The sequence below is a fragment of the Salmo salar genome, chromosome ssa01 (assembly GCF_905237065.1).
Source record: "Salmo salar chromosome ssa01, Ssal_v3.1, whole genome shotgun sequence".
Lineage (NCBI taxonomy): Eukaryota > Metazoa > Chordata > Actinopteri > Salmoniformes > Salmonidae > Salmo > Salmo salar.
Window position 1 is genome coordinate 125,502,722 of NC_059442.1, and position 144,179 is coordinate 125,646,900.

At 44.1% G+C, this 144,179-nt stretch overlaps 2 protein-coding genes across 4 annotated transcripts; both read right to left on the bottom strand.

The window, feature by feature from the left end:
* Positions 1-13,010: 13,010 nt before the first annotated feature.
* urm1 (ubiquitin related modifier 1) lies at positions 13,011-27,739 on the bottom strand. 2 transcript variants are annotated; one of them, XM_014125701.2, is made up of 5 exons: positions 27,594-27,739; positions 22,556-22,626; positions 15,289-15,370; positions 14,223-14,271; positions 13,011-13,770 (listed from the first exon to the last, which is right to left on the bottom strand). In XM_014125701.2, exons 1-5 carry the CDS (start codon positions 27,626-27,628, stop codon positions 13,702-13,704), a joined length of 306 nt encoding a protein of 101 aa, XP_013981176.1. In that variant the 5' UTR covers positions 27,629-27,739; the 3' UTR covers positions 13,011-13,701. The 2 variants fall into 2 exon arrangements, with proteins under 2 accessions (XP_013981176.1, XP_013981186.1); XM_014125711.2 differs by lacking the exon at positions 27,594-27,739 and adding an exon at positions 25,674-26,057.
* Positions 27,740-30,321: 2,582 nt separating this feature from the next.
* Positions 30,322-112,570, bottom strand: sh2d3ca (SH2 domain containing 3Ca). Of its 2 annotated transcripts, XM_014125731.2 has the most exons (16): positions 112,351-112,570; positions 103,520-104,239; positions 95,199-95,418; positions 77,036-77,075; positions 75,407-75,499; positions 50,002-50,130; positions 46,651-46,803; positions 42,828-43,105; positions 42,486-42,605; positions 41,778-41,905; positions 40,998-41,539; positions 40,441-40,556; positions 38,877-39,048; positions 38,633-38,744; positions 38,174-38,392; positions 30,322-33,492 (listed from the first exon to the last, which is right to left on the bottom strand). In XM_014125731.2, exons 1-16 carry the CDS (start codon positions 112,370-112,372, stop codon positions 33,317-33,319), a joined length of 3,240 nt encoding a protein of 1,079 aa, XP_013981206.1. In that variant the 5' UTR covers positions 112,373-112,570; the 3' UTR covers positions 30,322-33,316. The 2 variants fall into 2 exon arrangements, with proteins under 2 accessions (XP_013981206.1, XP_013981213.1); XM_014125738.2 differs by lacking the exon at positions 42,486-42,605.
* Between the last annotated feature and the right edge of the window lie 31,609 nt (positions 112,571-144,179).

Below are 144,179 nucleotides of genomic sequence, written 5' to 3' on the forward strand. Positions count from 1 at the left end.
TCATCTACTGACGGGATGAGGTCAATGTCATTCCAGGATACCCCAGCCAGGTCAATTAGAAAGGCCTGCTCGCAGAAATGTTTTAGGGAGCGTTTGACAGTGATGAGGGGTGGTCGTTTGGTCGCAGACCCATTACGGATGCAGGCAATGAGGCAGTGATCGCTGAGATCTTGATTGAAAACAGCAGAGGTGTATTTGGAGGGCGAGTTAGTTAGGATGACATCTATGAGGGTGCCCATGTTTACGGATTTGGAGTTGTACCTGGTAGGTTCATTGATAATTTGTGTGAGATTGAGGGCATCTAGCTTAGATTGTAGGATGGCTGGGGTGTTAAGCATGTCCCAGTTTAGGTCACCTAGTAGCACGAGCTCAGAAGATAGATGGGGGGCAATCAATTCACATATGGTATCGAGGGCACAGCTGGGGGCAGAGGGAGGTCTATAGCAAGCGGCAACAGTGAGATACTTGTTTCTGGAAAGGTTAATTTTTAGAAGTAGAAGCTTGAATTGTTTGGGTACAGACTTGGATAGTAATACAAAACTCTGCAGGCTATCTTTGCAGTAGATTGCAACACCGCCCCCTTTGGCAGTTCTATCTTAGCGGAAAATGATATAGTTAGCGATGGAGATTTCTGGGTTTTTGGTGGTTTTCCTAAGCCAGGATTCAGACATGGCTAAGACATCCGGGTTGGCAGAGTGTGCTAAAGCAGTGAGTAAAACAAACGTAGGGAGGCTGGTCAGGAAGGAGTACCACCACCAGCAAGTCCTATATACAAAACAAAGCAGTCTTTAGGTTCGGCTCAATACATTTTGTTAACACTGTGTTAAGTGCTTTGGATCGATGAGCAGAGATAAATTGAGTGATATGAGAAATAAGCATTTGCATCATTTAGAATGTTTTCATAAAACTAAAACAGATTTACTGTTGACACGAAGACTTCACAATTGGTAGTTAAACATACCGGCACAGATAATCTGGAAATGTTGGAAATACGTTTTACAAATATTACACAATGCATTTACATACAAAGAGAGAGAGCACAGCATGCCATTATTGTGATCCATGTATGTATGGGTGCACACAAGGGGAGCTAGCCCAGCAGCATGGTGGCCTTGGAGCAGGTGAGGAGGAAAAGGATGAACACCAGGAACAGGAAACCAAACATGTAGTACGTCTGGTGAGATAAAATGTTTAGAAAATACTCAACAATCAATCAGATTACGTCTCCTTGCTTAGAGGCTGAGTTGACCTTGGTTCAAAGAAATGATTACTTATTCGTTATAAATGTTAATTACACATGAATAATCAATGAATTACTTGTGTGTTTCTTTATGAGTCATTATACAAGCACCACTAGGCTAATTCAGGGTCATGGTTGAGTGGCAGACTTGACCCTCGATCTTACCATATGCCGTTGAAGAGCTGGATGAAGATGCAGCCAAAGGGCAGGATGCACCTCATGACCGTTCCAGGCACGGGCTTGGTGAAGAAGAAAGGACAGTGAATATCTCACAGGAAAAATGGGCAACATGTTTAAATATTTTTTTTGCAGTCAAGCATGGTGCCATGACGTGTAGAAGCTGTTATATGACAAAAGGGAATATGAATCATTAAATACATAGAAAATGTGGTGTTCCATGTACAATAGATTGTGGAGTGTTCATTAGAAAAGTAGGTGCGGATTGGACTCACCGAAGATTTACCAGTCGCAAGTTTAGCAAATGATTTGCGTTCATTCTCAAATTGTGTTGCATGCTTGCAAATCTTATTGAATGTATTCCCATATCAACTTATATGTTTGCAAGTGTTGTTGTACTTATTCACACATCACGCTATGTGCTGTCAAGTGTTGATGCATTTATTCTCCAAAGAAGTTACATGTTTGCAAATATCCTTTGCAACTACATAACTCATATTTGACATGTGCAAATCATACTTTACATGCTTGGAAGCTTTTAAATGACATGAATACATGATAAATGAATATACAAGTAAAGATCTACATGAATAAAGAATCAAACAAATAAAATAACAATACATAGCATTAATAGACAGGTACAGAATTACATACATTTTAAATAAGAATGCACACTTTCATATTTTTATACCTTTACAATTTAGGCTACAACACACAATGTATGAATATTAAGTATTTAACAGCTGAATAGTCGGCATAATCTAACAGCACACACTCCTTATTGTCTATGTGGGAGAAATTATATTTACAAATTTAGAACAATATTTGTTTCTATAAATTTCAACCTATTGCCTGTAGAGGGAAGCATTGAGTTAACATTCCAATATCAGTTAACCAATGAACAGTTAGTTATTCAAGGACAGAAAGAGAGACCAAGCAACACTGTGAAAGAAGGTATAATCAGGAAAGAAAACAGAGCCAGAGAGTGGAAGACAGACAGAAAGAAAGAGAGAACGGCATGGCACAGATCAGAGGAGAAGAAGAAAGGAAGGATGACAGCGATCTAAAATGAATTTAGGAAGCTTTGGGAGGGCCTCAATCAATGAGCCAGCCACAGCACTCAGGTTGTTGGAGGGACAATCGAGTGTTACCCTGCTCTCTGGACAGGGGACCAAGAAGGTCAAAGGGACCTCTATTCATGACACCCTGTCACACCCCCTGATCCCCCATGACCCGGTGGCCACTTTCCCAGCACCCTCTGCAGTAGCAGGTCTGGAAGAGTTCAGTAACTTTTCACTGCTGGGTTAGAGGTCAGGGTTAAGGGTCAGTGGTGTGGTGGGGTGGCAGGGTGTGGAGAGAGGTCCAAGGGGTCCCGGGCCAATAGGTTCACAGCTGAGCTAGATGGAGAGAGACTAAATATTTATTCAGTGAATGGAAGGGGGTGGAGGGGAAAGGGGAGAACTCGGTTGAGGGGCCCTTGTCCCTCACTCACAGACAAATGTGATCACACACACGCACCCAGCACACAACACACACACACACATGTGACACGTAGTGGGGGGTCTGCCAGCCAGGGCCCCTACTGATACATACTGGCCCCCCACCCCCTCATCACTGTCTACCAACACCAATCTCCTTCTCTCTCTTTTCAACCCCAAGTAGCAATCCCTCCAGGGGGCCCCAGTCGTGATGCTCTGAAAACCCTCTGGAATCTTTATTGCCGTGGCGACAATCAATAACAGCGTTCTCACACCGACGTCTCAGGGCTCGTTGGGTCAATAACTGTCATTCACACTCCCACGGCTGGCAACTACATTCTGACTCAGCAGCGACGTCAACGTATTCCAAGAAACATTTAGGCAGTGGCATGGTTGGGGGGGGGGGGGATTGGGAGTACAGGAGTGCAGGAGACCAAAAGGACTGAAGACAAGGTCCCCAAAACATTCTATGAAGTCACAACTTTGGGAACAGGAAGTGAGTCTTTTAGAGTCTTGAGTCCAGAGTGCAAAACGAAAAATACAATCCTGCAACCAAACACCTGCTATGTAAAGACACTGACACGTATGTATATCACATACTGTACTGTATGTACAGTGGCTTGCGAAAGTATTCACTCCCTTTTGCACCCCCTTCCTAGCAGCACATGTAACTAGCGGCACATTTTCCTAGCGGCACATTTCACTAGCGGCACATAGCCCTAGCGGCACATAGCACTAGCGGCACATAGCACTAGCGGCACATAGCACTAGCGGCTCATAGCACTAGCGGCACATAGAACTAGCAGCACATAGAACTAGCGGCACATTTTCCTAGCAGCACATAGCACTAGCGGCACATAGAACTAGCGACACATTTACCTAGCAGCACATAGCACTAGCGGCACATAGACCTAGCGGCTCATAGAACTAGTGACTCATAGAACTAGCGGCACATAGCACTAGCGACACATAGAACTAGCGACACATTTTCCTAGCAGCACATAGCACTAGCGGCACATAGACCTAGCGGCTCATAGCACTAGCGACTCATAGAACTAGCGGCACATAGCACTAGTGGCACATAGCACTAGCGGCACATAGAACTAGCGACACATTTTCCTAGCAGCACATAGCACTAGCAGCACAAAGACCTAGTGGCACATAGCACTAGCGGCACATAGAACTAGCGACACATTTTCCTAGCAGCACATAGCACTAGCGGCACATAGACCTAGCAGCTCATAGAACTAGCGACTCATAGAACTAGCGGCACATAGAACTAGCGGCACATAGAACTAGCGACACATTTTCCTAGCAGCACATTGCACTAGCAGCACATAGACCTAGAGGCTCATAGCACTAGCAGCACATAGCACTAGCGGCACATAGACCTAGCGGCACATTTGCCTAGCAGCACATAGCACTAGCAGCACATAGCACTAGCGGCACATAGCTCTAACAGCACATTTTCCTAGGGGCACATTTACTAGCAGTACATTGCACTGGCGACACATTTTGCTAGCTCTAGAACCCTCACACTCAACTAGTGGACAGCAGTGCTGTTCTGAACCCAGAACAGGGTTAATACTTTTTGTTTGGGGGGGGACTCGGTCGGGCTTCGACTCCTGGTATCATATAAACACAAATAAGACATAGAAGACTGTAGGATTGTAGTAGATTAGCTGTAAAACAGCAAAACAATGAGCTGCCCCTTGCAAAATGTGTAGAAATATAGGAAATTAGCAACATTTTCTCTCCGCCAACTCGAAGGGTATGAACAGTTTGGTGTTGCATGGGTTGTGAGATGGGGGTTTGTTAATACATCGATAAACGACAATATCCATCCGGACCTTTGTCACCTAGGAAATGTGTGACTGGACCTTCTCAAATAGTACTTGAGTACCCCTGCTCTAGCAGAGCAATACTCTAACAGCACATTTCCCTAGCGGCACATTGCACTAGCAGTACATTGCACTAGCAGCAGGGCTGAGAACGATCACACTACTTGACTACTAGTAACTACCAGGTCAGCAAAGGAGCAGAGACGTTTCAAACTGCAGTCTACCCCATGCACATTTCACTACCAGCACATTGTTCTAGCAGCACATAGCACTAGCATCACATTGCGTTAGCAGCAGGGTAGAGATGCCTTCATCTGAGGAGGATTATTGTTTTTATTATTATTATTATTATTATACCTTCTGAAGCTAAGCAGGGTTGGTCCTGGTCAGTCCCTGGATGGGAGACCAGATGCTGCTGGAAGTGGTATTGGAGTGCTAGTAAGAGGCACTCTTTCCTCAGGTCTAAAAAAATATCCCAATGCCCCAGGGCAGTGATTGGGGACATTGCCCTGTGTAGGGTGATGTCTTTTGGATGGGACATTAAATGGGTCTCTGAGGTCATTAAAGATCCCATGGCACTTATTGTAAGAGTAGGGGTGTTAACCCTGGTGTCCTGGCTAAATTCCCAAGCTGTCCATCATACCATCATGGTCACCTAATCATCCCCAGCTTACAATTGGCTCATTCATCCCCTTCCTCTCCCCTGTAACTATTCCCCAGGTTGTTGCTGTAAATGAGAATGTGTTCTCAGTAAGATCATTTATTAGAGGATTCCTCTGATTCTGCTCCTCCACTGTTACCTTCCTCCTCTCCATCTCTCCCAGGGATGAGTTCATTGGCCACCCTGTTGCTTCAGCACCCCCCCCCCCACACTGCTCCTTTCAGCCAGTGAGCTGAACATTCATTTGTGAATGGACAGGAGCCCAGTTGCACTGAGGAAGGGATGTCCCCCCACTGTTTCTGTGTACAACCACCAAGTAACATAAAAGCAAACTGCTTCTGCTGTCTTGTCCTGGCTGGCTTCAACAACTCACATACTTGACCTGGCTCTAGTGCCTTTTTAGGCAGGTTTCCCCAGACACAGTCCATGTTCATTGAAGATTCTCCACCTAAAGTGCTTTTTAGTCAAACACTAGGCTTAACCTGCGTCCCTTTAGGTATTTTTTGGTATTAATAAAAGGAAATTAACCACCATATAAGGGATTGTCTGTGGTCTAAGTTTTAGGCTACTTCTGAAGGGTAACAATGAGAGGGCTAAATTAATCCTCAAAACTCTGATGTTTAAGACAGAATAATCTGGAGCAGTTCATATTCTTTATTAAAACCCTCCTCATATCAGACAGAAACTGTCCTACCACATCTAGGCCTACTCTATTTCTCCTTTCTGGAATAAAAGTTGACCTGTACAGCCACCCAATCATCCTTTCAGTAGAAAAGAGAATTGAGGAAAATGTCAACATTTATTTACAGACTAGTCTCTGAAAGAGGATAGATGGTTGTGATAAACAAGACCTGAGGTAGCCTGGTCCCAGATCTGTGTGATGTCTTGCCAACTGCAGACAGCACAAACAGATCTGGGACCAGGCGTGAGGAGGCTCCACTGTTAGCCTACTTCCTCTCAGGATTCCTTCTCTCTAGTCAGAACGTGAAAAGGGGAGGGGGGGCATGAAGCAGCTGTTTGTGTGGATCAGAGGGAACATGCTGTAGGAATGGCCCAAGGTCTTTGTCCAGGGAGATACTGTGTGTGTGTGTGTGTGTGTGTGTGTGTGTGTGTGTGTGTGTGTGTGTGTGTGTGTGTGTGTGTGTGTGTGTGTGTGTGTGTGTGTGTGTGTGTGTGTGTGTGTGTGTGTGTGTGTGTGTGTGTGTGTGTGAGGAGAGCCCACCAAGCCGATCAGGAGAGGTTAACTCTCCTCCTTGAGACGAATGAAAAGGAAAAGGGTTTTACTTTAAGGAGGAGGACCCCCATGCCTGAGGGCCGGCTCTGCCCAGTGATTTATCTGCTTGAGGAGAGTGGCTATGCGCTGGCTGGGGTTCCTTCTCTAGCATGTTACTGAGCATATATGCTGCACACACACACACACACAACAGGGCCACATTCAGTTGACAAACGTTGTTGAGCGTTGCAGATAGAAATGCCATGAATAGAGACGACATTATTCCTTGTTCTACATGTAGGAGAGGCGTGTTTGTTCTACATAACTCATTTCTTTCTGAACATTCCGTAACGTTGCGTTCTCCTGAACGCGCCCCTGACTAATGTGATGTTTAGAACATGTGGACAGAATAGTTGTCAAGGGTGAAGGGAGTGCAGGTGGAAGGCCTACCTATAAGGGTTAACTGTGTGTTGCTTGCTATTATTATGTGAAAGCGTTTCAGTTGAATCAATATGAAATTACCATTTAAGACGGCTCTTATGCAAAATGCCATAAAGGTTTAAGTTTACGTAATAGTACTATCTAAATTTGACATTATTACTACAGTAACTGTATTGCGACCCATGTAAAACCTATATCCTTTGTCAAAAGTATAAGAGTACTTTACATGTTTTCAGATTCTATAATACAATGTTATTCATTGATTCACCTACCCCTGTCAGTCTATAGGCTTAGAGGTACACCACAGACCTAGTTGAATAACTAGATTTTATTCCAAATAACCTTTGAAATAGCATCAACTCACAATATAAGATTTAAACTAAATATAAAGGCGTAACCCATTCACAATGCAATCAGAATGTGATTATGGGTGATCTATAATATATGTATTTAACTAGTTTAATTTGTTTGTAAATGTTGTGATATTTAAAAGCCAATGATTGTACTAATTCACATCCTTTCATACATTTGCATGCCATTCTTCATATTGGCCTTCTACACTTTACAAAACGCTACAAAATGCTTTCAAGGGACTGCTTTATGTCCAAGTGCCTGGATACTGCATTGCACTTGTGTTCTTACAACGAAAAAACAGAGAGCACAGAGCAAACAAGCGTCGTGCAGAGTTGTCAGAGTGGTTTGGCGCTGAATAAACAGTGTACGAATTGTAATCCCTTTTGGCTAGAAAATAGGGCTGTTGTGTCTTTAAGAGCTTGCTGGTCCCCTCGCTCGCAGCTGCTGGCTTGTGTGTGTGTGCCCATAGAAGACGGTTGAGATTCATTACTTCTACAGCACAATGGACATTTATCGTCCACCCTGTGGTGTTATTCAAATTCAGTACCAAGCGAAGAGCATCCCCACTCTCTCTCGCCGTCCGTATTGTTACGCCAGTCTAAGAAAAGAGCCAGGAGAGGAGCGACGGTCCCAGAAAGTCAATTGCTGCGGAGGTACTGCAAGCCGAGACGCGAGCTTAATGCAACCAGCAACCCGCTCCGAGCATCATTCTTCCTCTGCACGCGTTCCCATCTTGCCTAGAGCATTAGGAACGATGATCCAGGCTGGGCTTGCGCACGTCGTGGGAATAGAGAAGAGAACGCACGCAGGACTGAGTGGTTTTACTCGATTTCATCACCTCTTCTCACAATCGCCAGAGGACAGAAACACTACTACTCCAAATCCTAATATTGTTCATTATTTTTTAAAGAAAACGTTTTTTTTGGGGGGGGGATGGTTTGTTTGCAGCAGATTTGTTTTTTAAGATGACCATCAAGATTGTAACTCTTTCCTGACGCGGTGTGGAAACTACGTGGATGTGCGCCCTTAACAGGTGCAGCAGAGATGGCGAAAACGTTTTTGTTGTATCAACACAGCCTGGACATTGAAGAAGGGTGTCTTGGTTCATTTAAAACTATTTTACATGACTCATTATGTAATTAATTGAGAATAGGCGATATTTCGTAAATGCTGTTTCTATCAGTTTAGGGCCACATAAAGATATTAGTGAAAGGCAAACGTGCGTTTACATTGCCTCTCACTAACGCACTTTTCAGTTCGTTTACTTTGCCTCGCACTAATCTCCTTTTGCGAGGAAAGGAAAATCAACCTGCAAGTATTTGAGGGTTTGAACTGTGGTAGACTGGTACATATGAGTAGTGACAGTTTTAGGCCTAGGCCACCACATAACATTGAATTGTGAAGCCTACTTTTCCAACCGATGGGAATGAATGAATGAATGAATGAAACAGCAAGTGCGTTCAACTTTAGATGCCATAATGTGTATTTCTTTCTATATACATTTTCCATCGAAACGAGACACTTGCTCAGCTAGAAGGCTTTTAGTTGGCTACAGGCTACTGTGTTTGTTATTGAATGTTTGGAAATACACATTTATAACTTGAATTCAGGCTCATCTATGGCTCCGATGGTTGAACATGGAAGGACCATGGAAGCATGTGACCATATACAACGCAGCAAAAGGAATGGAAAAAATATATATGCAGAAGTGCAAGTTTTCTTTTTTCCTCTCTCCCTCTACCTCGTTGTCTTTAGAAAATGATGGGTTGTTTTCCAACATTGAATGTATATATTTAGCTAATCATTTTGAAATGGAAGTATGTGCATTGTAATACTAGTAGGCCTAATACTAATCTATGCATTTGTGTTGAATCGAATGAATGGCTGGACGTGTTTTTTCGAGAAGGCCATTTTTAGAGTGTTAGCGACTGATTGTCCAAACGCAATTCTTGAGCAAAATCAAACGAAACCCCAAGAATTGTGCATGGACATCTGTTGCTGAAAACTCAAATTCATCCTGGCTTTATCCAAACGAAAAATCCAGAACATTCAAGAAACAAAATATGATAACAATTTTATAAAAATGTGTCAGGTAAGAATAATCCACAATTTTTCAGCAGATTAAAATGGGTTTGATTCGATATAAACATATATGAGATTATGTTGGGCCAATAAAGGGAAGAAAACCAATATGACTGCCTAATGTACTGTATGTTTCCTGGTGTATGTTTTGTGTAGGCCTGATGGATCCACCAATTGGTGTTACACTTAGTCGAAAATCTAATTAAATCGGTTTGTTTTAAATGGCAACTATCGATTGGAGTCATGGATATATCGAGTGCTTTGGCCATTTGTACAATGCAGTTACTTGACTAGCCACAACAGGACTTCAGAGAGATTCGTGTCATCTGTAAAATTAGCCTAGTCAAAGGACAACAGTTATCAAAATGAACGGTGACTTTAGGGCTCTACATCATTAAATGGCTAAAATGATCAAGCCATCCTAAGGTCTTGCATCTAAAATGTTTGGATATTAGTTATTTCTTCACTATGCCATTGGGCAGCCTGACCTCACGACGGTTTCGGGTTGATGTAAATCAAGAAAACATAGGCCTGTTTTATTTTATAGGTGTTTTTAATTATATTGGTTTAACCGTTATTTTTCAGATAATAATCCTCATAATAGGTCTAGTAAAATGTTGTCTTTGATCATAGCAATATCAAACACGATTTAGTATCAAAGTATCAGTCTTGTTTATGTAGCTATTTGCATAATTTACAGAACTGTCGAACTAATATGTAAACATAAACGATCTCATTTTAAAAAGAGGGATGATCGTGTTTTTAATGGTACCGCTAATTACAAAATCAATTCCGATATTTTAGGGCAGGCCTAGGATTTATAGGTATATAGCCTATTTTAATTATAGTAGAACAGCTTGTTTTCATTTGGTTTGAAATATAACCATAGGCCTAAAACCTAACAAATCTGACCTGTAATCTTTACATAATAGTTGATTGCACAACTGTAAACCCATGGATTTGCAGTACACTAGGTGTCAAGAGAGTTTGGCTGGATAGAGAGCAGTAGAATGCCAGTATTAGGGACCGTTTGACGACGTTAGGGGCCAGAACACTTGGCCTGAATATAGTTGCATGACACTTGAATCACGTAAAACAGTCCTTGGCCTAATTTGGAGGTCAGTTGTAGTTTCTAAATTAAACGTTTGGTTAAAAATATATATTTAAAAAGATGTTAAAGATCCGTTGAAATAAATTATTATTATTATCAACATCCTGAGAAGTGCTGAATGTGTATGAGAAAACTGGTAAATAAGAATGCCTTCATAAAGTACACAATGCCTGTTCGATTATATATGATGATCAACATTTTTGAAGTCTCTCTGTCACACAGGCACGCACACAAGATTAAACAATGTTTTTGTACAACGATGTATAGCTTATCTGACAGACAACAGGCCCATTTCTGAATTGTGGTTATATTTCTCCAGCCCCATCACTCACCTTTGCCTGCAGTTTGGCTGAAATACAAATTTAATGGTTGTGAATTTAAGAACAATTGAATATTTTTCTGAGATATTTGTTTTTTATTATGTAACATTTAGCAGACTTGAGAAATACGTTTTGTGTTTTACACATTGGTAAAAAAAAAAAAAAAAAAAAAAACGAACCACACCATAGCATTATTAATAAAAATCATGCAAATATAATAGGAATTTCATACAATACATAGCCTAATAGTTATAGTTGTAACGTTCAAATAGTGTTAGTAATACGCTTATATTTACAATAGACAATATTATATCATCTTAGCCAAAGACTTGAGTAATGTGGTGGAATTGGGCTCATCTTCAAACTATATGACACAGGAGAGGCCTACAACCTTGATTCTTTACTTTGCTGGTCAAACGTAACCCCCCCCATTTATAAACGCAGGGTGCAGGGCATCATCTCACATCCCCCCCCATCCCCTGTATCCTCAGACCGAAGGTGCATTGTTGTAAATTAAGGCCCCACCATTAACCTGATATTATGGTTGGTTAGGGAGTGTTATTTTGGCTGTCAACTAAAAACGATGCAAGGAGGTAACTGAAAAAAATAAATGCTTATATATATATATAGCCAATAAAACGCCGGGACCAGATTTGTTCTTTTTTGGGGGGTCATCATGAAAACGTATAGGTCTAAATGCTAAAACAAAAAAAGCGTGCATAAGGTCCTATTAATAGTTATGAAGACTACAATAAAATTGATTTATATTTCTAAACATAACCCTATTCAACTTCCATAAATGCAGCGTTTTCCAAACTCGGTCCTCGGGACCCCAAGCAGTGCACGTTTTGGTTTTCACCCTAACACTACACACAGCTGAATCAAATGATCAAAGCTTGATGATTATTTGAATCAGCTGCGTCGTGCTGGGAAAAAAAATAACTTTCACGCCGAGTTTGGGAAACGGTGCATAAATGGAAAGGTGTGAAAAGCTCGTTTATGGAGATAAAGTCATTTAAATATAAAAATCAGCTCACATATAGACCAGGCTTATGCAAGGAATCCAAAAAGACCCTTTTCGTCTTACATTTAGAAGAATCCATCTATAAAGGTTAACACAATCAACTGATAAAAAAAATTGGTAATATTAATAATTACAACAACCAATGCAATCGTCAAATGTATTTGGTTATTTTATTTAGGGCCCTAGTCTATTTCTCACAATCGTTTATGATTCAATAAGATTTAAAAAAAAAAGTGTGGGATTAAAACTCAATTAAAATGCGCTGCTATTCTACAAATCACTTGGATAAATACACGCAGTAAAACGTCGTGCTAAAACAAGCAGTTTCTTTAGCTGGCTTTGAGTCTTTGATAATTATCCAGTGTTTTGTGGAGCCCAAACCGACTCATGGCCTCTCGACAGGTCACGCCGCGGGGGTACACCGTGTGTTCTTTTCTCAGTCCTTTCTCCCCCTCAAAAAAAAAAGGCTTCCACTCGCGCCACACACACGCACACTCAAATTTGCAGCTCAACCTTCAAGCACTGACTGACGCACCACATTTCTCCCTCTCGCAAAGCTAATTTGCATTGGCATTATAGCTACTATTATCAGATGGTTTCCCGTTGCAAATCCGAGTCCACAACCGCCGTGGTCTTTCTTTCAGGTTGATCTTATGAATATTCTACGTCAAGGCTCTGAGGAGAAATAGTCCTTAAATCCCCGCTGTAATCAGCCTATAACTTCAATCCGATACCCCATTTACATCGATCAGTTTTAAATCACGATATAATACTTTTAAATGCTTATTATTGGCCTATATGTACCGTTATAATAAAACATATGCCATACCATAATAATAACATTGTCAAGCAAATTATTCAAATGCGTGTAGCTATAGGGGAATGGGTAAGGATAGACAACATAAACAACGATGTAAACAGGTTGTGTATGCTTCGACATGTAGAGTGAGGCATAGTAAATTGTGACCTATCATTCAACTAGACTTTTATTCTGCACTGCAGCAAAAAGAAAGATGTTGTTGAAAGGGAAAGTTAGACAATTTGATAGGTAATAAATGAGTTAAAGTATGCAATCCTTTTCTTTTATTAATCTGATCTAGTAAGTCAATTAAATACATGTGTTTATGGTTACATCATTGCAGCAAGCTAAATGCATCTTTCTTGGTCTCAATACATACATTCAAGGATTGAAGCAGCAATTTGTCGGTGAATTAAAAAAAAGTTAAAAAGATGGTAAATTATGATTCTTGACCAATCACATGCAGAGTTCAAGGCAAAAAAAGTATCAACTCAAGTCCTACTGTCTCTTCTGAACCTATTTGAATGGAGACAGAACTGTAGCAGAATATTCATTAGACTGTGGCCCTGAAAAGACTCACGCCATCACCATAGAGTCCCTCTCTGTAGATGAAATCTTCTCTTCACTCCACAAATAAATAAAAATCATTCTGGAGGACCAGCACCCATATTAAAAAAAAAAACAGGTCGGAGTGCTGATCTAGGATCAGGCCCACCCCGTCTTTATAATTGTAATAATTATGATCTAGATCAGGTATTGAATACAGGCTGAGGTCTTGGAGAACATAAATCATAGCATCCCAGGGTTCTTTCAGTGGTTGGTTGGTTGGTTGGTTGGTTGGTTGGAGCGGAGAGGTGTAAGAGTCCAGCGAGTTTTGTTTTGTGGTGGAACAATAGGAGTAGGAGGAAGTGAGGGCAATTGTGTGTGGAGCTGCCTGTGGACATCTACACCCAGTGTATTCTAACCTCCATGGAGAGTAGAGATGAATACTACGTTGTCCTTGTCCTGTAGCTCGTACTCCAACTCACCCTTCAGAGAGAGAGATTGAATTCATTGAAATTATATAAAAGGTGTGTGTGTGTGTTTGTGTGTGACACACATGCATGCTAGGGATATTTAAAATATACAAATACATATGTTTAAATAAGGAAAGAGAGAGACACATACAAACAGTCAGACATACACACGTATGCTATAACATGTAAATAGAAAAGACATGGAGGAGATAGACAAAAGGGAGCGTGGATTTGCTTCTGTAAAAATGTTTTTACAAAATAAATAAAAAAACAGAAATGGTATCAAAAAGGGTGCTCATAAATATATATTTTTAAATGCATTTAGTTTCAAAAGACAGGTATAGTTTTTAGATGTACGCTGTAGCAGAATCAGATACAGAATCCGTATACCGTGCAAATGAACAACGTGCGTGAGCTTTTTGTGTTTAGTCTTTTACACCCAATACACACTGATAGAACACCCACCATCAATTCCCAGTCGGCATCATTGATAAGTACCAAGATCCCAGGCCTCCTATTAAAATCAAGGAAAAAGACAGAGCATTGAACACCTCAGACACACAAGTAAGGCAATCTAGTCTGAAGATAATTCTACACAACGAAGGAAAAAAATCTAATAAAAAAATCGCATGCGTGTGTTTTACACATCACAGGAGGACGCAGATCGGGTGTGTGTGATCATGTGTTGTAGATGGGGTGTTGGGGACTGCGGTAGCCCGGTTAAATCTGACTATGGTAGCGAAGACATAGCGTTTCTCTTGCTGTATGAAGTTGCCTCCATCCCCACCGCAGTCGGTGAGCTCGACGTCACAGAGTCAGAGGGCTACACGCGATGCTCTGATAGGCTGCTTTAGCTTCAAAAATCCCCTTTCCATACTGCATAAAATACATAACCTCCCCCTGACATAGCCAGTACACCTCAAAACATAGTCCCGTGTGACTCAGTTGGTAAGGTTGTGGGTTTGATTCCCACGGGGGACCAGTATGAAAATGTATGCACTCACTACTGGAAGTCGCTCTGGATAAGAGCATCTGCTAAATTACTAAAATGTTAAAAAAATTAAAATCAAGCATCAAAAACAGCCTCCACTAATGTGGTGCAGCTGTTAAAAAAATGTCTGTTTTCAGGTTAAAAGCAAAGAATCCCAGTTTGGAATACAATGTGTGAACTACAATGATTAAGAGTAGACAGATCTATAGAGTCTATAGGAAATAGCACAGATTTCCTCCCTCTCTCACATGTCCTGCCTTCATTAGCTAGTTACCCCTATAAATAGACCCTATAAAAAAGGAACAATAAAATTCTATAATGGGTGAGGAGGACAGAGCATCCACAAACCACAACTCCTGTCTGTCCGGTAGTATCTATCTCCTTTAATGATGGCTGTGCCTTTCGCATTTTTGGCAAATATAAACATTTGTCTGCATCGCTCCATTTGTAACTGTTTCACCCCAAAAAGAATAAACAGTCGATCAGTAAAAAAATGTTTTGCGGTGTGTGTGTGTGTGTGTGTGTGTGTATAATACTCACACAGTATCTCCCTGGACAAAGAGCTCTGGCCGTTCCTTCAGCATGTTCCCTCTGATCCATACCAGCAGCTGCTTCATGTCCCCTACACACACACACACACACACACACACACACACACACACACACACACACACACACACACACACACACGTGCACACAGGTACACAGACAGAAGCAGAGACAGGGGTCAGAGTTCAAGGTGCATGGTCCAGCCCCCCGTCCCAGCCGGTCGATGTGACGCGACAGAGGGACCAGGGATCACCAGAGATCACGGTGTGTGTGTGTGTGTGAGATGCTGAGGGGGATGGAGAGACAGACGTCTCGAAGCCGGCCATCGCCCTCATTCACCTCTGGGACATTAGGTTTTATATTAGGGTCTCTTGGTAAACAAAGAGGTTCAAATATAAAAGGAGCTTTTAAATGGATAACATCCTGACATATATAATCCTCCACTTCCTAAGTGGAGGTGTGCATGGTATGCATGGTATGCATGCAGTGCTGTCCTCGTAAACCCGAAAGGTCCGGTTTCCCAGATTCAGATAAAGCCTATTCCTGGATTAATAACGAAATAAATATTTTTCTGTTGATTGAAATTTTCTGCCTTTTGAAAGAGAGAAATAATAGCGTCATCTCTGTCCAGGAAACCGCTCCTAAAACGGAGATTAGGAATTGATTGACAGAAAATGCAAAGCCCAAAACAAGGAATTCACATTATTGTGTGTCTATATGCATTTGAAAATGAAACACATTCGTGTCTTTTTTAAGAACTTGAACGTCAGTGATATTTAAAGTGAGTCTGACCTCTGGAACAATCGGCTGTTTGGAAAAATGACCTTGCGTTAACAATGGCTTGAGCTACTTGAACCGTCAGGCTACAGAGAACAACATATAGCGAACCGTCGGGTTACGAGAGCAACACACACACACACACTACAGGCAATTATAATATCTTCTCTCCGCCATTCGATACGATTCCATATACTGTAACCTAAGCATTCATTACTGTCCGTCAACGTGCGTGGGAATGCAGTGTGTGGTTCTTATAAAACAAACGATGTGTTCTTATAAGATCATGGCCGTCTGCAGATGTACAGGAGGACAAGGCCTCGCGATGGCATACGAGAGCAGGACTGAGACTGCAGTTTCCCATATCACAGAAACACACACACACACACACACCAGCCTCCCCATCTCTAACACAGCATCATCAGCCTCTCTCACCGGATCCAACCAGTTCGCTCAGTGCTGATGTGAGATGGAGGGAGGGAAAGAGAGAAGGGGAGAAAGAAGTGAAAGGACATAGAAAATAGCAAAGTCTACGTTGCGGCGGAAGTGATATCTGGCGGTAGGGCGTTTGAGAAAATGTGACGAGGCTGTGCTCAATGCTCACTAAAGCGTAGAATCATTTCATTATTGCCATCGGCACTGATGTGCTATTCAGGTCCATAACCTCTGAACAGGGCATGTCACAGAAAGCATATGTAAAAGAAGCATAGGGGCCAGTCTACAGACAGACAGCCCATCAGACAGAGACAGAGAGAAAGCTCTTCACAGAGCTAACACCAGTCTTACTCTACACCAGTGGTTCTGTGGACATTGATGAAGCGGAAACCGCTTGTATGGGAGTTGTGGAATCCAGCCCTTCTAAAACATCTAGGCTCTCTGCTCGTTACAAAACAATCCTATTACCTGGGGGTACTGTAGGGTTTTGTAGAAGTGTTTGGTGGGGCTTTATAGTGCACCTCTGAGGCGTGGTTGGGGGGGGGCAGTATCAGGTTAATTGGACTCTTCACGAGTGTAATGATCGGCCTACCTTCCTTCCTCCCCCCCTCCCTGCCTAGAACCCCTTCTCTCTCCTTTTCCCCCGCTCCCTCTCCTCTTCCTCCGCTCTCTCTTCCCTCTCGCCAGCACCTATAAAGAAGAGTGATGCAGAGCAAAGGCAATGAATATTGACTTGCACCTCAGCACAGTTCTAAAAAAAGAAGCCAATCACTCCACTCTCATAATTTCGCCTTTGTGGGAGCAAGATACTCTCTACTCTCTCGCAAAAAACGACTGAAGTCTATCGCAACCCCCCTCCCGCCCTGACTGTCGATTTTCCTTCAGAGAGACAGAGGTCAGGGTGGCCGAGGGGGCAGAGATGAAGGTTCTCCTGGACTCTGGTCTGCTTTCATTGTCCTGGGTCGTACTCATTAGGATATGCAACAGAAAACAAGAGTTTCTTATTGGACAAGTTCAGGTAGTCCCTCCCCGATTCAGACAGTTTTCTGTCGTTTGGTGCCTAGTGAATACGACCCCGTTTGTGTTTCAGCCCATCCATAGGCTGTAGGAAGAGTGCAGGTGGGGCGGGCCAAGGATGATGGAGGACAACAATGGAGAGGAGGAGGAATATGAGGAATGTGCGTCACAGGCTCCATGCAGGTGCATTATGGGATAGCGCAGTTTGGGTCGGAGGGGAGAGGGCGTCTGAACGGCGGGCTCAAAGCATTCCCTCTTTTTCTTTCCTCTTAATTCCCCTCGTTCTCTCCGTGCTATTATTGTGGTTATCTGTGGGTGGGAGGAAATAAAGTCATCCATCTTGCTGGAGATGTGTGATGGGACATTTTCTGTGACGTGGGGGGGGGGTTGGGATCTTAGGCGGGGGGGATTCAGAGCCAGGGTCATCAATCACTCACAGGGGTTAAAGAGAAATATTGAGGATTCAGAAAGGGATTCTCTCACACACACACACACACACACACACACACACACACACACACACACACACACACACACACACACACACAGAGAGAGAGGTCCAGCGGACAGCAGATCAACAAGGTCATCCTAGGCTCGCATTCTCTGCTCTGGTCAACTTTTGTGTTAAGGTTGTCCTGGAAACTACACTGCCACGGAGACCAAATCTTTGTTTGTAGAGGTCAGAACAACCCAAACGACTCCTATCAATCCCTCACAGTTCCCTCAACTATGGGGTCTAGCAGGGGAGTGGACATTCACACACTTCAACACGGTCACTCACACAGTCATTAACAGACACACATATTGACAAACAAACGAAAAACACACACCACACACCTACACTACCGCTCAAAAGTTTGGGGTCACTTAGAAATGTCCTTGTTTTCCATGAAAACATACATGAAATGAGGTACAAAATGAATAGGAAATATAGTCAAGACGTTGACAAGGTTATAAATAATGATTTTTAATTGAAATAATAATTGTGTCCTTCAAACTTTGCTTTCGTCAAAGAATCCTCCATTTGCAGCAATTACAGCCTTGCAGACCTTTGGCATTTTAGTTGTCAATTTGTTGAGGTAATCTCAAGAGATTTCACCCCATGCTTCCTGAAGCACCTCCCACAAGTTGGATTGGCTTGATGGGCACTTCTTACGTACCATACGGTCAAGCTGCTCCCACAACAGCTCAATAGGGTTGAGATATGGTGACTGTGCTGGCCACTCCATTATAGACAGAATACCAGCTGACTGCTTCTTTCCTAAATAGTTCTTGCATAGTTTGGAGCTGTGCTTTGGGTCATTGTCCTGTTGTAGGAGGAAATTGGCTCCAATTAAGCCCCGTCCACAGGGTATGGCATGGCGTTGCAAAATGGAGTGATAGCCTTCCTTCTTCAAGATCCCTTTTACCATGTACAAATCTCCCACTTTACCACCACCAAAGCACCCCAGACATCACATTGCCTCCACCATGATTGACAGATGGCGTCAAGCACTCCTCCAGCATCTTTTCATTTTTTCTGCGTATCTCAAAAATCAAATGTCTTGTAACATGCGCCGAATACAACAGGTGTAGACTTCACCGTGAAATGCTTATTTACGAGTCCTTTCCCAACAATGCAGAGTTAAAAAGAACGAAAATTAGCAAAGAAAAATATTAACACAATAGAAAAATACATGGCTCTGGATAAGAGCATCTGCTAAATCAAGGTTTCCCAAACACGGTATGCAATGACTGACAAGAGGAACTGATGATGCACCACCCCATTTTAGAAATGTCACCTTGTGCATTCTACTATTACCACTTTCAAGAGTACGTTCAAAGCCGAACACCTCAAACTTAGATTCGTCTGTTCATAACACTTTTTTCCAATCTTCCTCTGTCCAGTGTCTGTGTTATTTTGCCCATCTTAATCTTTTCTTTTTATTGGCCAGTCTGAGATATAGCTTTTTCTTTGCAAATCTGCCTGGAAGGCCAGCATCCCAGAGTCGCCTCTTCACTGTTGAAGTTGAGACTTGTGTTTTGCGGGTACTATTTAATGAAGCTGCCAGTTGAGGACTTGTGAGGCGTCTGTTTCTCAAACTAGACATGTACCTGTCCTCTTGCTCAGTTGTGCACCGGGGCCTCCCACTCCTCTTTCCTTTCTATTCTGGTTAGAGCCTGTTTGCGCTGTTCTGTGAAGGGAGTAGTACACAGCATTGTACAAGATTGTCAGTTTCTTGGCAATTTCTCACATGGAATAGCCTTCATTTCTCAGAACAAGAATAGACTGACAAGTTTCAGAAGAAAGTTCGCTGTTTCTGGCCATTTTGAGCCTGTAATCGAACAAACAAATGCTGATGCTCCAGATACTCAACTAGTCTAAAGAAGGCCAGTTCTATTGCTTCTTTAATCAGCACAACAGTTTTTAGCTGTGCTAACATAATTGCAAAAGGGTTTTCTAATGATCAATTATCCTTTTAAAATGATAAACTTGGATTTGCTAACACAACGTGCCATTGGAACACAGGAGTGATGGTTGTTGATAATGGGCCTCTATATGCCTATGTAGATATTCCATAAAAGAAATCTGCTGTTTCCAGCTACAATAGTCATTTACAACATTAACAATGTCTACACTGTATTTCTGATCAATTTCATGTTATTTTAAATGACAAAACATTTGCTTTTCTTTCAAAAACAAGGACATTTCTAAGTGACCCCAAACTTTTGAACGGTAGTGTACTAAAAAGGATGTGACAAAATAGGATACAAAAAGAATGTGCCTTTGGCCTCCACTAAAAAACATTTACCACCGTAGCAAAACGTTTTGCAACGAAAACGTAGGTCCCTCCTACTTTGGTTCCGTTTACGAATAGAATGATTTCAATGTCACTGATTTAACTAGATCTATACCCGAGATGGCTCTGAGGTGCTGTACTATGAATGAAAGGAGTAAATCACAGGAGATGACTGAGGTGCTGTACTATGAATGAAAGAAGTAAATCACAAGAGATGGCTCTGAGGTGCTGTACTATGAATGAAAGGAGTAAATCATAGGAGATGACTGAGGTGCTGTACTATGAATGAAAGGAGTAAATCATAGGAGATGACTGAGGTGCTGTACTATGAATGAAAGGAGTAAATCACAGGAGATGGCTCTGAGGTGCTGTACTATGAATGAAAGGAGTAAACCACAAGAAATGGCTCTGAGGTGCTGTACTATGAATGAAAGGAGTAAATCACAGGAGATGGCTCTGAGGTGCTGTACTATGAATGAAAGGAGTAAATCACAGGAGATGGCTCTGAGGTGCTGTACTATGAATGAAAGGAGTAAACCACAAGAAATGGCTCTGAGGTGCTGTACTATGAATGAAAGGATTAAATCACAGGAGATGGCTCTGAGGTGCTGTACTATGAATGAAAGGAGTAAATCACAAGAAATGGCTCTGAGGTGCTGTACTATGAATGAAAGGAGTAAATCACAGGAGATGGCTCTGAGGTGCTGTATTATGAATGAAAGGAGTAAATCACAAGAAATGGCTCTGAGGTGCTGTACTATGAATGAAAGGAGTAAATCACAAGAAATGGCTCTGAGGTGCTGTACTATGAATGAAAGGAGTAAATCACAAGAAATGGCTCTGAGGTGCTGTACTATGAATGAAAGGAGTAAATCACAAGAAATGGCTCTGAGGTGCTGTACTATGAATGAAAGGAGTAAATCACAAGAAATGGCTCTGAGGTGCTGTACTATAAATGAAAGGAGTAAAACCAGTTGAGTGTGATGAGCTGCAGTTCCACTGCAGTAGGCCTCCTCCTCTGGGGATGAGCTAGGCAGTTTTAGGAGACCTTTTCCTCCATTCTACCTACTTTCACTTCCCTATTTCCACCAGGAGAGCCCAGGAATAGATGGATAGAGAGAGGAAACAGGGCCACTCGTCCATCCCGCCAACCCCCCAAAATGATTTTACACAAAAAGAACTTGGAGGCTTTGTCACAATTGTCCCCAATACTCAAACACCCCTTCCCGGGCCCCCTTCCTTCTTCTTCTCCTCCACAGCCACCCCTACCTCTCCTTTCCTCCCTGACTTTGCGTTGTGGATGGAAGACCCAACAACAGTATCACTGGCTGCATTTACAAGTGAATGAGGCCTAATAATGGAGCAGTTAGGAGAAGAATGGGTCAAGGCCCGGGGTGGCTCACAGATGTTGGTGGTGCTGGAGAGGGAAGGAAGGAGGGGGCTCCAACACCATGGTTACTGAGGAAAGACTGGAATGAGAGAGGGGAGATGAGGGGGTGAGTGGACTGTTTTATACACAATTTTCAATGGAGAAGGAGGGGAGGTGGGGGGGGTTGGCCGAACTGAGGGGCCAAGGCAACCAGACAGGCAGGCAGGCCACTGGCTAGCATGGCCAGCTCAACAGCTGTCCAGGCACCATGTGAACAAGGGCTGAGAGAGGTCAGAGAGAGAGTGATGGAGGGAGGGGGAGAGAAGGGAGAGGGCAGACACAAGGACAACAGTGGTGGGAGAGAGAGATGGATGCCGGAGAAAGAGAGAGAGCAGAAAGTTAGAGCTGCATGATTTAGTATGATTTGTACTGGGGTTTTGTCTCTGCATATTAGCTCCCGCTGAGTAGGGGCCATAAGAGCGGCTAACGCACAACCCCCTCCTCCCTTTTAGCCGGCGTTAGAGGAGAAAGGGAGGAGATATATTGAACTAATGAAGTCATCTATGCACGTGACAGTTGAGTTTTGTTTAGTCACATGGAAGAGAAAGGCTATTTTCTTAGGATCAATTAAGAGGGGGAGGGGAGGCAATCAGAGGAGGCAGAAATACCACACCTCCATCATCCTTCAGTCACTGAATTTAAACTGAATTCAGTTAGTGGTCTGTTTTAAAACAGAACTGTGCATAATCAGTCTGTACTGCATAATCAGGGCCTATCCTTGGCTTCAAGTAATGTCTCTTAAAAAAAATATATACTAAATGAGAGTAAATATTCATTGACAATTGATCAACAATAATGTTGATAAACAAGTTGTACTCACAGGGTTCTGATTGGTTGGGCAGGGTCACATGATGCTCCTTCACGCTGCCAAACAGTAGCTCCGCCCCTCCCCTAGGAAGTAAAGGGCATTTCATTACATATCTGTTCCATAGTTATCACTAGGTTGGTAGAGTAACTTTTCAGTGTCATATTGAATTGGTAAATAAAAAGTGCAGCCAGGGTGGTATTAGATTAACATAATCTGGAATTAGAGGGCATGGTGGTGAGTTAATCCCCGAGGAAAGGAGAACGGGCTGTGGAGACTAGAGACACTGAAGAATACGAGAAGATATGGTAAAGAAAAAGGGAAGAATAGAGATGGGGAGAGGTGAGGCACTGAAGAATAGGGAGATGGGGCTCCCCTGCAGTGAACTAGTGTGTGGCATCGGACGCCAGCAGAGATAATTCAATAAAGCATATCATATCACAGCGGTGAGCCTCCCCTTCAGACCATTACAACAGGTCCCACTGGCCTCCCTCAACAAGGACAGAGACAGACATCCGAGAGGCAACTGAAAGCCACCACCCAAGAATAGGGACTATAAGGGGACCATCTATTTGCGAGGGACTAGGCTATAAACAGTGCATTCGGAAAGTATTCAGATCTCTTGACTTTTCCCAGATTTTGTTAAGTTACAGCCTTATTTAAAAAAAAATCCTCATCAATCTACACACAATATCCCATAATGACAAAGCAAAAACAGTTGTAACATTTTTTGCTAATAAAACATAAACAAATAAAAATGAAATATCACATTTACTTAAGTATTCAGACCCTTTACTCAGTACTTTGTTGAAGCACCTTTGGCAGTGATTACAGCCTACAGTCCTTTGGGTATGTCGCTATAAGCTTGGCACACCAGTATTTGGGGAGTTTGGATGGTTGGCTGGAGAGTATCGCTGTACAGCTATTTTCAGGTCTCTCCAGAGATGTTTGATCGGGTTCAAGTCTGGGCTCTGGCTGGGCCACTCAAGGACATTCAGAGACTTGTCCCGAAGCCACTCCTGTGTTGTCTTGGTTGTGTGCTTAGGGTCCATGTCCTGTTGGAAGGTGAACCTTCACCCCTGTCTGAGGTCCTGAGCGCTCTGGAGCAGGTTTTCACAAGGATTTCCTGACTAGTCTCCCAGTCCTTACCGCTGAAAAACATCCCCACAGCATGATGCTGCGACCATGCTTCACCGTAAGGATGGTGCCAGGTTTCCTCCAGACGTGATGTTTGGCATTCAGGCCAAATAATTCAATCTTGGTTTCATCAGACCAGAGAATCTTGTTTCTCATGGTCTCATCAGTCTTCTAGGTGCCTTTCGGCAAACTCCAAGCGGGCTGTCATGTGCTTTTTATTGAGGAGTGGCTTCCGTCTGGCCACTCCACCAGGCCTGTTTGGTGAAGTGCTGCAGAGATGGTTATCCTTCTGGAAGGTTCTCCCATCTCCACAGAGGAACTCTGAAGCTCTGTCAGAGTGACCATCGGGTTCTTGGCAACCTCCCCTCATATCTCGATTTTTTCAAACTTATTCACAATATACACTACATGACCAAAAGTATGTGGACAACTGCTCGTCGAACATCTCATTCCAAAATCATGGGCATTAATGTATAGTTGGTCCCCCCTTTGATGCTATAACAGCCTCCACTCTTCTGGGAAGGCTTTCCACTAGATGTTGGAACATTTATGCGGGGACTTGCTTCCATTCAGCCACAAGAGCATTAGGGAGGTCAGGCACCGATGTTGGGCGATTAGGCCTGGCTCGAGGTCTGCATTCTAATTGATCCGAAAGGTGTTAGATGGGGTTGAGGTCAGGGCTCTGTGCAGGCCAGTCAAGTTATTCCACAGCGATCTCGACAAACCATTTCTGAACGGACCTTGCTTTGTGCACGGGAGCATTGTCATGCTGAAACAGGAAAGTGCCTTCATCAAACTGTTGCCACAAAGTTGGCAGCACAGAACCGTCTAGAATGTCATTGTATGCTGTAGCGTTAAGATTTCCCTTCACTGGAACTAAAGGGCCTGAACCATGAAAAACAGCCCCAGACCATTATTCCTCCGCCACCAAATTCTACAGTTGGTACTACGCATTCGAGCAGGTAGCGTGAGATGGTGAAGCATGATTCATCACTCCAAAGAACGAGTTTCTACTGTTCCAGAGTCCAATGGCGGTGAGCTTGACACCACTCCAGCCGACCCTTGGCATTGCGCATGGTGATCTTAGGCTTGTGTGCGGCTGCTTGGCCTTGGAAACCCATTTCATGAAGCTCCCGGCGAACAGTTATTGTGCTGACGTTGATTCCAGAGGGAGTTTGGAACTTGGTAGTGAGTGTTGCAACCGAGGACAGAAGATGTTTACACACTACGTGCTTCAGCACTCGGTGGTCCCATTCTGTGAGCTTGTGTGGCCTACCACGTCGCAGCTGAGCAGGTGTTGCTCCTAGACGTTTCCACTTCACAATAACAGCACTTACAGTTGACCGTAGCAGCTCTAGCAGGACAGAAATTTGATGATCTGAATTGTTGGAAAGGTGGCATCCTATGACGGCGCCACGTTGAAAGTCACCGAGCCATTCAGTACGGGCCATTTTAAATGTCAGCAACGGGTGTGGCTGAAATAGCCAAATTCACTCATTTGAAAGGGTGTCCACACACACATATATATATACATACATACACACACACACATGTACATACATACATACATACATATAAGCTTAGTTGCTCAATTAAAGCTCATACACTGCATTTAAACAGTCAGCAATAATCTAATGAATTCAAAACTTGGAAAATTATACCTAAGCTAAATAAAAGCATTCCACAACCACTAATTATTTAAACAAAATAGTTTAACCTGCTTTTGTTTTTGCAATAATGACTGATATGGCTTTCAAGTCTGTCCATGAAAATGCTTTTTGTTCCAAATGTAACCAGGACCGTGCAGATCGCCACCAACAATGACCTTACTTGTTTTAGCGGGCATTATAGAAAATGAACACAGGTCTCATAAACAATATCTCAAGGACAAGCCCACCTGCTAGTGCAGCTAATATTTATATTCCAATTTTAGCCAACTTTGATCTATTTTACAGCTAACAAAGTAGAACAGTTGATCTGTTATGAACACACCCACCTGTCCGTCTCCAACTGTTCGAACAGCATGCCTGCCTGTCCACTTTGTTTAGACGTTGAAATCAAGTGCGAACGAGTTTTTCATTCCTTATGTGCATGCGTGTTTCTATGCTCATTGCACATTGATAAAAACACAGACTAGATAGCTAACACCTAACAGTCTGTGGCTAAAATGCTGACGACGGTACATGGTGCCGCATTGCCGTGCGACAGAAACAACGTTTATTTGATATATCGCCCAGCTCTACCGTCAACCCACATAGTAAGCAGATAGTGGACACATCCTAGTAAACGGACCCGCAGTGACTAGACTGCCAGCACGAGACAAACATTAGTCGCCTCTCTCCCTGCATGGAAGAGAGAGGAGAGTTAATAACATTTCAAACGTCTTTCTCTTTCGAAACGTCTGTGTGCGTTTAATGCTAACTGTTAATATGCAACATGCCAGAGCGAGTGAAATAAACAATGTAAACATATGAGCGCGCAAGAGATGGAAAGAGAGTGAGTCAAGTGCAAAGATATAGGGGTGAGCACAAGAGATAGGAAAGGGGACAGATCAGAGAGAGATAGAAGCAAAGATAGACTGTGCGTGTGTGTGTTCGGCTGCTGCAGGTGCAGGCCGGGTCACTATAAAGAGAGCTCACATCGCCTGGAGAATGCAGAGTTGTCATTCACTCGCGCTGGTGCCGAGCTGGCCTAGAGCCCAGTATATCTATGCAAAGAGAGATCGAGCGAGAGAAGCACGCCTAGTAATGAATCACTCACTCTCTGGGGTCAACGAGGTTTAAGCAAACACTGTGTTCGCTCATCAACTACAACATTTTTAACGCATTCATCCCTATCCTATATAGTCTATGACAGAGAACTGCATTTATCCTATACGATTGAGCAAATTTCCTGTATGCCTACTGGAACACTCGCTCACTCACTGGGGTCAACCAGTTCTCTCAGTCTCAAACACTACTTCTCTCATCTCCTACAACATCTTAAAGCGTTCGTCCCTCTCCCTATATGACAGACAAATGCTGTCATCACATGGCAGCCCAGTCAGGACAGAATAAATGCTTTTAGGCTACAATCACAGACGTCCTGTATGCCTTTTCTTAGTGCAGTGTTTCACACACTGTGAAGCAGTATTCTTTTACAGAATGCAACACTGTAATTAGATTTGACAATTACTGCATAACAGAGTCAGAGAAGTGGATGCCCTCAGTTGAGACGTGCACTAGCTTGTGACAGCAACCTTGAGGTACCTGTCCACAAATGCTTCTTTCTTTTCCTTCGTATTACGGCACAGTTGCTAGAGTGTTAGATAACTTGTCTGTCTGTTCAGGGGGTAATTTCTCAAAAAATACGAAATGATCGACTTTTGAGACCTTTGTTACGGACAGACTAGCTCTGGTCCACGCGCTTGCGGCAGTATGTGAGTACCAGAGCTAATCTGTTGGCATACACCCTACACTCTTTAAAAAAAACACGTTTACACCCTGCACTCTAGCAACATCATTACTTGGTGATTTGCTAAAGTATATTAATTGTAAAAATAAAATAAAAAATATATATAATAAATAAAACTGAGCAGAGGCAACTATTTATTGTCGTCGCGCGATGAACCAGAACAAAGCTAGTAATTCATGATAATCTATTCCTAAACGCAGCAACCTAGCTAGCTAGATACCTAACATTAGTTTGTTAAACTATAGTCATGCATTGGTTTAGCGTTAACGTTAGTTTGCGACTGCACGAGTCATTATCTCATGCACTGTAGCACTAGCGCCATATTTGCGATAGTTAAAACCAACAATGTATTTTCTGCCTTTTGAAAGTAAGACGACGACTGAGAACAGACGACGTCTTGTTAAATGTGTTTGAAAATGTACAAAGGATGTGTCAAACTAACAAAAACGTATTTTATACCAACCCAAACTCCAGGTGTATCGCTATGGGCGCCGCCATATTGTTGTCGTCGGAAGCAGGAAGTTTACACACCAGCGCTGTAAGTGACGCTATCCAATGATCTTCTCCTCTTTGAAAAAATCTTTCAATGCCAAATACTACACTCCTAGTGTTACATTTATTGTTGCCTATCCCAGCATTTTCTGTTGAAAATGAAGATGTATGTCTGAAATAAGCTTTTTTTCTTTGCCTTTTTGTTTAGGGGTATTTCTAATAGTCTACTAGTTGAATGAAGGTATCTGACTAACAATATCTGACTAACTGTCTCATATAACAACACCATATGCAACAAAATAAGAAAACTGGTTGAAGTAGTAGTAGGTGTGTGTATGTGTGTGTGTGTGTGTGTGTGTGTGTGTGTGTGTGTGTGTGTGCGCGCGCCATGTCAAAGGCGCAACCCCCCTCCCCCTGTCCTCTCTGTCATTGGTGACAGCCCTGTCCCGATATGGGTGGGGGAGATTGAATTGCAAATCTCCTGCCTTCTGTTAGCGTCCAAGGCTGCGGTGGCCCTTTCCAGGCGCCATTCATGTGGTAATGAGAAAGTCCAGGAGGAGAGGCTGGGTGAGGATGCTGGGGTGTGGGGGGGTTGGTTCAGAAAGCGAGGGAAACGTAGACTGCAGACTGACTGATGTCCAGAGAAAAGGAGATCACAGACTGACTGATGTCCAGGGGAGTGAACAAGACATCCTCTAGGGCTAAACAAGCACAATCCTTTTAGGGACCTATAATTATATACAGGCAAGATTTAAATTGGGTTTTTGTAGCCGGTGGAACTGTCCCGGCTCTCCTCACAACTCAATGCTTCCAATCCTAAAATTGTGAACACCTCATGTAACACTTGGTTTACAGGGCCAGACCAAACTAATTACATATTTGCAGACTAGTTTTAACAATATTATAGAGTGACACAGTCATTTTCTACTGGAGAGCAATGGTTCAGACCATGTGTGTCGCATGTGGCGTGCCTGTGACAGGAGGGGCGGCTACAAGGAGTCCCCATAGATTTAGATAGCTAAGTATTACCATATTAGTATTAACCCATCAGCGTGATGTCACTTCACATTTGCTAGGCTTGCTTGAGTTCTTCCTCAGCTGTTACCACCATCCCGTCATAACACACTGGCATTGATCCCAGACCAGTACATAACCTAGGCCCGTATTCATAAAGCTAATCTAGGATCAGTTTTGCCTTTTAGATTACAATGAATAAGATTACATGGACATTGTAACCTGATCCAAGATCAGCACTCCTCCTCTGATACGCTTTATGAATATGGTTCCTGGTTTACCATAACATTGCAAACACACACCCACGTATCTCAAGCCAACTTCACATATCTCATCAACACATTTGATCAGATGCGTTTGATGGTGGTGCATTGAACCCACATAGACACAACACAATTGATGCTGCTATGTGATAAATCAAATGTGATACATTCTGTGATATACTCCCATGGACGTGCAGCTATGTCACACATGGATAGCTGACAATGGAGAACACAATGGATTTGCAGTGAAAAGAGGCAGAGAGGATTAGATTAGTAGTGAATTGGTGAGGTTTGGATGGGTTTGGGGCAAAAAGGAGCCATGGTCTGTTTGTGATCACATAAAGAAATAGAAGAATTAACATGTTACATGGATCATGGATCTTGGAGGCAGGGGATAGCAGAGAGAATGCACTCTGTGTGGCCCATTGTCATTTACACCCCCCATAGTTACTGCTGCGTAGGTTATATAACTAACATGAAAATATATAAACTCCTTTCCTCACTTCCTCAGAAGTAAAACACTTGCTATCTGGCATTTCCTCGTGGCCTGTTTTAATAGTTTCACCAGAATAAAACTTATGTTTGAGATTGTTTCTCTGCCTCCCAAGCCTGTGACTCGCACGGGCTCACACTGATGTATGAGAGACAGCCTGGCCGCATTGTCTTCTTGGCGTGGGGGAGGGGGGAGAGACAGAGAGGGCTGCATGGGGGACATCGGTGGCAGTGCCCCTGTCTCCCGTCTCATCCTAACCAGGGCGGAGGGAATGGCTGCGTCATTGTGCCAGACAGTGCAGCTCAGCGCGCCCCTTCTCTGACTGGCACTGGCCCACAGCTGCGTGGTCTGAGTCTGACTCTGAACATCTGTGTGCTACACTTTCCTTCCCCCCCATCTCTACCACCACCTCACTCTAATGCACGCACACACACACACTGCTCTGCCTGTTCTGTTCATCCCCATCTCCACCATCTTATCCCCGCCCGCCCTGACCATAGTCACGTGACCCTGACGCACCCCTGTTATCTAATACTCATGCCCTGCCCTCAGCTGCAGTGCACATGCTCCGTAGCTGAAATACAGGCGAGCACGCACACACACACACACACACACACACACACACACACACACACACACACACGGATAACAGCATAGCCAGACATTTTAAAATAGAAACTCATCACATCCTCTTTGATGTCAATTAGTTCGAAGTATCGCACTAGTATGCAACACCTTAACTGCACTGATGTCTGTACCCATGAAGCTAGCTGAAACACTGTGTACACAAGTAACAAGACAAGGATCAATTCATGGACGATGTCTTGACTTTCACTCTGCATCAGCGTTAGTAAGGCAGTGCTGCCATCTAGCGGTTAGTACCACGAACACATGGAATGAGTAAATAGAATCAAGTCATACAAGAGTCGTTGACTCGAGCTTTATTTTATTTGAAAAACAAAGTGAACCGTTATGCACAGTACATAAAAAAAACATGGGGTCACAAACATGGGAGTTTTTTGTCCTTTTTCTTTATAGGTTCATCATTTCAGAATGACTATTTACAACAGGAAAAAAGCACACATGTAATCTGTACAACATAAGGTGAGACAAACATAATTACATACAGAACATCATCAAATCGTTCCTAAACCAGTAGGCTTTATTAATAAATCGCAAAAACACTAAAAAAAAGATTCAAATCAAGATGCCTTTTTTATTTTTATTTTGTTTGCTGACTGAACTATAGTGTCCTCTACTGGACAAGAGAGGCAATTGGACTTTGTGGCTCTCCCCTTTATTCTCACTGGCTGATTGGGGTCGTGTTCACTAGGGCACACTGTAGCAAAACGTTTTGCAACAGAAAAAAAAATTGATAATCCATCCCCGTGCCTTATGAATACGACCTGGGATGCACTTTCTGGCTGGCTGGCACTTATGCTGCATTCATAACCAAGTAGGAAGGTGGTTATTACCAGTTGTGAAGTCATAAATACCAGTTGGATGCATTCACGTGCTTTGAACTCATTGAGAAATGCTGATTGGCTCAACCATAAACTAAAAGTACAGCTATCATGCTTGTAAACCCATTATAGTGTTCAAAACCCATATTAATTGATTGCTTTTTATAAATTGTTTTGTTGTCGCATTGAACTGTCAAATGCTGTTATCAAGGTCATTTTCTTAGGTGACGTCAGAGGTCAGCATGTGGGAGAAGTTGTAGCTCAGGGATGATAGACGAGTTTCCCAGTAGTACACCAGTTAGAGGGGTGTTCAAGTGGATTGTTCCCAGTAGTACACAACTCACATCCTCGGGGGCAGCAGTGTCTACTCTGCTTGTTTTCTATGGGACTCTTAATTGATTTAAAGTGATTGCATAGTTCTGAGAGTCAGCTCTCTATCTCAGGCCTAAATACATCATGGATTGGAAATCAATCAGCAGACACTGACACTTCAACAAACAGATCTAAAATAAATCATCCTTATCTTCATTCATAGTGCTTTTGTGTTTCAACACAACACTGCTTAGGAGTCGGCAGAGGAAAGGCTGCCAGGTATTATTTGATCAAAAGGTCAAAGGTCACACTGTATTTAGTTCCAAGGAAGTTGACAGATTCCTTTAAGCCCTCATGTTGATGTTGCATTTTAGCAACAATACAATTTAAAGAGACCATTTCATGAATTTGAGTGAGTGAAAAAAATCACACGATCTTAACAGTGAATGTGAAATCAAAAACGCTTTTGATGGTTTTAAAATCTAATGTCCTTTTCAACACTCCGTCCATATCATATCAAACACATGTTATCATACATACAAAGCAAAAACACATCATACAGTCACTGAGGGGGTCTGAGGTAGCCTGATCCCAAATCTATTTATGTTGTTTTGCAATCTCGTATTGTTTCTTTGGCTGACAATGACCAGAGAAGTTGGCAAGAAGACAGCACAAACAGGTCTGGGACCAGGCTAGGTCTGAGGGGGCCTCCATTCTGCCCTGAGAACATTCTGATCACTTTCAGACTAAAGCGCATTCATTCACACCGGTTAAAACCTGAATCCTATACGGCAACAGCAGAGGCTCAAACATGTTATGTTACCATGTCAACAAAGTCTTCAAACATGTCACCATGTCAACAAAAGCTGCCGGTCAGCAATATAATCACACAGAAAAATGTAATCTAAATAAAGTTGAAGAAAATAGTAGTCAGTGTTTTTACATGGAAAAACAAATGTGCCTGAAGCACATTAATTCACACAAACAGGTCAGAGTGCTTTAAGAATATTTCTAATGGTGTGTTTTGTGACAAGTGAGGACAAGCAAACATGCTCATATGATGTAAATGGGACAGGAGACATTATGCATTAATGGCATGCCAGAAATAAGGAGAGGAGAGGGAGAGGAATGCTTCCCAAAATAGCCCCTATTCAAATAAAGGCTACCAAACAGTACTCAAACAAAATCAGAGTCATATGAAAAATTAATGACATGCCAGAAATGAGGAGAGGGGTGCTTCTCAGAAGAGCCTCAATAAGAGAACTGCTTCTGAACAGCACACAAACAAAACCCACAGAGAGAATTGCTTAGTATGCCTCAAACAGCTGATATGATTTGGCAACATATGTTATTGTGTGTTGTGGGGCAGATAAGTGTCTGTCTGTATGAGCACACTGCGTGTGTCATCAACAGGGGACCTGATGGACTATGTGATGAATGAATGGCAGCCACATAGAGAGTCTATACAAGAAGAACAGATTCTAGAACACACAACCTCTCAGTCTAAAGCTGAGGTCCGATGAGACAGGTCAGAGGTCATGAGATAGATGCCGACGTATCTCTGTGGTACTGGTGTCCTGAAGTACACACGCGTTGTGTTAAATAGGACTGTCTCTTCAAGTCAGACAGAACACACACACACAGTGTTTACTATTACTCTGACAGAACAGTGTGCGACAATGAGCCAGTCAGTACAGATGTAATAGTACAGGTAATAATGAAGGTGTTGAAGACAGATCAGAGCTTCATGTGATCTACCAGAGAACAGCTACATCCAACCTCTCATGCACTGTTTGACCCTCAGCGCACACCATACCTGTAGTTCTTTGTAGCTTGCTGATGGGTAGAAGAATACCCAATTTCCCACTCCTCCTCGACCCACTCTGTCTTTCAGCATTTAGGGAGGGAAATATTACAGCCCATTGAAGAACTCTGAAAAAGCCCTTTGTGCCTTTTTTTGGGATATACAGTGAGATGCTCCTTCTCGCCTCCTGTCTTCTCTAAGTACACTCTTTTGTCTCTGTTTAGTCGGCCTCCTCCCCTCTTATTCACTTTGGACATCCACATCAAGGTGCCTTGCAGTATGGGGAGGCAGGTCGTACCAATGTGAGCGGGGTGCTTTGTATAGGGGTGTTCAGTGAGATGGGTGCTATAGTTCGCTGTGGCGTACAGGAGGCTCCAGCTTGTGAGACAGAGCGGTCAGGACTTTGTTGAACTTCTCATAGCGTTCCGATTGGCTGCCCTCCGAACCCCTGCTTCCCCATAGCAACCTCATCTGGAACTCTGTCCGGAAGATCTCCAGAACTTCCTGACTCTCCTGGAAGCCTGGTGGAGGAGGAGTAGAGATAGAGAGAGAGATGGATAGAGAGAAGAGGACAGAACAGAACATAAAAGAGAAGAAATCAATATTAAAGACTTTGTGGAAAATAGGTTAGTTAAGGTAGTTATTGACATCCTGCTCAAAACACCAGTCATCACCAGGGACTGGAATCAATAAGAACACATGACCAATGTAAACATACCGTAACCATCACACTACCACAGATGTACACAACGCAACACCTCAATCATTATTTCAGATCAATGACAATGAAGCATAACGTATATCATATCAAACACACCCACACCGCCAGATATTACGATGCCTCAGCATCAGGGAGCAACATAACAATTTAACATGTAACGCAACACTACAGTTATTACTCAGTCAAGTAAATCAATGCACACCAGACACTACTCAGACAAGGCCTTAGTGGTTAGTCCATAACAATGTCAATAAAGCTGACACATAAAGCACACTACTCTATAATACTATTATATACTCTATGGACGGATTCCTGGACCTGGATTAAGCCTAATCCTATCAATAGACTAAAAAGCACTTCCGACGGAGATTGAGTCTGTGATTCTCGAATGACGAATGAGCAGTGGTGATTTTAGCATGTAAATCTTGGTTGGGCAAACTCAACAAAAATTGGATGCATGCCAGCAAAGCCACTACACAACATGACACTAAACAATACATTAATTGCACGATAATGGTGACAAACGGCGCCCACTGTTAGGGCCAGGGCCTACATAAAGCTGTCCCAACAGCAGAGCTTTCTTATCAGCACCATGGAGTGAATCCTTATCCCCGCCACACCTGGCTATTGTCTGACAGCGAAACCGTTCATTCAGACTCATTTACTGCCTTTTTAAAAACATAGCTGATATGGCTGCCTTGCTTAAACAAATGTGGTTTCTACTGACAATTCAGATGTACAAACTATGGCATAAGGGGACGATGAGCGAATAAGAGGCAGTCCGTAATTTCGATTAAGACATTAATGAGCGAGCTAAGATGGACGTAGTCAATATAACTATTTGTTCAGCACTTTTGAAATGTACAGCGACAGGATTCAGAACATGGGCCATTCTTACAGTATTCTCCCTGTACACCAAGTCAGAACTGTGGGATAAATAAAGGGGGCATATAAGCAGACAATGAAAGCTCTTACATTATTCAATGATTACATTTCTCTAAAACATGCTATAGGCTACATGTGCACCCCAAGTCAGAACAGTAGGCTAAGTTATGAGGGGGAAAGGGACCAAATTATTAAGGTGAGGCACATGGGCTACTAACAACTTACTACAAACATACTTAGTATTATTTTCTTAGCTACAGTATACATACTGTATCTCCCTGGCATATTACATTATTTATGCAGCAGCATAAAATACATTATTGGACTCACAGTTGTGCTGTGCTCACTTGAACAGGAAAGTGGCGCGGCGGTCCTTCTTGTGGGGAAATTTGGTCATGAAACTTTGTCATCAAAGTCTGGCATTCTCTGGATTTATGGTGCTTTCAACACAACTGGGAACTAGGAAAAACATGGTTGAATCATGACTTCAGTGATCTTCAGGTCGGACCTCTAGAAAGAGGCCAGAGTACCCGACTTGGAATTCCGAGGTGGATGACCCTTGAAAACGTATTTTCCCAGTCGGAGCAAATTTTTTTCCCTGTTTTCCCAGTTGTCTTGAACTCACTGAAGTCTGAGATTTCCCAGTTCCGAGTTTCCAGTTGTTTTAAATGCAGCAGAAGTCATACTGGATTGACAGCATGGACAATGTATTCAACCTTTTCTGGTCCATGGCGTTGCGTGTGAATGTTTATCCTTCTAAGCTTGGACAAGAGACCCTTAAACCCAGACTTGGACCGCAAACTCTCTCCACCGAATAGCAGGCAGGGGAAGCAAAATAGGGATTGCTTTGCAACGCTTACAGTTAGCACCTGATTCCTTCCAAACCACTCATTGTTGAATTAGTGATTTCCAACTTGTTGTGTAATGTTAATGTCCAATGGCCGATGAGCACCGATACGTTTTATCTATAATTTCTCCTCATATGACAAGGATTGAAAAGGATTTTCCAGTAGATTGTAATCGATTCATAACGTTGACTGCTAGCTTGCCAGCTAAGATTTTTAAAGTATGATGTTGACATGATCAGTCCAATCAAAGCTATGGTAGATAAACTCAGCAAAAAAAGATATGTCCTCGCACTGTCAACTGCGTTTATTTTCAGCAAACTTTTGTATGAACATAACAAGATTCAACAACAGACATAAACTGAACAAGTTCCACAGACATGTGACTTACAGAAATGGAATAATGTGTCCCTGAACAAAGGGGGGGGGGGTCCAAATCAAAAGTAACAGTCATTATCTGGCCACCAGCTGCATTAAGTACTGCAGTGCATCTCCTCCTCATGGACAGCACCAGATTTACCAGTTCTTGCTGTGAGATGTTACCCCACTCTTCCACCAAGGCACCTGCAAGTTCCCGGACATTTCTGGGGGGATTTGCCCCAGCCCTCACCCTCCGAGCCAACAGGTCCCAGACGTGCTCAATGGGATTGAGATCCGGGCTCTTCGCTGGCCATGGCAGAACACTGACATTCCTGTCTTGCAGGAAATCACACACAGAACGAGCAGTATGGCTGGTGGCATTGTCATGCTGGAGGGTCATGTCAGGATGAGCCTGCAGGAAGGGTCCCACATGAGGGAGGAGGATGTCTTCCCTGTAATGCACAGCGTTGAGAATAACTGCAATGACAACAAGCTCAGTCCGATGATGCTGTGACACACCGCCCCAGACCATGACGGACCCTCCACCTACAAATCGATCCCGCTCCAGAGTACAGGCCTTGATATAACGCTCATTCCTTCGATGATAAACGCAAATCCGACCATCACCCCTGGTGAGACAAAACCGCGACTCATCAGTGAAGAGCAATTTTAGCCAGTCCTGTCTGGTCCAGCGACGGTGGGTTTGTGCCCATAGGCGACGTTGTTGACGGTGATGCCTGGTGAGGACCTGCCTTACAACAGGCCTACAAGCCCTCAGTCCAGCCTCTCTCAGCCTATTGCGGACAGTCTGAGCACTGATGGAGGGATTGTGCTTTCCTGGTGTAACTCGGGCAGTTGTTGCCATCCTGTACCTGTCCCGCAGGTGTGATGTTCGAATGTACCGATCCTGTGCAGGTGTTGTTATACGTGGTCTGCCACTGCGAGGACGATCAGCTGTCCATCCTGTCTCCCTGTAGCACTGTCTTAGGCGTCTCACAGTATGGACATTGCAATTTTTTGCCCTGGCCACATCTGCAGTCCTCATGCCTCCTTGCAGCATGCCTAAGGCACGTTCACACAGATGAGCAGGGACCCATCTTTCTTTTGGTGTTTTTCAGAGTCCGTAGAAAGGCCTCTTTAGTGTCCTAAGTTTTCATAACTGTGACCGTAATTGCCTACTGTCTGTAAGCTGTTAGTGTCTTAACGACTGTTCCACAGGTGCATGTCCATGAACTGTTTATGGTTCATTGAACAAGCATGGGAAACAGTGTTTAAACCCTTTACAATTAAGATTTGTGAAGTTATTTGGATTTTTACGAATTATCTTTGAAAGACAGGGTCCTGAAAAAGGGCCGTTTATTTTTTGTTGCTGAGTTTATAACGTGATTTGACGTCATTTTATCTGTGGCCAATGACGTTGAGCTTTCTTGGATGGGCACATCTAATGTAAATCAATGGCAGCACCCAAAGGGGCTTGAACTTTCAAGCTGTCAGATTTTGCAGTGACGTAGTGTCCCCATGAGTGACAGAACACTGAGCCAATCACGGCACAACTAGAGAACAATATCAACCCCTACGCTCTGTATTTTCCGCTGGCTGCCCCTCCACCACAGAAAGCACTTGGGGCGGCAGGTAGCCTAGTGGTTAGAGCGTTGGGCCAGTAACAGAAAGGTTGCTAGATTGAATCCCCGAGCTGACAAGGTAAAAATCTGTCGTTCTGCCTCTGAACAAGGCAGTTAACCCACTGTTCCTAGGCCGTCATTGTAAATAAGAGTTTGTTCTTAACTGACATGCCTAGTTAAATAAAAACAAATTTTAAAAGCTGAGCTAGGCTGAAACATCTGCCTTTTGGAGCAGTTTTTATTAGCTAAAACATTTTTATTTTTACATTGTTTGCAAACTGGTATGTGACACGTATTAATGCCAAAATAACATGCAAAACAGGCTCCCGAGTGGTGGTCTATGGCACTGCATCTCACTGCTAGAGGTGTCACTACAGACTCTGGTTCAATCCCGGGCTGTATCACAACTGGCCATGATCGGGAGTCCCATAGGGCAGTGCACAATTCTCCCAGCGTCATCCGGGTTAGAGGAGGGTTTGGCCGGGGTAGGCCGTCATTGTAAAATAAGAATTTGATCTTAACTGACTTAGCTTAGTTAAATAAATAAAAAAGACATAAAAAAAAAAAATATCAGGCAACAACAGGTGGGACTCAAGAGCTTCTCTTAGTTTCTGACAGTGATCTGGGTCCGGGAAACTGGCCTCATGTGTGCAAGTCAAACACACACACACCAGTGACACACACACACATACACACCAGTGACACACACACACACACCACCAGTGACACACACACACACACCAGTGACACACACACACAGAACCCTTACCTTGTAGTTTGGTCTCAGCGTTGGTGCGGTACAGCACCCCGTGGTGAGCGATGGTCCGGGCCGCCTCCAGGTGTGACATCACAACATCAACGCCCGCCTCCACGTTCTCCCAGGATTCTATCCCCGCCCCTGGCCCCTCCCCCAAGGCCACACCCTTCTCCAACAGAGACAGCAGAGGAACCACGTGAGGGAAGGACGTGTTGGACAGCACACTGCTCTCTTAAATACACACCGAGGAGACACAGATACAGAGAGTTAGAAACACTGGTCACTGAAATACTATATAACATATAGTAGACAGGTAGAGAGACACTCAGACTCATCTATCTTGAGACTTTTCAATAATGATTCATCTTTTCATTCCTTCGCCATGAGATATACATCATGCTTTGTGCGCTGTGCTCTCCTGTGACAGAGTGCCTTAGAAAAAAAGTGCTATCTGAGCCACCAGCTCCATACCTTTGCCATCGTTCATGTTCTTCATGAAGGGCTTGAGCTTCTTCTCATAGAGTATGGCTCCCTCTGTGTGTCTCTGACGCAACGTCATCCACGTCTGCTCCAAGCGAGAAATCTGACAGAGAGGTAGAACAGCATGAGTAATGCCAATTCAAATATAATTATGATGTGTGTGTGTGTGTGTGTGTGTGTGTGTGTGTGTGTGTGTGTGTGTGTGTGTGTGTGTATAAACTGTATGTCCATATACCTGTGGCAGCTCCAGTGCTCTCATCACAGCAGCAAAGCCGAACATGTTCCCCAGGTTGCTCTTGAGTTCAGCAGCCAGCTGGATGGTCTTATGGAGCAGAGCAGCCCTCTCCTCTGTACTGCCTGTACACCCCAGCAGGTCCACAGCCATCATTATAGACATGGTGTAGAACCTGGGAAGGGCAGGATGGGAGATGAAGGAAGTGAGAGATGAGTAGATAGAGTAGATGAGGATACAGTCATGGTTGAGGAGCACAACTGACTTATGACGAGAGTTCACTCGTCCCAAGGCTAATTGCGACAAAGAAAGAGTCTTCTGGGGGACGAGAATATGACGGGAGGGACATTTCAATTTCCCAGCATATACTCTCTGGCTGTTTTATGTCCAGCATTGAGCTGAACCCTAACCTCTCCATCAGGTCCAGTCTCAGCTAACCCTAACGCTAGCTTCATGTCCACATCCCAGTTCAACCCTAGCCTCAAGCATAACCCTAACGCTAGCTTCATGTCCACATCCCAGTTCAACCCTAGCCTCAAGCATAACCCTAACCCTAGCTTCATGTCCACATCCAAGTTCAGCCCTAGCCTCAACCACAACCTAGCTTCATGTCCACATCCAAGTTCCAATCTAGCCTCAACCACATCCCTAACCCTAACTTCCTGTCCACATCCAAGTTCAACCCGAGCCTCAACCACAACCCGAACCCTAGCTTCATGTATACATTCCAGTTCAACCCTAGCCTCAACCACAACCCTAACCCTAACCACAACCCTATATTCATGCCAACATCCCAGTTCAACCCTAGCCTAAACCACAACCCTAACTTCATGTCCACATTCCAGTTCAACCCTAAACCACAACCCTAACTTCATGTCCACATTCAAGTTCAACCCTAGCCTAAACCACAACCCTAACTTCATGTCCACATCCCAGTTCAACCCTAGCCTAAACCACAACCCTAACTTCATGTCCACATCCCAGTTCAACCCTAGCCTCAACCACGACCCTAACTTCATGTCTACATCCCAGTTCAACCCTAGCCTAAACCACAACCCTAACTTCATGTCCACATTCCAGTTCAACCCTAGCCTAAACCACAACCCTAACTTCATGTCCACATCCCAGTTCAACCCTAGCCTCAACCACAACCCTAACTTCATGTCTACATCCCAGTTCAACCCTAGCCTCAACCACAACCCTAACTTCATGTCCACATCCCAGTTCAACCCTAGCCTCAACCACAACCCTAACTTCATGTCTACATCCCAGTTCAACCCTAGCCTCAACCACAACCCTAACTTCATGTCCACATCCCAGTTCAACCCTAGCCTCAACCACAACCCTAACTTCATGTCTACATCCCAGTTCAACCCTAGCCTCAACCACAACCCTAACTTCATGTCTACATCCCAGTTCAACCCTAGCCTCAACCACAATCCTAACCCTAGCTTCATGTCTACATCCCAGTTCAACCCTAGTCTGAACCATAACCCTAAACCTAGCTTCATGTCTACATCCTAGCCTCAAGCACAACCCTACATATTTTATTACTATTAACCCTTACCTCTCCAGTAGGTCCAGTCTCAGCTGATGTCCGTGAGGTAGAGTCAAAAGCTCCAGTCCTGAACCTACTCCCATCATCCTCTGCATCTCCTTGGTAACGCCCAGTATCCTAGCAACCTGCAGACAGACAGAAGGAAGAAGCACAACATAGAGGGAAGGAGTGAGTGAAGGAAGCAGAGAGGGCGGGAAGGAGAGGAGAGGGAGAGAGAGAGAGGAGATAGAAATGACAATAAACCCTTCCTATCTTAATGTATTCATGGTCACTGCAACGTATGGTTAATTGGCTCTTAATTCAAATGTTATCAAATAATGAGTTAAGTAAATAGTGCTGAGAATAGCATAGTCATCCCTGTATTAACCTCATGTTGCTCTCTGCTGCTCTACTTAACAGGAGTTAATTGAGCAACACTTTGTGACGGAGTAGTGTGGCTGACCGTAGGGGATTAGTGACATCACTGAGTTACGTTCAGGGGTCCAAGGTACACAGTGCCAGAATACTGCTCTTATAACCCTATTCAAAGTCCTATGGGTCCATACTGTATGCACGTGTCCCCATACCTTGCAGTCAGCCATTGTGATGTGTTTAGCAGCCGTCCTAGCGTCCACCTCAGCCAACAACTCCTTGACTCTCTTCAGTACGCTCATCTCTAAGGGCTTGTTCTCCTGGGGGATCAGGGGTGACAGGTACTTCCCTGGTCTGAAGGAGGAGGCAGTCTCCACCAGGGGGGCGCTGAACGCCTCTCCCCCAGCCCCTGCTCCGTTCTCCCTCCCCGGGGCAGGCCCTCGGCCCTCCTCCACACGCAGCCGCTCCACATAGCTCTTAGCTGGAGGTGTGGGGGGCATGCCAGCGGCACATGGAGCCCCGGGACATGGGGCCGGGGAGGGCCTGAGGTCGCAGTAGCTTCCCTCTGTTTCAGAGCCCCCTGCTGGGGCTGGGCAGGAGCAGTGGGCCGGGGTGGAGTGGGAGCTGGCAGCTAGCATGTCGGGTAGGTTGTTGTTGGAGCCAGGGCTGAGCTGGGGCTCGCTGGAGCGTCTCAGGACTGGTGAGGGGGGCACCACTGCCAGAACTCTACCCCCTGACTGGGTTCTGTGTCTGTGGACTGGGGGGGATAATCAGGGGGTTACACACATGTATTGTATATTCAATACGAGGGTTCAATTCGTCATGTTTTTTGTTTAGCTGTGCTTGATTGAGCTTGCCTGGGGCAATGGAACTAATGGAATTGTCTCAAAAGTGCAAACCCTACCCATCTTACACTGTAGACAGGCATGCTCAATCAAATGCACCACACCACCACGTTATAAAATAATCTCCATCTCCATGACAAAAACACTCACTGTGGCTGTATGCTGGGGAGAGAGGTGTTTCTCCTACCGGAGACAGGGGACAGCGATACTCCTGGATCTGATCCATACTCATGGCACAGTTCCTCATCGCATCCTTGTGGTTGTGAATAGTAGAAGGGCTGCAAACACAAACCAACACAGTCATTTCCAATAGTTTTTTAATATGGCCGGGTTCCCATGAACCGTGTGAGAGTTGTCATAGGATTATTTTTGATTTGATTAATGCCCCAATAGTCTATATTTTAACTTAAGTGCCAGATATACATTTTTCCTTATTGGTCTACTAAGAAGAGGTGAAACACAGGTCAACCTTATCCTTGTCCCAGATCTGTTTACGCTGCATGGCCAATTCACATGGTCAATGCCATGTCATGTTTGGCATGACAATGACCATACGAGTTGACAAGACAGCACAAACAGATCTATGACCAGGCTAAGCTTGACCTCTCAGCTTGACCTCGGGTTGCTGTGCCGAGGAGGAGGAAACAGACAGTCATGCATTGTAAGGATGTGCAGACAGTTCAGTGTCAGAGTGACTGGTGTGGCAACTAGTTTAACATTGAGCCGTTTTGTACAGAGTCTAAAGCATGGCTCTGATCTAGCATGCTCTCAGTGAATCAGAGGCAGGGGGTGAGAGTGAGAAGGGGTCAGTACTCTATCATAACACCGGTGTTCTGACCCAAATGGGCTTACACACACCACCTGCACCCCACGACAGCAGCTTTCACTTCTGGCTTTGGTACCACTGGTACGGGTGTAGCTACTGGGACTGGTACTGGGAGAACTGGTGGTTCCACTGGACTGATGGACTCCACATCACTGACCGCACAATGGGAATGAATGGGCAATGAAACATCTGCTTTACAACACTGACACACACACACACACACACACACACACACACACACACACACACACACACACACACACACACACACACACACACACACACACACACACACACACACACGACAGAGAACAAGAATGTCGTAGAAGAAGAAGAGAATATAATAAATTATACTATGTCAGTCCGTCTCTCACCTGTGAGGTATCAGCTTCTCTGTGGTCAATCCGTCGTTCATGGTTACGCTCCGCCTCTTGATGTACGCTCCTCTCTGACTGGACGGTGAGTGGGCCAGGCTGTGCCTGCTATTGGCTAAGGCAAATGTGGCCTCCAGGTAGCGCAGGGGTAGGGTGCGTATGATTGGACAGTAGATCTGGGCTCCACTGGGCTGGGAGACAGGCCGCCGCCCGGCCACGTAGAACCTCACCAGTTCAGGTATGGAGTCGAAGCTGTCCGTCTCTAACAGGTACTGGACCTTAAGATAAAATAAGAAACATTTAGTTGTCAAATCATTGCAACACAGTCACAAAGACAAAAAGACAACGATCAACAATATAAGTAGTCAAATCAGATGGCAGCATAAAACGGCAACAGTCAACAGTTCATATACAATAATCAATAGATCATAAAAATATATAAATAGTTTATCCGTAGTCACCTTACTCACTAGACTTGTCATTAAATCTTTAAGGTCCAGTGCAGTCAAAAACTGGATTTTCCTGTGTTTTATACACTACCGGTCAAAAGTTTTAGAATCAAATCAAATGTATTTATATAGCCCTTCTTACATCAGCTGATATATCAAAGTGCTGTACAGAAACCCAGCCTAAAACCCCAAACAGCAAGCAATGCAGGTGTAGAAGCACGGTGGCTAGGAAAAACTCCCTAGAAAGGCCAAAACCTGGGAAGAAACCTAGAGAGTAACCAGGCTATGAGGGGTGGCCAGTCCTCTTCTGGCTGTGCCGGGTGGAGATTATAACAGAACATGGCCAAGATGTTCAAATGTTCATAAATGACCAGCATGGTCAAATAATAATAATCACAGTAGTTGTCGAGGGTGCAACAAGTCAGCACCTACTCATTCAAGGGTTTGTCATTATTTTTACTATTTTCTACATTGTAAAATAATAGTGAAGACATCAAAACTATGAAATAACACATATGGAATCATGTAGTAACCAAAAGTGTTAAACAAATCAAAATATATTTTATATTTGAGGTTCTTCAAATGGCCACCCTTTGCCTTGATGACAGCTTTGCACACTCTTGGCATTCTCTCAACCAGCTTCACCTGGAATGCTTTTCCAACAGTGTTGAAGGAGTTCCCACATATGCTGAGCACTTGTTGGCTGCTTTTCCTTCACTCTGCGGTCCAACTCATCCCAAACCATCTCAATTTGCTTGAGGTCAGGTGATTGTGGAGGGCAAGTCATCTGATGCTGCACTCCATCACTCTCCTTCTTGGTCAAATAGCCCCTACACAGCCTGGAGGTGTGTTGGATCATTGTCCTGTTGAAAAACAAATGATAGTCCCACTAAGCCCGAACCAGATGGGATGGCGTATTGCTGCAGAATGCTGTGGTAGCCATGCTGGTTAAGTGCCTTGAATTCAAAATAAATCAGACGGTGTCACCAGCAAAGCACCCCCACACCATAACACCTCCTCCTCCAAGCTTTACGGTGGGAAATACACATGAGGAGATCATCTGTTCACCCACAACGCGTCTCACAAGGACACAGCGGTTGTAACCAAAAATCTCAAATTTGTACTCTCCAATTTGTAGATTTCCACCGGTCTAATGTCCATTGCTCGTGTTTCTTGGCCCAAGCAAGTCTCCTCTTATTATTGGTGTCCTTTAGTAGTGGTTTCTTTGCAGCAATTCGACCATGAAGGCCTGATTCACGCAGTCTCCTCTGAACAGTTGATGTTGAGATGTGTCTGTTAATTGAACTCTTAAGCATTTATTTGGGCTGCCATTTCTGAGGCTGGTTACTCTAATGAACTTATCCTCTGCAGCAGAGGTAACTCTGGGTCTTCCATTCCTGTGGCGGTCCTCATGAGAGCCAGTTTCATCATAGTGCTTGATGGTTTTTGCGACTGCATTTGAAGAAACTTTCAAAGTTCTTGAAATTTTCCGTATTGACTGACCTTCATGTCTTAAAGTAATGATGGACTGTAATTTCTCTTTGCGTATTTGAGCTGTTCTTGCCATAATATGGACTTGGTCTTTTATGAAATAGGGCTATCTTCTGTATGCCACCCCTACCCTGTCACAACAAAACGGATTGGCTCAAATGCATTAAGAAGGAAAGAAATTCGACAAATTTACTTTTAAGAAGGCACACCTGTTAATTGAAATGCATTCCAGGTGACTACCTCATGAAGCTGGTTGAGAGAATGCCAAGAGTGTGCAAAGCTGTCATCAAGGCAAAGGGTGGCTATTTGAAGATTCTCAAATATAATATATTTTGATTTGGTTACTACATGATTCCATATCTATTATTTCATAGTTTTGATGTCTTCACTATTATTCTACAACGTAGAAAATAGTAAAAATAAAGAAAAACCCTTGAATGAGTCGTTGTTCTAAAACTTTTGACCGGTAGTGTATATATTTCCACATTATGAGGTTGGAATAAAACTATGAAAATTATGATAATGCCCTTTTAGTGTAAGAGCTGTTTGAAAAGCCTGTTTTGGTGGGATGGAGTTTTGGCCTGCCTGGTGACTGGTATTTGTTATTTAAAATCCTTTTTTCTGTGTATTTGAGTATGTTTATATGGCCTTAAATCTGCAGATAACCTCAACACAGCCATTTCCAAATCCTCCAACATTGTCTCCCACTAACATTTGCACAGGATCTCCTGAAAGGGAAGAATTGTCTGCAACCAGCCACTGTCACAAGGTGGAACTCAACTGAAAATGATTCTCTCAATGCGGATGAAGAAAAGCATAACACACTGCCTGTCACCAAGCTATCCATGCACAAGAAGTATATCAGTGCTGATGCTGTGGACATCCTAACCCCCTTTGAGTTTGCCACAGATTGTGTGCAAGGATCTGATATCATCACAGCCAGCTACATCATTTCATGCATCAGAGGACTGACTAAACATCTCACCAATTTGTTTACCAGGTACAACAAAAAGCTTGTCAAAAACCTGAAAGATGTCGTTGAGAAGTGCTTGACTGTTTATGAGCAGAAGAAGCCGCACAAGATTACCTCAGTCTTGGATCCACGCTTTAAACTGGCATGGTGCAATGCCACTGAGAAGACTGCCCTTACTGCAGACATCAACGATCTGGACAAAAAGTTCACCAGCACAACATAGGATGTCCCACACAGTGAGCCACCACCACCAACAAAGTCGCTTGGACACACTGTTTGGTTGCATGGAACAACCAAAGAATATAGAAATTGATGATTACCTCATCACTCCATATCTTCCATCAAGCTGATCCTCTGAAATTCTGGAAGACGCAGCCACACACGCCTAACACTGAGCAGAGTTGCTGCTGTTTACCTACATGTCCGAGCATCCTCCGAAGCTGTGGAGCGGCTTTTCAGCATTGGGGGGGTGTATCTTCAGAACAGATTGCTATTCAATGTCTGATGAGCTTTTTGAAACTCTGATGTTTTTTTAAAAATATAACATGGCATCCTGTCCTCTTTCATGAGACACCAATGTAAAGTATGGGCTGCATATTGTGATTAAACAATGGAAGAAGACCTATATATGTTAAATTGTTTGTTATCTAAAATAAAATTACTATGCAATTATATTCAAATATTTATTAGAAAATACTGTCTTTCAAATACTTCCAATGATATGTATTTGAAGGAATTGTAAATACATGACAAATACTTTTCAAATAATATTTTCAAATGCATTTACATGTTCAACTACTTGTTTTTTTCAAATAAATTGTATTTAAAACTTGTTTTGAAATGTATTGAAAAGTAATTAAAATACCTGAAATAGTATTCGAACCCAGGTCTGCAAGTTACAATTACATACCTTCGACTCAGTGCTGGACTTGACCAGGACCTTGGTGATCTTAAAATGCAGAACCTCGTGGTTCCAGCGGGTCGTTAGGACGTAGTCGCCCATGTTAATCAGCGAATCCCGGATCAGGAAATCACCGTTCTGCAGGACTACAGTCTCCGATAGCTGGAGGTTGACAGAAAGGAATTAGGAGGGTTATTTCATAACATTGTTAGATTGTTATGAGGTCCATAACATTGTTATAGTGACATTTTTAGAAGACTGTTTGATCTACAGTTGAAGTCGGAAGTTTGCATACACCATAGCCCAATACATTTCAACTCAGTTTTTCACAATTCCTGACATTTAATCCTAGTAAAGATTCCCTGTCTTAGGTCAGTTAGGATCACCACTTTATTTTAAGAATGTGAAATGTCAGAATAATAGTAGAGAGAATGATTTCAGCTTTTATTTCTTTCATCACATTCCCAGTGGGTCAGAAGTTTACATACACTCAATTAGCATTGCCTTTAAATTGTTTAACGTTTCGGGTAGCCTTCCACAAGCTTCCCACAATAAGTTGAGTGAATTTTGGCCCATTCCTCCTGACAGAGCTGGTGTAACTGAGTCAGGTTTGTAGGCCTCCTTGCTCGCACATGCTTTTTCAGTTCTGCCCAGGTCAGGGCTTTGTGATGGCCCCTCCAATACCTTGACTTTGTTGTCCTTAAGCCATTTTGCCAAAACTTGGAAGTATGCATGGGGTCATTGTCCATTTGGAAGACCCATTTGCGACCAAGCTTTAACTTCCTAACTGATGTTGCTTCAGATGTTGCCTCAATATATCTACATAATTTTCCATCCTCATGATGCCATCTATTTTGTGAAGTGCATGTCACCTCTGCTCCCGCTCTTCCCTTCCCCTGGCGCTTGAGGGCGCCAGATTACCCTGCATCACACACTCCTGCCATCCATCACCCACACCTGCCTTCCCTTGTCACTTGCATCAGCGTTATTGGACTCACTTATAACATGTTCATTTCCTTCCCTATATTTGTCTGTTCCCTTGCTCTGTTCCCTGCTGCTGCATTGATTGTTTTTGTCTTTAGTTTTAGTTCTTGATGCTGTTCCTGTCTCGTGTTATTTCAGTTATTTATTAAATGTTTACTCCCCGTACCTGCTTCGTCTTTCCAGCGTCAACTCATGTGACAGTGCACGAGTCCCTCCTGCAGCAAAGCACCCCCACAACATGATGCTGCCACCCCCGTGCTTCACGGTTGGGATGGTGTTCTTTGGCTGGCAAGCCTCCCCCTTTTTCCTCCAAACATAACAATGGTCATTATGGCCAAACAGTTCTATTTTTGTTTCATCAGACCAGAGGACATTTCTCCAAAAAGTACGATCTTTGTCCCCATGTGCAGTTGCAAACTGTAGTCTGGCTTTTTTTATGGCGGTTTTGGAGCAGTGGCTTCTTCCTTGCTGAGCGGCCTTTCAGGTTATGTCGATATAGGACTCGTTTTACTGTGGCTATAAATACTTTTGTACCTGTTTCCTCCAGCATCTTCACAAGGTCCTTTGCTGTTGTTCTGGGATTGATTTGCACTTTTCGCACCAAAGTACGTTCATCTCTAGGAGACAGAACGTGTCTCCTTCCTGAGCAGTATGACAGCTGCGTGGTCCCATGGTGTTTATACTTGCATACTATTGTTTGTACAGATGAACGTGGTACCTTCAGGTGTTTGGAAATTGCTCCCAAGGATGAACCAGACTTGTGGAGGTCTACAATTTATTTTCTGAGGTCTTGGATGATTTATTTTGTTTTTCCCATGATGTCAAGCAAAGAGGCACAGAGTCTGAAGGTAGGCCTTGAAATACATCCACAGGTACACCTCCAATTGACTCAAATGATGTCAATTAGCCTATCAGAAGCTTCTAAAGCCATGACATCATTTTCTGGAATTTTCCAATCTGTTTAAAGGCACAGTCAACTTAGTATTTGTAAACTTCTGACCCACTGGAATTGTGATAAAGTGAATTATAAGTGAAATAATCTGTCTGTAAACAACTGTTGGAAAAATTACTTGTCATGCACAAAGTAGATGTCCTAACCGACTTGCCAAAACTATAGTTTGTTAACAAGAAATTTGTAGAGTGGTTGAAAACCGAGTTTAAATGACTCCAACCTAAGTGTATGTAAACTTCCGACTTCAACTGTACAACATTGTGCGACGCAGGTACCCTTTATTCTATACGCCTGAAAAGTACACAAAGTGGCTCGAAGTCAATGTTAAGCACACATCTAGTGTGGAAACATAGCTTACACAACTAAGATTTCCTGTGAGAACTGTTATGAAGAGGCATGCTATAATAGGGGACATAGTGAGGAATACACAATGTCTAAAGGTGTAATTCCATAGTAAAGCCTTTCTCCAAATGGCCAGCAGGGAGAGCTGTTACTACAGGCCAGACCACCATCACCACCAGCAGACACAGACAGACACAGACAGGGGTGCTGCTGCTTGCGGCTGGCTGCGTGGGAGCCCATCACCATGGAGACAGTGCATTGTTTTAGCAGTGAGGGTGAGCCGTGGGTTCCCCCTGTTCTGTCTGTTTACTCCAGTGTGAATGTAGCATTATGTTAATGTGCTGAAGCATCGCAGACGGAGCGAGGGAGGGAGACTCACAGATGGTTTAACTCACACTACAGAGAGAAAGCGAGGGAGGAGTGCGGATGGGTGTCAGGAGGACTGTGGGGCCACACCGGTGTGTGTGTGTGTGTGTGTGTGTGTGTGTGTGTGTGTGTGTGTGTGTGTGTGTGTGTGTGTGTGTGTGTGAGGAACGTTTCACAAGTTATGGATTTTACAGTTTTTTCTAAGACTAAGAGCATATGGAAGGCTGTTCATTATGCAAATGAATCCGTAAGAATGTCAATAAATACTACAGTGGAAGGTATAAGTTGGCAAAGAAATGCATGTATGGGACTTTTATTGTGCATGAAACATCACTAACTAAGAACACAACAGTATGCATGTAGATAACCACTCTTCTTTGTGTGTGTGTACTCTGTGTGTGTGTGTGTGTGTGTGTGTGTGTGTGTGTGTGTGTGTGTGTGTGTGTGTGTGTGTGTGTTATACACTGTATGTGTACTGTGTGTGTGTGTGTGTGTGTGTGTGTGTGTGTCTGTGTGTGTGTGTGTGTGTGTGTGTGTGTGTGTGTGTGTGTGTGTGTGTGTGTAGTGTGTGTGTGTACTGTGTGTGTGTGTGTGTGTGTGTGTGTGTGTGTGTGTGTACTGTGTGTGTGTACTGTGTGTGTGTGTGTACTGTGTGTGTGTGTGTGTGTGTGTGTGTGTGTGTGTGTGTGTGTGTGTGTGTGTGTGTGTGTGTGTACCTCTCGAGGGATGTGCCCATGGTACCAGCCATGGCTCCTGATATCGCTGCTGCAGAGTTTCAGCTCCTCCTCCAGCTCCTTGCGTAGTTTCTCTGGTGGAGACTCCAGCAGGTATTTCTCCTTGGAGAACTGGAGGGAACAGGAAACACACCCATGTGAGACAGACGCTCACACCTCAGGCTAGCAGGACAGCAGTGATTCTGGTACTATTCAGTGATTCTGGTACTATTCAGTGATACTGGTACTATTCAGTGATACTGGTACTATTCAGTGATTCTGGTACTATTCAGTGATTCTGGTACTATTCAGTGATACTGGTACTATTCAGTGATTCTGGTACTATTCAGTGATACTGGTACTATTCAGTGATACTGGTACTATTCAGTGATTCTGGTACTATTCAGTGATACTGGTACTATTCAGTGATACTGGTACTATGCACGCGCACACACACACACACACACACACACACAGTACCCTGCAGTACATGGAATCCAACACTCATTGACCTGATTTCAAAGAAGGTCTGATTTCCCCCATTGTGAAACCTTTCAAAATCAAACTCTTTCTTACGTGTGTGTGTGTAGGCTACAGTACTCTGCCTGTCTTTAAATTTCTGTTATATAGTCATCTATGAGCTAACTTCCTCCATTCCTACGCACAGGAACACAGCACAGCATAACTCAAGCACCACAGTCCCACCAACAACCATAGTTACACAATCAGAATGCAAGACTTTACAGTATTACACATTTCAACAGTTCTGTTCTAAAGTTATGTTGAAACCACCATGACGACAAAGACATTTACATTTGAGTCCAGATCTATGAGGAAATGTGCGGCCAGGGAGGACAGAGAGAGGGACAAAGTGAGAGAGGAACTGAAAAAGAGAGACAGGGAGTGGGAGGTGAGAGAGAGAGAGAGAAGGGGGAAAGAGAGAGAGACAGAGAGAGAGGGAGAGATGAGATAGAGAAGAGTAAACACACTGACAGCATCTCTATACTACCAGTAGAGGCACAACCACCAAAACAAACAATAACAACACGGTCTCTATGGACACAGGGATGAGATGCTAAATGGAAAGATATGACGATATCTGACACCCACTGGGAGTAAACACTATCGAAGTGCACTTCTACAGATGTAGGATCTTAATTTGATCACCCTTTTGTTACAGGGAATATTCCTGTAGTGTGTTTGAGTTTTAAAAAGGGTTCTAAAGTTTGCCATTTCCACTTTGAAATTTCAGACTTTATTTGCCCAAACGAAAAATGTATCAATCCCTACAAAAATGTCCATTAATTATATTCCACATAAATATTCACATTTCCTGTTGCTGAAGGATTATTTTCCTACTGTAGAAAATTAAGATCCTACATCTGTACTATACAAACAAGATTTTCAACTACAAGTGAGACTATCATTGAAAGTACTATATCTCTTCGCGCGTGTGTGTGTGTGTGTCTGTCCAACCATCCATCCATCCATCCATCCATCCATCCATCCATCCATCCATCCATCCATCCATCCATCCATCAGTGAAGCTGTCTATCTGTCTGTATGAGTGAGAGAAAGAGATGAGGGGGCTCCAGAAGGCAGACAATCAATACCATATCGCCCCGGGTCACTGTATGCTTCTGGTCCCCCCCCCCCCTCTTCTCTGAGATAAGTTGATTAAACCCCCACTTCCTACTTCACCTCCTCCTCCTGCTCTTCTCTTTCGCCTCTCCTCCTCTAGGGAAGGATGGAGGGATGGAGGAGGGCAGGAAAACCGCAGCAGTTTCCACTCAGATTAGATTTGACGTCACGTTTCTGAAGTGAAGTGGGCGTGAAGTGTGTGTCTGTGTGAAAGGGATTCTGGGCAATAAAAGAGCAGCAGGGTCAAGTGTGGAGTTATTGCTTTTCCTCATCTCCGTGGTGACCCAGGAGAGACTAGCCCTGCTGCTGCTGAGCTGACGGACCATCCTGTAATTGGGTTTTACAGTAGACACACACTGTGTGTATGTGTGTGTGTGTGTGTAGGTGAGTAGGTGGTGGACAAATTGGAATAGCAGGGCTCTCTATGTTATGACTGAGAACAGAGAGGGAGACAGACCGACTGACAAACCGAGAGCGACAGAGAGAAAGAGGGGCAGAAAGAGAGAAAGAGTCAGAGGGACTAGGATGTGTGTGAGAGAGAAACAGTGTTTTAAACTTTTTCTCTTCCGGTGGTACACCCATCCATCCTCTGGCTGAGCCCCATGTTCTGTGGCCCAGTTTACAGTGCTTCCCTGGTGGGTTGCCTCACACTCCTTACTTTCCTGGAAAGCACAAACCCAGTACTTTTTGTTAATGCAACATCAGACAGACAGACAGACAGACAGACAGACAGACAGACAGACAGACAGACAGACAGACAGACAGACAGACAGACAGACAGACAGACAGACAGACAGACAGACAGACAGACAGACAGACAGACAGACAGACAGACAGACAGACAGACAGACAGACAGACAGACAGACAGACAGACAGACGAGACAGCGAGACAGAGAGACAGCGAGACAGCGAGAGAGACAGAGAAGTAGAGAAAAGCCAGGTGACATTCATTGATACGGGGTGGGTAGAGGGAGAGAGAGAGTAATAGAGGAAGTACAATGGAGTGTGAAAGACTATGCCATTCATCTAACCCCCCCCCTACTGCAGCCTTGGTTGTTATGGAAACGTCTCATTGTGTGTTAATAGGCCAGGTGCCGGGCGATGTACAGTGAGTGCAGCATTCCTGGCTCCAACAGCACGCAGCTGGGAGTCTTGACACACACACACACACACACACACACACACACACATACTTATACACTCACACACCGTCCTCCTCATGTATATTAGATGTTAAACACAGCAGCTCATTCATCTCAATATTGAGCCAGAAAGCCATTAGCTTTGGCTGGCTTACTGTAACACTCTAACCATACAGTAATATCTTACTGTACATACCACTACTAATACATCACATTGGAGGTAGAAAACAACAGACTACAGTGCATACCAACTTCATCATTCTTTTAAGTGCTCATTTTGTCTCTGGACTGGAGGCCCAGAGGTGTCAGGTTTATTGAAGAGATGGAATGGTTAGGACAGGGACAGCCCGGCAGCTGGTTCTTGGTTCTTTTTCCCCAGCTGATTCTGGAGTAGGACATTAGGGGATATGGGGGTTGGGCTGGAGATGGGGGAGCGACGCAGGGCTACAGACGGATGGAGATAGAGGGGTTAGGGGGTGCAGGTGGGAGATACGGGGGTTAGCTGGGGATGGATGGGGGATGCAGGTGGGGGGGGGGGTTGGACTGTGTCCTTGCACTCCCTGATGTCATGAATAATAACACTGGATGATCCATCACCTCATTTACCCAGACACCTACTACCCTCCCACTTCCTCACTGCTGACCAATCAAATCGCACCAACTAATGACATCCCCACCCCCTCCAGCAGATCACCAAACCAGAGGTGGCTTTACCATCAGTCAAACTCACAGAAATTTCGACTGGATCCAAGATACATACAATCTACCAGGCGCAGTCTACCAAATGCAATCTACTACCAAAAAAACAAACCCCCTCTCTGGCCCAAATGGTACATTGCAAAGAAAGGAATACTGAAACATACAAGAAGTGCTCTTAGATCTAAACCCATGATAGAATGTCGAGCCTTTCTCGTTCAGCTTCCCCCTGCCCCTACCCCAGCCCAGTTGCTATGGTAGCAGCCTGAGATTGAGGGACCCCACCTCCTCCCCATCCGCTGCGCCAGAGCAGAGGTCCCTCTCTGTACCCTCGATCCCTCCCTCCCTCCCTCTTTCCATCTGCCCCCCTCTAAGGGGTTTAGGGGCCTGGATTACTGCTTAAAAACCCTCCCATCCGACCCTGTCTCCCACCATCTCAGCCTTATCCCATTATTTCACATGCTCCTATCTTACCTGATCTCCTCTCTCTCCTCCTAGTCTCTGAGTCCTAAGACTTATCCCTCCCCTTCCACAGACTGGCGGTACTATGAGAAGCCATGTTGCAGTGTAAGGAATGTTAAAGGACATACAAGGCTTAAGTTAGACTGGCACAGACTGTAACCCAAAGTAAATCCCATAGCTTTAGGATAAACCACCAAGCTCATCTGATTAATTTCTTCGGTATGTCATTCACATACAGCAACGGCATTATGCAGACTCTTCGCTAAGGAATCGCCGAGGAGCAACATATCCCTCAGCCTCCCTCATCCTCTCCCGCCAACCAGACATACATCTAGTTACACTGTATGAATTCCATACTCCAGTCACTCTTCGGTCGACCCCCACTCCTCGTGGGTGTCTTGTCCTGCTGTGCCCCCTCTGTAGGCTATAGTTTACATCCCCTTTGTAGGCTGATATATCTGTAGGCTGATATATCTGTAGGCTGATATATCTGTAGGCTGATATATCTGTAGGCTGATATATCTGTAGGCTGGGGTCTGGAGGTGGGACTGATAAATGGGACCTGAACTGTCAACACTGACTCCACCACTACTACTACTGCTGGTATACACAGACACACACAGCTACTGCTTGCGACAGAGTGGCAGAAAAATCCTCATTCCTTTCCGCTGTCATGCCCTGTCTATCCCCCTTAGGGTTGCTCAGTGCTAGCTCTCAGACACACACACACACACACACACACACACACACACACACACACACACACACACACACACACAATCCCCTCCAGAGCTTGTCACTCAGCATGGTCTCAGTGCCTCTACCCCCACACTGACTGACAGCTGGGCCACAGGATATGACACGCTCCTGGACTCCCACTGTGGAACATCCATCTATTCTCTTTTGCTCTCTCTTCCAAACTATTTCCCTCTCTCCATCTCCCTCCCCCTCTCTCTTTCTCTGTCTGTCTGTTCGTCTCTTTCTCTCCCCCCTTTCCTCTATCTCTTCACAGCTTTCTTCCTCCTACTCTCTGGTTCCTTAATGACAGTTGATTAAGATGCTGCACATGATGAGTGTGATTTATGATGATAAGGAAAAGACAATATTAACTGAGTGGGTGAGAATGAGATGGTGTGGCTGATATGTGTAGAGTGTCTGTGTGTGTCTCCCACCCCACTATCACACACACACACACACACACACACACAAAGTGAGAGAGATACAGAGATGCACTCAGCTCTAATGATTTCGGACTGTAAGTATGTCTCTGAGCTGATTCTCTTCCCCCTGACTCTCAACCTCTGTTTTTACTGTTAAACACGCCTGTAGGGTAGCAGAGTATGTTCAGAAGTAAGCACACACACACACAACCACCATCCCCCAAAAGAATGCCTCTGGATGGCCACAACATGCTCCCAAGCTGCTTCCCTCCTGCATCTGGAAACATATTGGTATAGAAAATAGGTCATCTTTAACTCACTCTTTGTGTGTGTGTGTGTGTGTGTGTGTGTGTGTGTGTGTGTGTGTGTGTGTGTGTGTGTGTGTGTGTGTGTGTGTGTGTGTGTGTGTGTGTGTGTGTGTGTGTCCATGCTGGACAACCTTGTGACCCTACCAAAGGGAACAGGTCCTTTTTTGCGTTTAGATAAACTCATCACAGAGCCAGTCCTGTCAGGGGGAATCAGCCTCTACTCTGCAGCCTCCACCCACCCCACAGACCCCACAGTGGGAGTCACTTTGTGTTCCCTCCACTGACCCCCCTTCCATCCTTTCACTGGCCCTGGGGGGCTGCTGGCTCCATCCTTTCACTGGCCCTGGGGGGCTGCTGGCTGGGGAAAGGCCAGGATTGGAAGATTGGGGGCTGCTGGGTGAGACTGAGGCAAGGCCACAGTGGGGTCAGGGGCTGGGGAAAGGCCAGGGAGGGGGCTTGGGGTTTTGGGACTGGGGACAGGAGGCTCCATCAGGGCATGACTACCCAATTAGGAGAGGACAGCTGAGAGGTTTGACAAAACGCAAGGCTAGAGGTCTCACGTAACACATCTACCATCATCAACCAAGCCTTTCCTCCCTCCTCCCTATCCGTCTCAGCAGACCCAGCACGACCACACCATCTACCATCATCAACCAAGCCTTTCCTCCCTCCTCCCTATCCGTCTCAGCAGACCCAGCACGACCACACCATCTACCATCATCAACCAAGCCTTTCCTCCCTCCTCCCTATCCGTCTCAGCAGACCCAGCACGACCACACCATCTACCATCATCAACCAAGCCTTTCCTCCCTCCTCCCTATCCGTCTCAGCAGACCCAGCACGACCACACCATCTACCATCATCAACCAAGCCTTTCCTCCCTCCTCCCTATCCGTCTCAGCAGACCCAGCACGACCACACCATCTACCATCATCAACCAAGCCTTTCCTCCCTCCTCCCTATCCGTCTCAGCAGACCCAGCACGACCACACCATCTACCATCATCAACCAAGCCTTTCCTCCCTCCTCCCTATCCGTCTCAGCAGACCCAGCACGACCACACCATCTACCATCATCAACCAAGCCTTTCCTCCCTCCTCCCTATCCGTCTCAGCAGACCCAGCACGACCACACCATCTACCATCATCAACCAAGCCTTTCCTCCCTCCTCCCTATCCGTCTCAGCAGACCCAGCACGACCACACCATCTACCATCATCAACCAAGCCTTTCCTCCCTCCTCCCTATCCGTCTCAGCAGACCCAGCACGACCACACCATCTACCATCATCAACCAAGCCTTTCCTCCCTCCTCCCTATCCGTCTCAGCAGACCCAGCACGACCACACCATCTACCATCATCAACCAAGCCTTTCCTCCCTCCTCCCTATCCGTCTCAGCAGACCCAGCACGACCACACCATCTACCATCATCAACCACCAACCCACCGTCTTCCCCCCCTTCCTTCCTTCCTTCCTTCCTTCCTTCCTTCCTTCCTTCCTTCCTTCCTTCCTTCCTTCCTTCCTTCCTTCCTTCCTTCCTTCCTTCCTTCCTTCCTTCCTTCCTTCCTTCCTTCCTTCCTTCCTTCCTTCCCTAGCCCACTCAGCAGGGCCACACCTGGGACATACTGCCATGGTAACCCCTCCCCCTTCATGGTGGCTCCCTCCCTCCCTCCCTCCCTCCTTGAAGCTGGTGGATAGGAGACTGAGAGGGTTAATGTGCACTGTCGCGCCGGGCTGGGCCTTGCCGGGCTGGGGACGATCCTGCAATGTGCAGTGGGGTGAACTGAAGGGGAAAACATAGCTGGGTGTGGCCAACGCTTTCCTCTGATCTGCTACCCCATGGTCTGGGTCTCCACTAACCAATAACAGTAGACTACATACATACACAGTCAACCTTGACGCATAACACTACCGTCCGAGGTACAGCTCTCTCCACGGCACTACAACACTACCTAATAAGACTTCCCTGGCCCTCCATTTACCAACAACATATCTCAACTACCCGACTTCTCTGTAGCACTGAGATAACACTGCCCCATCTCCTCTACCCAAAACCTTGCTTTGTCACTGCCCAGCCTCCAGCCCCAGCAACAGCCTCCGGTCCACCTCCTCAGTACAGACAGGCAGTGAGTAATCTGCCAGCAATGGCTAGGATGGAGGGAGGGATAGAGGGAGGGCGAATGAAAGGGCACTTGTCTCACTTACCTGCTTCTGCCCTCTCTATTTCTCTGCCTTCTTCTTCTCCTCTCTCTCTCTCTCTCTCCTCATCTACTTTCCTTCATCCTCCTCTCTTTCTCCACCTGTCTCTCTATCGCCTCCCTCCCCCATCTATCTTTCCCACCTGCTCCCTGCCTGTCAGTGTGTGTGCTCTGTGTAGCAGCCTGTATCATAGTGTGTGTGTGTGAGTGAGTTTGTGTCAGTTTGTGTGTTTGGTGCAGCAGTGAGACTGGTCGGCCCATTACACTGACAAGAACAGGAGCAACACACTGATGACTGGGCTCCGGGGAGAGAAAGGGAGGAGAAAAGGAGAAGGGGAGGAGAGGAGGAGGAGGAGGAAGAGGAGAGCGAACAGGCTTACAGGGATACGGTTGGATAATCTACACACCAGAGAAAGAGAAAATTGGCCGGTTTGGCTGTCGGCTGAATTTCATTGTTCAGGTCATATGAGGTTCCCAAAAACCCACAAACCTCCTCTGACTGGGATTTATTATATTTTTCCTATTAAGAAAGATTCCCGGTTCACAAATTGGTATGGATTCATTTTGTTTACAGACATATCGACCGCAGAAATTATATAACACTCTGTTGGGTGATACCATAACCTGCCCGTCTGTGTGAGATGAATATCAAAATAAATGTGTGTTGGCATTTAGGAGTAGTCAGGAATAGACTGTGCTTTAGCCCCTCTCCTCACACGCAGAAAAACACACACACTGAAAGAATGGCCCGTTAATGGCCAGTTTAAAGGCTCTCAAGGGTCAGGGGTCAGGGCCCTGATGGATTGTGGGTCTTGGGGCCTCATCAATACTAACCTGCTACTGCTCCTCTAGCCCCGCGGTGTCAGTGTGTGCGTCAGTGTGTGGGACGTTTTGTGTGTGTGGTGTGTCGGCTGGGAGCCAGAGGCCGAGTCCAGAGGCTATCTGTTACCACGGTGACAAGCGGTAATGTGTTAAGCCGAGGCCATGGGATCTTTTTGTTGTTCTTTATAAATGGAGGCCTTTACACTGTCAGATAAACCACAAGTCCCACGATGCTCCTCTCTCTCCCCACCACCCCAAAGCAGGAGAGAAGGAAGCAGCAGGAGGAAAGAGTCAAGCGGAGCGGAAAGTGTGTGTGTGTGTGTGTGTGTGTGTGTGTGTGTGTGTGTGTGTGTGTGTGTGTGTGTGTGTGTGTGTGTGTGTGTGTGTGTGTGTGTGTGTGTGGTGCAGTGGAGATATACAGAGATGCTGCATCCCTTCCATTGATTAATCAATAAACGCCAGGCCTGAATTAATTGTTGCTGCCGAAAAGACACAGCGGGCTGGAATTATGAAGACGTAGAAAGCCAATAAAAGATGGGAGATCTCATCTCCCCCAAAAACAGAGACTTATGTCCCTGATGAGGAGTCAGGAACACATGAGGGATCTGACAGATAGACCGAGCAGACGAGACCAGACATTGACTGAACGGGACTCCTTTTGATGCTACAGCCAGACAGACACCAGATCGCTTTCCGTTTAAAACTCAACTCCTTTGTCACCGTCTAACATAACGTTTATGACAACGACAGAGGAGTTGGCTAGCCTGGAATCCAAACTAAACCGTTTCATGGTGAAGCAAAGGGGCTGGCTAGAGACAAATCTGCCTACCACACTATCAGTCTATCATGGGTTCGTACACTTTTTCAGCTTGAAACCCAAATGACAAATTGACCATCCTCCTGTGACCCAAATCATCCTTTAATGACTCAAATCAAGTCGAAATAGTGTGTATTATAGATGTATTCTCATAACTCGCAACCCATCTCTCACATGCCCAGGACCAACTTTGGGTCCCGACCCATAGTTTAAGAAACCCTGGTCTAACTTGCTGTATCATTCAATTCAGGGAGACATTTTTTTTTTTTATCTCTAGAGACTCCCTGGTGAAATTAAGGATAAATAGATTACGAAACACAGATTGAAGGATTGTTTCTGATTCAGACACCGAATGAATGGCTCTACTCTGATGGTCAGTAATATATCCTGCCCCCGTCCCATCTTTCAGAGGAAATTGATGAGAGCATCGTAACAGCATCTCATCCCTCTAAATGACTGACCACTCCCAGTCCCTATCCCAGCCACTGGCTTCGGGCCTGAGGGAAGGGATGGACAAGAGAGAGGAGGAAGAAGAGGAGGGAAAGGAAGTGAGAACGGAGGGATGGGCCTGTCACATCGATCATCATCCATCACATCAAACCACAACAACAGCAGCACGTCTATTGTTGCTCGTACGTTAGTCTCGATGTACCACAATAAAGACAATAGCAGAAACAAAGCAATATGACTTAATATAGGGAGCCCTGACAGCCTAAGCATTATTTGTAGCTTTGGCTGTAAGTGTTGATATTTGATATAGTTTTAATAGCTGATCGTCACACCCTTTCCGCTTTTATTTTCAGTTGTGCTTTTATGCTTTTGGTGTGGTCAAGGGCCTTTGTGGGTCGACGGTGTAACCGCCCTCCAGTGCATATAAAAGGCTAACGTTAGAAAAGATGGCCTGTGTGTGTATACATGCTGATGAGCACACAGGAAGAGACAGGCAAGCACATGCACAACACGACACACAGACACACACGCACACGCCAGTCTAATCGATACCTGGACACGCCCTGCGGTGGGACGTTTCGCTTTGTGAGGGCGAAAAGAGGAAAAGCATCAATGCCGCTGACTAGCCGTGGTCTGTCCGGAGTCGACAGTCAGACGCTGACACCCACACGCTATGCGTTCCTCAGTCTGTCAGTACACAAACACAGGGTGACCTATTGACGGGCTTGACGCTCTGCACACAAACACACAGACCAGGGTCATAGGAGAGACGGGGAGGAGAGGGAGAAAGGGGTGGGGGGGACTAGAGAGGGAGGAAAGTCAGGTGAGGGGGAGGAGAGAGAGACAGAGAGAGAGACAGAGAGAGAGACAGAGAGACGTCGGCCGGTAGCCTAGTGGTTAGAGCGTTGGGCCAGTAACCGAAAGGTTGCTGGATCGAATCCCCGAGCTGACAAGGTAAAAATCTGTCTTTCTGCCTCTGAACAAGGCAGTTAAACCACTCTTCCTAGGCTGTCATTGTAAATAAGAATTTGTTCTTAACTGACTTGCCTAGTTAAATAAAGGTTAAAAAATAATACAAAAATATATAAAAGATGTCATACCTATATGATACATATAAAATAAACAGATTAGAGAAAGTCCTCACGTACACACAGCCTCTCCTCCCCATGTCCACTATTCCTCTGCTGATAATGATATGGTAATGAGGCAGCGTTTGATCTGATAGGTGGACTGGTGATGCATATAAATCAGGGGTGTGAATTAGCCAGGCCCTCTGACGGGCCGAGTACACACGCACAGCCCTGTCTGGCCGTTGTAGTATCCGTGGCCGTGATAGTACCATGTCTTGCCCGATAAAGAACATCGAGTGTGGGGTTCTTGACATCTACTGTTCTTCAGAATTCTAAAAGGTTCTTGAAATGTATGGGAGCCTGCAGATGTGTCCCTTTCACTATGTTAACTAGTGTTGATTTTTCAGTGTAACATTTCTAGTGTTGATTCAAGAGTTAAATTAACACAGTGGTGTAAAATAACCAGAATTTAAGCAAAATCACGCCCATCATTATCATATTTCCCAGCATGCTCTATTGCAAGTTGATTTTAAGAATTGTTTTGTTTCAATATCTCTGTTTTTGCATGTACACTGATTGATTATCTCACACTACTCAAATATAAATTACATACATTTTCTAAACTAATCCAATATGTTACTTGTACTTATTGCTCCCGTTACTGAAATGGTTGTTCCAGTTTAGATATTTAAAGTAGTCTCATATTTTAGTCTTCCCAAAATTCCAAATGTTGGATATCCCCACTCTGGCTGGATTCCAATAGGAATTACACATCACCTTGCTAGCCATCATAATGTGACTTGCAGGCCTGATGTGTCCTGTAAACCAAGAGTTTCAGGCCGCTGTATTATGGTAAAACTACGCCTTCAAAAGAAGGCCTTATGAAACATATTCTCTTAATATCTCACTTGGTGAAGGCCACAGGACAGCAAATGAATGAATGTAACAACCATGTTAATGTCACTAGCAAATACAGTCATGGGTGGTACTAGTAACTTTAAAATTCACTTGAAAGTCACCAAGGATATGCAATATGAATATGCAAATAAGGCTTTAAACCCTACAGCAGGGATATTGAATTCTGGTCCTGGAGGGCCGAAACATTTCTGGTTTTGGATTTTTGTATGGTTCTTCAAAGAACCATCCCATTAAAGGTGCTTCAGAGACCCTAAAATGGTTCCACTATGGCATCGCTCTCACAAACCTTATTTGGTTCCAACTTGCACCTTTATTTTGAAGAGTGTACACAGAAATACCTCTGAGCCCTATAGCCTGTTTGAAATCTGGGCCCTGCTATCTCCCGTTTGCACTGTCAGTACAATATTCTCTCTCTTTTCTCCATCCTTCCCTCTCCTCTTGTCCCAACTGATCATCGTTGGAGCTGCAGCAAGCAGCAAGCCCCAGAGCTGCGATGCTATTGGCTAGAGATGATGTCATTGTTTCCAGGAGGCAAGGTAGCGCTGAGTGCTATTGGCTGGCAGGGAGGAAAGGCTAGACAGTACGGGAGCGCTGAGGTATCACTTTCATTCATACAGAGCAGAGAGAGTGAGCAGAGCTCTGTGTACCCGCTGCCACACATCTCACACACACACAGACACACACACGGGCGCACACACTCACACACACACACACACACACACACACATTACGGTACAGCTCTTGCACAGTGTCTGAGGGCGGGGCGGAGCAAAGCTTTGATGGACAGCTAGTAACCCCTCAGTTACCTCAGACACAGAGGGCCATTAAATTGACAGACTGAGATAGGAGCATGACTACCGTACCAATACTAAACACACACACACACACACTCTCTTTCGTCCCCACAGACAGTATAATCATTGATGGGGGTAGGGATAGAGGGATAGGGGAGGTGGGTGTTGTCCTTGTGTGTGTACTAGGCTGTCACCATGGTGATGTTCAGATGGAGCCCTTCTTGCTGGCTTGAACTCGCGCTGTTGGCGAGGAGGGAGGAGGGGAGGGCCTTCCAAAACACAACACACATCCCTTAAGATCAGCAATGCCCTTGCATGTCCGGACTCTCATAGCACACCGAAAGCAGCCTAAAATATGTGTGTGTGTGTGCGTGTGTTTGTGTGTGTGTGTGTGTCTGTGTGTACACTCCCGGGGGGAAACACTAGCCCTGCCTGCACACGATCGACGTGTTATTCCGAGAGACACTCATGGGAAATTAGCCTGTGATACCCTGCTGTGGTGTCATCCTTACCCACCTTCATTCTTCCCTCTCTCACCCCCCTTCCTCACCTTCCTCTGTCCATTTTTCCATCCAGAGAATTATGTCATAGTTTTCTGTAGTTGCTGTTGTCTAAGCCCCGATGAGATGCATACATACTGTATCTAAAAGAGACTGATAAACATCCCTCCATCTCTCTATCGCTCTGTTGAGACTGCTTTGTGGCAGTCTCTTCATCTTTTCAAGAGCATGAGGGGATTTCCCCCCCCCCACACACACACCCCCCACGATGGTGTTGCCTATGGCACAGCTCATGAAGACGCATGGGGGGGGTTTGTGTGGGAACCAGCAGCATCAGCGTCTGCTGTTCAGTCACACTAAATTAGTGCTAAATGTTCAGAGTCAGCTCAACACTTCAGCCAAAGCATACTGTTGCCTCTCTGAACGCTGAAAACCCATCTAATCAGGGTAATTTTCTCCGTGTGTGTGTGTGTGTGTTCCCTCTGAACACGATCTAATCAAGGATAGTCTAATTCTTAGTCTAATCTAAATTGAATTGCATTCAAAGCTTTTCAATTGAATTGTTTCATCTTTAGAGAATGTCTAATGAAATGTTATTCATTAATCCCTAACGTATCTTTATGTTAGATTCGATTATTTAATCGTTTGGGTATCATCAACATTTTAATCTTTAGTCTCATCTTTTTCAAAATTAAAATTTAATCCATCACAGAAACGGTTGTTTAAACGTTTTCTGGCTTAATTTTCGAAAATAGTTCTACTAGTTTTATTTGATGTTATCAGTAACCATCTGTAAAAAAACAACAAAAAAACATAAATTCTCCATCTCCTATATCTTCTCTTCCACCATGATCATGATCTGCTGCTGTGGAGCTATTCTCTGTCCTACGCTGCAAATCACCTAGTTGCACTTTAATTGCCTGGGGTCCTTTCATAAAGTAAACTGAAACATTAAGAACTCCGCCGGGACTCTGGTACCCAGTAACTCACAAAGACCTTTTTGGGGCCATCGCTGACAGAGGAAGAAGATTTATGTATGGTATAAATGTCAGCGAGGTAGATAGATTCCGAAGAACCTACAGCGTAAATGGGAGACCTAGGTTACTCGTGCCTTCTGTTCAACCTTTACCTATCCCACTGATGTTAGAAGATGTCTTTCACAAGGGAGACCTGGAGTCCCGTCGTGCCATAAATAACAACTCTAGTCTGAGGACTACTGTGACCATGTTACCTCAACCTCCCCTGGCTGACCCACTAATCCTCACACCCATCTTATCAGACACCCAACAGACAAAGATAACACCTAGGTTACTAGTGCCTTAAACCTTAGCATTGGCCCGACATCTGTAGTCGACGTACTGCTACAGCTAAAACCTTCTACTGCTAAAGCTGTGTATAGTGCTAGTTTGAATGCAAGCGGTACTCCGAAGAGGTACAAAAAACGGTTAAGAAGCACAGGGCTGAAGAACGTCGAGAGCTGTGACCACCAGGTTACCATAACCTCCCCTACCCTCGGCCCACTTATCCTCAGGCCTCTGCTCTCACCAGAGAGACTCAGTAAGAGTGGTTCAGTCATATCTGTCCGGCTGAACTCTGGCCTCCTGCTGGCGACCCCGAAACCTCTGACCCCCGGGGTCAAAGGTCAACTGGACACACAATAGAACCCCTCCCCTGACCCCTCCTGCCTAAATCCTCACTCCAGATTCCCTCTCTCTCTAACCCCATCAGAAACGCACAGGATCAGAAGTCCGCTGACATCCATAACAGCAAACGGTCCACCACGTCAACAATGAAATGATGTTTATCAGTGTTCAATAATTAGGAATTGAACAAGATATAGACCTACTGGTAGATGAATAGCTTGTGAGGCAGTGTGTAGTGAGTTGGAGAGTGGGGGTTGGAGGGGTGTACAGAGCAGGTGGGGGTAGAAGTAAGTTCCAGACCAAGTCTGTGATCTCAGCAGTGCTGTGCTGCTCTGCTCCCTAAAAGAGCCACACACACACAAAGACTTCTGAGGGGGAACCATGCAGGCACCATGAGGGTTCCTTTAGATCTCTCTGTATGGCACACACATACACGGATGCATGCAACAACCTCCAATCCTTTTATGTAGCACCTGGGTCTGAGACACACACACACACACACACACACACAGTCTCTCTGGAGTGGAGCAGTTAGTGTGGGTAGCAGTAGTGTGACTAGCGTGACTGAGGTGAGTTCGTCTGTCAACACATTCACACCTCCACAACTACCTGGTACAGTGGTAGATTTCCCTGTTCCAACTGTATCCAGCACACCTATTTCATTTAAAAATGTTCACCAGTCAGTGCCTCAGCCCTTCTTATACCGCGCACACGCACACACACACACACACACACACACACACACACACACACACACACACACACACACACACACACACACACACACACACACACACACACACACTCTCTCTCTCTCTCTCACATGACTCTGCTGTTAGCTATGTCCTCCAAAATGCCATCTGCAACCACCCTCCCACTGGTTCATTATAGTACAGTCCAGGGTGACACCCTCCTCAGCTCCTCTAACCCCCTACTAAATACTCACAGATGGATCGGTCCATTATCTCTTTGGATTAAAAGGTTCCTGTGGGATAAAATTTCAGGTACTATCGAATGGCAACGTATCCTACGTTCTCACATGAAAGCTTGAAAAGAGCCAACTAAGAAACTGAAACTGGACGTTTTTGAACTGACAAAGGACAGATTGGCTAATTGGGAGAAAGGTGAGAACCAGTGAGTGGGAGCAGCTACGGACCCTAATCCTGACCTGGGGCTATGGATCTATGGAAGTGTCTCTGCTCTGCTCACTCTTCAGATCCCAGCACCCCTACCATTCCTCACCATTCCTCAGTCTCTAGTCATGTTTAATCCCTTGTGCTTCACTGTCTACCCTCTTTGCTGTATCCAGCTACATCTCCAAGCAGTTAGCCTGGGTAACTGTTTATGCTCTCTTTGTGGAATTCTCATGACAAGAGAGTAGATACAGACTGGCGCCCAGGCTACAATGCACTGGCATGGGGGGGGTTGGGAAAAAGGCACTAATGGTTCGGACTCTGAGCAACAGAAAGAAAAAAACAGGCTGTGTCTCATTACTAGCGAAAAACATCCCAGTGTAATTAGCTTCCTCTCTCTCAGTAACAGGCTGATTTTCTCTTGAACTTTAGCAGTTAAACAGCCGCTTAGCCCCTTCGCTGTCCCGGGGGGAGTGACAGGCGGGCGAGGCGAGGCGAGGCAGGCGCTGCAAAGAGGATTTGCTGTGAAAAGGATTCGGAGGAGGAGAGGAGCGCCGAGACGAGACACAAGAAGAGTGGAGCAGGGGGGGGATTACACAGAGGGTCGCATATTACAATACTCCAGCATGCAAAATTGGCTACGGGCGACGCGGGGCTAATGCTACCTAACGTCGCTAACGCAAAGCGTTTCAGTATCAGCTACAGCTTCTGCTACGTATGTCAGACGGGTGGGGTTGAACGTGGTTAACCGACTATGTGGAGGTTGAAAGAGCCCCCTGCGGTAACTGGTGGTACAGGGCCCTGGGATAATTGGTGGCTGTGGTGGCCCCTAGAGCTCCCGTCACGATTGAAGGCAGCGGAGTCTATAGTGTCACTTGAATTCAGAGGACATGTTTGATACCATTCATTCCTTTGAGCCGGTCCTCCAATTTAAAGTGACACCAGCCTCCACTGGTTGGGGGCCGTGGTGCCAGGCTATGGGCTCTGGGGTTGACAGAGAGGCTGGCAAGGCCACAGAGAGTATCCCAGCTGGGTCCCTTTGGAGATAAACTGGGGTTACGCTGCCTGGATGGTTGGAGTTAGCCTGGCTGGCAGACACAGAAAGGGGGGATTAAAATCAGGAGAAAACAATCAAAGTGCAAACTGCATGGAGAGGGGAGAGAGGGGCAGATGGGGTTCAAGCGCTGATCTGCTCTGTGAACAAACAGGGCTGTAACATCCCAGTGTCCCAGTTAGAGACCAACTGGGATAACAGTGGTCTTAATTACAGACACAATGGTAGCACTGCCAGCATGCAGCACTCCCATAGACCATACGATCAGTAGTAATCTCTCTGCTGGGAGTTTAAAGCACAATATCAGCTGGAAATTGAAAACAAGCTAATTGTTGAACTGAAGTGTTGAAAGCCTGCTATTTTGTTCCCTGGCCCGGGGCACTGAAATGAGCCTCTATCAGATTCTTGTTTTTGAGAGATGTGGTGGTTGAAATGCTCCAGAGTCTAGGCTCTTTTCAGCTCAAACTGTCACTGACAGGCAGTGTCTCAGCATTTCTTCCTGTCCTGCTGCTGGTCTGAGATCAGGTGATGTAAACAGGACACACAGGTCAACAGACGGAGGATGTTACCAGACCATCTATCAGACTCAAGTGGCTGGGGCTGGTGGCCTAACGACAAATACTCAAATTAGCCCCTTCACCGAACGTAATCCCATTTTCTGCACCAAAGTAACACACACGTACACACGTCAGGGTCATGTTTTATTTGAAAACCACTACTCTGCTATAAATCCTGTTACTAAACTCTGAATACTGCTACAGAGAGTCTCCAACAGACAAGGAACAGTTGAGAGAGTATACAGATAAGAGATGAAATACAGAGCAGTGAGTAGAAACATACTACATTGAGGTTTCGTACTATCACATACCCAAAGCATGACTTTCAATAACAACGTACTTCAGTGAGGCTTCATACCGTCAGATCCAAAAGGCATGACTTTCAGTGGCGATCGAACGTAATTCACCTCCCTGCTATTCTCTCCTGTCCTCCTCTGTTACAATAGAAGATCTGACCACAACGGGGCAACAGTACACCCTTAGGTCATCTGTCAGGAATCAGCCATGCTCATGTTTCTCCGGCTTCTAAATTAGACAAGCACAACTAGATATGCCTGTCCGTGTCGTATCGAATCTATGATATCACCAGTTAGCTGCTGGCCAAAACAGGAATGAACACACTCCAACACAACCATTACACACTCTCGTGCACTCTCACACGCAAAGACAAAACCGCTAACAGAAATGTCACGAAATTCACGAGCCAATATACAGATTCTGTTCAAACCCAAAACTCTCCAACAAAAACACATTCTTTGAATCACAACCTCTCGCTTTAATTTCTCAAACACACACCTACACAAACACACACACACACACACACACACACACACACACACACACACACACACACACACACACACACACACACACACACACACACACACACACACACACACACACACACACACACACACACACACACACACACACACACACTCACCTGCACCTGCATGAAGGAGCCTCTGTAGAAACAGCAGGCGGCTGCCGAGAGGGCACTCCATAGGCTACAGCGTTCAGTCATGATTCCTCTCCTCACGGCTCAGCTCACGGCTGTACCCCACCCTGAGGACCCCAGCACCAGCTCTCCTCTCCTCTGTCACTGTCCCACAGCAGGCAGGCAGCGCTCCTCTCCTCGCTAGCAGCCCCGGCCCCAGCAGCGGCTCATCTCACTCAAAACCGTGTGGCTGCTATGCTACGCTACTAACGCTAGCTAACACTACTGCTGCTGGTACTACTGGTCAGGACTCCAGCTCCTCGCACTCTGCTGCTACTGACATCTCGCTCCTTCTCTCTCCTTCTCTCTCTCTCGCTCTCTCTCGCTCTCTCTCAGCTACGCACAGGCTCTTTCTCGTACTGCTTCCCTCTCTCGCTCACACTCTGGCTGTGCTTCACGAGCCCTCGCAGGGATTACCTCATCCCTTTCTGATGAAAGGAGTGGGTGGGGGAGGGTGGAAAGGAGGGAGGGATAGGGAGGAGGAGGGAGAGATGCTAGCAGGCACTGGCGGAGTGCTGTCGAATTGCTGGCAAGGCAGACCCCACCCACCCCCTCCTTCACGACCACAGGGAGACAATACTGAGAGAGAGAGAGAGAGAGAGAGAGAGAGAGAGAGAGAGAGAGAGAGAGAGAGAGAGAGAGAGAGAGAGAGAGAGAGAGAAGGAGAAAGAGGGAGAATGAGAGAGAGAGAGAGAGAGACTGGGTGGAGAGAGAAAGAGAGAAAGAGAGTGAGTGAGAGGGGGATAGGAGAGAGAGTGAAAGGGGGAGGAGAGAAGGAGCAAAAGAGAGAGAGGGGAGAAGGAGAGAGAGATGGGGGAGAGAAGGAGAAAGAGAGAGAATGAGAGAGAGGGGTTAGAGAGAAAGAGAGAGAGAGAATGAGAGGGGGGGTAGAGAGAAAGAGAGAGCGAGAGAGAATGAGAGAGAGGGGGTAGAGAGAGAGGGGGAGAGAGAGAGAGAGAAAGAGAGTGAGAGAAGGGAGAGAGAGAAAGCGAGTGAGCGAGAGGTGTGCCTCTTTAGTTTCAGCACCTTCTCAAAAGGAATCTGTCCTTTATTCCTAGTTGAAAGGAATTGCAGGGTGGCAAGAGGGGGCAAAGAATGCATTCACACACATTTCAATACACACACACACAAACACATTCAGACTCTTTCACTTACACACCCAGTACATCTGAACTTGTTTGTTCGAAATGGAACATTGGAGCAATATTTTCTGTCTATGGGTAAGTGTTTGCGGGTGTGTGTTGTTGTGCTTGTATGTTGTGAAAGGGTTGATGTGCTAAGTATAGAATGTGTCTGAGGACATAATGCATGTTGTGTTTTTGAGAATCAGAGAAAGGCAGGGTGTTGTAAAAAAAAAAACTTATTTAGCGGGTGTGCGAAAACAAAACAAAACCCTACACACACACACACACACACACACACACACACACACACACACACACACACACACACACACACACACACACACACACACACACACACACACACACACACACACACACTACACACACACACACACACACTGCCACATGCACGCCAATCTGGGTCGTCACGTCGTCTTGAGCAGTGGAGAGGTGGGGCTTTGTCCCCTGGGGAACTGAGTGACATCACAGAGGACGCCTCGCCATGGCAACGGATCTGGAGTCATGACAGCATCCTAAATTCTGGGAGATTTTGATAGCCCTGCACTGCAGAGAACTCACAGGAAAGGACATGAGGGGTTGAGAGAATCTCTCTGCTTTATCGCCGAGGTCACCTCTACTACTACTACTACTACTACTACTACTACGTGTGTGTGTGTGTGTGTGTGTGTGTGTGTGTGTGTGTGTGTGTGTGTGTGTGTGTGTGTGTGTGTGTGTGTGTGTGTGTGTGTGTGTGTGTGTGTGTGTGTGTTCACATGCGCACATGTGTGTGTAGTGTACCCCAACACACACAAGAGGTAATCAGTGTGCTAATCTTGTCTTTGAATACATGGGAATAACACAAATCTATCAGAGCGAGAGAGAACGGCACACAAAGAGAAGACACAGGAGAGATTCATTAGCGAAGGAGTCTTTTCTTAAACAAATCTCCCTAAAGCAGCGCTCGGTAGGCGGATTACACTTTGTGAGCACAAATAATCCCATAAGGATGCATGTGTTTCCCTATCTCTATCCCCTGAGCGTCCTGCACTGACAGTGACAGCATACCAGTGTCTGTGCGTCCCACCACGTCTCTGCTCCCGCTGCCATGGCTGTGTGAACACCAAGAGAGATAGATAATCCTGGGAGCATGGGGCGTGGTAGGGTAGGGGAGCTAGTGTGCATAACATGCATAGATTACATATAGGATGGGATGGGCACTGCGTATTATATATGCATGAAGCACAGTATTTCACTGTAGATATAACCACTGTAGCTAGTGTGTGTGTGTGTGTGTGTGTGTGTGTGTGTGTGTGTGTGTGTGTGTGTGTGTGTGTGTGTGTGTGTGTGTGTGTGTGTGTGTGTGTGTGTGTGTGTGTGTGTGTGTGTGTGTGTGTGTGTGTGTGATGGGAGAGTGCATTGCAAAGTCACTATTCTTCTCTCTCTCTGCACCCTACCCCCCCTAACCCACTTATCATCTATCTCCCATTGCACTCACTGATTCTCCCACCCACCTTCTCTTAACAATAACACAAGGTAATTTAGACCAATTTAAAAGGCTCTCTCTGTGCTCTGCTCTCTGTCAACCCTTAATCCTCCTGTGCCGATCTCAGATCTTGTTTTTCCATCTCTAGTTCTTTTTTCCTCTCTCCATCTCTGTTTTCTGTCTCTACACCCCTCTCCCCCTCTCTACTTTCCCTCGAACCTTCTCCTTCTGCAGTTTCTCTCCACACACACTCTCCACCCTCTTTCACTTTCCACCCCCTCTCTCTCTCTCTCTCTCCCCATCTCCCCCTGCACTCTGTCTGTCTTCTTCAGTTAAATATTAATTAATGATCCCCATTCTGACGCTGTCCTGGGGGCGGATTGGAGAGCAGGAGCCCCTCACACACACACACACACACACACACACACACACACACACACACACACACACACACACACACACACACACACACACACACACACACACACACACACACACACAATGGAGGAGAGGGGAAACAAACCTGCTCCCCCTGTTCCCTGCCTGGGAGCACCACAATAATGGGGAGCTGGGGAGTGTGTGTGTGTGTGTGTGTGTGTGTGTGTGTGTGTGTGTGTGTACATCTGATGATCCATTAGTCTCAGATCCCCATCAGCGTTTAGGGCTGCTTCTATTCATTGACTCCTATTCATTATTAATCCATATAGAGCCTCTAGATATTTGACTCAAACACCTTCAGAAACAAAGGCCCTGAAATATAGTGGAGCGGTTGGAGACGAGAGAGGAGGGTTTGAATGGGAACTGTGGAGCCTGCTCTCACTGGCGCAGATTGTGCAGATAACAGCTATTTTTGAGGAAGCTTTTTCTTGCAATGAGTGCGATATGTGGTTGTTTGAGCCTACCTTAGTTGAATACACTGAATGATTGTAAGAGCTTCTGATAAATGACTCAAATGTAAATGCAGATCTAGGTGGCTCAGACGGTAGAGCATGGTGCTTCCAACGCCAAGGTCATGGGTTCTGGGGTCACCCATATAAAAATGTTTACACTACTGTAAGAGACTTTGGGTGAGAGCATCTGCTGAATGACAAAAATCTAGGCCTAAATGAAAATACATAAACCAGCTGCAATTAGACCTGCACTAACTAGACTGTGCCTGTTCTTCCTGGCCAGTGGTGTAAAGTACTTAAGTAAAAATACTTTAAAGTACTACTTAAGTAGTTTTTCATGGTATCTGTACTTTACTATTCATATTTTTGACTACTTTTACTTCACTACATTCCTAAAGAAAATGATGTACTTTTTACTCCATACATTTTCCCTGACACCCAAAAGTACATTTTGTCAGGAAAATGGTCCAATTCACGCAAGAGAACATCCCTGGTCATCCCTACTGCCTCTGATCTGGTGGACTCACTAAACACAACGCTTCGTTTGTAAATTAATGTCTGAGTGTGCTAGTGGCTAAGCTTAAATGAATTAAAAACAAGAAAATGGTGCTGTCTGGTTTGCATAATATAAGGAATTTGAATGAATTAATACTTTTACTTTTGATAATGATGTATATTTAGCAAGTCCATTTACTTTTGATACATTAGTATATTTAAAACCAAATACTTTTACTCAAGTAGTATTTTACTGGGTGACTTTCACTTTTACTTGAGTCATTTTCTATTAAGATATCTTTACTTTTACTCAAGTATGACAATTGAGTACTTTTTCCACCACTGTTCCTGGCCCACAGACAGTGTGTGTACTGTGTACTGTGTATTTGCATTTTATTAGGATCCCCATTAACTGCTGCCATGATGATCAGCTGTGCAGTCAGACGAACGCCCCTTTGGCCTCATCCCTCTCCACCATACAATTTGTTCAATTCCTCTAACAGTCATTTTCTTAATGGATGCATGCTTATTAGTAACTGGAATAAGCAATCTCATAAATGCGTCAAGTGCAGCATCTGGTTGCTCCTCATTACACACCACAGACCAGCAAATAATCTTCACATCTTCAACATATGAATCACTACAAAACTTCTAGTATGACCTCTTATACGCTATATTAGGCCCGGCCTTTGGAACTTTGAACATTTTTTGATCACTACATCTGATGGATGTGCATACTGCTTTAGAGCAGATTTCTGCAGCGTTAGTAAAGATGTGATCAATACATGTGGATGATTTAATTCCTTTGCTGTTTATCAACACCCTGCTAGGTTGACAGACACTAGTTACAGTTTGAAGCTTTTTCTTGAGTGGACAGATGAAAACCAGTCAATATTTAGGTCACCCAGAAAATATACCTCTCTGTTGATATCACATACATTAACATGCATTTCACACATATTATCCAGATACTGACTGTTAGCACTTGGTGGTCTATAGCAGCTTCCTACAAGAATTGGCTTTAGATGAGGCAGATGAACCTGTAGCCATATTACTTCAACAGCATTTGACATGAGATCTTCTCTAAGATTTACAGGCATATGCCTCTGCATATAAACAGCCACACCTCCACCATTGGCATTTCTGTCTCTTCTGCAGATGTTCTAACCATATATCGCTACCCCCGTATCATCAAATAAATGATCTAAGCGAGTCTCAGAGAGAGACAGTATATCAACGCTTTCTGTTTCTAGCAAATTACCGATTTCATGAACCTTCTCAGGCTGCATATGTTAACGTAACACTTTCCTAGGTTGCTTGATTGTTTATATTGCTTCACTGGGAGGCTTATCAGAGGTAGACATGACAGTGATATTTATAGATGAGCCAATAGTGCGGGGTTAACTGCTCACAGCGGGCGTTCTACTACGGCACACCGTCTCAGTGATAACAGTATAACTCTGGTCCGTAGACACATGACTGCTGCTGACTGTAGCCGTCTGATCGACAACGGCGTTTCAAGGAACATAAACGAGGTCACTTCCATTATGACGCACCCCTAGGAAAAATGTATATGTGTGCAGCAGCCCCACGACAGTTCAGCGACACAATGGTCGGGATTACCTGAGCAGGGCTCAGTTTGCTAAGTGACGGAAACCCAAGACTATAAGAGACATGTTAGCAAGTCTAGCCCAGTCGATTTACACTCCCTCAGATCAATGAAGGCACAGGCCTAACTCAATCTGCCGTAGGACTCGGTGAAGCAATATCGCAGAAAGACTGTGTGTGTGGGTGTGTGTGTGTGTGTGTGTGTGTGTGTGTGTGTGTGTGTGTGTGTGTGTGTGTGTGTGTGTGTGTGTGTGTGTGTGTGTGTGTGTGTGTGTGTGTGTGTGTGTGTGGGTGTGTGTGTGTGTGTGTGTGTGTGTGTGTGTGTGTGTGTGTGTGTGTGTGTGTGTGTGTGTGTGTGGGTGTTTTTTGGGTGTGTGTGTGTGTGTGTGTGTGTGTGTGTGTGTGTGTGTGTGTGTGTGTGTGTGGGTGTGTGTGTGTGCTGCGTAGCCTTATCACCAGCAGTAATACTGGAGAGAAACTATGGAGTGTGAACTGGAACCAGCTAGAACCCCACCCCCTATACCACCACTGCAGCTGAGCCCCCCTCTAGCACACACACACACACACACACACACACACACACACACACACACACACACACACACACACACACACACACACTCACCCAAGAAGCATGTGCGCCCACTCCGTATGCAGGCGGGCACACACGCACACACACACACAGACGACACACACACACACACTGATGAGGCTTCATTAAACCACCAGTGTGTCTTGTGCCAGACATATGTTAATTAACTGCATATAAAACAGCCCAACCTCTCCCTCCAGACCCATTATGCCCATACAAACCTACAAAAGATACAGTGTCAGAGGCACTCTCTAGAATTTTGTGCTACAACGCACACTCACAGACATACATCTAGGCCATATTCATATGTACCCTACACCACTCGGGCTCCCGAATGGCACAGCGGTCTAAGGGCCTGCATCTCAGTGCAAGAGGCGTCTCTCCAGACACCCTGGTTCAAATCCAGGCTGTATCACAACCAACTGTGATTGGGAGTCCCATAGGGCAGTTCACAATTGGCCCAGCGTTGTCCGGGTTTGGCTGGTGTAGGCCGTCATTGTAAATAGGAATTTGTTCTTAACTGGCTTGCCTAGTTAAATAAAAAAATGTTAAAAAATAACTATACTCTATACTTTAGAACTAACTACACTTTATATATTCATATATACACTACAGGCCATATTCAGTCTGGATTCATGTCCACGTTTCCAGGATAAAAAACTGAACCTCCCTACCAAGGCCAGTTTCTTCCAGCATATGAAGAATGATATTTAAAAACCACAATCTGTCATTTGTTTCTTCAGCCAAATGGCAGCCCCACCACTTTTTTTTTCTAAAAGCAGATTGCTGATTTAATTCCCATTAATGTATTGATTGAATAAAGCACTGTGCTTCCACCCAGTGTAAAACTTACACAGTCCAGGCCGGGCCAGTCTAGTCTAGTCGAGTCCAGGCCAGCCCAGTCCAGTTCCGGCCGGGCCAGGCTGTCTTCTTCCGCCTGAGAGGTCTGTAACATAACACTGAACATTCAGGTCAAGTGTTTATTTAAACATAAGTGTCATAAATGTTTCACAGAGAAGCGATGTTGTCGAGAAAACGAGGGAGGGCAACACGGGGCATCAGAGGGGAGGAGGGTGAGAGAGGAGGAGAGGAGAGGGGAGGAGGGTGAGAGAGGAGGAGAAAGAGAGAGGAGAGCAGGAGGGAAGGAGGCTCAGAGGAGGGGAAGTGGAGAGGAGGAGAGGAGAGGGGAGGAGGGTGAGGAAACTGGAAGGGGAAAGGTATCACTGCACAGAGAGCGATAGAGACTGTATTACACCAGACGGATATATGGGTCAGTGTTAGTACTTTCTTCTGACACCAGTTCTTTTTGAGTTACAACGAAAAACAGACAATGGATCCCAAGTGTTCAGTCAGAACTGAGCACTTTCGTTTGCTATTCTATTCCCTCTACTGTGTGTGTGTGTGTGTGTGTGTGTGTGTGTGTGTGTGTGTGTGTGTGTGTGTGTGTGTGTGTGTGTGTGTGTGTGTATGTGTATCTGTGTGTGCGCACGCGCACGCGTGTCAAAACAACTACTGGGTCACATCAAGCAATCACACTCGGCCTCTGACCTCTGCTGTGGATGGATTCAACCCAGAAACCAGGCTTACAGTGTCACCTAGCGGCCTGGTCCTGAACTACACCCAGCACATTGGAACCCAGAAGTGCTGAAGCAGCGCTGTTGACTTTGGATTACATTTCCTAAATGGCAGAATGAATTAGGCTAAACGCTGAGAGAGACTGCTGAAACGGGCATAATCGCAGAAGCGCAGTTATGTAATCAACTACAATTACATTTCAAAGACCACATTAAAATGGAAATCCAATATAACTTGAGAATTTTTTTTTTTTTAAGACCCTCAAGTCTGAATTCTGCAGAGTACTGCATTATGGTGTGTGTGAAGTCACTTACTTTAAAACAGTTCAACTTAGATATTTAAAAAAAAAGTTAAAAACGCAAAACAAGAGAAGATTTGGAGAGTTTGGCATGTTTAAGTATTCCACAACTTACTTGTTTAGAAACAAGGCCTTTGGCCAAGATCCTGCTTCCTGCTCAGTTGCCCATGGTAACAAACATCATTCACCAGCAGCCATTCGACTGTAGCAGAGCAGAGCGGAGCGGAGCGGGCGGGCGGGGTGGGGGGGGGGGCACTGAGCCTCTGTGCTACTGATCCTAATTAAATTACAAACACTGGTCCTGGAGTCAGGAGCTCAACTACAGGTCCCCTTAAACCTCACTACAAAGCCAAAGCAGGGAGAGGAGATCTACTCACACTGGTCCCCTAACCACACTACAAAGACCAACTCATTGAACTCACACTGTTGCTAAATGGTTACCACTGCTCAGATGGGCTTTAGCACCCAGTCCCTTCCTTTTCTCAGATGCTGAAGCAATTTCTGGGCCTTCTGAGTAGGAACCATGATGCTAGCAGAACCAGCCTACAAACTAACAGAAAGACATACTGTCGGAGGAATAAAAGTAAGGAAAGAAAAAAATAGTCTTACCTTGACATATTCACTCTTGTTGTCTGTATGGTCCATGTGACTGTCGGGAAGAGGACAGAGAGAACTTTATCAATGTGTTGTGCAGATGTACAATGATACACACATACCGTACCACACACAGTGGGCATATTCCCCATGGAGAAGCTACAGTGTGTTTAACTGTATCTCAGGTGATAAGAGATCACATATCAGGGTCTTGTAGTGAAGCAGGGTACGATCCCTCAAATCTCAAGGGCCCCATAACATTTCCACATAACTTACACTTCACATGAAGAGAGATCAAATGTCAAGGCCCCACGGTGGAGCTGGGAGGAAACATACTGTATAGGCCTCATGGTGCAGCTGTAGGCCCCACAGTGCAGCTAGATCATATGACCCTGCCCATCAGAGAGGGTAATTACACACCCACTGAGGACAGAGTTCAAACACTCTGTTAGTTCTCATAGTCCACACACACACACACACACACACACACACACACACACACACACACACACACACACACACACACACACACACACACACACACACACACACACACACACACAGAGGAGCTGTATGCCCAGTCACATCACATTACATAGGCCCTGTGGGCAATTCCAGATTTTTTTACTTTAAAATGTATGCCAAATAAAAAACATTGATTTAAAAGTTTCAAAAACTGTAATGACTCTCCTGATCAAGGATCCAAGGCCTCAGATCAGCTTGGCAAATGGCTGACATATAGCCAGACCCCTCTCTCTCCCACAGGAGAGGACAGGGGGGGCTGGGCCGGTTTTATGACACCTCACGCCAATCGTAAATCTTCTGCAGCAGAGAACCCTCTCCTGCTCTTCAGTATCAACCAAAGGAATGCTTTTGTCCCCCAGGAAACCTTTGCCGCCAAAACTATAATTTCCTTAAAAGTGAATATTGGAACAATTTTTTTCAGATAGAAATGCTAAGAATGGTCAGTGAAGAGGTAAAGAATAATCATGTCATATTGCTTTTCATTTTGTGATGTTATTAAAAACTGTATAACCAAAATACTGTCATTTGAAGAGCTTTCACACTGTGTATGTCAGGTTTGCATCCTTTACGTTGTGTAGGAAATACAAAGAATGATGAAACTATTTCTGTTAAGATAGGAATGTGATTTTAGTTTTCTAACGAGAACTTCGTTTTCATGACCATTGCACATTAACTAAGCCAAATCCCGAATGAAGTCAGAAGAGCGTGTCAGTGTGACGGAAACACCCTTTTCGACCAGAGTGCTTTAAAAGGACTTGCTAAGAATTAACTTACCAGACCAGCAGATGTGAAGCGTGAGCTAAACGTTACAAATGGTTGAAACTCCCAGACCAAAAGACGTGAGACCGTGGTCCACACGTTGAAATGGTTAGAAACTCAAACTCAACACGAATTGAAGAAGATAAACTCACTAGACCAAAGCATTTACAGTCTGCAGCTGTGCATGTAAAGGGATCAAGAACTTTGACTATCTACCCGAGAAAGGAAGGAAAAGATCCCATATCAGACAATCATTAGTGCATCTGAAGATCTGTTCTGTTTGAACACTCCACTACAAGACCAGGAAAACTACGAAGGACATTGTGACCTCTGGGGGACAACCAGAGCCTTACACCCATCGAGCCCTTCCCACAGAAGGACTGATTGGTTGCAACAGAGAGATGATGAACAAGACATCTACACGTAAATACATTACATTTATTACCCAGATGGGCGGTGGTTCAAGGTATAGGATTAATGTGAGAATAGTTATAGAATGTATCCACGATAAATGTCCCTTTCTCTACAGTGCCTTGCAAAAGTATTCATCCCCTTGGCATTTTTCCTATTTTGTTGCATTACAACCTGTAATTTAAATGGATTTGTATGTGGGTTTCATGTAATGGACATACACAAAATAGTCCAAATTGGTGAAGTGAAATGAAAAAAAATGACTTGTTTCAGAAAATTCTCAAAACCCCCCCCCCAGAAAAGTGGTGAGTGCATATGTATTCACCCCCTTTGCTATGAAGCCCCTAAATAAGATCTGGTGCAACCAATTACCTTCAGAAGTCACATAGTGAAATAAAGTCCACCTGTGTGCAATCTAAGTGTCACATGATCTCAGTATATCTACACCTGTTCTGAAAGGCCGCAGAGTCTGCAACACCACTAAGCAAGGGGCACCACCAAGCAAGCTGCACCATGAAGACCAAGGAGCTCTCCAAACAGGTCAGGGACAAAGTTGTGGAGAAGTACAGATCAGGGTTGGGTTATAAAAAAATATCCGAAACTTTGAACATTCCACAGAGCAACGTTAAATCAATTATTAAAAAATTGAAAGAATATGACACCACAACAAACCTGCCAAGAGAGGGCCGCCCATCAAAACTCACGAACCAGGCAAGGAGGGCATTAATCAGAGAGGCAACAAAGAGACCAAAGATAACCCTGAAGGAGCTGCAAAGCTCCACAGCAGAGATTGGAGTATCTGTCCATAGGACCACTTTAAGCCGTACACTCCACAGAGCTGGGCTTTACGGAAGAGTGGTCAGAAAAAAAGCCATTGCATAAAGAAAAAAATAAGCAACATTTTTTGGGTAATCGCCAAAAGGCATGTGGGAGACTCCCCAAGCATATGGAACAAGGTACTCTGGACAAATGAGACTAAAATGTAGCTTTTTGGCCATCAAGGAAAATTACGCAAACCTTAACACTTCTCATCACCCCGAGAACGCCATCCCCACAGTGAAGCATGGTGGTGGCAGCATCATGCTGTGGGGATGTATTTCATCGGCAGGGACTGGGAAACTGGTCAGAATTGAAGGAATGATGGATGGCGCTAAATACAGGGAAATTCTTGAGGTAAACCTGTTTCAGTCTTCAAGAGATTTGAGACTGGGACAGAGGTTCATCTTCCAGCAAGACAATGACCCTAAGCATACTGCTAAAGCAACACTTGAGTTGTTTAAGGGGAAACATTTAAATGTCTTGGAATGGCCTAGTTAAAGCCCAGACCTCAATCCAATTGAGAATCTGTGGTATGACTTAAAGATTGCAGTACACCAGCAGAACCCATCCAACTTGAAGGAGCTGGAGCAGTTTTGCCTTGAAGAATGGGCAAAAATCCCAGTGGTTAGCTTATAGAGACATACCCCAAGAGACTTGCAGCTGTAATTGCTGCAAAAGGTGGCTCTACAAAGTATTGACTTTGGGGGGGTGAATAGTTATGCATGCTCAAGTTTTCTGTTTTTTTTGTCTTATTTCTTGTTTGTTTCACAAGAAAAATATTTTGCATCTTCAAAGTGGTAGGCATGTTGTGTAAATCAAATGATACAAACCCCCCAAAAATCTATTTTAATTCCAGGTTGTAAGGCAACAAAATATGAAAAATGCTAAGGGGGGTGAATACTTTCAGAAGCCACTGTATCTCTCTTTCCCCATCCCCTCTCCATTCTGTAACAAGCCGTCATATCTTGTCAGTCCACTAGGGATTTTTGTCTCAGGTGTTTGTGTAGTCTGTGTTTTATTTAGTTAGTTAGTAAATAAATAATTCAATCAATTTGTGTAGAACTGAATAATCAGAAAAGGCTGGGGTTCTTGCGGATTCAAGAAGTCTACGACGTTCACAATGAGACTGATATGAGGTAATGATTAATAAGTGACTGTTATCGATATATCTTATATATATCATCTTGAGTTTAATTCGGGAAATGGTAACTCGTTAAACAACTTCTTCAGCGGTGCTCCAAATTCCTAATGAGTTAATTGTTACATGATTCATTTAAATTGGGTAACAATTAAACATAGTTAGTTTATTCAATAAATAACAGTCATCACATTAATCAAAGTCACGTCACGACAAAACTCTGTTAAAAATCTGCTCTGAATTAAGATTTAAAGATGTCTGCAGAAAGACTAGGGTGTCAGCGATGACCTGAAAAATATAATTTGGTTATTGAACTACAGTAAATTAAAAGGATTTACACCTGGTAAGAGAATTACGGTAGAAGAATGACATCATGGTTCCCTGATTTGGACAACACAGAAATGCATTATTCTGGATATGAATGTTATTCTCTTCATGGTGATGTGGGTCGTACCACCAATTAGGTACCTTTAGAGAAGTAAAAAATGCTATAAAAAAATAAAAAGGGATTTCACAACATTTTTACATTCTGCCATAAAGAGCACATTTTCCCATTTCAAACAGGTAAAAAAAAATTATGACTATTGTAAGTACCTATTAAGTGCCAAATAAAATAACAGGGTTGACCGTAACAGGTTTCTTCTTAAATCAGCCATAAATTCCCTTGTGACAGAAGGAATGGAAGCTCGTTGTGTGCAACAGGGAGTGGCAATTGCATGCAAGCTTCACCCCAAAAATTGAATTGTTAAAACGTTTCTAGCCTGTCTATCTATGGGTAACAGGGTTGATGGGATTTTTTTTTAACAAAAAATAAGGAATAGTTTCACCATATTCAAACGAGAGTTCAGTTCACGAAAAGGGTTGACCTCAAAATGAGGGACAGACATAAATGAATCACTAATTACTAATAAATAATGATGTTCAGAAATGACTGTCAAAGCAACAAAATAACTAGGGCTTTACTATGATGGAGAAACTTGGGTTATTTGGAGATTTAGTGAGTTCAAAACTTCCAAGAAGTGACAAAGGGTTGATGGAGGGACATGTCAAAGTGCTGCATTTTGGCAATTTAACAAGTCTTTTTTCATATAAAAAAAATCTAATTTATTGATTTCTCCATGTGGTCTATATTAAAAAGGACACTTAATGTAATATAACAGGCATTTAAATTCAATATTGGTGCACAACGTCCACTTAAAATATCAAAGGGAAGCAAAAGGCACTCTTTTCATGGAACGACCCAGGTAGAAATATACAATATCATCCTTTACATGTTATTAGTCTAATGAGCTCCGCACCCAAACAAGACCAAATTTGGTTGGTCTGGACAAAATCTGAAACCAATCATAGTTGTCTATGTTTCACAAGTTTGGACATCACAGTACAGCACAGTAAAGCACAGTACAGTACAGCACATCACAGTAGAGTACAATAGATTACAGTATAGTACAGTACATTATACTGTACGCTACGCCAGTGTGCTCTACTGTCCTGTGCTGAACTATACTCTACTTTTCTGTACTCTACTCTACTGTATTGTACTGAACTATACTCTACTTTTCTGTACTCTACTCTATTGTACTGAACTATACTCTACTTTTCTGTACTCTACTGTGCCTCACTGTACTGTGATGCACTTTGAGGTCCAAACTTGTGAAACATCTGTAGACGTTGAAATCAAGGCTGGTCTGGACCGACCCAAAACATTACACCTGGGGACATTGAAATCAAGGCCAGAGCGGACTGACCAAATTTCAACTACTTTTCAACGTCCATGGACATCCAGTGTTGATCGGTGCTCAGTGGGTGTGGATCCTGGCTACAGTAAATGGAAAGAGAGGGGGCTCATGGGTAGGTGTCAGTAAGAGCTGGGAGAGGTAACAGTAGCTGGAAAGAAAGAGAGAAAGAGAGAGAGAGAGAGAGAGAGAGAGAGAGAGAGAGAGAGAGAGGTTGTCCAGACTGTTTTCACACTAGCTTTGACCACCAGATGACAGAAAAGAAAACAGTTATGAGCTGAACATAACAGTATGCCAGAGGAAGGGAGGACAGTAGCCCGTGACGTAACTGTGGTTTGTGACTACTATGATTTCCCATGGTAGCCAAAACAATTGCAGCAATTCCGTTAGAGATTTTAGGTAATTCTGTTACCGATTTGGTAACAGAATTACACGTTTTAATCACTTAATAATTCATAAACAGAAATTGATAAAACACTGACTAATTGATAAGTCTACCTTTAGTTGTTACTTCTGGGAACTTTCCTTATATGGGAGGAACATTTGCAAATATCTCAAAGATACAGTACAGTGCCTTTGGAAAGTATTCAGACCCCTTGACTTAAAAAAATTAAGTTACAGCCTTATTCTTAGATGGATTAAATAAAACAATTTCCTCAGCAATCTACACACAATACCCCATAATGACAAAGTGAAAACAGGTTTGTGGATTTTTTTATACATTTGCTGCCTTATTTACATAAGTATTCAGATTCTATGCTATGAGACTCGAAATTGAGCTCAGGTCCATCCTGTTTCCATTGACCATCCTTGAGATGTTTCTACAACTTGATTGGAGTCCACCTGTGGTAAATTCAATTGATTGGACATGACTTGGAAAGGCACACACCTGTCTATATAAGGTCCCACAGTTGACAGTGCAAGTCAGAGCAAAAACCAAGCCATGAGGTTGAAGGAATTGTCCGCAGAGCTTCGAGACAGGATTGTGTCGAGTTACAGATCTGGGGAAGGGTACCAAAACATTTCTGCAGCATTGAAGGTCCCCAAAAACACAGTGGCCTCCATCATTCTTAAATGGAAGAAGTTTGGAACCACCAAGACTCTTCCTAGAGCTGGCCGCCCGACCAAACTGAGCAATCGGAGGAGAAGGACCTTGGTCAGGGAGGTGACCAAGAACCTGATGGTCACTCTGACAGAGCTCTAGAGTTCCTCTGTGGAGATGGGAGAAACTTCCAGAAGGACAACCATCTCTGCAGCACTCTACCAATTAGGCCTTTATGGTAGAGTTGCCAGACAGAAGCCACTCCTCAAGAAATGGCCCACGACAGCCCGCTTGGAATTTGCCAAAAGGAACCTAAAGACTCTCAGACCATGAGAAACAAGACTCTCTGGTCTGAGGAAACCAAGATTGAACTATTTTTCCTGAATGCCAAGCGTCACGTCTGGAGGAAACCTGGAGCCATCCCTACAGTGAAGCATTGTGGTGGAAGCTGCAGGGTCTGGGAGACTAGTCAGGATCGAGGCAAAAATGAACGGAGCAAAGTGCAGAGAGATCCTTGATGAAAACCTGCTCCAGAGCCAACAGGACAATGACCCTAAGCACACAGCCAAGATAAAGCAGGAGTTGCTTTGGGACAAGTCTCAATGTCCTTGAGTGGCCACGAATCCTCCACGTGGGGGAGCTGACAGGAGTGGCAAGAAAAAGAGGGCATTTTTTCTGGTCTAATCCACCACCTTTTCATCAGAATTGATCTAATTAAAACAATGAAGTTGCATAAGACTTTTTTTTCTTAAGCAAGTCTTTACATCTTTTACGTCTAGCTAAGGAGTTTTGTGCTTAAAGAAAGATTTTTTTTGTTAGGTTTGATAATGTGCACTAGCTTATTAGTGAGCTAGCTAATGTTAGCTTGCTAACTGAGCAAGGCAGTTACACACACTTCATATTAAACAAATGGGGTGGTAAAATGCAGGACAATGCAAACAACACTATATGCTTTACCAAGCTAGCTATCTAGCCACTGTAGCTAGTAACATAATTAAATCACAATTCATTTGTTTTCATGAAGCAGCTCCTGTAGCTGGCTGCTGAGAGTCAATGCAGTGTCTTTACTTTACCTAGCTAGCACAACAGCTAGCTAGCATATCATGCTAACCATTTAGATAACGTTAGCCAGCTAGCAAAAAAATTATCTATGGGCTGTATGTGATTTTGGAGAGTGAATTAAATGATTTCTAACGTCATCCTGCTAGCTAGTTATATAGACAGGTTGGTTATTTAGCAACAACACCAACTATGGGGCAGAACAGATGGGGTTAGCTTAGATTGTTGACAACATGTAAAATATATTTATTCTCCAATGTTTATTGAAAACAAATACATTTGCACAATGAGCACTTGTTACAGATGCATTGTTACAGTTGTTGGTCAGCTATAGTGACACAGACTTCTATCTAATTGAAGCGTGCACATCATTTTCGTGGCGTTGTCAGCTAACCCACCTATACCTGTGGCCATCTGGTTAGTATTAACAAGGGCTTTCTACAACAATAGCAACATTAGCTAGCTAACACTGACTAGACCATAAAGCACCATACATGGAAATGCATTGCCAAACAACGCTACTGCCACCTTCTGGTTTGGAGTATTTGTAACAAGGCTGAATGGCTGACAACTTCAAGGTCTTTGCTGTGTGTACACAAAAGAGATTGACTGCCAACACTCTGTTCAGAGGTCCTGAGTACTGTTGGCAGGCAAACGTTTGACAATCCTACAGGTGTGTCTGAGCTCTTATAGGCCTTGTGGTGGAGGCAGGGAGCTTGACTGGGAATTGTGTTTAGGCCCCACAGCGGAGCTTCATTCCACATAATAGCCCTCATGGTACTGAAGGGATAAATGAACCGTATGTTCACAACTGTGAACTGAATTCCGATGCCTGGTGCAATTATTTTTGCAAAAAGCCCCTCACATACCAACAGTCTACATACCCAAAGAATCCAATCACTGGGCTCCTTGTTAAATGAGACAGGCACACCGCATGTGCAGATGCAGTATCTTAATTTGAGACAGTTTCACACGTGTCATTTAGCTCTTATCCAGAGCGACTGCGGTTAAGTGCCTTGCTCAAGGGTACATAGACAGATGTTTCACAAAGTCAGCTCTGGGATTCAAACCAGAGACCTTTCAGTTACTGGCTCAACGCTCTTAACAGCTTAACAGTAGGGAAAAAAATCCTGCAGCAACAGGAAATATGAATTGTTATGTGGATTATAATTAATGGATATTTTGTCGATACATCTTTCGTTAGTGCAAATTAGGTGTGACATTTTAAAGTGGAAATTACTAACTTTAAGCATGAAACACACCAAGAATCTGACTGCCGATAGACTGCCAATAGCTATTTATCACAGTAGAAAGCCGTTCCTTCTCTTGCTATAACAAAATATGTATCTGCTGTGTACAGACCTGGTACCGACGAACCTACATCTCATAAAGTCTCCCGCTGCTGTGCTAGATAAGTCTGTCGCTCATGCACAGCGAATCTGATTACGTCACCAGTTTCCCATGGATGACCACCATCGTTAAAGCGAGAAAGAGATTCATTTCCGCTACATTCTTGCCTGTAATTGACTATGGTGACACATTGTATATACATGTACCTGTGGCGTCATTTTGTATGCTGGACACTGTGTACCATGGGGCTCTGAGGTTTGTTACAAACTCTAAAGCGCTCAAACATAAATAAATCATCTCCAAAACTCTCACCCATCACTGTACCTTCTATATGAGAGTGAGCTGGCCTTCCTTAGATCTTTGGAGACTAAGTCATTGGTAAATTTTTATTTATAAAGCTCCCATTTTACCTGTGTACATACGGTACATTGTCAAGCAGACTAATGACAAATATCACCTACACTCACAGGACTGTAATTCTCCTTGACTTGAGACTACAGGAGCTTGTCTCCTTGAATGGTTTTAAAGCTAGGGAAAAATCTATGGTGGAAAATGTATTGGGGGCCATCAATGTTTTGACCCCTAGTTAAACCACTCCACACAAAACCTATGTGCCTGTTTAATATGCCAACGGATGTTTTTAAACTGTAGTGCAATTGTGTTTTATGTTGTAAATGTTTGAAACAGTGTGCTGCTATTTTTGCAAAAATATTTTTAATCTCAATGAGTAAAATGAGAAAAAAAGAAGAAACCCGCACAGCGTTCTTGATAGTAACACTGCTCTTTAACAAGCTTTACGTATCGTCCTCACGGCCTTGGTCAGAGCTTTTGTGAGTTTTTTAAATTAGCACCCTTATGTAGACCTAGCCCCACCCACATCCGTTCTACGTATGGAAAGGGGTTGGAGTCGAAGGAAAAATAAATAAGCGCTACCAAATATAACAATATGCTTTTCATAAATATGCGAATAAAGTGTGTACATAAAACGTATTAAACATGTCTGTAAAACCACAATGAGGACATCGACCTACCAAGCAAGTTTTCATAAATCAATGGGTAAAGCGCAAGAAAAAAAACGGGGCATAATTCATGTTCACATTTACAACATAACATGCATGGCCATTTCATCATTAAGTCCTTTAGGAAATAATGTCTGGAGGGTGAAAATCAAAAAACATTCTGTTTTGCTCAGAGTATTATTATCACCTCCCCTGTCTGATATCTTGACTTTCTCTATGTCACAAAATGTTATAAAAAGGTAGAAATGTCATGTTTTAGGTCATTAAAATGTACTGCGACTGGATAATCTGTGTCGTTTCTCCTGGTTTAACTTTTATGTTCACTAATTCTGTTTGAGAGAATGAGAGGTTTTAACTACATACACTAAAAATTCGGGGTTCAACTTAGGGTTCTTGGCACTGAAAATTGCCCCCAAAAGGTTCTTCCAAGAACCCTATAGGATTTGGGGTTCATTGAGGAACCTCCTTAGTTGGTGGGGGTTCTTGCAGGAACCGAACTGCCCACGGGGATTTGAATTTGAAAAGACAGCAGGTGCAGTCACTTAACTGAAAAATGTAAAGATCAACTCAATTCAAGGTAAGGTTTGTCCCTTGTATGATCTAAATTTATATTGTTTTATGATGATACCGTCTATCTTTTCATATTTGTGCAAATTGTTCTAAAACAGAAAATGGACACAATTCAATGGATATCAATAAACAAAGAGCTGTATTTGGTGCAGATGACTGAACTGATACATTTTGTGTCTGTAGGGATACAGATGAGGCATTCAAAGGTATGTCAATTGGTATTGGTATGTTATGCAGATCACATTTAACATCCTCCTTCCTTACCTCTTCAATGAATATCCAATGGGCCTCTACATTATGGACAAGGTATGTGTATGAAAACCATTATCAAAACAGTTTTTTAAATTCATATTTACCACAAAAACCAAGGTACAAAATATTGTGTTGTTGTTATTGTTATGCATATTATTAATAATAATAACTGGGGGGGGGTAGTTCAAAAATGTACCCCAAAAGGTTCTTCAAAAGGTTCTTTGAGGATCCATTAAAAGGGGTTCTTTGAAGAACTTATAAGGGTTCACCCACAGTTTCAATTTGAAGAACCCCTAAAGGATACTCCAGGAAGCTTGTCTTTTTAGAGTGTAGCATAACCTGGTAAAATAAAGGTTAAAAAAAGACCTCGCCTGCCCTTGACCTGTCGTTTTTCCTGCCCCCTGTTCTAGTAATAAACTTTTGTTACTTCGACACGGTCTTCCTCCGGGTCTTCCCTGAAACGTGATAAAAGGTCAAGTCTTTTAATCTTGTCTCCATACACATAGTATTCTTTGCTGTTAACAAACGCTGTTCATGTTTGTGGTTTAGCTCAGAATAAGGCCTTTTCATCACCCTGCCTGGACATAATAAGGATTGATAGGGGTACTGGGGAGAGAAGGCATGCTGTTGGAGCCAACTGGCACACTAACACAGAAAGACAGTCAGGCTATTCAAAGGTTTTGACTAAGGTCTATGAACTGATCAATTCACCCCCCCAACCCCCCCCCTTCCTGCGCGGTTACTCTGAACTGTATGAAATGTTGCTTGTCCCATGAACTGTATCCACGTGTTATTTGTTATTGTAATACTGCTAGTGATTGACCTTGGTGTACGTACAGTACCAGCCAAAAGTTTGGACACACTTACTCATTCAAGGGTTTATCTTTATCTTTACTATTTTCTACATTGTAGAAAGATAAATAAATAAAAATTCCAGTGTGGGCTTGTCTTCTAAAAATATATTTGTTTGGGGGGGAGGGAGTACTCGAACAATCAAAACATTTAAAATGCCCATCCCTACCAATGAGGCCTAGTCAACAAAATATCAGATCGCATGACACAATCTATATTTAGGCTTGTTACATTAACAGTAAACAAACGCAGTAAACAAAAGGCACATGGAGATCCAAATAACAAACACAGCCTACTACAGTGAGATGCTGTCTTGCCAAACAAATAGGCCTATAGGCTCGCTTCAAGCATGGAAAACCATGCCGCTCATGAGTACAGCAACACGTTGTGATATGGCACAATACACTTCTGTGGATCAAATTCCACCGACTTAATCAACTAAGCAATGCCAGTCTACCCCAAACACGTTTCCAATATGTACAGTTCCATTTACAACCACATATCCTTTTCTATGAGGAACACCTAATATTGAGTTGCACACCCCAAAGTCAATCCATGTTTCCAGTGCAGTAAGCACAGTCAGCATAGTGGAGAGGGGCCCAGAGAATCGTTGCTGGATATCAAGTGGGGTCCATTTGTCCTCATTGGAGCCGGAGCGGGCAAGTGACATTAAACTCAGCTTCCACCAAATCAGTTTTGCTTCGATCTAGCAGTAGTTTCACCTTTTTTTACAATAAGAAAGTCATGGCTCTCTGGGTCAAGGGCACACAGGGCCTTCACAAATTGGCTGTTACGTTCGCTGAATCATTCGGATATTTCACCAATGACAGCATCCGAGAACAGTCTTTTACACTCAATATTTTCTCCTCTGTCCTGCTGGCCTACTGTACTATCCACCACATTGCTGGAGATTTGTACTTACAGTTGAAATCGGAAGTTTACATACCCCTTAGCCAAACACATTTAAACTCAGTTTTTCACAATTCCTGACATTTAATCCAAGTAAAAATTCCCTGTCTTAGGTCAGTTAGGATCACCACTTTATTTTAAGAATGTGAAATGTCAGAATAATAGTAGAGAGAATTATTTATTTCAGCTTTTATTTCTTTCATCACATTCCCAGTGGGTCAGAAGTTTACATACACTCAATTAGTATTTGGTAGCATTGTCTTTAAATTGTTTAACTTGGGTCGAACGTTTTGGGTAGCCTTCCACAAGCTTCCCACAATAAGTTGGGTGAATTTTGGCCCATTCCTCCTGACAGAGCTGGTGTAACTGAGTCAGGTTTGTAGGCCTCCTTGCTTGCACACGCTTTTTCAGTTCTGCCCAAAAATGTTCTATAGGATTGAGGTCAGGGCTTTGTGATGGCCACTCCAATACCTTGACTTTGTTGTCCTTAAGCCATTTTGGAAGTATGCTTGGGGTCATTGTCCATTTGGAAGACCCATTTGCGACCAAGCTTTAACTTCCTGACTGATGTCTTGAGATGTTGCTTCAATATATCCACATCATTTTCCTGCCTCATGATGCCATCTATTTTGTGAAGTGCACTAGTCCCTCCCGCAGCAAAGCACCCACACAACATGATGCTGCCACCCCCGTGCTTCACGGTTGATATGGTGTTCTTCGGCTTGCAAGCGTCCCCATTTTTCCTCCGAAAATAACAATGGTCATTATGGCCAAACAGTTCTATTTTTATTTCATCAGACCAGAGGACATTTCTCCAAAAAGTACGATCTTTGTCCCCATTTGCAGTTGCAAACCGTAGTCTGGGTTTTTTATGGCGGTTTTGGAGCAGTGGCTTCTTCCTTGCGGAGCAGCCTTTCAGGTTATGTCGATATAGGACTCGTTTTACTGTGGATATAAATACTTTTGTACCCGTTTCCTCCAGCATCTTCACAAGGTCTTTTGCTGTTGTTCTGGGATTGATTTGCACTTTTCATTCCAAAGTACGTTCATCTCTAGGAGACTCCTTCCTGAGTGGTATGATGGCTGCGTGGTGTTTATACTTGCGTACTATTGTTTGTACAGATGAACGTGGTACCTTCAGGCGTTTGGAAATTGCTCCCAAGGATGAACCAGACTTGTGTCATGCACAAAGTAGATGTCCTAACCGACTTGCAAATACTATAGTTTGTTAACAAGAAATTTGTGGAGTGGTTGAAAAACTAGTTTTAATGACTCCAACCTAAGTGTATGTAAACGTCCGACTGGTGGTGTGTCAGTGCCACTGGCACTGCGCTGTGTTCGAATGGCTTTGTCACATGCGTCAAATACAACAGGTGTAGACCTTACAGTGAAATGCTTACTTACAAGCCCATAAACAATGCAATTAAGAAAAATGTAATAAAATAAATAAAAGTAACAAATGATTAAAGAGCAACAGTAAAATAACAATAGCGAGGCTATATACAGGGGGTACCGGGAATAGAGTCAGTGTGCGGGAGCACTGGTTACACACAAATGCTATAGCAAGAGAGCAGGAAGGGGGCGTTTTCATATTATTGACATCATGCAAATTAATGATAGCGTAAACATTTGCCTACTTCCTTTAGTAGACTACACGCGGTATTGGTCTTACTACTGCGACATAAAAATGAGGCCCACTGAAATGCAGGCATATACACAACAACTGTCATTTTACACACAAGAAAGCAAGCGATGTTGAAGAGAAGTCCCACGAAGACTGTTAGCTCAAGATGCGCTCATTAAAACAGCACACACCACACACCCACCTATTTTCGGCTGATCAAAGCTTAGCCAACTAGCTATAATTGTTCAGCGCGCAACTACCAAAACCTAACGAAGCTAGTAACCACTAGCTAGCCTATTATTAGCTGTAAATCTGCCCTGAGATCCCATGAGCTTCCTAAACAAGGTAATTGCCCAATCAGAATGCATTTTAACTACTAAATATTACATCTCCCCTCCCTCACCCGGCATATAGCCTCTGTCCTGGTCTGCGGTACAGTCAGGCCTGGCAGCGCTACATTGGCAAAACCGGGCAGGTTAATTCATATACTATTTATTTTGTTTATGGGGAAACAAAACTGGGGGGAGGCACAAATTCTATCTGGGGGGGGGGGTCCATGCTCGGCTTTGCCACCCCATAGAGCCAGCACTCTGTTTATTATCATGACACAATGCAGCGGAGATAAAGATTTTGCGCAAACCTGTCACACAATCATGTGAACTTTATTGATATTCTTATATATGGACATAAAACTAAAACCGAGGGGGCACAAGCCCCCTTTTGCCCCCTCATGGAACCGGGCCTGTTAAGTAGGCTTGATTGTGTTAAACAGACAAGGGCAGTGCCTCAAAATGGTCTATGCCTGGGACTTATCACTAAATTCACCCCTGCACACACACACACACACACACACACACACCAACCCATGTATTAAATCACAGCACTATCACGCCTCAGACATGGAAGTTGAGTAGACTATAACCTGGGAAAAGTCACTGGGACAAGTTCCAGACCCATCAGAGCCCCATAGACACAACATGACAGCCAGACTATCACCCAGGCCTGCCCCCCCCCAACCCATTTCCTCTCTCACACAGTGTCAGTGACATCCACACGTACGCGCACACACACACACACCAATAATACCCTTTAGGAGCAGAGATTGATTCTGACAATAAGGGGGCTCTCTGTGTCAAGCCTAATGATAAAACAATTCACTCAACAGCCTTGCATTAGACTCACTAGACCAGTGGTTCCCAAACCTTTTATTATCCCGTAACCCCTTCAAACATTCAACCTCCAGCTGTGTACCCCCTCTAGCACCAGGGTCAGCGCACTCTCAAATTTAGTTTTTTGCCATCATTGTACGCCTGCCACACACACACGCTATACAATACATTTATTAAACATAAGAATAAGTGTGTGTTTGTCACAACCCGGCTCGTGGGAAGTGACAAAGAGCTCTTATAGGACCAGGGCACAAATAATAATAATGTCACGGGTGTCGTAGGGTTTAGACCAAGACGCAGCGGGAAAATGTATACTCATCTTCTTTTATTAACGGACAAAGAAGGAAAACCAAAAACAAACATGTATACAACAAAAACACGATGACAAAGAACAGGCCGGTAAGGCACAAAGCTATACACAGCAACAATCTCCCACAAAATCCCATGACAAAAACACTCCTAAATATAGGACCTTCAATCAGAGGCAACGATAGACAGCTGCCTCCAATTGAAGGCCCCAATCCCCATTACCAAAACAGAAATAGAAACACCTAGACAGAACATAGAACAATAACCAAAACCCCGGACTAATAAATCAAATACCCCTCTACCTAAATACATAGCCCGAACCATATAAACCAAATACCCCCTCTACATGAACACATACACAAACACACCCTGAACCACATAAAACAAAATACCCCTGCCACGTCCTGACCAAACTACAAGAACAAATAACCCCTTTACTGGTCAGGACATGACAAATAATCTATAATTTTGCTCTTTATTTAACCATCTTACATATAAAACCTTATTTGTTAATCGAAAATTGTGAGTTACTCACCACAGGTTAATGAGAAGGGTGTGCTTGAAAGGATGCACATAACTCTGCAATGTTGGGTTGTATTGGAGAGAGTCTCAGTCTTAAATCATTTCACACAGTCTGTGCCTGTATTTCGTTTTCATGCTAGTGAGGGCCGAGAATCCACTCTCACATAGGTACGTGGTTGCAAAGGGCATTCGTGTCTCAACAGCGCGATTTGCCAAGGCAGGATACTCTGAGCGCAGCCCAATCCAGAAATCTGGCAGTGGCTTTTGATTAAATTCTATTTTCACATAACCACTTGTTGCAATTTCGATGAGGCTCACTTGTTCAGATATCAGTAAGTGGACTGTAGGCAGGGCATGGAAGGGATAATGAATTCAGTTGTTTGTGTCATCCATTTCGGGAAAGTGCTCAGGTGCTTTGCTATATCACATTTGACATTGTCCGTAAGTTTGAGTTTATTTGCACACAAAAAAATCATACAATGATGGAAAGATCTGTGTGTTGTCCTTGTTAATGCAGACAGAGAAGAGCGCCAACTTCTTAATCATAGCCTCAATTTTGTGCCACACATTGAATATAGTTGCGGAAATCCTAGATTCAGATCATTCAGGCAAGAAAAAACATCACCCAGATAGGCCAGTCGTGAGAAACTCGTCATCATGCAAGCGGTCAGCCAAGTGAAAATGATGGTCAGTAAAGACAACTTTAAGCTTGTCTCTCAATTTAATTTTTTTTGTCAATACTTTGCCCCTTGATAACCAGCGCACTTCTGTATGTTGTAAAAGCGTTACATGGTCGCTGCCCATATCATTGCATAATGCAGAAATACACGTATTTCAGGGGCCTTGCTTTAACAAAGTTAACCATTTTCACTGTAGTTTCCAAAACATCTTTCAAGCTGTCAGGCATTCCCTTGGCAGCAAGAGCCTCTCGGTGGATGCTGCAGTGTACCCAAGTGGCTTTGGGAGCAACTGCTTGCACACGCGATACCACTCCACTATGTCTCCCTGTCATGGCTTTTGTGCCATCAGTACAGATACCAACATGAGCAGCAGCTACATTTGGCTACATACGGACCGTTAGTGGAATTCCCACGAGAGAGTAACGGTTAATGTGAGTGGATGTTAATTATTTGACTAGGCTACCTGTATTTGATATTGTGCTGTTACACTAGATAGTTTAATTTTATTTTTGGCAGTGAATCGAGGCTACTCAGGCGAGAAAAAAAACCTCACCTATATGTATAGCTCCGTTGGAAAATATAAATGGACTGTTTGAAAATGTGAATTTTTTGGGGGGTATACCCCCGACGGCATTGCGTGTACCCCAGTTTGGGAATACCTGCACTAGACAATGAAGTCACAGAAAGTAAGTTGTTCAAGCAAAGTTATCGCCTAAGAGTTATTTAATGCTATTCTTTACCTTTTTCGCAAATTGAAAAAGGGCCCACGATTTTCTCACGCAACCATGGTCAGTGAAGAGTTCTGCCGCACACGAATCAATTCCTTTCTGATGGTCTGTTCACCGGCAATTTGCCGCAAGTGAACTGGCCGGCTGTTGGAATCGGGTTTGAATAGTGAACGGAGGATGCTCGAGATGATAGCACCACCCTTTGCGTCACTGGTTGCATTCCAGGACGTCTTTACTGCAGTTATGCTGCGCATCTTAGAAGATTGCTGCTATAGTAATGCTGCTATACCTGTGTCACTTTTGCAACACTTTTACTCATGATCAATACAAGCTTGAGACACATTTTGCCATAGTCTCAAAAGTAAGTTTGGGATAGGTTAGAACTCGAACTCTGGGATATTTTTATTCTCCTATAGGCCTTCCTGTAAAGGAGTGACATCATGAAGAATGCAGAATGTCCTCGGACAGAAAGACACACTATTTTCTTTCAAAGGCCAGGGGAGCTTAGTCATCAGCCTGTCTGTAGTCTGTACAGAGGCATCCAGACATCTTAGAAGTGTATCTATCACAGATAATAGAGTTCTATATGTTTGATCTACACAAGAGATAGACAGTAATCAATTAGGAATCAGTCTGCTGTAGTACAGTTTTTCCACATCCAAAATGGCAGTTATGGTTGATATTCAATAAAATAATAAACCTCACCTGTCTGCAGGTTTAACAGCCTGGCTTTCCCTCTGAAGGCCCTCTCCCAGGTCTCTATCAGTAGAACCACTGGAGGCCCTCTCAGGCAGGGGGCTGGAGTTACTGTTTGTACCCAGGTTATCGGCTCTCTTCATGGGGAGGCTCTCCTCGATCTGATGGGTGACAAGGGTCCCAGGCTGCTGCAAGGTTTTCTTTAGAAGCTTGGGGGTTGGAGATGGCTCTGTGTGAATAGTTTAGTTTATTAGGATCCCCATTAGCTACACATGCAGATACTCTTCCTGGGGTCCACATAAAATGTACAGTTACATGACAAAGTACAGAACAAGAACTACATACGATATTACATTAAATTCTAAATAAAATGTATATTGGTAAGACACCAAGAGACAACAAAAATACTATTTTAACAATATTCATATACACTGAACAAAAATATAAACGCAACAAGCAACAATTTCAAAGATTTTACTGAGTTACAGGAAATCAGTCAATTTAAATATATTCATTAGGCCTTTATCTATGGATTTCACATGACTGGGAATACAGATATGCATCTGTTGGTCACAGATACCTTTTTAAAAAAGGCAGGGGCGTGGATCAGAAAACCAGTCAGTATCTGGTGTGACCACCATTTGCCTCATGCAGCACGACACATCTCCGTTACATAAAGTTGATCAGGCTGTTGATTGCGGCCTGTGGAATGTTGTCCCACTTCTCTTCAATGGCTGTGCGAAGTTGCTAGATATTGGCGGGAACTGAAACACGCTGTCGTACACATCGATTCAGAGCATCTCAAACATGCTCAATGGGTGACATGTCTGGTCAGTATTCAGGCCATGGAAGAACTGGGACATTTTCAACTTCCAGGAATTGTGTACAGATCTTTGTGACATGGGGCCGTGCATTATCATGCTGAAACAAGGTAATAGCGGTGAATGAATGGCATGACAACGGGCCTCTGGATCTCATCACGGTATCTCTGTGCATTCAAATTGCCATCGCTAAAATGTAATTGCGTTCATTGTCCGTAGCTTATGCCTGCCCATACCATAACCCCAGTGCCACCATGGGGCACTCTGTTCACAACATTGACATCAGCAATCCGCACACCCACACGACGTTCATTGTCAGCCATCTGCCCGGTACAGTTGAAACCGGGATTCATCTGTGAAGAGCACACTTCTGCAGTACCCTGGTGAGGACAACGAACACGCAGATTAGCTTCCCTGAGACGGTTTCCAACAAGTTTGTACAGAAATTCTTCAGTTGTGCAAACCCACAGATTCATCAGCTGTCCGGGTGGCTGGTCTCAGACGATCCCGCAGGTGAAGAAGCCAGATATGGAGGTCCTGGGCTGGCTTGGTTACACATGGTCTGCGGTTGAGGCCTGTTAGACGTACTGCCAAATTCTCTAAAACCGACTTTGGAGGTGGCTTATGGTAGATAAATTAACATTCAGTTCTCTGGCAACAGCTCCGATGGACATTCCTGCAGTCAGCATACCAATTGCACTCTCCCTCAAAACTTGAGACATCTGCGGCATTGTGTTGTGTGACAGAACTGCACATTTTAGAGTGGTTTTATTGTCCCCAGCACAAGGTGCACCTGTGTAATTATCATGCTGTTTAATCAGCTTATTGATATGCCACACCTATCAGGTGGATGGATTATCTTGGTAAAGGAGAAATGCTCACTAACAGGGATGTAAACAAATTTGTGCACAAAAGTTGAGAGAAATAAGCTTTTGTGCGTATGGAGAAAAATCTATCTGGGATCTTTAATTTCAGCTCATGAAACATGGGACTAACACTTTACATGTTGCGTTGATATTTTTGTTGAGTGTACCTATATATAGTAGTTCAATTAGATCTTTAGAAAGAGGAGAGTTACTGTGATACAAGATGTTTATCTGTTTTTTTAAAGCAAAACTTGCTTTTTGCCTGAATAACCTCTGGTGGCAGAGCATTCCACAATGACATGGTTTTATACATACCTGATGGACGCATTAAATTAGTTTTTGTTTTGGGTACCGTGAAGAAACCTCTAGTGGCGTGTCTGGTGGGGTATGTACAGTTGAAGTCGGAAGTTTACATACACCTTAGCCAAATACATTTAAACTCAGTTTTTCACAATTCCTGACATTTAATCCTAGTAAAAATTCCCTATCTTAGGTCAGTTAGGATCACCATTATATCCATTTGGAAGACCCATTTGCGACAAAGCTTTAACTTCCTGATTGATGTCTTGAGATGTTACTTCTATATATCCACATCATTTTCCTGCCTCATGACGCCATCTATTATGTGAAGTGCACCAGTCCCACCTGCAGCAAAGCACCCCCACAACATGATGCTGCCACCACCTTGCTTCACGGTTGATATGGTGTTCTTTGGCTTGCAAGCCTCCCCCTTTTTCCTCCAAACATAATGATGGTCATTATGGCCAAACAGTTCTATTTTTGTTTCATCAGACCAGAGGACATTTCTCCAAAAAGTACAATCTTTGTCCCCATGTGCAGTTGCAAACCGTAGTCTGGCTTTTTATGGCGGTTGTTACGTTCCCCAGTTTCTGTGTTGTGGTTTTGTTTGTATGTGTGTGTTTCAGGATGGATTCCTGAAATTCCCCCAAGCAGCTGATTGGTCGACCCCAATGATGATTGGAGCTGACCCCGCCCCTCGTCAGAAACAGCTGTCTTCAATTACCGACTCCTTCTGAAGCTATATAAGCCAGTGTTCTGTTGCTCAGAAGAGAGATGATTAGTATGTCCTGTGTTGTTGTCTTTATTTACTTTGTGTTATTCTGTTTCATTTGTTCCCAGGGGGAAGAAGGCACCTAGGGAGTGCTTAGGCAAGAGGCCTGCGGGCATACATAACCCGTTGCATTTACTGTCTATACACACTAGGTAAGACCTGGGTGGACCACCCCCTGTATTTTGGTTAGTGCACCAGGTGGTGCTAAGATGGGTAAGTAGTGGGTAGGCAGGTAAGGTAGGAGAGGGGACTTTGACATTCACTTTCTTGGCTTCCATTCAACCCCTTTTCCCCAAAAAATGTACCGTGTGAAGGATTAAATTCCCAGTAAATAGTAAATTCTCTGCCTTTGTCATTCTTACTCGCACCTACAATCCCATACCTCTTCCACTCCACGGGGAGTTGAGTTGTAGCAGGGTGTTGCGTTCCCTCTCCCTAGAGGTGTACGTAACAGCGGTTTTGGTGCAGTGGCTTCTTCCTTGCTGAGCGGCCTTTCAAGTTATGTCAATATAGGACTCGTTTTACTGTGGATATAAATACTTTTGTACCTGTTTCCTCCAGCATCTTCACAAGGTCCTCTGCTGTTCTGGGATTGATTTGCACAAGTACGTTCATCTCTAGGAGACAGAACGTCTCCTTCCTGAGCGGTATGACGTCTGCGTGGTCCTATGGTGTTTATACTTGGGTACTATTGTTTGTACAGATGAATGTGGTACCTTCAGGTGTTTGGAAATTGCTCCCAAGGATGAACCAGAATTGTGGAGGCCTACAATTCTTTTTCTGAGGTCTTGGCTGATTTCTTTTGATTTTCCCATGATGTCAAGCAAAGAGGCACTGATTTTAACGGTACACCTTGAAATACATCCACAGGTACACCTCCAATTAACTCAAATGTTGTCAATTAGCCTAGCCATGACATTTTCTGAAATTTTCCAAGATGTTCAAAGGCACAGTCCACTTAGTGTATGTAAACTTCTGACCCACTGAAATTGTGATACAGTGAATTATAAGTTAAATTCTGTCTAAACAATTGTTGAAAAAATTACTTGTCATGCACAAAGTAGATGTCCTAACCGACTTGCCAAAACTATAGTTTGTTAACAAGACATTTGTGGAGTGGTTGAGAAATGAGTTTTAATGACTCCCAACCTAAGTGTATGTAGACTTCTGACTTCAACTGTATGTCTGTTTGTTGTGCATGCAATTGGATTATACAAATAGTTAGGCTTTTCAACACAAATGTTTCATCAAGACTGGAAGAGAAGTAGTTAATTTCTCCTCAACCATGAAAGATTATCATGCATGTTTTTGATGTTAGTTCTGTGTGCAGTTAAGGGTAAGGCTTGCTGCTTTGTTTTGAGCCATATGCAGCATTGCTGGGCCTTTATTTGCTGCACCTGACCCTATTACTGGACAGTAATCAGTGGGACAATAGTCTGAACAACTAGTACAGTTGAACATTGTGTCAAACAGGATCTTTTTATAACAGATATACCTCACCCCAATGTCGCTACAACTTTGTCAATATGACTTGAACCAAATACAATGCTTTTGGTTTTAAGACCAGTTTATTGTTAATTTCCCATTCTGACACTAACTCCTTGCTAAGATTCTCAGTGAGCTCATTGGCTGTAGGTGCTGATATGTAGAGTGTGCAATCATCAGCATACATAGTCATTTATGCTAGTAAGTTGCAAATCATTTGCAATAGAGAAGAGTAATGGACCAAGGCAACTGCCCTGATGGATACTGCACTGTACATACCTGAGAAGCTTCCATTGAAGAATACTCTGAGCTCTATTGGATAAGTACCGCTCCAACTGTGTGATGTTAATCCGTAATGAGTTTTTATCAACAACAATTTATGAACAATACTCAGACTGCACTAATGAGTCGGACGAGAGGGATTTACTCCAGACACCCGACGAGGCCCTCATCCCCGTCATACGCAGGAGAAAAAAATGGAGATAACGCGGAAGGAGATCGGGGTGCCTTGTATGGATCCAGCGATGAGTGGCTAATCTGCCTTTGCCATAGGTACTATTGGCCAACGTACAATCGCTGGATATTAAAGTGGACGAACGACAAGCACGTACATCCTACCAATGGGATATTAACTCTGATATCTTATGTTTCACCGAGTCGTGTCTGAGCAACATACAGCTAGCGGGTTACACACTGTATCGGCAGGATAGAACGGCAGGATAGAACAGCAGCCTCTGGTAAGACAAAGGGTGGTGGTCTATGTATATTTGTAAACGACAGCTGGTGCACGATATCTAAGGAAGTCTCAAGGTTTTGCTTGCATGAGGTAGAGTATCATGATAAGCTGTAGACCACACTATCTACTAAGAGTTTTCATCTATATTCTTCGTAGCTGTCTATTTACCACCACAAACCGATGCTGGCACTAGGCCCGCACTCAATGAGCTGTATACGGCCATAAGCAAACAGGAAAACGCTCAGAGGCAGCGCTCCTAGTGGCAGGGGACTTTAATGCAGGGAAACTTAAATCTGTTTTACCTCATTTATACCAGCATGTTAAATGTGCAACCAGAGGGGTAGAACTGCCGCTTTCAAAGAGCGGGACTCTAACCCGGAAGCTTATAAGAAATCCCACTATGCCCTCCGATGAACCATCAAACAGGCAAAGTGTCAATACAGGACTAAGATTGAATTGTACTACACTGGCTCCAACATTCGTCGGATGTGGCAGGGCTTGCAAACTATTAGACTACAAAGGGAAGCACAGCCGTGAGCTACCCAGTGACACAAGCCTACCAGATAAGCTAAATTACTTCAATGCTCGCTTCGAGGAAAGTAACACTGAAACATGCATGAGAGCATCAGCTGTTCCAGATGACTGTGATCACGCTCTCTGTAGCCGATGTGAGTAAGACCTTTAAACAGGTCAACATTCACAAGGCCGCAGGGCCAGATGGATTACCAAGACGTGAACTCCAAGCATGCGCTGACCAACTTGGCAAGTGTCTTCACTGACATTTTCAACCTCTCCTTGTCTTGAGTCTGTGATACCAATATGTTTCAAGCAGACCACCATAGTCCCTGTGCCCAAGAACACTAAGGTAACCTGTCTAAATGACTACCGACCCGTAGCACTCATGTCTGTAGCCATGAAGTGCTTTGAAAGGCTGGTCATGGCTCATATCAACATCATTATCCCAGAAACGCTAGACCCACTCCAATTTGCATACCGCCCCAACAGATCCACAGAGGATGCAATCTCTATTTTACTCCACACTGCCCTTTCCCACCTGGACAAAAGGAACAGCTATGTGAGCATGCTACTCATTGACTACAGCTCAGCGTTCAACACCATTGTGCCCTCAAACCTCATCATTAAGCTAAGAACCCTGGGACTAAAACCCCCCCTCTGCAACTGGATCCTGGACTTCCTGACGGGCCGCCCCCAGGTGATAAGCGTAGGTAACAATACATCTGCCATGCTGATCCTCAACACGGGGGCCCCTCAGGGGTACGTACTCAGTCGCCGCCTGTACTCCCTGTTCACTCACGACTGCATGGCCAGGCACAATTCCAACACCATCATTAATTTCACAGATGACAACAGTGGTAGGCCTGATCACCAACAATGACGAGACAGCCTATAGGGAGGAGGTCAGAGACCTGGCCGTGTGATGCCAGGGCAACAACCTCTCCCTCAACGTGATCAAGACAAAGGAGATGATTGTGGACTACTGGAAAAGGAGGACCGAGCACACCCCCATTCTCATCGATGGGGCTGTAGTGGATCAGGTTGAGAGTTTCATGATCCTTGGTGTCCACATCACCAACAAACTAACATGGTCCAAGCACACCAAGACAGTTGTGAAGAGGGCACAACAAAACCAATTCCCCCTCAGGAGACTGAAAAGATTTGGCATGGGACCTCAGATCCTCTAAAGGTTCTACAGCTGCACCATCGAGAGCATTCTGACTGGTTGCATCACTGCCTGGTATGGCAACTGCTCGGCCTCCGATCGCAAAGCACTACAAAGGGTAGTGCGTACGGCCCAGTACATCACTGGGGCCAAGCTTCCTGCCATCCAGGACCTCTATACCAGGCGGTGTCAGAGGAAGGCCCTAAAAATTGTCAAACTCCAGCCACCCTAGTCATAGACTGTTCTCTCTGGCACCCCAATGGTGGAACAAGCTCCCTCACGACGCCAGGACAGCGGAGTCAATCACCACCTTCCGGAGACACCTGAAACCCCACCTCTTCAAGGAATACCTGGGATAGGATAAAGTAATCCTTCTAACCCCCCCCTTAAAAGATTTAGATGCACTATTGTAAAGTGGTTGTTCCACTGGATATTATAGGTGAATGCACCAATTTGTAAGTCGCTCTGGATAAGAGCGTCTGCTAAATGACTAAAATGTAAATGTAAATGTACCGCACGGCAAGCGGTACCGGAGCACCAAGTCTAGGCTTCTAAACAGCTTCTACCCCCAAGCCATAAGACTCCTGAACATCTAATCAAATGGCTACCCAGACTATTTGCACCCCCCCCCCCCCCCCCATTTTACGCTGCTGCTACTCTCTGTTTATTATCTATGCATAGTCACTTTAATAACTCTACATGTCCATATTACTTCAATTACCTCAACTAACCGGTGCCCCCGCACATTGACTCTGTACTGGTACCCCCTGTATATAGCCTCACTATTGTTATTTTACTGCTGCTCTTTAATTATTTGTTACTTTTATTTCTTTTTTTTTAAGGTATTTTTCTTAACTGCATTGTTGGTTAAGGGCTTGTAAGAAAGCATTTCACCTGTTGTATTCGGCACGTGTGACAAATTAAATTTGATTTGAAACAATACAACTTCAACTATCATCATATTATTCATTTATTTTAGCCAATCAGTCATCTGAGTCAGTGCAGTATACTGTAAGTTGAGTATCCTTCCCTATATGCATGCTGAAAGTCAGTAGTTAACTTGTTCTTTGAAAAATAGCATTATATTTTTTCAAACACAATTTTCTCCTTCACATCACTCAGAACACACTATTTTTAGTAAATAGTGGTATCCAATTGGTAGTTTATAGTCTTGTCCCATCGCTGCAACTCCCGTACGGACTCAGGAGAGGCGAAAGTCGAGAGCCATGCGTCCTCCGAAACACAACCCAACCAAGCCTCACTGCTTCTTGACACAATGCCCGCTTAAACCAGAAGCCAGCCTTCATCAACGTGTCAGAGGAAACACCGTACACCTGACGACTGTGTCAGTGTGCATCGCGCCCGGCCCGCCACAGGAGTTGCTAGTGCGCGATGGGACAAGAACATCCCTGCCAGCCAAACCCTCCCTATCGCGGACGAAGCTGGGCCAATTGTGCACCGCCCCATGGGTCTACCAGTCGTGGCCGGCTGCAACAGAACCTGGACCTAGAACCTGGACTCGAACCAGGCTCTCTAGTGGCACAGCTAGCACTGCGATGCAGTGTCTTAGACCACTGCGCCACTCGGGAGGCCCCCGGCTTATCATTATTGATGGATAACAGGTGCATGCTAGAGCCCTGGCTCTATGATGAGACGGAATCAGACTGACCAGGAACAGTAGCAAGGTTCCTTCTAGCACCACCAGTTGAAGCTGTATCTGAAGATGCACCCTGATCAGTGGTGAATGTGTGTTCTTTGGAGACGTCTTCACAAGTGAGCGGAGGGGCGTTAGAGGTAGTAGACCCCACATCCTGAGCTGACATAAGCTGCCCTTGGTGTGGTTCTTCTTCCTCACAGTGGGCCTGTGGGTCTCCGTGTTCATTCCTATCGAGTGATCCTCTGTGGATGGGAGGCAGCCCTTGGTTCCGTTGGGGCGTTGGACCAGGACCAGCCTGGCTGGATATAGGTGAGAGAGGCTGGTCCTTTCTGGAGCCAGGCCGGCTGGATTGTGCCATGAGCAGGGGAGACCTACACGCATGGTCGCCTGCCGGCCGCTGGCTCTGACTCCTGCCCAGCCTTGCCCCTGTCTTCTCCTTGATCTTCTTGGTCCCTCTTTTCCCAGAATTCCCACTCTTGTCTCTCTTCCTGAGGAGGAAGCGGGGAAAGGTGCCCATGTGGGTGTAGTTGTCGCTGGAGCGGGCGGAGCTGGATGTGCATGGCTGCATCATATCCATGTCGTCAACAAACGTCTCCACAGCGATGGGGGAGGATACCACGTCCAGAGCCCCAGCCCCATCAGGCTCGGAGGAGGAGGACTTGGAGTCGGATTTGTCAGACCATGAGCTCCGACGGAAGGAGAAGTTAGGGAGAATCCCAAACCACTTTAAACCTGTTGAGGGAGGGGGCGAGACAGACAGATAATGTCATACATTGTCACACACTCTTCAAATAGAATTCCACTCAAAAACATTTGGTATTTGTTTCATTAATCCATTGTTGATATAGTCCCAAAATGTTTTACATGTCAGCAATCAGTTCTTAATGTTTTAATATCTTTTCTATATAGTCTGTCTTTGCTTTCCTCACATTATTAGTTTCATACCCTGTTTAAGTGTTCTACAATGTTGAGTGTGTTCTAGAATGTTTGGAACGTGACCCCCTGGGCTGGGTTGTTGGAGTGCAAGAGGTGACTGCTGGCATATATAGTTGTTTTTTTCAGAAACTTCAAGCTGTTCAAAGTTAACAGTATAACATGGTCAGATTGAGAGGTGGTGGGAGAGCCAGAACATCCTCCCGGGGTCCAGGGGAACAATACATAAACACTGGGCAGGAATGGAAACAGCTTGTCTTAGGTGTACGAGCTAACTCGTTCTTTTGAAACAATTATTTCAATTGAATTTTTGAGGAAGGTGATGTGTTAAGATAGGGGACCCAGCGCTAGCAGCCTATTTAGTTGGTGTGAAGCAGCAACAGTTGAGACAGAGACAGTAGATCAAATGCAAAATAGGTGGTAGGCTATTTAGTCTATTTACAGCGCAGATGATTCTGCAGACTGGATCTGGAATTGTATTTACAAACATGTATAAATGGCAACAATGACTTAAGGGCTCAGTGCAGTCAGATTTGATTTGCCTTTGTTTTATATATATTTCCACACTATGAGGTTAGAATAAAACTGTGAAATTGTCAAAATGATGATAATGCCCTTTTACCATTCGAAATGACCGCCTGGAATTTCTGCCTGTTTTGGTTGGATGGTGACATCACCAGGGGGTCAATTATTTAATAGACCAATACGAAAGAGAGTTTTCCCCTCCCCACTCAGACCACTCCCAAAAAACGGGGACCCCTTTTGTGATAGCAAATTCATAATCAAAACAACTCGAGCGAGATAAAAACAGCATATTCACAGCAAATTCTCCAGTGTTAAATCAACACTGAAAGATTGGGACCATATGCACACTGGAACCAGTGTTCAATTAACACACTGCTTAGTTAATAAGAGTCTATTCACGCACCCGTGCCTAAGTAACAATTTAAAAAAACGAATCAAAATCCATCAGTTTAAACAAGATATCTGTTTCGCATGGGCTGCGTCTCAATCCGCCGCATCCGCCTACATTGGCCTTCCGCGACTGCGGTGGAAAGTGGCAGAGCTTCAGTGCTGTTTGTCAGACCAGGAGACATCCTGAAAATCTATCTTCTCACAAAACGTCTGTAGCGTCCGAGCGGTTAGGCCTACTAACTAATATGACCACTCTAAGATGAGACTCTCGTGAACACGATGGTGTTCTCCGTTTTGCTCTAAGACCCCCACAAGTGTAATGGGACTCCTCTGAAGGTAACCCGGTACAGGTTGAAAAAAACCGGATGGAATTATCGAGTTAGTTTTGTGCAAAAAAATTAAAAAGGGGTTAAATGTGTCCAAAAAACGAAGATATTTCACTTCAAAACCTTATGATTTTTATACTGTCTGTTGTGCAATTTATTAATGTGTTATTCAATGCATTTCTATGGGCTACAGAAGGTCCTAACATTTTAAATCAGATAATGGAATTATCCATGGTATGACCCTCTTAAAACAATTCCTAGCTTAGTAGAAACCCCCCCCCCCCCCCCCCAAAGGTTTACACTTTTAGAGGTTAAAACCTTATTCAAATATTTCCTATAGAGTGCCTTGCGAAAAGCAAGTGATTTGTAGAGTTACCACCCATGACTATTTGTTAGTGCAGCGGTTCCAAAACTAGGGGTAGCGACCCCATGTGGAATCACCTGATATGAAAATGGGATCACGGGAGAATCTCAAATATTCTGAAGAAAAAAAACATTTACAAAATATATACACTACCATTCAAAAGTTTGGGGTCACTTAGCCTGTTGGAGCTAGGGGGCAGTATTTTCACGGCCAGATAAAAAAACGTACCCGATTTAAACTGGTTACTACTCTTGCCCAGAAACGAGAATATGCATATAATTAGTAGATTTGGATAGAAAACACTCTAAAGTTTCTACAACTGTTTGAATGGTGTCTGTGAGTATAACAGAACTCATATGGCAGGCCAAAACCTGAGAAGATTCCATGCAGGAAGTGCCCTGTCTGACAATTTGTTGTCCTTCTGTTGCATCTCTATCAAAAATACAGCATCTGTGCTGTTACGTGACACTTTCTAAGGCTTCCATTGGCTCTCTAAAGCGTTCAGAAAACGGAATGATGTGTCTCCTGTCTCTGGGCAAAGTACAGCAGCAGAGTTTGTAAGTGGCCTGCCTGGGGACAGTGAGACTGAGATGCGCATTCACGAGACTTCTCCATTTTTTTCTTTCAGTCTTTGAATGAATACAACGTTGTCCGGTTGGAATATTATCGCTATTTTACGAGAAAAATAGCATACATTTTAAACAGCGTTTGACATGCTTCTATGTACGGTAATGGAATATTTTGAATTTTTTTGTCACGAAATGCGCTCGCGCGTTACCCTTCGGATAGTGACCTGAACGCACGAACAAAACGGAGGTATTTGGATATAACTATGGATTATTTGGAACCAAAACAACATTTGTTGTTGAAGTAGAAGTCCTGGGAGTGCATTCTGACGAAGAACAGCAAAGGTAATCCAATTATTCTAATAGTAATTCTGAGTTTAGGTTGCCCCAAACTTGGTGGGTGTCAAATTAGCTAGCCTGTGATGGCCGAGCTATGTACTCAGAATATTGAAGAATGTGCTTTCACCGCAAAGCTATTTTAAAATCTGACATAGCGTTTGCATAAAGGAGTTCTGTATCTATAATTCTTAAAATAATTGTTAGGTATTTTGTCAACGTTTATCATGAGTAATTTAGTAAATTCACCGGAAGTTTTCGGTGGGTATGCTAGTTCTGAACATCACATGCTAATGTAAAAAGCTGGTTTTTGATATAAATATGAACTTGATTGAACAAAACATGCATGTATTGTATAACATAATGTCCTAGGAGTGTCATCTGATAAAGATCATCAAAGGTTAGTGCTGCATTTAGTTTTGGTTTTTGTGACATATATGCTTGCTTTGAAAATGGCTGTGTGATTATTTTTGGCAGGGTACTCTCCTGACATAATCTAATGTTTTGCTTTCGCTGTAAAGCCTTTTTGAAATCGGACAACGTGGTTAGATTAACGAGAGTCGTATCTTTACAATGGTGTAAAATAGTCATATGTTTGAGAAATTGAAGTTATAGCATTTTTGAGGTATTTGTATTTCGCGCCACGCGATTCCACTGGCTGTTGACTAGGGTGGGACGCAAACGTCCCACTGGCCCAGAGAGGTTAAAAATGTCCTTGTTTTTGAAAGAAAAGCACATTTGTTGTCCATTAAAATAACATCAAATTGATCAGAAATACATGTTGTAATGTTGTGACTATTGTAGCTGGGAACGGCAGATTTTTAACATAATATCTACATAGGCGTACAGAGGCCCATTATCAGCAACCATCACTCCTGTGTTCCAATGGCACGTTGTGTTAGCTAATCCAAGTTTATAATTTTAAAAGGCAAATTGATCATTAGAAAACCCTTCTGCAATTATGTTAGCACAGCTGAAAACTGTTGTGCTAATTAAAGAAGCAATAAAACTGTCTTTCTTTAGACTAGTTGAGTATCTGGAGCATCAGCATTTGTGGGTTCGATTACAGGTCCTTATGCTGATTGAGGTCCTTATTCCTGAGGAATGGGTTTGATTTTTAAGACTATCTTTCTGCTTGCATTTCTTATTTATATTTTGATGTGTGTATTTTCTGTAATTTATGCATATCAGGGATCCTCTGTAAAAGAGACCTTGGTCTCCGTATGACTCCCTGATCAAATAAAGGTTAAATAAAATAAAAAGAAATGTAAACTTCAATGGGTTAGGGACGTCCCAAGGATTCCAGATAGCACATATCATTAGAGGCTGCTGACCTATATACATAGACTTGAAATCACTGGCCACTTTAATAATGTTTACATATTTTGCATTAGTCATCTCATATGTATATACTGTATTCTATCCTACTGTATCTTAGTCTATGTATTACTCATCTCATATGTATATACTGTATTCTATCCTATTCTCCTGTATCTTAGTCTATGTATTACTCATCTCATATGTATATACTGTATTCTATTCTATTCTACTGTATCTTAGTCTATGCCGCTGTGACATTGCTCATCCAAATATTTATATATTCTTAATTCCATTCCTTTACTTTAGATTGTGTGTATTGTTAGATTTTACTTGTTAGATACTACTGCACTGTTGGAGCAAGAAACACAAGCATTTCGCTACACCCGCAATAACATCTGCTAAACACGTGTATGTGACAAATAAAATGTGATTTGAATAAAGTCGTGAGTTTACCGGCGAGCCAGTTCACAATGGTGTGGTGACTAGAACAGTTTGACTTTTCAAACAGAGATAAACACTGCTAAGTAAATTACATGATTACCAGCAAGGTTATTATAGTAAATTAAAAATAATCCGAAAATGAATCATGAAAAAACTATTCAGTAAACTGAAATAAAATAATTAACAAACCTGTTTGAAAAACTAAAACTAAATGGAAACTATTATCATTGACTCAGAAACGAACTAAAATAAATTATGTTTCGTTTTAGTTTTTTTCCCTAAGCTTTGGGCAAAAGTTGAATGCAGTTTTTTTAATTTTCGGTAGGTTTCAAGCTACTGAATCTGGCAAGTAAATGCTGCCAGAAGATGGCTATGTTTCAAATAGGCCTATCCTATTCATAGACGCTAACTACTTTAGCGCCTATTGACGATAGTATCTTCTGACCGTGGTAGTTTTGTTAAGAGCCCTACGCTTGCTCTAAACATTAACACGCATCGTTTGCAGTACGTTTTTTGAAACGTTTATTTATTTGTATTTTTTTACAAACCGCTGGAAACCTTACATACGGAGAACAAGGGTTTTCGAGAGCTAAAATGGGCCTAGCTTGTGCATCACTATCACTAGCCATTACTAGCTATCAAGGAAAAAATAATCTAGGTAGCAAAATGGATTCTTCTTACATGCACTACTAAAGTTAAAAAGCATTGAATTGGTGTAAACCCTTATACCTCATTGGCGTAAACATGGGCGAGCGAGGATTTCCTTCCACCAATTTAACCTAACCTATGACCTGACCCAAGACCTTGGCTACGTTCAGTTGCCGAATGTTCTCCAACGTTGCAGATAGAAATGCCATGATTAGAGCTGATGTGATTCCGTATTCTACATGTCAGAGGCATGTTGGTTCTACATAGGTTATTTCTATCTGAACGTTCCAAAACATTGCATCCTGCTGAATGTGCCCCTTATGTATGAAAGTGACATATTTTCCAGGAAATAGCCTTGTAGTTTTTGAACATTTGTAGGCTTATTGAATGGTTTTCAATGGGCAAAAACATAGCGCAATTTTCAGAGCAAAAACTTCATAAAAGTAAATTCATCCACAAAAATGTATATAATTTTATATGCATCTTAAATGTCACTTGCACATCGTAGTACTGCCCCCCAGTTGCGAGAATTGACATCCCAAAAAACACACAAAACAAACACTATACCATACAAATGGCCCCTAGTCATGCTTTCTGTCCCTAACACTCAAATTAAAACTAAATATAAAAAAAAAGAAATATAAAAATGTTTATAAAATTATAACTAAATAAAAACTAGCAAATAAGATCTGACTGAAACTAAACTGAATTTCAAATAAAGATTGAAAAAACGAATAGAAATAAAAACAAATAGAAAAAACAAACCTATAATAAACCTTGACTACCTGACTGACATTTGTTATTTTACATGAACAAAAGCCTAATGTTTGAAGTGATTAGCAATAGGATTAGCCATAGGTTTGCAAGGGTAATTAACAATGTTTGTTGCACACAATTAGTCCGTTTTGTGTGGGGGAAAATGGAGGTAAAACCTCTCACGTGATGATAGGCACATCACATGATGATGATGACGACAGTGGTGATGGGGAATGTAGGCCTTGTTGTATTTCTTACTTAGCCTGCTTTTTTTATACCTGTGATTTCAGAAAGTGAGACTACAGTAGGCTCCTAAACTTTCAAAGTAATTGTTCTATACACTTTCTCTAGACTCCCATGTGTGTTTCTGTATAAAGACCATTTACTGAGAGAACTCTGATTCAGACAGAACCACCAGAACTAAATATAATAACAGACTCTGAAGGGACAGGACAGTCAGCACTGTACTGGATAGGAGGATGAAACAGAAACTACACGTTTTGTCTTTACTTTGTCCTCAAAGAGGCAGTGGCCACTATTACGTTTCCCAGCAAGAAACAAAAAAATTGTTGCAAAAACAGAAGGGGGAACTGAAAAAACAGTCACTGACAACAACCAAAACGAAACAGGTGGGGTTCTGAAAGACACTAATGGGGTTGTCACTGAATGTTGACTAGCAGCAACAACTGGGACATAAGACACCCACCCTGAGCGCCCACTAAATTTGCCCAAGAAGAGACAAACAAAATACAAACCTACACCATACTTAAAGACAGCAAGCAAACCAAAAAGTGGAGAAAATGAAAACAGGAAGATCAGATAAAGGATAGATTTTTTTATTTTTTTATATAAATCAAATAGTGACAGCCAACTAAAGGTGTTGACCCTCCACATCTCTCAACACAACTGGAGCACTGGGCCAACCGCTCTTAAATATCACCTGGGACAGCACAGGTGAAACACCTTCTGACTAACGAGAAACGAGATGACACTAATTGGTGCGCCCAATGTGCTAACGTGTTAATGTCCAACCTCGAAATATAAACAGAAAAACCAAAGCCTGTAACACCACTAAAGGATACTTTTGTAGCTGTGACATCTATCTACACTGTAGAGTAAAGCACCTTCAAAAGTAACAGTTAACCAATGAAACTGAACTGTTTCCTGTGCGTGCTGCTGCTGCATCTATCTTGGAAGTCCTGTGGTGTATATGCGCACGCATGTGTGGTATTTTCACACTTCCTCTTCCCCTCCAGTGAAGTACAAAAATATACCTAATTTCTCCCTTAAAACAGGCTGAGGTCAGGATCTAAGACCAGTAATAGCCTATCATATACATGTATAAAGCGTATACATTCTAATACAATATAAACTGGGTGGTTCGAGCCCTGAATGCTGATTGGCTGACAGCCGTGGTATATTTAAGCAATAAGGCCAGAGGAGGTGTGGTATATGGCCAATATACCAAGGCTAAGGGCTGTTCTCAAGCACGACGCAACGCGGAGTGCCTGGACACAGCCCTTAGCCGTGGTATATTGGCCATATATCACAAACCCCCGAGATGCCTTATTGCTATTATAAACTGGTTACCAACATAGTTAGAGCAGTAGAAATAAATGTTTTGTCATACCCATGGTATAATTTATAACAGCAATAAGGCACCTCTGGGATTTGTGGTATTTGGCCAATATACCACAGCTAAGGGCTGTATCCAGGCACTACGCGTTGGGTCGTGACTAAGAACAGCCCTAAGCCGTGGTATATTGGCCATATACCACAGCCCCTCGGGCCTTGTTGCTTTAGTATATGATGTCTATGGTGTTGTCATGTATGTACATGTACATGGTCTATAGTCATAACTCACATTATTGCAATGGTGTAGGCTAGCAGCTGTAGCACACCCTTCAACTAGATCAGAAGTGCATTATTTACTACGTCCCTCTTAATTTATTCATTTGAAAGAAGACCGTATCTAGGTCAGCCTAAAAAAGATAAATGTTACACTGTAGATATTTTTTGGTGTTATACTGTCTAAAGCTTTATTTGCATCAGACCAGTGAGAGGAATGGCAGGTGGCTCAAACACAGATATCTGCATACTACTGTCACTAGCATGACGTAATCATAAGAGAGGTGCATTTAGTTAATGATTAACGTGAATCCTCAGGCTCTAACCACACACACACACACACACACACACTGAAGTGGTACTCCACACACACCGTAGTAGGCTACTCACTCAGTTTCCGTTTTCCGCTCATGGTGTGGCTGTGGGGTCCAACTTCAGGCTTACTGACTAACTGACTGGGGGGGAAGAGAGCAGAGAGCTACTCAATCTCCGGTAACAAGAGCAGGAACCAACCACTCCTTTAACCAACCAACCTCTCCTCTGTCTAGCCACAGTTCAGTTCAGTTCCGCTCCACAAGGCAGATGTGTAAATGTATGCACGCAGAAGAAGCTGTCGACAGGCCTCTGTGCTTCCTGTGTTGGCCAGTGGGGAGTAGGTAACAGGGAGGTGAGAGTAGAGGAGCCTGTAGCATGTCACTGTATTGTGGCTATACAGAAGTAGTGCAGCGGTGTGCGGTGTACAGTGAGGGAAAAAAGTGTTTGATCCCCTGCCGATTTTGTACGTTTGCCCACTGACAAAGAAAGGATCAGTCTATAATTTTAATGGTAGGTTTATTTGAACAGTGAGAGACAGAATAACAACAACAAAAAATCCAGAAAAACGCATGTCAAAAATGTTATAAAATTATTCTTCTTGAGCCACTCCTTTGTTGCCTTGGCCGTGTGTTTTGGGTCATTGTCATGCTGGAATACCCATCCACGACCCATTTTCAATGCCCTGGCTGAGGGAAGGAGGTTCTCACCCAAGATTTCACGGTACATGGCCCCGTCCATCGTCCTTTTGATGCGGTGAAGTTGTCCTGTCCCCTTAGCAGAAAAACACCCCCAAAGCATAATGTTTCCACCTCCATGTTTGACGGTGGGGATGGTGTTCTTGGGGTCATAGGCAGCATTCCTTCTCCTCCAAACACGGCGAGTTGAGTTGTGCTAGTGTGTTACCAATTGTTTTCTTGGTGACTATGGTCCCAGCTGCCTTGAGATCATTGACAAGATCCTCCCGTGTAGTTCTGGGCTGATTGCTCACCGTTCTCATGATCATTGCAACTCCACGAGGTGAGATCTTGCATGGAGCCCCAGGCCGAGGGAGATTGACAGTTCTTTTGTGTTTCATCCATTTGCGAATAATCACACCAACTGTTGTCACCTTCTCACCAAGCTGCTTGGCGATGGTCTTGTAGCCCATTCCAGCCTTGTGTAGGTCTACAATCTTGTCCCTGACAGCCTTGGAGAGCTCTTTGGTCTTGGCCATGGTGGAGAGTTTGGAATCTGATTGATTGATTGCTTCTGTGGACAGGTGTCTTTTATACAGGTAACAAACTGAGATTGGGAGCACTCCCTTTAAGAGTGTGCTCCTAATCTCAGCTCGTTACCTGTATAAAAGACACCTGGGAGCCAGAATTATTTCTGATTGAGAGGGGGTCAAATACTTATTTCCCTCATTAAGATGCAAATCAATTTCTAACATTTTTGACATGCGTTTTTCTGGATTTTTTTGTTGTTATTCTGTCTCTCACTGTTCAAATAAACCTACAATTAAAATTATAGACTGATCCTTTCTTTGTCAGTGGGGAAAAAGTACAAAATCAGGTGCAGACAACCGGCCCTACCTGCATGTAACATGTAGTGCTGCCTGCATGTGAGACCTTTTCCCACTGACTGAAGTTAATAATGAATGATTTATTAATTAAACTGAAAGCCCCAGCTGCCTATCAGATCTCTGGTCTGATATTATATCTCTGAGCTGTTGTTGTTGTTATTTTATCCTGGGAGTCTGGGACCACTAGTGAATTGTTGAGGGACCGTTTGTACATACGAGATGGCTACAGTATATCTGATTCTAGGCCCATCAATCTGACACTTACAAATACAGATTTCCATGCAGTGAAGATATACTATGAACAGTGAGACCAATGATATGATGAAAGGCATTCCCCACAGACTGTCTATGACAGTAAAAAGCATCAGCGTGGGGAAAAAAAGAAAAACATTAAAGTATTTGTTTACGGAGTTTTCAATTTCCTCCATATGGAAATATAAAGCTACATACATGTCAAATATGAGGAACATGTTGTGCGTGTTTTTAAGAGCTGAAATGACACGTACTTTTAGAGCTGGGCGATATGGACAAACATCAATATCGCGGTAAATTTCCTGATGTAACGGCTGTTGCAAGGAGTAGACCAAGGCGCAGCGTGTTGAGTGCTCATCATGTAATTTATTGTACTGAGAAGACATGAACAAAGAAACAAAAAAATGACTGCCAAACAGTTCTGTCAGGTAAGCAACTGTAATGGTTGTTGCAAGGAGAGGACCAAGGTGCAGCGTGGTACATGTTCATGATGGTATTTATTAAAACTGAACACTGAATCAAAAACAAAGAGGAACCAAACGCAACAGCTCTGTCAGGCGAAAAACACAAGATCAAAAACAACTACCCACAAAAACCATGTGGGAAAAGGCTACCTAAGTATGGCTCCCAATCAGAGACAACGATAGACAGCTGTCCCTGATTGAGAGCCATACCCAGCCAAAACAAAGAAATACACAAACATAGAATGCCCACCCTAGTCACACCCTGGCCTAACCAAAATAGAGAATAAAACCCTCTCTATGGCCAGGGCGTGACACCTGAATTGATGCGATAACGATGAATAGAACGATAAGTTTATGACGTTAATGTGCACCACTGTTTTTTTAATTATAATTTAAACTACTACTAGTTTAATGGTTTTAGCCATAATTTGTCTCATTAATTTAACAATCACCCATATTAGCAAATGTACTTCATTTCAAACTTCACATTTCTCTAGTATAGGCTACTTTGCATAATGATCGGCCTGGTGGCGTTATCTGAGACAAGTGCAAAGTGCCTCGTCCTATAGATTTGTGCCGAAATGTTTGGAGTTCAGTTTAGATAGCTTATAGCTAGCTACTTTACTTAGATACCCACGTAAACAAGCTTGGAATGTATGTCAGCCAGCTGTACCGGCTTGCGTTCAACTATTCTGTTCGAGGTGTAGAGAAAGCTCTTTTATGGCTCCGGTTTTTACTTGCAGTATTCTAAGTGAACACTAGAATGCAGCAGAGATACAGTATAAGTACAGAGCAAGGTCCTGTATTGAATTCATTCTCTGTGCTCCAGTCAACATCCACTCAAAACCATGCACCTTTGGACTGGTAGCCTGAATTGTTCCCCCACATAAACTCTGTCTCAGAGTGGTAACATCAAAGGCACTATAAATCAACAATAAGTTATTTAATGTAGCCTACAGATCACAGGGGGTTGGTGACACCTTAATTGGGGCGAATGGGCTCGCGGTAATGACTGGAGTGGGTTTAGTGGAACGGTATCAAATACATCAAAGACATGGTTTCCATGTGTTTGATGCCATTCCATTTGCTCTGTTCTGGACATTATTATGAGCCGTTCTCCCCTCAGCAGCCTTTTGAGAGCTGGGCCACCCTTTAGATTGTTTTTTATATTGTTTAAATTGTAGACTTTTAGTTACATACCATTGATTAAATATTCCTCATGTAATTTTAATGGGGAGCTAAAATGGCAGCCACAAAAATGTAGTGTCATATAAATGCATCATAATGCAGAAACCTCAATGTCCCAACTCTCTCAATACATGGCTCTGGTTTGATCCTTCACTTGAATAAGTTGTTTGTTTTTTAAACCTAATATAGAACACATATCAGAAGAAGTATAGGATCGTAATTGTGAATCTGTACCATCTTTATCACAGAAGACATGGGAATACAGCTAATTATATAATGTTCTGTATACTGAACAAAAATATAAACGCAATAATTTCAACAATTTTACTGAGTTACAGAAATCCATCAAATCAGTCAATAAATTCATTAGGCCCTAATCTATGAATTTCACATGACTGGGCAGGGGCGCAGCCATGGGTGGGCCTGGGAAGGCAATAGGCCTACCCACTGGGGAGCCAGGCCCAGCCAATCAGAATTACTTTTCCCCACAAAAGGGCTTTATTATAGACAGTGGCTGGTCTGAAACGATTCCTCAGGTGAAGAAGCGGAGGTATGGGCTGGCGTGGTTACACGTGGTCTGCGGTTGTGAGGCCGGTTAGACGTACTGCCAAATTCTCTAAAATGACATTGGAGAGAGCTTATGGTAAAGAAATGAACATTCAATTCTCTGGCAACAGCTCTGGTGGACATTCCTGCAGTCAGCATGCCAATTGCACAATCCCTCAAAACTTGAGACATCTGTGGCATTGTGTTGTGTGACAGAACTGCACATTTTAGAGTGGCCTTTTTATTGCCCCCAGCACAAGGTGCACCTGTGTAATGATCATGCTGTTTAATCAGCCTCTTGATATACCACACCTGTCAGTTGGATGGATTATCGCGGCAAAGGAGAAATGCTCAGTAACAGGGGTGTAAACAAATTTGTGCACAACATTTGATAGAAATAAGCTTTTTTGTGCATATAGAACATTTCTGGTATCTTTTATTTCTGCTCATGAAACTCATGAAACATGGGACCAACAGTTTACATGTTGCGTTTATATTTTTGTTCAGAAGATGAATCAGGCTCCCAATGAGTGCTTAGTTATTACCAGCTTATTAACTTAGAGTACATGCATGTTTAAACAAATAACAACGGACAAATTGGTCATATGTGTGCATGTCAAATTAGGTGTTGTCAGAATTATAAACAGTCTTTAATTACATATGAGTACACAGTGAATGCCTTCCCAATAATGTCCCAAATGGCATCCTATTCCCTATAGAGTGCACTACTCTGGTCAAAAGTAGTGCACTTTATAGGGAATAGGGTGCCATTTGGTACAGTGTTTAAGGATGTTTAATGTTCAATGTTAAATGATGCATCACATGGATCTATAAATTCTCGCATTCAGTAGGCTATACTGATGTGTGTTGATGATGTGAGGTTATTGTAGTTATGTTTGTGTATGAATCAGTGAGGTGATGGGGAGATATGTAGGAGTGAGAATAGGGACTGTGTGTGTGTGTGTGTGTGTGTGTGTGTGTGTGTGTGTGTGTGTGTGTGTGTGTGTGTGTGTGTGTGTGTGTGTGTGTGTGTGACCCAGGTTGTTCCCAGACAGCCAGACAGGGCCTGATTGACGGCTCTATATCGGGCAGGGCTATCACTGTTCAGACACCGTTCTGTTCTGTCTGCCTCCAACGCAGGAGCAGGAGATAGGAGGCAAGATGGCTGAAACACGCACACGCTCGCTCGCTCGCACACACACACAGCTCCTGTCTGTCTAGGAGCTACCTGGGTCTGTGTGTGCATCTATTACCTACCCCCAGTACACTGACAATGTATCAACAATGTATCAACCATCAACAGGGTTGGGGAGTAACAGATTACATGTAATCGGTTACATGTAAGGGATTACAAAAAAACGGTAACTGTAATCCGTTACGTTACCAGCAAAAAAATTGTAATCAGATTACAGATACTTTTGAAAAACTGGATGATTACTTCGAGGATTACTTTTAAATTCAGAAAGGATGTTTTCCAAAAAAAATTGAAATTTCAGCATTGAAAAAAGGCGGAAGTTTAAGTTTGTTCCGTCTGAGTGAGTCTGACCACAAGTCAGAGACCACTATGATGACACACCAAATGTGATTGACGGATTGCGGGAAAAGAGCAGCAATAGGCTTTTGTAGGCTACAGGCCAAGCCATGTCTTCCAGTGGTGCGACTGCTGTCGGCATCCAAAGATTATCCAACTTGAATAAATGCTTGGAGGTAAGGATGACAGCAGTGGTGTAGTCTGCAGCTATACGGATATCACTTATTATTGATATCTACATAGCGCATTGATGGGAATCGCACTGCTGCTCTCATTTAGCTATTTTCTCTTCACGGATTGTTCTTGTTGTGGATGGTTGTTCACAAATCTAAATGTATATGTCAGATGGTGGGTGTAGCTGGTGCATGAAGTCAGGCGCAGGAGAGCAGAATGAGTGAGCAACGTACTTTACTCAAAATAAAGGCACAAGGTAACAATACACTTGACCAACAATAAACGGTTGTCACGTTTGTCGTAGGATGAAGCGGACCAAAGTGCAGCGTGATTATCATTCCACATATTTTATTGAACTGTGAAACTATGCAATACATACAAATAAACTGAATAAACAAAAACAACAAACCGTGACAAAGAGTTAACATACACTTACTCAAAATCAACTGAATAAACAAAAACAACAAACCGTGACAAAGAGTTAACATACACGTACTCAAAATCAATCTCCCACAAACCCAGGTGGGAAAAACGCCTACTTAAGTATGATCTCCAATTAGAGACAACGATGACCAGCTGCCTCTAATTGGAGATCATCCCAAACAAAATCCAACATAGAAATACAAAACTAGAACATAACATAGAAAATCTAAACTAGAAAAAACCCTGTCACCGTTGTCACGTCCTGACCATAGAAAGCTGTTATTTTCTATGGTCAGGACATGACAACGGTAATCAATTACGCACGGGTGAAAACAGCACCCGTCGAAAACCAGCCATAACATACCGAATGAACATAGAAAAAAATCACGCACAAAAACATGGGGGAAACAGAGGGTTAAATACATTAACATGTAATTGGGGAATGAAACCAGGTGCGTAGAAAACAAAGACAAAACAAATGGAAAATGAAAGGTGGATCGGCGATGGCTAGAAGACCAGTGACGTTGACCGCCGAACGCCGCCCGAACAAGGAGAGGGACCGACTTCGGCGGAAGTCGCGACAGTATCCCCCCCCTTGACGCGCGGCTCCAGCAGCGCGCCGACACCGGCCTTGGGGATGACCCGGAGGGCGAGGCGCAGGGCAATCCGGATGGAGATGGTGGAACTCCCGCAGCATCAACGGGTCTAACACGTCCTCCACCGGCACCCAGTATCTCTCCTCTGGACCGTACCCCTCCCACTCTACGAGGTACTGAAGGCCCCTTGCCCGACGCCTCGAACCCAGTATGGATCGAACTGCATACGCCGGGGCCCCCTCGATGTCCAGAGGGGGCAGAGGAACCTCCCGCACCTCAGACTCCTGGAGTGGACAATTGGAACGAGGGGTTAATACGGTAATCGGGGGGAAGCTGCAACCTGTAACAAACCTCGTTCAGTCTCCTCAGGACTTTGAATGGCCCCACAAACCGCGGGCCCAGCTTCCAGCAGGGCAGGCGGAAGGGCAGGTTTCGGGTCGAGAGCCAGACCCCGTCCCCGGGTGCGAACACCAGGGCCTCACTGCGGTGGCGATCTGTGCTGGTTTTCTGGTGCCTCACAGCCCGCTGAAGGTGCACATGAGCGGCGTCCCATGTCTCCTCAGCGCGCCTAAACCAGTCGTCCACCGCAGGAGCCTCGATCTGGCTCTGATGCCAAGGTGCCAGATCTGGTACCCAGTATGCACTGGAAGGGGGAGAGGTTAGTGGAGGAGTGGCAAAGCGAGTTCTGGGCCATCTCTGCCCAGGGCACGAACGCCGCCCACTCCCCCAGCCGACCGCAGAAACCTACCCACATCCTGGTTCACTCTCTCCACCTGCCCGTTACTCTCGGGGTGAAAACCTGAGGTAAAGCTGACCGAGTCCCCCAGACATTCCATGAACGCCCTCCAGACCCTTGACGTGAACTGGGGACCTCGATCAGATACTATGTCCTCAGGCACCCCGTAGTGCCGGAAGACGTGTGTAAACAGGGCCTCTGCAGTCTGTAGGGCTGTAGGGAGACCGGGCAAAGGGAGGAGACGGCAGGACTTAGAAAACCGATCCACAACGACCAGGATCGTGGTGTTACCCTGTGAGGGAGGAAGATCCGTTAGGAAATCCACCGACAGGTGCGACCACGGCCGTTGTGGAACGGGTAAGGGTTGTAAATTCCCTCTGGGCAGGTGCCTAGGGGCCTTGCACTGGGCGCACACCGAGCAGGAGGAAACATAAACCCTCACGTCCTTAGCCACTAAGACAGCGCACTGTCCGATCGATGCCCGGATGACCAGAGGAGGGTGACGTGTGGGCCCAATAGATCAAACAGTCGCGGACAGCAGATGGAACGTACAGACGCCCAGCTGGACATTGGAGGGGAGTGGGCTCTGTATGTAACACCCGCTCGATGTCCGCGTCCAGCTCCCACACTACCGGTGCCACCAGGCAAGAGGCCGGGAGTATGGGGGTGTCATCCATGGGCCGCTCCTCTGTGTCATACATCCGGGACAGTGCGTCTGCCTTCGCGTTCTGGGAACCTGGTCTGTAGGATAGGGTGAAAACAAAACGGGTTAAAAACATGGCCCACCTTGCCTGTTCAGTCTCCTCGCCGCCCGGATGTACTCCAGATTGCGGTGGTCAGTCCAGATGAGAAAAGGGTGTTTAGCCCCCCCAATGTCTCCACGTCTTCAAGGCCTTGATGACAGCCAACAGCTCCGGGTCCCCACATCATAGTTTCACTCCGCCGGGCTGAGCTTCTTCGAAAAGAAGGCACAGGGGCGGAGCTTTGGTGGTGTACCTGAGCGCTGAGAAAGCACGGCTCCTATCCCAGCCTCGGACACGTCCACCTCCACTATGAACGCCAAAGAGGGATCCGGATGAGCCAGCACGGGAGCCGAGGTAAACAGAGCCCTCAGGTGACCAAAAGCCCTGTCCGCCTCAGCCGACCACTGCAAACGCACCGGTCCCCCCTTCAGCAGTGAGGTAATGGGAGCTCCTACCTGACCAAAGCCCGGATAAACCTCCGATAGTAGTTGGCAAACCCTAGAAACCACTGCACTTCCTTTACCATGGTGGGAGTCGGCCAATTACGCACGGCTGAAATGCGGTCACTCTCCATCTCCACCCCTGAAGTGGAAATGCGGTACCCTAGGAAGGAGACGGACTGTTAGAAGAACAGACATTTCTCAGCCTTGATGTACAGGTCATGCTCCAACAGTCGACCAAGCACCCTGCGCACCAGGGACACATGCTCGGCGTGTGTAGCGGAGTATATTAGGATGTCATCAATATACACCACTACACCCTGCCCGTGCAGGTCCCTGAAAATCTCATCTACAAAGGCCGGGAAGACTGATGGAGCATTCATCAACCCGTACGGCATGACGAGGTACTCATAGTGCTCTGGGGTGGTACTGAAAGCCGTCTTCCACTCATCTCCCACCTGGATACGCACCAGGTTGTAAGCGCTCCTGACATCCAATTTGGTGAAGAAGCGCGCCCCGTGCATTGACTCAATTGCACTGGCTATGAGAGGTAGCGGGTAACTGTACCTAACAGTGATCTGGTTGATACCGCGATAGTCAATACAGACCTCCAACCTTCTTCTTCACAAAAAATTATCTCGAAGAGGCAGGTGAAGTGGAGGGCCGAATTTACCCCTGCCCCAGGGATTCGGAGACATATGTTTCCATAGCCGCCGTCTCCTCCTGTGGCAGGGGAAACACGCGACTCCTGGGAAGTGTGGCGTCTACCAGGAGATTTATCGCACAATCCCCCCGTCAATGGGGTGGTAAGAGCAGTGGCCTCCCTAATTAGCCCTGACCCTAATGGTCGACTATCTAGGGCGTGAACTGGGAAGGGCATATCCACTGGAACAATAGGGATCCCTAAACTATGGGCAAATGATCTGTCAATAAAGTTCCCAGCTGCGCCTGTATCTACAAGCGCCTTATGCTGTGAATGCTCAGGAAAATTAATATACAAAAACATGTGTGCAACAGAGGGCTCTGGGTGAGCCTGGTGCCGACTCACCTTGGGTGACACGAGAGTGCCCTGCCTGCTGCCTCGACTCCCAGAGGAACCTCCCCAGCACTGACCGGCAGTGTGCCCTCTGCGGCCACAGATGGTGCATGGACCGGCCCCTCCTCCGGTCGCCGTAAGTGCAGCACCTCCCAGCTCCATGGGCGTAGGAGCGGTGGTGCTGGGGGATGGAATCGACAGACCCCGATCTGGACGTCCGCGGGTAGCTAGCAGGTTATCCAACCGGATGGACAGGTCCACCAGCTGGTCAAAGGTGAGAGTGGTGTCCCTGCAGGCCAACTCCCGACGGACGTCCTCGCACAAACTACAACGGTAGTGATCGGTCAGGGCCCTGTTGATCCATCCCGCGCCGGCGGCCAGGGTCCGAAAGTCCAAAGCGAACTCCTGTGCGCTCCTCGTCCCCTGCCTAAGGTGGACGAGACGTTCACCCGCCGCTCTACCCTCAGGCGGGTGGTCGAAAACTGCCCGGAAGCGGCGGGTGAAATCCTCGAATTGGTCCAACAACGCATCTCCTTCCCCCCATACAGCGTTGGCCCACTCCAGGGCTTTCCCTGAGAGGCAGGAGACGAGGGCGGACACACTCTCACGGCCCGAAGGAGACGGGTGGACGGTTGCCAGGTAGAGCTCCAGCTGGAGTAGGAACCCCTGACATCCCGTAGCCGTCCCATCATACTCCCTCGGAAGAGCGAGCCGAATCCCACTGGGACCGGGTGAAGGAGGGGTGAGTAGTGGTGCCCTTGGTGGTGCTGGTGGAGGCGCTGGAGGAACTCCTCTTCTCTCCCAGCGATCCATAGTCTGCAGGAAGCGATCCATGGCGGTGCCGAGATGTTGTAGCATGGCCACATGCTGCTGGACGCGCTCCTCGACCCCTAATACGGGGGTGTCTGCTCTTGCTGAGTCCATATGGTTGGTGCGTGATTAAGTCAGAAGGTGGGTGTAGCTGGTGCATGAAGTCAGGCACAGGAGAGCAGAATGAGTGAGCAACGTACCTTACTCAAAATAAAGGCACAAGGTAACAATACACTTGACCAACAATAAATGGTAATCAATTAATTACACACGGTGAAAACAGCACCGGTCGAAAACCAGCCATAACGTACCGAATGAACATAGAAACAATCACGCACAAAAACATGGGGGAAACAGAGGGTTAAATACATGAACATGTAATTGGGGAATTAACCAGTGAAAAATGCTCTCTTGCAACAGCTGCATAGTGCAGACCCAAACCTGTGGAATAAAAGTGGGGCTTTTATTGCTCAATCTAATTCATGCTGATAAAAAAATACATCCATAGACCTAATGGACACATGCTCAAACTTGCACACTTTTGATAGGCTTAAAGGGGCAATCTGTAGTTGCTACATCCATTTTTGGACTTAAATTATTTATATATATATATCTCCATTGATTCTTGAAGAATATAACTTATAAGTGCCTCATGAGCTTAGTTCAACTGTCACACTCCATGAGAACCCAAAATATAAACAAACACTGTTTAGCATCATAACATGGTTAAAACAACAATTGTGATATCAGTCCTTGCATCCATAGCTCTGTCTATTAATCTGAGAGTGGTTACATTTCTCCAGGCCCATCCCTCAGCTTTTTACTAAAACAGAGACTGGGTGGCCGTTTTTGTTATTGTTTCATCTGTGAATTTGCCCTTTAAACAGCTGCATATTATCAAGATACAAAAGTGTCACCAACAAAAAGGTAAACAATAGGCTTATAGCAAATGTAGCATATGGCATTCATTTTTCACATGTAAATAGCACTTTTCAGTAGTGCTCAAAGCATGCCATTCCAAAAGCACAGCATCTATTTTTCAATTCAAATCAATGAGCCCAATCAGTCCTCCATGACAACAAAATCATCAACAACATAGTAGGGCTGGCTAGTAAATCCTTAGTTTTGAGGTCATGCTCAGGTAAAACAATTTGGCTAATCTATACTTCCATTTTCCAAGTCCTATTCTTGAAGATCAAGGGGTATAAAATGTATTGGAATGACTGGAATTCTGATAGACTTTGGTTTTTAATGTAAAGATATAATTGAATCGTATTATTATATGTAGTAGAAAGTGATGGGTTAGAAGAAGCCTACATAACCAACCCATAAAGTAAAATGGAATATCCATATATGGCCAGCGATGTAAACTTTAACATTGATTTATCCTGCAATAGATGTCGATTAATTGGTAACATACATTTTTGTATTTTTCTAATATCTTTTAAGGGGAAAGTAAACTAAAAGTAACGGAATGTAATCAGATTATGTTACTGAGTTTGCGTAATCCATTTTATTTTTTTACTGATTACAATTTTGGACAGGTAACTGTAACAGATTACATTTAGAAAGTAACCTACCCAACCCTGACCATTAACCAACCACCAAAGTGAGAACACACACACTTTTTTTTTAACTCCGTTTTTTTGTTTGAGGTGGGGTTACAGGTACACTTTCCATTTAAGTTAAAATTGACATAATTTCAAAGATCCATTTTCAAAGTCCATTTCAGATAGTGTTCTATATTTAGTAACTTACTTTTAACAGATGATGACTGTGTCTGAATAGGTTTTGGTAGTCTAAATGCAGTGTACTTGTCTTTAACTGCCATTTCCCAAAAGTCAGACTCTTACCACATGCAAACTCATTTTTCTCAGCTTCAGAAGCATCTGCATTCATCAAATCTTGTGTGGTTATCCTTACATATATTCTCCAGACTTGCCCAGAGGGAATTGTTTTATTCTAGATAACATTTTATTAGAAAAAAATTGCCCCAAATTTTTCATTTGGAAGAGTCAGCTTTTTAAACCAACATGGCTCAGTTTAAATTGTTTTTACATTGTAGTAAAACAAAATCTCATTTGATATGCGTTTTGACAAAATTACTACATTCTACACCAGTCAAAAGTTTAGACACACCTACTCATTCAAGGGTTTTTCTTAATTTTTACTATATTCTACATTGTAGAATAATAGTGAAGACATCAACACTATGAAATAACACATATGGAACCATTTAGTAACCAAAAAAGGGTTAAAAAAAAATCCAAATATATTTGAAATTTGAGATTCTTCAAAGTAGCCATCCTCTGCCTTGATGACGGCTTTGCACACTCTTGGCATTATATCCATTCTAGTCAATCAAAAGCTTTTTTCTGCATTGAGAGATAATACAGCCCAAGGAAATGTTGTTTCTGATGAAGCATCTAAGATATGTAATAGTCGAAGGACGTTATCCGAGGATAAATGTGTTTTTAACAAACCCACTTTGGTCCACGTGGACCAATTTGGGTAATTAAGTCTTGAGACTGGATGACAGTTTAAAGACATAGTGTTTATTAAAGATAGGAGGCAATATAGAGAACATTAGGTGGCAACCTTACCTTTTTTTAATGAAAGAGAAATTAGCTCTGTATTCACATCTTTCCCAAATGGATCTTTGTGAATGGCTGTGTTAGTCATTTCAAGCAATAGTGGACCTAATTGATTCAACATTTTTAACAGACCTCTGGAGTAATACGGTCCCATCCCGATGATTTGTCTTTATTCATGCTATGCAATGCCCTTTTTGACTTCACTGAGAGAGATTTGGGCTCTTTCTGTTGAGAAAAGGAGTTCTTAATTTTGTTGAAAGGACTTAATCTGGTTTGGTGTGGATTAACAATGAGGTGTACAGTTCTTTATCGAAGCGGGAGTCTTTGATTGATTCATTTGGGTTCTGATAGTAATTCCCGTTTCAGATTCAGTAGTTGCTAAATCAGCGAATTGATCAATACTGTGTAGCTTGTTGGCCAGTAAATGACCAGGACGATTACCATGGAAGTAATGGTCCAGTCTAACTCGATGGATGGCAAATTCTGCTCTCTGCCTTATCAATAAATGAAGTTCTGTCTTGACTTTGGAAAGAGTAAGACCTACCTGGTCTAATAAAGCTCTGTTGCAGTTAACGACGTTTCCAATTCTGACATCTTCATTCATTTGGATTTATTCAACCCAGATGCAAATGCAGTTGGATCATTTTTTGTTGTTATATCTTTGTTGGCATCCCATAGAATCCGAGGGTCATCGACTGATATTTTTATTGATCACACACACACACACATATACCTGTCAACAACACCGCAGCTTTTTGAGATGCAGACGGCAGGCCTATTCTTGGACTCAACTGGTTTTATGAGGTTTTTCGTTTGTGCTTGCATGCGCACTACGTTTGCGTGTGTATGTGTGCGTGTGTGTGTGTGTGTGCATGCTGTTGTGCGTGAGTATGTGTGATATTCTCGATTCCTGTTTTTATTGGGTTTTCTAAGAGCTTGGTTGGCATACGGGGTTGCTCTGACAGCCTGTGTGAAGGGTAATAACTAGTAACGTGACAACGGCTGTTGACGTATGAGCCCTCGACTCTCTGAGCTTGGGCATCAATCACGGAACAAATGTGATAGAGACGAGAGGCGGGGGAGGAGAGGGGGAGGAGGTTGTAGGGGGAGGCGGGAGGTGGGAGAGGTAGGAGAAGGAGGGAGGAGGAGAAGGAGAGGGGTGTGAGGAGGGGGAAGTTGTGAGACAGCACTGGGTTGTTATGAGGCTCAGGGCTGTCAGTGAGTTTGTATGAGAATATGGTTTCAGACCTGCACAAGCGCACGGCTTTCAGCGTCACTGAAGTCTGATCCATCATCAGCCTTCATCTATTTTCCTTCCTCAGATGGACAGTTAAGATCTATTCAATTCTATTATACGACTGCTATCTCCCTTAAGTTTTGGTTAGTCATCCAGCGAGAAGCTTTCCTAACATTGTGGCACCTCATCAGTTCCAGGGCTGTCTGATCTGTGATGTTGCTGCACAGTGCTCCTTCCTGCTTCTAGTTGGCTTCTAGTTGCTTCTAAGACATCACTAGTGTCACCTTGGACTGTGTGTGTACTCACCTTTCCTTTCCTGTATATGTGTGCGTGCGTGTGTGTGTGTGTGTATCCACATGTTCTCATAGGGCTGTTGACAGTCATCTCTGTGTGTCCTGGTCTAATTTCACCCAGACCACAACAAGAGTCAATAAAGTCAATAATTCATAGTTCTCTCTCTCTCTTTCCCCATCTCTCTCCGATCTTGAACTTGCTCTCTCTCCCTCTCTACCTCCCTCTCCTCACTCTTTCACCACCTCCATCTCTCCTCCCTTCCTTATCTCATTTTTTTTAGATGAAATAGGTCACTCCCCCTCAATGCCACATCGGTGTACGACCAGCAGTACAGACATAGGGAGATAAAGACAAATATAGAGACACTAACGGAAATACTGACCTCGCTTTCCTCACCTGCAATATTACAGTCTGTAAACCTTGATACATATCATTTAGTTCATGTAAAATGAAAATGTATTATTAATTGGCCCCGTGGGTTATAGATGAATTGCACTCATTGTGTTGAAAATTAGATCATCCACACAGAAAACTTCTGTCTTTCCATTGCTCTCTCTCTCTCTCTCTCTCTCTCTCTCACGCTCTCTCTCTCTCTCTCTCTCTCTCTCTCTCTCTCTCTCTTTCTCACGCTCTCTCTCTCTCTCTCTCTCTCTCGCTCTCTCTCTCTCGCTCTCTCGCTCTCTCTCTCTTTCTCACTCTCAACATGGCCTTCTTCCTCCTCCTGTATTGCACACCTCCCCACTCTGCTGCCTTAGAGGAAAGAGTGGGACAAAGAGAGAGAGAGAGAGAGAGAGAGAGAGGGGGGGAGTGACAGGCGATGGGATGAGAAAAAGAAGAGTATAGATGCTCACCGACCGTCAAATAAACAGAGATGTCTGGTGAAGGGAGACCTGATCATCTATATTCTTGACACCACAGAGAAGACTCAATTCCAACTTAGTGAAAAATATTGGCGTGAATTATTTATTTGAGTGCTGTTTTGCATCTCTGGTCTTCAATTTTCAAGTTTTAATGTCACATGCACAAGTACAGTGACATGCCTTTCCTGCCAGCTCTAAACCCAACAATGCAGAAATCAATAACAATGTAATACTAAAAATAACATAGGGTAGAACAAAAACACAAGAAATGTCAGTCAGTTCCACTACCATATTTACAATGTGCAGGGATACTGGAATGATAGAGGTATATATATATAGGGGTAAGGTGACTAGGCATCAGGATATATATATGTTTTTATATTTAACTAGGCAAGTCAGTTAAGAACAAATTCTTATTTACAATGACGGCCTACACCGGCCAAACCCAGACGATGCTGGGCCAATTGTGATCCGCCCTATGGGACTCCCTATCACGGCCGGATGTGATACAGCCTGGAATCGAACCAGTGACTGTAGTGATGCCTCTTGCACTGAGATGCAGTGCCTTAGACCGCTTAGCCACTCGGGAGCCTTCCATATATGGTGTCTGGTATGCAATATCTTGTCTAAAAAGTGGAGTAATAGCACTCCATGTTATCCCGTTGAATTAGGTCTGTGGGTGTGGGTAAAGTGAAGTTAGATTCTTTCTACTCCTCTCTCCCACACAGGCCTCTCTATGGATTATCGACTCTGTTCTACAGTGAGTCAGACGTTAGACATTAGCACGGGGGTGACATCAATCAGCATTCATCACATGACTTGGACTCCCCTCTCTCTACCTCTCTAGCTGGTTAGTCAACAATCAGCCTGCTTGGGTAACAACTCTTTCTCTCTCTCGCTCTCTTTAGGCTTGTCCCAGCCTGCAAGTGACATAACTCCCAACACAATGTACCAGCAGGGAGAATCAATGGGGACATTAAAGGGTTTTGAATGAAGATTTTGCATTATATTTTTTAGGCAATATCTGTGTGGTTAGGGGTGTTACAGTGTTAACCATATTTCCTTTCAATCAATACAACATGTTGGCAAATTATAGCATGATGGTGAATGTGATTAATCTTTGAACACTTTTTGCTATCACTAGATCTCACAGTTTGATGTCATTGTGTCAGCAGTGGTGCAGTCCTCTTCCTCAGCCCTCTACCTGAGAGCTTCTTAGTACACACACACACACACACACACACACACACACACACACACACACACACACACACACACACACACACACACACACACACACACACACACACACACACACACACACACACACACACACACACACACACACACAGGGACCAGGAACTTGAAGGTGACTTCCATGGTGTGCTCTTTCCTCCTCTTCTCTTCCACGCAGCTGACTGAACAGCAGGTGTGCTCTGCTCTCTGTTGCCCTCCTTCTTTCCTCTCTCTTTTTTTACGCTCTCTCTCTCTCTCACTATCCTTTGTCCCCTCTCTTTTTCTCTCTCTTGTCAGTCTCCTTGCCCTCTCTCTCTCCCTTCCCCCCTCTTTCTTTCTCTCTCTCTACCCTCATCTGTCTCTTTCATCCCTTTATCCTCTCTCTCTACCTTATCCCCCCCCTCTCTCTTTCCAGGACAAGAGAGTTGGTTGCTAAGTGGCTTCTCCAGCTTTAGCTGCCTGGCACAGTACAGCACAGTACAGCACAGCGCAGGGTGTTGTTGTTAAGAGCTTGCCATTCCACTTCACGCCAGAACAGTCGGCCGCGTCCAGAGCTCCTGGGAGGTGAAGGGGATAGAGGGGAGTGCCTCCCCATCCGTGCCCCAGGGTCAGTCACTCCACTTGGGATCAGCGATGCCAGTTAGGTTATGGAGGGCTGGAGAGTGGAGGTAGAAGGAGAAAGAACGACGACTGTTCTTGGGTTTTGATTCTCTACTCTATTTCGGAGGCCCCGACCTTTTATTAGATTAGAAGCTTAGCATCAATTGTAGAGTGCTCTGTTGCCCTGGCGTTAAAGTTGTAGGAGTTCTCTGTTGCCCTGGCGATCACACCTTGGTCACATTTTGCCTTAGGACCTCTTGGATTAATGAGTTGATAGGGTTGGTATGGAGATGGTTGGTAGTATGGCAGTGTGGAGAGACTTGGGGTTACTTTGAAACACTGTATCAAGGTACTTGTGTTAGAATTTATTTTTCTATGCCTGTGTGTGCGTGCGTATTCGTGTATATGTGTGTGTGTGTGTGTGTGTGTGTATATACGTGTGCGTGACAGTAGTTCAGCAGTAAACAGAAAGGATAATTCATCGTAGATCTATGCAACAAGCAGCGATGATCACTGACGCAGACGACTCCACTTCCAACACTGCCAATTCCATCCGCCACACAGCCTATTTATACTAGGGGCTGGTGATGTGTGTGTCTGTGTGTGAGTGCATGAGTGCGTGTGCGCATGTGCAGGTAGAGCTGGAATTCAAATAGGAGCTTAGCAGATAGGATGAAGTAAGAAGGATGATGTAGAATCACAAGTATTACGTAAGGTGGGAAGGTAGTGTGGCGGGGCAAAGATAGCGATAATACAAAGCAAGGAGCATGTAGTCTGGTCCCATCCCAGTCAGATCAACAGATAAACCAATCCCAAGCTTACAGTAAAGCCTGTAGACTCTGCACTAACCCTTCATCACAGGACGGTAGTGCGTTAGCACAGCACATGGAGGTGCAGTGGCGTATCTTTCACCACATGATGGAGATAGGAGTCCTAGCCAGAGGCAGACTCTGCTCTGCTATCTGTGCCTCATCTCTTCTTCCTTGTGTGGAGCCAAGATGGTGCTGCTAATGACATGATGTTCTCCTCCCCTCATCCTGTCAGTATGTGCGTTGGATTTAGTGTCTGCTCTGAGGGACCTCGCTCTGGTCAAGGACTCAGGGATAGTGCAATCCTTTCCTATTTTCTCAGGTTCACAAATCTCTCTGTGTGTTATTTAGGTGACTCTGGGGATCTTTAGAGAGGATTAAAACGTGTAGTGTCGATTTCAGGATATACTTCTGTGCAATCTCCTATGGTATGCTGATATGCTACGCCTCGGGGTGTAAAACTAGTTCATGTGAATAATGATCTTAATGTATCACCATCTGGTAAACCTTATGACCCCCCCAGGCTTACATGTTACCAGAGGATGCAGGTGACCAAACTCTGAGGTAGAGGTCAGGGGTCAAGTCCCTGATGACCTAAAGGTCAGAGAGGCTGAGGAGGGACAGCTTGACCTCAGCACACTGGAGACCTGCTGAACATGGTTGGCGTTTTGGGACTAGTAAGGGCATTTGTAGTCATTCGGTTTAATTAAAATGTAGATAATGGCACAGAACTAAATCAGCTAATGTTAAAACCTGTTAGGGACAGACGTTCCGCTAGTGGAACGCCTCACCAATATCCAATAGTATAGCGTGGCGCGAAATACAAACACCTAAAAAATGCTATAACTTAAATTTCTCAAACATATGACTATTTTACACCATTTTAAAGATAAGACTCTCGTTAATCTAACCACACTGTTCGATTTCAAAAAGGCTTCACAGCGAAAGCAAAACATTACATTATGTCAGGAGAGTACCCTCCCAAAAATAATCACACAGCCATTTTCAAAGCAAGCATGTATGTCACAAAAACCAAAACCAAAACCACAGCTAAATACAGCACTAACCTTTGATGATCTTCATCAGATGACACTCCTAGGACATTATGTTATACAATACATGTATGTTTTGTTCAATCAAGTTCATATTTATATCAAAAACCATCTTTTTACATTAGCATGTGATGCTCAGAACTAGCATACCCACCGCAAACTTCCGGTGAATTTACTAAATTACTCACGATAAACGTTGACAAAAAACATAACAATTATTTTAAGAATTATAGATACAGAACTCCTTTACGGAATCGCGGTGTCCGATTTTAAAATAGCTTTTCGGTGAAAGCACATTTTGCAATATTCTGAGTAGATAGCCCGGCCATCACGGCTAGCTATTTTGACACCCACCAAGTTGGCACTCACCAAACTCAGATTTACTATAAGAAAAATTGGATTACCTTTGCTGTTCTTCGTCAGAATGCACTCCCAGGACTTCTACTTCAACAACAAATGTTGTTTTGGTTCGAAATAATCCATAGTTATATTGAAATAGCTCCGTTTTATTCGTGCGTTCAGGTAACTATCCGAAGGGTGACGCGCCGGCGCGTTTCGTGACAAAAAATGTAAAAATATTCCATTACCGTACTTCAAAGCATGTCAAACGCTGTTTAAAATAAATTTTTATGAGATTTTTCTCGTAAAATAGCGATAATATTCCAACCGGGAGACGTTGTATTCGTTCAAACAGTGAAAGAAAAAAATGGAGTCGTCTCGTGCACGCGCGCACCAGTGTCATTGTCCTCAGAAGGACCACTCACGAAAACCCCTGCTGTTTTTCGCCCAGAGACTGCAGAGCTTTCGTTCCACTTTCTGGCGCCTTCCTAGAGCCAATGGAAGCCTTAGAAAATGTCACGTTACTGCAGAGATGCTGTATTTTTGATAGAGAGGCTACAGAAGGACAAGAAATGGTCAGACAGGGCACTTCCTGTATAGAATCTTCTCAGGTTTTGGCCTGCCATATGAGTTCTGTTATACTCACAGACACCATTCAAACAGTTTTCGAAACTTTAGAGTGTTTTCTATCCAAATCTACTAATTATATGCATATTCTAGTTTCTGGGCAGGAGTAGTAACCAGATTAAATCGGGTATGTTTTTTATCCGGCCGTGAAAATACTGCCCCCTATCCCTAACAGGTTTTAAGGCTGTGACGAGAGACTTCATAATGTGTAATGTTCTGTTTATTCTTCCTCAGATCCTATAATAATAATAATAATAATAATAATAATAATAATAATGACAAGACAGCACTGTTATGTTCGAGACCACCTAAAGCAAGACTGATTCAAGAACAAGACCGGACCAAATCGATGATGTTCTGATTTAATTTCTTCATTTTGGGGGGAAAGGAAAGGGTTAACACTGAAGAAAAAAATATCCAATCAGGATTTGTATTTGCTGGTCTCTAGGAAGATAAATCTAGCTACCTAAGTCAGCCATTGGCTAGGCCATCAGAAGTTAGATAACAGCATCTGCCATTCAACTGTATTAGGGCAACATTTCGGAGTGACAGTGGAATCAACCAATCACTTTTTGACTTATTGGGTGGGACCGTTTTTTACAAAAATGTATGGAAACTTCTGCGATCTTGAAGGCAACAGGCATGAGCAGTAATTTTCCCACGGTCTAGCTAGCTAGCTTTTGTTGTCGGCTAGTTTGCACCAGCTGCAGCAGGTGTTATCAAAGAGGATGGTGTTGCTAATTTGTTAGCTTCTCCCTTTTCAAGAATAACTTTCACAAGAAGTTAAGTTTCAAACGATCCTCATCTGGTGAGTGGAACGTTTTATTTTATTGCAGCGCTTGTTGTTAGCAATATCTTTGAAAATAACTTGTGTGTGAAAAATGGTTGCATTTATAGTGGAACTGACAGCATTTTAGCAACATGAAATCTTATTCAAATCTGTTCATATAACGTAAACTCACTCAGTTTTGTACATCGCCTTGGTCCGTACAATTGACCTTATTTTAGCGCCAAAAAAACGTAATACTTCCAGATAAACTGTAATGTCAATACCATTGTAAAGCACAATTACTCCCCTTTCCAACAAAATTCATGCCGAGACCTCCACACTGCCCGTTTCTGCATGATTCAAGAAGGCAATGAGCTCCATCGGGTCTTTTTAAAAATGGCGGGTGGGGAAGCGAAACTAACGTGTGGTAGTGAAAAGGAGAGATGTCGTGTGGGAAAACAGCTTTTTTTCACTCGATCTGTCCAACTTATCACCTTATCGCCTCTAAAATGTAAATAAAACTCTATAAAGAGTTTATATAATGTGTCATTACATACCTATTTGAAGGTTTGTGTCGAATTTGAATCGGGTTTTTAGGGCGGTGCTAAAGTGATCTTCAGAAGTAAACAGCGGCTTTAAGAGTCATGATCGCTTGCAGTGATGACGCAAAAAATGACTAGGTATCCCCCCTTACCCTGTCCCATTCTTGTTTTTAAACGGTGAGAGAAGTGCTACACCTGGTGGAGAACGGCTGCAAGACAGAATTAGTTGCTTTATGCGTGCTGTACGTTACGGCATAACACGTCACGATGTAAACGGAGGGTCAGTTTTTCAACTTTTCTCCAATACTATAGAGCCATTACCATGTCGATCAACGCTTGAATAGAAACGTAGTTCACACCCCAGATGTTGAAGTCAACACAGTCGCTACAGTCCCATTAGTTTTCTTTGCAGCCTCGTTTGAATGTCGCTGTTGCGCACATTTGTACGGGATGGGGTGAGTTTACGTTACACCCTCAGGAAGAATATAACACACACAACAACAACAAAAAATCTGACAAGCAACAACTTCAATTCTTAGAATGTTTGGGGATTACATATACAATGAATAGACACTGCAGTACATAAAACTGAATAAAAGCATCTGTCTTGTCCAGGACCGTAGTCTACAGAGACCTGTGCACTATAGCCAATCAGAGCTACAGTAGGCTTTTATACAAACAAGCCATTTGCCACATGGGCCTGCCATCATACACTTTCAACCTTACTGTGTGTTTACATGCAGTTGCTACAGTGCGACTTTAGACAATTAGAACACATTTGCCAAAAGCAACAAAATACACCTGAATGGATTTCTGCAAATGTGTAAACACCACGGGAGTCCTCTTACATTTGGGAACTTTACAGTGTTATTGATCAAACAACCATGAAAAGGTAAATCAAATCGGTCACATACACGTGTTTAGCAGATGTTATTGCGGATGTAGCAAAATGTTTGTAGGCTCTCACTCCCTCAGTTATGCACACCATCAACAACTAATGCTAGCCAGAGCAAGATGAGCTAAAGGAACATTAGATAAACCCTCAAACTTTTTCAGCTAGTTGACTGTCAAAATTTCACTAATAAACGATGGGGAATTGTAGCCTCCTCGTCCTTCTGCAGCTTGCCTGCCAATGCATGCTTGTCCCAACCAAGCACCCAAGCTAACTGGCTAAAGTTGGCTAGCTTGCTAGCTAGCTACTTCCAGACACAAATGAGAGAACACCTCACTCTGACCATTTTACTCGCTGTAGCAGAGCTGGTTAGGCTATTTACATGTTATCTAGAGCGTTATTGACCAACTATTATTTTTTTTCCTACGTTTGTCATATTCAGCAGGGTGTTGCACGTTGGTAAATTCATCAGTTGTTCTGCATTCTGGCACACTCAGATGAGAGTGCTCTGAAATTGGAGTAGATAGCCAGAGTGAATTTGCGAATGCAAGAGATGTGCTAACTGGATAACAGTCATTCAAGTTCTTGCTAGCTAACCAAATGACACCTGCATCTCTAGTGTGTATAGCCACCGAAAAACAATACGAGGGGAAAAAGTCAGTCACTCACCTACTCCTCCAATGGCATGTCATGACAATCTCCTAGCAGCTAGCTAGCTATCTAGCTAATGTTAGGCTCTGTGTTTTTAGCTTGCTACATACATTTATACTGTAAACTAGCCTATTAGCCACATTATGACTGACTTGTCATTGCCCTTGATAGTATTGACATTCGCAACGTTAGTTACATTTGTCTGTTTTTGTCCAGAATAGAGTCATTGAAACTGAAACAGTGCATCCCAAATGGAGGCAGCAAACAATGTACCAGGCCAGCTGTTATTTACAACCTGATAGCAATAATTTTTGGACTACCAACAAATGTATTGGTGAATTATATTAATCATGCATTGAACTGCATCTATCTATTCTGCCAACAATGCCTTAGTGTATGTCATGGAATGTTGAGTCAAATAGAACCTATTGTCACGGCTGTCGAAAGGAGTAGAGGACCAAAGTGCAGCCTATGTGTAGTTCCACATTTTATTTAAATTGTGAAACTTTGCAATACATAAATAAACTGAATCGACAAAACTCAAAAATAATCACCCACATAACCCAGGTAGAAAAACCCCTACTTAAGTATGATCTACAATTAGAAACAACGAGGACCAGCTGCCTCCAATTGGAGATCATCCCAAGAACATAGAAATAGAAAACATAGAAAAACACAAAACACTCCGTCACGCCCTGATCTACTCTACCATAGAAAATAACATCTCACTATGGTCAGGACGTGACACCTATTTTAAAACCTCTTATGAAGTTGGTTTTGCAGCATAAACTGGGAATTTGATATTTGCCTGTCTGTTTCATATCTGCAAAGTAGTTAAAACGCTGTCAGTTCCACTTTATACTTTAGGTCACAGGTTACTTTGTGTGCTAAACATGAAATGCTTTTTGCAATGGGAAGTAATAGTTTTTTTAAATGTTTTAATTTTGATTGGGAAATGCTTAAGGATTGTGTTTTTATATTCTTATGATTGGGACCTACTGGCTTATTATGTCTGAGTTTATGGACTGCTTATCCTTTAACATCATGCTGTGTGTGACTGCTGTCTTTCCATCGGCCCTATGTAGTGGTGCTTGGAGAAGAGGGTACACTAATTTTGCAAAATAGTTACCAAACGGCCTGCCCAGTGAAGGAAAGTGTAATGAATACAATGAGAGACAGAGAGCTGGTTTGAAGCGCAGGGCGCAGCAGGTGTTTATTAGCAAAGGACCGCAGGAGGAAGCAGGTAGCTGGGTCCAGGGACAGGCAGAAGGTCATACACAGGGCCCATCCATGTCTAAGCCCCTGATGCAAACTGCGTATTATGACAATTGCGCATCACAAATAGCCTACTAGCCAACACTTCGCTCTAAACTTTTTCAATACCTGGTTTGCATACCCATTGTTGCCTTCGTTAGCATTTACTGGTAGATATAAGTTGGAATGTCTTTCCTACCCTACGGCTACCGATGTCATTCTTCTGTGAGCTGCTCCATGCCAAAACGGAGGTGCAGACTCTTGCTGCCTGCATATAATATTCCGCTGAAACTAGGCTGTGTGCAGCGGGCGCGTTAATATATTTCACGTGCTTTGCGATTGTGTAGGCTACTTTGTGCACGATTTCTCTATTGTACTACATAATTGATTAGTCGTATACCTCCACTACACTACATTGATACGCCTCAGTAGGGATTAAGAAATGAGTATACGCAATGCCCTGAAAAATGTGGGTATATGGTTTATACTACACCACTGGCCCTGTGTTTTTCAAAAAGTCCACTTTCCAACATGAGTGCACCGGTATTACGGTTACTGTCCTTTTAGAATCAGGAACCTGTCACACACTGAAGGACTAAAGGTTCGCCACTGTCTAAAATACATGAAGTCTGTATATGCGGTTTTATGCGCTGATTGAATGGAAGCTGATAATTATGAGTTTTTTTTTTTACAACACCGAGACACTCAATAGTGGTGTCGTCACCGGACTCCAGACCTGTATATTACAACACTGCAAGATAGTGTAAAACTACAGACACTTACATACAAACATACCATATACTCAATTCTAACACTCCAGTTTGTCATGTGCTCTATTTCCCCTGTCTTCTCATGTGTACTGTATAGCCACGTGGCCAGCAGAGAGAAATGGAGACTCATGTCTAAGCCCCTCGTTCATTTATATAGTGAATTAACCAAAGCAATCAGCCTCCCTCCCTCTCTCCCTTCCTACTTCCCTCCCACTGCCCAGCCCCACTGAACAAACAGAGCCAAGTATATCTCCACGGCAGAGACCAGCTCTGGTCTCTCTACAAGTGCTCTATTCATGCTTATCTGTAATACACCACTCATGAGCAAACTCTGCAGCTATTGAGCCCAGCTCCATAATTACAGCTCACACACTGACATTTACAGCTCTCTCTCTGTAGCTCTCTTTCGCTCGCTCTCCCTCTCTCTCCGTCTCGCCCTTCCTGTTCTTCCTCCCCCCCATTTCTCTCTGAGCTGTTCCCGCTGTCATGGTATGTAGCAATAGTGTGTGACGAGGCCTCCGAAGTAGCTGTTTCAGTACTAGGCTGTCCGCCTGTCGTTCGCCTGGCTGCGTGGCAGCTCTCTGAAGGCCCCTTCAAGTGCTGCTACCTGTCTGAAAGGCTCCAGAGATACACGGTTTACTGTAGGATGGTGTCTGTGTCTGTCTGTGTGTGTCTGTGTGGGTCTGTGTCTCTGTGTGTGTGTGATGATTTACTGTATCCTGGGGTGTCATTACCAGATAGTCAGAGAGAGTAAATCATAAATCATACCTGTATGTAGCCTCAGTGGACAGAGGGGACTATGGGAGTCAGGGAATGAGGGAGTGCTGACTGAGGGATCTGGGTAGGGTTGTAAAGTATGCAAGTGGAGGTGAGTTGCAGGTTGAAGGGCTGGGAGTGGTAGAGAGAGACTAGAGGGCTGTACAGTATTTGCTGTGAGCGCCTGCTTGCCTACATTCATTTACCTCTGTGTGTGTGTGTGTGTGTGTGTGTGTGTGTGTGTGTGTGTGTGTGTGTGTGTGTGTGTGTGTGTGTGTGTGTGTGTGTGTGTGTGTGTGTGTGTGTGTGTGTGTGTGTGTGTGTGTGTGTGTGTGTGTGTGTGTGTACTGTATATCTGTGTGTATGTGCCTGGAGTAATGACCCACCCCTCCATTACTGACCAGGGGTGTGTAAGAAGCGGGCAGGAAACGAGCAGGGGGTGAGTGAGAGTTAGTTGGGATCCACAGAATGCGGGAGGAATGGTAGTAGAGAAGTAGTGGGGGAGAGCGGGGGGGGGGCTGTTGAACTGTTGACTCTGGTAGCTGTGTGGTAGCTGGGAGGCGTTAGGAGTAGAGGGAAATAGATGGCCCCTCTGGGCCCCTAGGGCCATGACTACCAGCTGCTAGCTAACTAAGCCTGAGTAAATACCAGCTTCAGAACAGAACAAAACAGAGTAGGACCCACTACAAATATTTTGAAACTGCATGGAGGGAGACTGTGTGTGTGTGTGTGTGTGTGTGTGTGTGTGTGTGTGTGTGTGTGTGTGTGTGTGTGTGTGAGATTATTCCGGGAGGCGGGAAGGCGGACAGGCAGGCAGACGACAATAACACAGGAGAAATAATTAGCAGCTCAACTCTGCTCTCTTCTCTTCTCTGTCTAGAGACTGGGAACGCAGATGTGTGGATATCCTCTTCTCTATCCAGTCCACCTGCCAGGATGGCTGACGTGGTTTCTCTCCTCAGATCCCTTGGCTGTCACTGGCTCTCTCTTTATATCTGGTCCTCTCTCTCTCTCTCTCTCTCTCTCTCTCTCTCTCTCTCTCTCTCTCTCTCTCTCTCTCTCTCTCTCTCTCTCTCTCTCTCTCTCTCTCTCTCTCTCTCTCTCTCTCTCTCTCTCTCTCTCTCTCTGTCTCTCCATTGCTCTCTTCTTATCTATACCTCTACTTTATTTCTCACAAACTCTTTATATTCTCTTTCCTCCATTCATCATATTTTCAGTATCTCACCTATACCTCTTGCAGCAGCAGAGAACCAGGTGTGTTTGAAGGGTATACCCACCATTCCACTCCTTTAGTCCCGTGACTCCTCCCAGGCTGTGCCCCCTGCCTCCCCACAGGAAGGGATGCGGCAGTTCCCGACCTTGAATGCCCTTGGCTTGGCTGAGAGAGCTAGAGAGAGAGAGAGAGACCGAGAGAGAGACTAGAGAGGGAGATGGGTAGAGCGAGAGAGAGAGAGAGAGAGAAAGAGAGGGCGAGGGAGAGAGAGGAGCAGTCATCAAATATTTATGGTTAAATCTAATAAGAGGCTGAGTTTCAGAGGGCTAGCCATACAGAGAGCTCCGCTAAGCTGCAACTCAGCAAGATGAGGTGTGTGTATGTGTACGCGTGCCCATCCGTGTGTGTGTGTGTGTGTGTGTAAACTGCATAAACAAGTATCAGATCAATCCATCAGTCATCCCCCCTCTCTCAGTGCCACCTCCCTCCCTAGCTGCTTTCACACTCACTTTGCTGAATCACATTGAGAACCAGCCGTCAATAGAAATGCATGTGATAAACCAGTAAATACCACAATGAATGATCATGTTTATGGTCATAACCAATCAAATTAAATAAAACAGTACAGAAACAAAATTATTTATTGTTGATGAAGAGCAGATTCGATCAGCAATCTTCTTTTCCACAGGAAGTCAGAGTTTGTGGGATTATGTTTGTGTGGTTCTCAACATAGAGATACTGTATCTTGATTTATCTCTATGAATCTGCCTGGTTCGCCTTCACAGAATGGAAGTCACACGCCCCCCCCTGCTTCCGGAGATGGCTATCAGAAATGATAAACTCCATCAATAACGAAAATATTAGTTTTTACAGTACTAATTCCTCCATCTGATTTCTAAAGATTTGGGTTCCGTTTCTGGATCTTCTGGACAAAAACTGATTGTGTGCACTGATTGTGAACGCTTACTGTTGTTGTAACTCTTGTCACGTCCTGACCAGTATAAGGGGTTATTTGTTATTGTAGTTTGGTCAGGACGTGGCAGGGGTGTGTTTGTTTTGTGTTGTCGGGGTTTTTGGGTAGTGTTCTATGTTTTGTATTTCGATGTTTTATTTTCTAGTTTTTCTATTTCTATGTCTAGTTTATTGTTTTAACCTTCAATTGGAGGCAGCTGTTCCTCGTTGCCGCTAATTGAAGGTCGTATTTAGTAGGGGTGTTTTTCTATGGGTTTTGTTGGTAGTTGTTTCTTGTTTAGCTGTGTGCCTGACAGGACTGTTTTCGTCGTTCTTTTTGTTCAGTGTTCATTTATTTTAATAAAGAAGAAAATGAGTATTCACATCCCCGCTGCGTTTTGGTCCAATTCCTACGACGGCCGTGACAGAACTACCCATCACCAACGGACCAAGCAGCGGAGGAAGGAGCACGGTGAAGAAGGATGGACATGTGCAGAGATGAGGATGAGCATATCCAGGGCTATGGAGGATTTAAGGAAGCTCGAGAGGCATCCCCCCCAAACAATTTTGGGGGGCCACATGGGGAGATGGGCAGAGTCAGGATGGAGACCTGAGCCAACTCCCCGTGCTTATTATGGGGAGCAACGAATGAAGAAGGCACCGAGCTATGCGGAAATGTGCACTGTATTACGAAGAAGCATTCAGAGGCCGGTGCAATCGATAGAAGCCAGGCTATATTGAGCACTCAGCCAGGAAGGGTTGTGCAGGCCGTACGCTCCAGACATCCAATACGTCTTCAGGGTCCAGTGTACCCTGTTCCTGCTCCTCGCACTAGCCCTGAGGTGCGTGTCTCTAGTCTGGTGTCTCCAAAGCCAGCACCAGGCCTCCAGTGCGTCAGCCCAGTCTAGCCTTGGGGTGCGTGTCTCCAGTCTGGTACCTCCGGTAACAGCCCCACGCACCAGGCCTCCAGTGCGTTAGCCCAGTCCAGTTCGTCCTGCTCCTGCTCCTCGCACTAGCCCTGTGGTGCGTGTAAATATACTGGCGCCTCCAAAGCCAGCCCCACGCATCAGGCATTCAGTGCGGGGTGCCCGTCCAGAGCTTCCGGCGACAGTGCCCCATTCAGAGCTTCCGGAGACAGTGCGCCGTCTAGAGCTTCCGGCGACAGTGCCCCATCTAGAGCTTCCGGCGACAGTGCCCCGTCCAGTGCTTCCGGCGACGTCCTACAGTCCGGAGCCTGCAGAGACGGCCAACAGTCCGGAGCCTGCAGAGACGGCCCACAGTCCGGAGCCTGCAGAGATGGCCCACAGTCCGGAACCTGCAGAGACGGCCCACAGTCCGGAGCCTGGAGAGACGGCCCACAGTCCGGAGCCTGGAGAGACGGCCCACAGTCCGGAGCCTGCAGAGACGGCCCACAGTCCGGAGCCTGCAGAGACGCCCTACAGTCCGGAACCGGCGCAGCCAGAGTCGCCCTACAGTCCGGAACCGGCGCAGCCAGAGTCGCCCTACAGTCCGGAACCGGCGCAGCCAGAGTCGCCCTACAGTCCGGAACCGGCGCAGCCAGAGTCGCCCTACAGTCCGGAACCGGCGCAGCCAGAGTCGCCCTACAGTCCGGAACCGGCGCAGCCAGAGTCGCCCTACAGCCCGAGGTCTCCAGCGACGCGCATCAGCCCGAGGTCTCCAGCGACGCGCATCAGCCCGAGGTCTCCAGCGACGCGCTTTAGCCCTGAGCCTTCAGCGGGGGTGGACAGGTTAGGTTGGGGACTAAGGCCAGAGCCTGAGCCACCTCCATAGTAGGAGGATTGGGGAGGGGAGGGTGTAGCACAAGAACCGTTGGTGACGGTGGCCACACTCCCTTCCCTCCCTTTAGTTTGGGGTTATTTTTGTTTTGGGTTTATTTTTGTGTTTTTGTTTAAGGTGCATCCGGGGTCTGCACCTTTGGGGGGGGGGTACTGTCACATCCTGACCAGTATAAGGGGTTATTTGTTATTGTAGTTTGGTTAGGACGTGGCAGGGGTGTGTTTGTTTTGTGATGTCAGGGTTTTTGGGTAGTGTTGTATGTTTTGTATTTCTATTTTCTAGTTTTTCTATTTCTATGTCTAGTTTATTGTTTTAACCTTCAATTGGAGGCAGCTGTTCCTCGTTGCCGCTAATTGAAGGTCCTATTTAGTAGGGGTGTTTTTCTATGGGTTTTGTGGGTAGTTGTTTCTTGTTTAGCTGTGTGCCTGACAGGATTGTTTTCGTCGTTCTTTTTGTTCAGTGTTCATTTATTTTAATAAAGAAGAAAATGAGCATTGACATCCCCGCTGCATTTTGGTCCAATTCCTACGACGGCCGTGACAACTCTCGTATTGTTGTCTTATGTCTTAAGAAATATTCCACTTTATATGTCTAGCAGCTGTGTTGGTGTTTTGTTTTCTACTAAATTGTAAAAGAAAATTCTTTAAAATATATATATATATATATATATATATAATAATAAAATCTGTCTGGTTCTCTTTATTTTTTTTACATTTTATTTAACCAGGTAGAACAGTTGAGAACAAGTTCTCATTTACAACTGCGACCTGGCCAAGATAAAGCAAAGCAGTGCGACACAAATAACAACACAGAGTTACACATGGAATAAACAAACGTACAGTCAATAACACAATAGAAAAAGTCTATATACAGTGTGTACAAATGGAGTAAGGAGGTAAGGCAATAAATAGGCCATAGTAGCGACGTAATTACAATTTATCAAATTAACGCTGGAGTAATAGATGTGCAGATGATGATCTGCAAGTAGAAATACTGCTGTGCAAAAAAGTAAATAAAAACAATATGGGGATGAGGTAGGTAGATTGGATGGGCTATTTACAGATGGGCTGTGTACAGCTGCAGCGATCAGTAAGCTGCTCAAATAACTGATGCTTAAAGTTAGTGAGGGAGATATAAGTCTCCAGCTTCACTGATGTTTGCAATTCGTTCCAGTCATTGGCAGCAGAGAACTGGAAGGAAAGGCGGCCAAAGTAGGAGTTGGCTTTGGAGATGACCAGGGATGACCAGATACCTGCTGGAGCACATGCTACGAGTGGGTGCTGCAATGGTGACCAGTGAGCTGTGATAAGGCGGGGCTTTACATAGCAAAGACTTATAGATGACCTGGAGCCAGTGGGTCTGGCAACAAATATGTAGCGAGGGCCAGCCGACGACAGCATACAGGTCGCAGTGGTGGGTGGTATATGGGGCTTTGGTGACAAAACGGATGGCACTGTGATAGACTGCATCCAGTTTGCTGAGTAGAGTGTTGGAGGCTATTTTGTAAATGACAATGCCAAAATCGTGTATCGGTAGGATAGTCAGTTTTACGAGGGTATGTTTGGTAGTGTGAGTGAAGGAGGCTTTTTTGCAAAATAGGGAGACGATTCTAGATTTAATTTTGGATTGGAGGTGCTTAATATGAGTCTGGAAGGAGAGTTTACTGTCTAGCCAGACACCTAGGTATTTGTAGTTGTCCACATATTCTAAGTCAGAACCGTTCACAGTAGTGATGCTAGTCGGACGGGCGGGTGCGGGCAGCGATTGGTTGAAAAGCATACATTTAGTTTTACTAGCGTTTAAGAGCAGTTGGAGGCCACGGAAGGAGTGTTGTATGGCACTGAAGCTCGTTTGGAGGTTTGTTAACACAGCGTCCAAAGAAGGGCCAGATGTATACAGAATGGTGTCGTCTGCATAGAGGTGGATCTGGGAATCACCCGCAGCAAAAAGCGACATTGTTGATATATACAGAGAAAAGAGGTGGCCCGAGAATTGAACCCTGTGGCACCCCCATAGAGACTGCCAGAGGTCCGGAGAACAGGCCCTCCGATTTGACACACTGAACTTTATCTGAGAAGTAGTTGGTGAACCAGGCGAGGCAGTCATTTGAGAAACCAAGGCTGTTGAGTCTGCCGATAAGAATACGGTGATTGACAGAGTC

Coding starts and splice junctions, on each gene's coding strand:
- urm1 (XM_014125701.2), bottom strand. CDS start 27,628: ATGGCGGCGCCCATAGCGATACACCTGGAGTTTGG. Junction 22,627..27,593: donor GCGATACACCTGGAGTTTGG/GTTGGTATAAAA, acceptor TTTACTTCCTAG/GGGAGGGGCGGAGCTACTGT. Junction 15,371..22,555: donor GCCCAACCAATCAGAACCCT/GTGAGTACAACT, acceptor GTGTGTGTGTAG/GGGACATGAAGCAGCTGCTG.
- sh2d3ca (XM_014125731.2), bottom strand. CDS start 112,372: ATGAGCGGAAAACGGAAACTGA. Junction 41,906..42,485: donor GCTGTCGTGGGGTGCAGGTG/GTGTGTGTAAGC, acceptor TTGTGTTTGCAG/CCCTTCTACTATTCACAACC. Junction 40,557..40,997: donor TCACAATGGCTGACTGCAAG/GTATGGGGACAC, acceptor GTCTGTCTGCAG/GTTGCTAGGATACTGGGCGT.